Source organism: Trematomus bernacchii, unplaced genomic scaffold (assembly GCF_902827165.1).
Source record: "Trematomus bernacchii unplaced genomic scaffold, fTreBer1.1, whole genome shotgun sequence".
Taxonomy (NCBI): Eukaryota; Metazoa; Chordata; class Actinopteri; order Perciformes; family Nototheniidae; genus Trematomus; species Trematomus bernacchii.
Window position 1 is genome coordinate 2,125,007 of NW_022988082.1, and position 144,179 is coordinate 2,269,185.

Here is a 144,179-nt window from a genome sequence, read left to right on the forward strand (position 1 = left end):
TGTGTCCGCAGTGTGTCAGTGTGCAGGCCGCTCTGCTCTGGCTCCACTCTGACAGCAGACCTGAAGGTAAGACCCTCCAAACATCTGCATCTCAACACATGCAGCAACAGGCTGCCGCTTTCTGAGAACAGATGGATAGATAGAAGGATAAATATAGAATTCAAAGTAAGACGGGTTTTAATATTCTGTTAATCTATTCTGCTGCTGGGTAATTTAAACTGACACACAGTATGTTGATTTTATTGTGCATGTTAGATCTTAGTCTGCTAAGGAATTTACCATCCTACTGCTTCTCAGAAAAAGTCTCCTCAAAACTACAGAGTTCCTGTAAATTCAGCTTGTCAGTATTAGCACTGAGCATTGTTTGATCAGAAACAGCATGAATATCATGTTCATATTCTCAGAGGCTGACTGAGACAGAGGCTGAGTGCGCGTGACAAATAACTGCTAAAAGTGGCTTAATATCTAAATAGCTCCGATTAAGGTTTCATACGTGGCTCGTGAGCGCGCCTTACTATGGGGAATATATTGCCTACGTGAGCGCGCAGATGCAGTTGAGTGTGTGTGTGTGTGTGTGTGTGTGTGGGGGGGGGGATAACTATAACTGTATACCAGAAGATACGCATTATGCGCGCGAACAGCAGCCACATATCATTGTTATGCTGTTTCCTTTGGGTCTGAAGGCCTCTGCAATTATATCATTTTTATTAATGCTCCTCCAAAATAACTTTGATTTAAGAAAAAATAAAACAGTCGTAAACGTTAATTTACACTCTTTGTTCCACAAACGGATTTAGTTGAAGGAGATGTGAGTGTAGAGTTAAAAACAGGTTCTCAGGCCAGCTGCCCATTGTATCCCATCATCCGTGTAATGTAGCCTACATACAACACTGTAAATGAACCAGAGCAACAGAAGGGCTTTTGGTGAGTAAGCGACTTTATTTCTGTTTGTCTGCTGGACATGTTTTGTATTTAAATATCTGTCTGAGACCAGTCTGATTCTGTTTGGCCTTCACAAACATTCAGATCTCATTCTGCGTTCAGCGACATCCACAGTTTATTCACAACAGCGACAAGGCCTAGGTTTTAATTGTAGAAATATTAAATTATTACAAATCACTTATAGGCCTACGACATAGGTCTGAAAACATTCAGAAAACGGGTTGTAAAAAGGTGTGGAAATAGAGGGTTAGGCTCGCGGTCAAACACACTACGGATGATTTGATTTACTTTAAATAGGCCTATATAGATTTATATTTTTTACATTTGTATTAAAATACTTACTTTGTTGCGTTGAATATTTATTTTTCATGTGCTGGCCTACGCGTAAAGGTGTTATTATTATTATTGCTTCATATTGTCCAGTTTAAGTAGAACCTATACAAATGATCTATGATTAGATAATGCTCCAAAAATACTTTTACATACACCAAAGAGCGATATCGTTGACTTTGTGTTTTTGTGATATCATCATTAAACATATCAAGGAGAATTCAACTACTCTACAATATGTTAGAATTTCGTTTCTTGGCATTTTACCTGATGTTTTAAAAATAAAAAAACCTATCGAAAAACACAATAATCACATTCCGTTTGAAAGCAACATGAAACTTCAGAGAGCGGAGAGCCGGGAGCAGAAACCGAGCTCCGGTCTTCAGAGAGAGGAGAGCCGGGAATCGGTGCAGGGTCCCGGGAGCCGGGACAGTGAGAGCCGGGCTGTGAGAGCGGGCTGTGAGGAGCGGGGCCGCGCTGACATCAGACTGACGGTGATGAGAGCATTCTCGCTGAAATATGGAAGTGACAGCGAGTTTATGTCTCGGTGTTGATTTCCACATAATACCGTGTTGATGTTAATGGCGCCTGTGATTAAAGCGGGTTAAGTGGTTGACCTTTAGTGTGTGTGTGTGTGTGTGTGTGTGTGTGTGTGTGTGTGTGTGTGTGTGTGTGTGTGTGTGTGTGTGTGTGTGTGTGTGTGTGTGTGTGTGTGTGTGTGTGTGAGCGAGCGCGTGTGTGAGCTTGCAAGCGCGCTTGTGTGTGTTACCTGCTGCTGATGATTGTAAAGATGATAAATGGTAGCCTATGTTGAAGCTCATTACAAATTAAATGTAGGAAAAAAAAACACAATCATGGAAACGTGCACACAAGCGCGCGCGGTGCTGCAGGTAAGCTTTGTTGTGTAACGATCGGAGGGTCTTGCGCGCAATGAGAGCAAATGAGTCGCCTGAGCAGATCACCGACAGACCGGAAACACGCGATCCATCAACGTTAGATTGTGTGTGTGTGTGTGTGTGTGTGTGTGTGTGTGTGTGTGTGTGTGGTGTGTGTGTGTGTGTGTGTGTGTGTGTGTGTGTGTGTGTGTGTGTGTGTGTGTGTGTGTGTGTGTGTGTGTGTGTGTGTGTGTGTGTGTGTGTGTGCAGGGTACATTCACCTTGTTTCTTTTTACACTATACCGTCTGTTCTCATTCTCAAAGAGTTCAAGATGTTGCTGATGTAAGAAAATACTTTGTGATGAAGGAACTGTTCTGAAGAGGCACTGAAAAGGAAACTGGAGGAATAAATCCACTTAACAGAATCAGAATCAAAAGAGTGGCATAGCAGGTGAAAAAGGCAAGCAATGATAAACTAAGTTAACGTGAATACAAAGGAGAAAAGCACACAGAATAAAAAAGAAGTATTTACAACCATGGCCATAGATTAGTAACAGCAATACAACAACAAGTGACAAATAAGTAACACAGTGTTGTGACATTATAAAACATTTATAAAAGATGGGACATCAGGCTGTAATGTATAAGGATAATACCCCCCCCCCCCCCCCCCCCCCCATGCAGCAGAATGTTTGGCTGCTTTGCTCCGTCTCAGTGTTGCACTTCAGAGAGGAGCTCTTATTCGACTAAGTCATTTAGGAAGCCGGTACAGATACTGCCAAGAGAAGTTGGACACAACCCATCAACACTGTCCGTTCTCTTTTCAAATTCACACTGTGAGGAAGCTGAGCTATTTGAGAAAACAGACAACAATTATTTCTTTGTCTGCAAACTCCATTGGTTAAAAACCTCACGGCCATGAACTAGTAGGACTTTTTATTCGAACTGTTTGAATACAACTGCAATTAGCTGTAAATTAGTGTTTAATAAAAACATAAAAATAAATGTTTCTCGGATTTAAGAGAATATCACTGCTTGAGCCAATCGGAGACATCATTTGCAATAAAAAAAAGAGTTGAATGTTATTCATACGAGAAGTTTAGGACAATCATGGCAACAGCTGTGAAGTGAAAGCAAGTTAAATGTATTGAACATCACAATCACACATGTGCTTTAAGAGGCTATGTCATCTGCTGAAAAGGAAAACTATTCATGATCATTATTATTATTCGTGATAATTATTAAACATGCAGTCATTCAAATATGGCAGCTGTGCAGGACTTGGACAGGAGAGTAACATCTTAGCTCCAGTTTTGTCTGACATTAATATTTCTGCAGCATTATGTTTGAGTATCACAAACCTCTCGATGTTAGAAACTCATCTTTCCAGTTGGTTAGGACCATTGATGTGTTTTCCAGGTCACTGTGCTAAATACACACTCATGTATCATACTCCATCATGAGTGACTTTATTGGTATACTATTTCTTCTCTCACATCTTCCTGCTCAGACGGATGATCTCCCTGTAACACTCGCAGTGAGTCAACAGGAAGCTGCAGTGGATTGGTCCAGCGCCAGTGGTCATGGCTCTGTTCGGGTTCTGAATGGACCGACCAGAGAACCTGTTCCTGAGTTATAGCCCCCTCACTCACCTCTACAGAGCCACACAGTTATTGTTGCCATTAATACAATTCAGTGCAATTTTGAATAAACCATTGGCATGAAGTGTGTTGCTGCAGGAGGTTTCTTTTTGGTATTACGTTGGCTCAATTGTTTCCTTTGAGTAGCTGCACCTGGATGTAGCAGTATCAAACCTTTAATGACACTTAGGTGGAAAGAGATGTGTGGTGGAAAAACTGAAGCTGAACATTAGGTTATTTCATGTGGAGATTAAGGGCTATAGTCTTTGTAACTTTGTGCACGGATCAGCTCATCAGTGGGCCTGCTGCTGTTTGTCCTGAGCTTTGTGACACACTGAGTCAGTTGTTAGTGTATTAGCCGTGGCAGTCTGTAGCAGCCAGGTAACTGACTCTTTACATATTCCTAAATCAAGTATTCATCAAGTATTTTGTGCTCAGCGTTTGGACTTCCTTTTAAGCATGATAACATTATTTAGTACACACTCAAATGACCTCAGCCTTTAATTTCTATTTGAATTTTGTCACACCAGCAATCGTTCCGATCCATTTTCCAGCACTCAAAATGTCAATTTAACCTGTAATGACTGATTTATTGACTACCTTGTGCAGCATAATCAATTTGTAAACACAACATGGACCTCTCCACTTTAGGTAGAGATGGCCAACTGCTAGCAAACAGCTGCTTATTGACACCCACAGCCACAGATCTACGTTCATTCTTGTAGTGTCTGAGGAGTTCCATATTCACTCTCTTCCTAGCTCTGCTTTGGTCTTCACTCTCTCTGGAGGGACATACTGTATCTGTCTCTTTCTCTGTCTCAATGAGCAGACATTTTTAAAGCTTTTTACAGAGGAAGGAACTGCAGTGTAGGGGAATAATTATCCAGACTCATCACCACTAGCAGTCTGTTATATCTTTGCAGCCATTGTTGCTGCACAAATATTCATTATAGCCATATACAGTATATTCGTCTGTACAGCAACACATCACTCTCCTCGCTCTAGTTGCTGCAGCCAGTGATACAGAAACTTTCCCTGAGGACTTCTGGATTTCAGATATTGGTGTTGTAAATACAAATACCCACCCCCCTCCTCCTTAAAATATATATGTCATTGGTTGTTGCTATAACCACTATATTTGAAACATTAGAGTGACCACCAATGGCCGAGCTCCCTGACAGCTCACTAAGTCACACCAAGTACTTTTCCCACAATAGTTCATGAGAACTTTAGTTCATGAGAACTCTTTTAGTTCTGATGAACTAAAGCAGATCGCGTTCACACCGAAATGAGTTCCTGGGGGTGGATTAGGCAAATGAAGCCGCTGACGTCACTTCTTCTTCTTCTGCTTTGGGTTTACTGGCAGGCCGCAAACAACTTCATGGTGAGTACAGTAGGTGGCGGTATGCACCTTAAAGTTGCAATCCGCCAAAAAACAGAGAGAAGAAGAAGAAGAACCTCCCGCGTATATAGCAACGCCCACTTGCTGTAAATGAGGCGTCTGTTTACCTTCCGACCTCAGACATGAGCTTCGTCTGAGTTATTTAAGCAAACACAAATACAGATCGTCGACCAGTCAAATGCAATAGCAATGCTGATTCGGAAGTGAAGGCGGTTAAGAAGGATTGACAAAAGGATTGGACGACGACATGCACGCGCTATGGATTGCGTAACCTGTGTCAAATGAATAAACTGTGCCAGGTGTGTCGTATGCACAGTAAATAGACTCAGCAGTTAACACACCTTTATTATATATCCTCCTGAGAGCAACTGCATCCGTCTGCCATGAACCCTACAGAAACCTACGTGTTAGTTTTGGCCCATAGTGGCCTCCATTTGTGTCGTGTAAAATGGGGGAAATAAAAAGTTAGCAAATCCCCATGTCCTCCTCAGAGGACATTCATAAAAACATTTAGTTTTAGGTCAAATAATTATTACACTGCTCTGAAACTCACTACACTAACTCCTAAGATGTTCCCTTACTATAATTAATTAAAATATTGAACTCACAACACTGGTAATAACAAACTTAACCTTTTCTCTTTCTATAAATAGTGCTTGTGTTGATGGACGCCATTTTGAAATACAATGAAATTATCTTTTTCAAAGCCACATATTTGGGGTGGGACACAATAAATAAAGCTTCGCCAGTTTATAACCGATGAAACATGATGGTATCAGAATAATCACTTACATGTGATGTATAGGATGCTACACAGGTCACTGTAAAGATAAAGTGTCAGAGGAGAAATAAGCAAGATCCAGGATCTGTTTAATCGCCATGTAGGTTCTCTTTTATTGCACACTCAAGACAATATCAATAACGGCATCACGCTGTCCCAGGTGTGTTGTATGCATGTAAATACAAGTTAAAAGTTTTAATGTAAATAGAAGTTAACATTTTCAATATAAAAGAAAGTGTTAGTAGTATCAAAACAATATAATAATAGTGGCAATATATATATAATAACAATATAGAATAGCTCAGCAGCAGACACACCTTAGTGCAAAGTGAAGTGTCAGTATTAATAACAGTGGCATATATATAATCACAATAATACAAAATGAACTGTCCCAGGTGTAGGCAATTTGGGGTGAGGTGTCTTGCCCAGGGACACAACGACATGCTGACTGCAGTGGGGTTTGAACCTGTGCCACACGCCTCCCAACAAGTCATTGTACAGTTTATCAACTACGACAAGTTTTTCTTTTTCTTTTTTATTGAAGGCCTGTTGGATTTAATCAGCTCGCTTAGCACTGCCAGAAGCCCAGCCTGAAAGGTATTTTGTTGCTCCACCTGGCGCGCCGACATGGATGCAGCAGCCGTTCGTCGTGCATCTCCTTGGCACGCAGGTCCTCATTCTCCTTGCTGACCATGGCACGGCGATCCTCCATCGCCATGATGGTGTCAAGGAAGCTGTCATCCTGTGCCCGCTTTCCTAAGGAGGAGAAATAAGCAAGATACAAGATCAGTTTAATCGCCTAGTAGGTTGTCAACAGAGACAACATTGGACATGGTGCAGGCAGGGACAGTGTACAAAATGCAGGTGTAAAGTAGAAGATAAGATAGGATCAAATAATATCAAATAAAAAATAAATATCAAAGTGCCCTTATTTATTGTTTTGTGCTTAATGTATGCTTGAACTTTGTTTTATAGGGATTAGTGGACATCAGTTCGATGCATAACCTTCTTTCAAGGCCAGAGTAGTTACAGTGTAAGTGGATTGACATAACATAACATGGCTGAGTACAATTATAACAATCAATAAAAAAAAGGAAAAATAAATTGAATTTCAATTACATTTTTACTTAAATGTGCAAAATATTAGAACATAAGTCTTTGTGGCATGCAGGTAATCAACTGTTTAAGCTTTTACCATTAACATGTAGAATGAATGTTGCAAATGACACATGAAATTATAGCAACTACCATGCAAGTTATTTTTTACCTGCATTATGTCCAGCTAGCATGCTAATTGCTAACGTTATATTATCGTTTTATCCCGGAGGGGAAAGCTCACTAGTTTCCAATCCAGAGAGAAACACCTCGCCTGAAACACACGATTAGTGCCATGAGTTAGTGAAGCAAATTACAGAACATTGCACACTTATTCACAAGTCAAAACATTTTCATAGCGGCTGAAAATAGCTAGCTAGCTAGATGTTGTTAGCCAGCTTGGAGCTATGATAGCCAGTTCAGCTAGCATGGCTAGCTCGATCTACTGAGCAAATAAAAGTACATCTGAGACCAGTATTGTGCAGATTAAAACAGTGCAGTGCATGTAGTTTATTTTACCTTTGTAGTCGTCCCGGCATGACTTTGCGGTGTGGAAGGTTCCCAGGTCGTCTAACTTTGTTGAACAACGCTACTACATTTTGCAGTAGAAGCTTCTGGATCGCGTCCTCCGAGTAAATCGCCAGAAGCGCCGACACATCCTCATCACTCCACCGCTCCGAGGATTTATTTAGTGTTGCTATAATAACTGCTTTCACAAAAGTAATCTCTTCGTTGGTGGCTGCGGCGCTGAGCTTTTAATGAGCAAATACACCGTTTTCAGTCCCTGCGGTTCTGATGAACTAATTTAGTTCCTGGGGCTTTTTGGTGTGAACGCAAATATATCGTAGTTCTGATAACTATTGTGGGAAAAGTACTCCGGTGTGAACGCGCCAGTTAAAAAGTAATCCCTGGCAGGACAGGACACACAGGTGCATTATGTTTGTACTTGATTAACCAGTACAGAACAGATTGTGGTGTTGTTTTAGTATGAATCTATATACAATGAGACACAATGCGTCACATACGAGGTTGTGGTTTATCTCTGACAGTTCCCCTGTATTAGAACCTGTAGTAAAAATATCTGCAGTATCTTTAATAAATATACATGACGGAGTGTGTGTGTGTGTGTGTGTGTGTGTGTGTGTGTGTGTGTGTGTGTGTGTGTGTGTGTGTGTGTGTGGTGTATGTGTGTGTATGTGTGTGTACGTGTGTGTGTGTGTGTGTACGTGTGTGTACGTGTGTGTGTGTGTGTGTGTACATGTGTGTGTATGTGTGTGTGTATGTGTGTGTGTGTGTGTGTGTACGTGTGTTTGTATGTGTGTGTGTGTGTGTGTGTGTGTGTACGTGTGTGTGTGAAGTTAATCATTTGTCAGTGATCTAAGCTCCTCAGAGAGTTTTCTTTTTCTCACAAAGCATCTCTGCACCACTTAGCTCAGCGCACCTCTACCTCGGCCGTGGTCGGGGTGTTGGGGGGGGGGGTCAGAGAGAGAATGAGACATCATTCCACAGCTGCCTAACAGATGGCTGCAGCTGACACACAGACACATGACCTTCTCTCATCTCCAGGCTGCAGAGGATCAGCAGCTAACACACTCAGTCCATTCTATATTAATGTGGATATGAAGGAATACTGCAAACATATTGATTTGACCAAATGTGTCCTTGATGTCGTTTGATTAATAAACTTAAACATGTTAATTGACACATAATTGAGCTTTGAAGGGAACACAATGTATTATTACTTATTGTCAGGTTAGTAATCAGGAAACGTAGTGAAGTGTGTTCTAAGGCAGGGGTTCCCAAAGCGGGGGTCGCAAGATGATTACAAAATAAAATTTGAAAATTAAAAATAACATTTGTTTTTTTGAAAAACAAATTATCATTTTTTTTTAAATGATGATTAATAATAACGTGTGCACAGACATTTTTCAGGGGCGGACTGGCCATCTGTAGAATTTCCCCGCAGCGAGGCTCCCCCCGTTGACAATCCACTAGCGTATTTATTTCAGTATTGTCAGTCCTGTACAACCCTCTGTATATGCTGCACATTACTGTTCAAAGCATCCTCTTTTAGTATCTGCACAGCTGCCCTCTTTTCATAAAGATTCTACACATAGTTTATTTTATTATTATGAGTAATTTGTGTTTTGTGTACTGTACGTAGTTTTTTGGTATATCTATATTTCATGTGAATATGTTTCTTTAAGTTAATGTGATCATATTTTTTTGTTTGTTTTCCTTACAATGCATCTTATTTGACGTCTATGTATGCACCATCTACAGCAAGGCAAAGTCCTTGTATGTGTAAACCTCCTTGGAAACAAACCTGATTCTGATTGTGATTCATGCGTTCTTCTTCACCCCCCCCACACACACACACTCCAGATCTGTGGTTGTGTTGTATTGTAATGAATGCTGGGGCTCTTTATTTATTTTTGCTGTGTTCATCATGACACCTGTTCTGACCTCAGTATTCAGCACTGGGGAGCTTTCATTTTTCTACAGAACTGTTTCTATCTTAAGCTGTGTTAATGTGCTCTAGCATTGAGCTTACTTCACTCAGCGTGGTCCACAGCGTGAAGCCGTGCTGTGGGAGTCTGTTTTGGTTGGTTGGTTTCAGCCGGCAGTCCCATCAGCTCTGTTAGTGCACTGTTGCCACAACTCACTCTTTCTGTGATGGAAAAGAGCCGCCTGGAGTGGATCTGCTAGAAGAACATTCTCCCAAGTGGAAACTAGGAATTATTCAGCTTATCCCACTTAGCACTCCATCTGGCCTGGAGCCCTGCTGCTGCCTCAGAGTGTTTTAGTTTGGGTTATTTTTAGTATTTTTTATGTATTTCTGATATTTTATCGTTTATTTCACAAACTGCTATCCTGCAGTGATGGTTCTGTAGCACTATACTTCTAATGTGGTATTTGATTTAAATTCTTCAATTTATTTATGAAATTAAAGGCATGTTTAGGAAAAATATCTACATTGTAAAAACTGAAATGTTGACTTTAATTAAATGTTTTATAGGTTTAACCCGATTTCACAAAAATGTATTAGGTTAGTTCAAAGCAAAAATGGGAAATTAAAATAAAAAATATTAGGTTCAAGTTAATATTATTGCTTTCAACTAACCTAATCCAGTTCTGTGAAATCTGTTAACATGATACATTTAATTAAAGTCAACGTTAGTTTTTTTCAGTGTACAAAGAGAGCACAAGAGTCCTCCATCGATACCATCAGCCACAGCCTCTCTTCTCCATTCAGCCTCATCACAGGATTCTTTTTCATTCACATAATGCTCAGTGCTCACCTCGTTCAATTTCCTCCTTCCTTCCTGTGTCTGTGATGAAAACATAAGCCGCAGCTCTGTGCTGTCCTGGAAGCAGTAAATCTAGCAGCAGACGGACACGGCCGACAGAGAGAAAACGCGATCTAACAGTGGTCATGTCCTGGTGTGTCTTCTGGAACTATAAATCTTCATTTGCAGCGTCTCAGCTCGTGCTGCGTGGCTCTGCCAGCTGCTGCTGAGTGTGGCTCTGAGCCGGACAGCGCTGTTCAGAGGAGCTGCATGTGGGGAACAGCTGCTGAGCTCCAACAAAACGCTCATTCAGGTTTTCTCATCCATACGCTCATACTTGGGAAAATTATGAATAATAATTTGTAGCAATGCCTTTTTCAGGGAAACGGAAGAAAACAACATGCCTGCTGCTTGTCTGATGATGCATACAATGAAAAACTGAAACATTGACTTTTATTAAATGTATTTTGTCAACAAATGTCACATATTTACCCATGTACAACTGTATAAGGTTAATTGAAAGCAATAATATTACATTGAACCTAATATTTTGTATTAATCTTACAGTTATGTAAGATCTGTTGACATAATCTATTGAATTAAAGTCCATGTTTCAGTTTTTTCAGTGCATGCTTCAGCTCGATACTCTTCATCCGCTGCATTCAGGTTGATATATGTTGCGCTTAAAGGAAATACACATCCATCCATCTTTATCAGAATCAGAAGTCCTTTATTAGTTCCACAGCGGGGAAATGTACGTGTTACTGCAAACAGTGGCATAGCAGATCAAAGAAAAAAGGCTTATTGTTAATATAGAGAAAAAAAGCACACATTAGTTATACTAGAATACAAATAAAGACAAATAAGTAGGTAAGTGCACATCCATGGCTAAAAATGATGAGCAGCAACTTCAGAACTTAGTGACGTGTAAGGTGTTGGGAAAAAAAAGATTGGGACATTCATTACAATGATGGTTTTATGATTTATTATTTTGCAGTTGTATTTCAGTTTGTTAATAACATTTGATTTCCCTACATTTCAACAGTATTTATGATGCTATTACTACACAGTGTTACTTAAGAGCATGATTTTAAATGATTTCACTACACTGCTGTGCTGAGAAAAGACGTGTTTGTAAAAAGTATCAGTTCAGATTGTGTAGTGAGCTGTGAAAGTTGTACTTTGCTGTTCTTTATCTCTCACTCCTCCACTCTGCCTGTCTCTCATGTGTCCCTCTCTCTGCTTCCTGGTGTCATTTGACTGGCAGTGAGGTCTTGCCATATCAAGGTCTCCCTAACATAACCGTTTGGTCTCCATATTATATTCCTTTGGCATTTGCTTTATCCAATATTGAAAAATCACTGCCTGTAAATATAAAAACTGATGTGCAATATCACAGCTCATGTGCGATATACACACATTTACAATGTACCCTTTATTATTTTACGATGTATTAAAATGTGTTAATGGTACCTGCTCCTTCAATACTTCTAAACATTTACTTACATTTTAAAATACTGCTACTTATATTATTCCATGGCGTACTTATTATTTTTAAATGACGTGCACTTGCCTTTTTTCTGCAGATCCAACTGTTTTCTGCAGATCCAACTTATTATGATAAATGAACCTTGAGATGACGAACACTTACAGTAACCTGTTGTATTTATTACAATACATTACATTACATGACATTGGATTTAGCTGATGCTTTTATCCAACGTGACAATAAGTGCAGTAAAACACAAGGGCACAACATCAACAGGAACAAATCTGATGCATAATGCTGGGGCATTATTTTCATATGGGCTGAACTCTTAACCCTTAGATGCATAAGTGGGTCTTTTTTGACCCGGTGAGGTGGTTTTCTTGAAGTATCTTTGTAATTACATTTTTTTATCATTTCATATTCCAGCTATTCCTAAAAAAACATGTTTTGGATATCATGCCATTTACATTTTTTATTTACATTTGATACATTTTAAGAAATTGTAGTTTTTGTATTACTACCCCAAGCTTCCATAAGTGGGTCAAAAATGACCCGCATGCATTTTCTATGGAATTTCGTGGTGGTTTTTTCAAAATGTAAAAAAAATGTCTAAAATTATAAATAGTGAAAAATTAAATATAAAATATTTCTAGTGTGAACCAAAATATAATATTAAATATTATACAAGTGATTTTTCTTAACCAAAATGACAAAAATGGCATAAAAACACATATTATTCTAATACAGGTCCTTTTTGACCCACTTATGGAAGAGTGTAGGGTCCAGTCACTCGGGCATCTAAGGGTTAAGTGCCATCTTTCTTTGTGTGTGTGTGTGTGTGTGTGTGTGTGTGTGTGTGTGTGTGTGTGTGTGTGTGTGTGTGTGTGTGTGTGTGTGTGTGTGTGTGTGTGTGCTGGGTTTAATGGCTGGGTTTAATGGCAGGTACGAGCGGGTGAGTTTCAGTCTGCGACAGAACATATAAAGACTTTCTGCTGACCTGATGTCAATGGGGAGCTCGCTCCACCATTTTGGGTCAGGATAGCAAACAGGCGTGTTGTAGTTGGGGGGTTTCTGAGTCCAACTCCCAGTGAGGGAGCAGCGAGCTGATTGGCTGATGCAGATCGAAGTGAGAGAAGTATAGGGAAATAAATAGCCTGATTTTCTTATCAGAAGTATTTTCTTTAGATGTAGGTATTTTGCCAGGTCGTATTGTCGAGTTGTTGAACTTAATATCACTGTCAGTCAGTATGGAATCTTTAAATGTATGCCAGCTGATATTTAAAAAATGTCTTATGCTAGTTTTTATCGTTTGTTTGTATGTATAGTTATTTAATATATTGTAATTATGCATTGTTGCAAGTTGTGATATCTATTTCTAATAAATGCACAACCAACCTTATTACAATTGACATTACCGAGTCATCTTTACTAACACTGATGCTCCTCATACTGATAATATGAATGGTGATGAAGGCTGTGTTCAGAGGGCTGACAGCAGGCCGCAGACTGAGGAGGAAGTGAGAGACAGAAAGCAGGAGTGTGTAAATCCTCCTGTGTTTGGAGGACGTGGTTTCTGTGGTTTGGATGGCTCTGTTTCAGCAGCTTTAGCCTTGATTCAGCTCACAGTGACAGAAACAGTTTAGGAGGCCAAAGGTGTGCTTAACGCCTGTGAGAAATTGCCTAAAAATGCCTAGAATTGTATACTACAATATCAAATCGTTTTTCTCTGCCATGATTCTGACAAATAACACAGGTCACTTTCCCAGTTCTAAGGTGATACTACAGTATGTGGGACACGTTGCCGCGGTGTTTCTGCTGCAGAGACAAGAGACTTCTTTATTCACACATGCTGTTGATACAGCTTCTAAAGGTCCAAGGGCTTTATCATCATATGCAGGCAGCTACAGTGTAGATATGGCAATGGGAAAGTCCCGAGCTCCTCCAACAATGCAACGTAAAATATATAGGACATAAAACAATAAAACAAATTAAACATAAAATAGTTCAAAAAGAAACAGTAGAATAAAATAGTGCAGATGATGTTGCAGACCAATGTGCAAGTGATGCAGATGAAGTCAACTATATACGTCAGAAAAATAAATAAATACAATAAGCAAAATAATGCAGTAATGTTGTGAGTGACCGAGTAAATGCAGGAGTGTAGAATAAAATACACAAGAACAGATTTTTTAAATCTAATTAATTAATTGTAGTGATTAACATAAAGATACATAAAGGTAAAGGCAGTGCTCTTTATTCTTCTGCGTAAGCCCTTCCATCAGGCTTCATGATTAATGCACACTTTAGAGTCACTCTGTTGAACCGCCTCGACTGTCAAATCAAATCAAATCAAGTTTTATTTATAAAGCACATTTAAAAGCGATTTTTGGTCGAGCCAAAGTGCTGTACATGTAATAAAAACACATTACTACAATCACAATAAAAGACAATAAATTACAACAGATATATATAAAAAATAAATTAAAAAAACACAGGGAAAAGTCAGGAGTCATGCTCCGCTCTAACTAGAAGACTGTGGCTCTATTAACGGACATTCCTACAGAGAGGAACAGGCAAGATGCATGTTATTGTTCATGGGTTATACTTTTTATTCGCGGGGAGAAGTAATGGTTATTTCTTTCTTCAAAGTGATATGACCTTGCTTTTAACTCAAGTGTAGAGTTACTTGATTCATTTGAAGCCATATTGGTTCTATTTGTTCACATTGATTGAATTCTTCAACATACATTTGACATCACTGCATGTCCTCATTTCCAAATGGGATTAGTTGATATTGGTAATAGATCTTTTTATATTTAGCATATGTCCTGTTTTATTTAAATGAAGCTATTGCCTTGTTTGATGTCTGTGTTGTCACATTTCTCTCTCCAGCTCCAGTCTGTCCTAATGCAGCAGTATGCAACGTATCCATCGTGGCCTTGTTATTGTGCCCAACTCTTCCTTTCTTTTTGACTCAAGTGGTGATATATTTGTGTATCTTAATCCTGTGTTTGTGTGTGTGTGTGTGTGTGTGTGTGTGTGTGTGTGTGTGTGTGTGTGTGTGCATTCTTGTTTTCCTCAGCAGAGCGTTAAACAGCTTGCATATCTTCAGATCTCATTAAGCCTAATTTTGGCTTTTTTTATACCTCTGTTTTAGAAAGTAATTTTGTATTGTGTGCCTCCCCCATCAATACTAACAGACAGTATTCCAGAAATGATGTATGCTGTACATTTGTATTGTGGCCTTTATCACATCATGCTGTTTTACAACAGAAAAACACTTGAGGAATATTAGAGCTTTCCCATTATTTATTAAAATAACATCCTCACTGTCTTACACGCACGCACGCACGCACGCACGCACGCACGCACGCACGCACGCACGCACGCACGCACGCACGCACGCACGCACGCACGCACGCACGCACGCACGCACGCACGCACGCACGCACGCACGCACGCACGCACGCACGCACGCACGCACACACACACACACACACACACAACACACACACACACACACACACACACACACACACACACACACACACACACACACACACACACACACACACACACACACACACACACACACACACACACACACACACACGCGCTTTGAGCACCAGGAAAAATGGCCGCCAGTTATTTCAGGGACACAGGATTTTTTTTCTGTTTTTAATCCAAATCTTTCTTGTGTCTTTAATTTCATCTCTTGCTGTCAGGTCGATAGATTCTGTCGTACCATTTAATCCTTCCTTTTTCATATGACCAATGTATTTGATTACTTCACTGTCTGCTGGATGCCATCACAACATCTAAGAACCAATACACATCCACCATGTCCCGTTGAACAGCTGCTCTGAAATCAGCATTTCCAAAGCTCTCTTAAAAAAGTTCAATCAATTCAAGTGATATGTATTCCATATCCAAAGCATTGACATTTTAAAATAATTTGAAATAAAATATTAGATTTGTGGAACCCTTTAAGATCCTTTTTTTCAAATTTCATTTCTTTTAACGATAGTAAGTCTCTCATTTGAAGTGAAATATTCAAACCTATTGTTTTATGGGTACACCATTCCATAAAGTAGAAACATTCTGTCTCCAATTGTACACACATGTCCAGATGCAGGGGCCAACACCATAAATCTGACTGCTGCCTCCCGTTAGAACGCTCAGTTCAAAACTGAAGCCCCACTTTGTTTTTTTAACAGACACAGTAGAATCAAAAGTACTAGTTTTTCTGAAAAGCTGTCATTTTCTAAAAACACATTTAAAGAGAGCGGTCTACAGTGCTGCGGAGGCAGATCTCGTTCTGTGGGTTCAAACCATGTTTGCTGCACAGCATGAGCTTGTAGCAACTGAAGCAACAGTTAGCAGAACAGGTTTAACATTTTCTATAATGAATATAAATAACATTTGTCAAAAATAAATAATTTGATTTCATGTTAAAATAAATATATGAATGTGCATTTACACGTCTTATATCGCTCAGAGCACTAATTTGTGTCTGTAGTGTAAGGGCTATGGACAATATTTGTACCTTTATTTATGTAATCATTTAAAAAAAAAAAACATGTTTAATAGAATTTAATATGTAAAATCATATGGAGTAGAACAAATATAACAATTACAGGAGAGGCTGAAACTTCTCTTTTTATTTCTACATCTTCAAATAAATCTTAAAGGTCACATATCATGCTATTTTTAGGAAATAGCATAGGTCTCAGATATATCAAAATATATAAAAAACATGTCTATGAAGTGTTTTGCTCAATACCAAACAGATCACCCATTCTAGCCATGCCTCATATCCCTCCATTTCACTTCCTGTTTCAAAAGTGCTGATTTTGGGTATAACGCTTTAAAAAAAGGAGGGGGCTGAGCTCATGCGGGACCGGGCAGCTACTGTCTAAACTAAATACTGCCTTGATGAAACGCCTTATCATGGATTATCAAGGATTATTTCTGAAACAGTATGGAGCTCAAAGGCTTTCTCTCTTGCCGGTTATACCACAAGGTGAGTTCCTTTTTATTTCCTGCTTCTTCACACACATGCTCTGTGCAGTACAGGTTAGCTCTGAGTGTTAGCGATGCTAATGTAAACAAAGACCATAATACGTCCAAAACATTCGGGCATTGTTTCTGATAGTGCCGTGGGTGTAAAGCCAGCCTACATTTCCGATATTACGTCATATTGGACGCAAATCTGGATCAGCTCCGTTGTACCCCCGTTTTTAGAGATTTGGGTACGGAGGAAAAGAGAGAGGGTTTTATTTTCTGACGCTGCATGAGTTCCGTGGCACACCGGGGACACATAGTTATGTATAAAAGACATCAAAAAGTGCATTTTGCATGATAGGTCCCCTTTAAGTATTTGATAAAACGCATCAATAATGTAGCTGTGTATAGGAATTATCAATACTGATATTATTACAGTATTACCTGTAGTGTCGGCGGTGCGACTTAGCGGGAGCACTGTGTGACCTCTCTCTCTCTCTCTCTCTCTGTGTGTGTGTGTGTGTGTGTGTGTGTGTGTGTGTGTGTGTGTGTGTGTGTGTGTGTGTGGTGTGTGTGTGTGTGTGTGTGTGTGTGTGTGTGTGTGTGTGTGTGTGTGTGTGTGTGTGTGTGTGTGTGTGTGTGTGTGTGTGTGTGTGTGTGTGTGTGTGTGTGTGTGTGTGTGTGTGTGTCAGCGGCTGTTCTGCTGATGGAGTGCAGAGCTCTGGGGCTCAGGAGGCCATCCATCATCTCCATCAGGCCTAAGTGAGCTCTCTGGACTGGGACGCCACCAGACGACGAGCTGGGCCACGGTCTGAGCTGGACTAAATAAACAGCAGCCCCTTCTTCATCATCATCATCATCATGCTCTCTCTGAGACCCACCTTGGGTAAGCAGTAGCAGCAGGGACGAACGGTTTTCTTTTGCTGCTGATCCTTATTTATTTAATTTTTTTATAACACATATTATTACAGAGAAATACATTCAGCCCACGTTCCCTCCACCACATCACATGCTCTGACATCTGTCCGACTCTACAGGCTTCTTCAAACTTATTTAATACAAACAAACATCAAGGGGAAACGATTTAAGAGGTTCACTTGATGTTATCGCATGCTTCATCGCCTAGGTTCCATGTTTCTGCAGGACACGTTACCAACACTATCTGGTGTTCTCCGGTTGACGGAGCAATTCATATGGTCACAAAATATTACTTAAACAACTCTTCTATCATAAATGTGCTTCAACCGTTTAGATTACAGTGACTGGGTTCAGCGCAGAGCATATCACTGAAAAAGTCATATAAATATAATACCATTTCAATAAAATTCCATATAAATATAATACCATATAAATAATATAGATAACTGCGGGGACATCCCTGAAAGAGAAGCTGACAGTGGCTGCTTGTTCAGATGTGTTTCAGATGTAGCTTTATGGGGAATTTCACTTTCTCAATTCAACTTTTTCAACAGAAGTGTATTTAAAAAAAAAAATGTGTTGCACAATTATTTAACTAATTTAAAGGAAATGTAATGGTTTGGATATTTGGACAGTCAAAAGAAACTAAACAAATTTGCATGAATAACATAATAAATCATTAAAATGCTTTTTTGTTCAGTATTGCAGCCAGCAGAAAGTGACCTGTAATAAACTCTGACCAGCACCACTAACAAGAGAGCTGCTGCTACTCTCGCTTTCACAAGTCTCGGTTTTCATTGCTGATATGTTTTCAAATACACACAGGATAAAAAGGAGCTGTCACTCTTTGTGGAACCTTTACCCCTTGAGAATGTGAGTGTGTCTCTGCACCCTGTTCTCTTTTCATTGGCAATACATAAAACACCACCACCCAGTCACACACACAGGTCAAGTGTCAGAGGTCATATTGTGTCTGAAGAGGATATACTCTTTTGGCTGTTTGCTGTTTGATGTCACACACACACACACACACACACACACACACACACACACACACACACACACACACACACACACACACACACACACACACACACACACACACACACACACACACACACACACACACACACACACACACACACACACACACACACACACACACACACACACACACACACACCACACACACACACACACACACACACACACACACACACACACACACACACACACACACACACACACACACACACACACACACACACACACACACACACACACACACACACACACACACACACTTTGAGCACCAGGAAAAATGGCCGCCAGTTATTCCGGGGACACAGGATTTTCTTTTCTGCTTTTAATCCAAATCTTTCTTGTGTCTTTAATTTCATCTCTTGCTGTCAGGTCGATAGATTCTGTCGTACCATTTAATCCTTCCTTTTTCATATGACCAATGTATTTGATTACTTCACTGTCTGCTGGATGCCATCACAACATCTAAGAACCAATACACATCCACCATGTCCCGTTGAACAGCTGCTCTGAAATCAGCATGTCCAAAGCTCTCTTAGAGGTGCAACATCACTGACTCTATTTCTCCTTCTCATAGCGTAGCCGTATACAGACAGAGCAGGTGTCTGGAACATCAGTCAAATGAAGCCCTGTTTTAATGAGGCAGACATTTAGAACACTTCCTCAGTACATTGTGTCAGTCATACAGTCTTAGTAACCACAAAGAAAAACAACACAACAGGACGTGGATTTCCTAGATCATTTAAAGAAAACAATAACATTATGGTTATAAGTCAGTGTGCACCATCAGCAATAATATATATCTCCAATAATATACTTTTTTCCCCGAGTACAACCATGGTCAGATTTACAATCTAATGCAGAGAATCCTAACAGAGAATTTACTTTGACTTTCATATTTGTTACAAATTGCAACTAGTTATCTAGGTCAGGATATAAACACTTCATTAAAAAAATAGAGGTATAAATAAAAAAATGTCCGTCTTGCTGTTCCTGCTCCCTGTTAGCTGCGGCTACATGCTAGCTGCTGGGACTCAGCGACTGCATGCTACTTTCAGGTCTGATGGGAATCAGTGCAGCTGAAAATGTGTTTCATATTTAAATGTTAGAAGCCATCATTATGTCCACATTCGAGTTTATTGTATACTTCCATTTCAACAGATGCCACATCTCTTCTGTATTGTAGTGCTGCCCTCCAGATGTCATGGACTTTCACTATTGCAAAAACCAATCCATTAAAAACTAATCACACATATTCCTGCACTGACACAAGTAATCCATCATTTTTAACTACACATATATTTTACCTATTACTTTAACACACTGCTTATTATAGTGTTAAAAAAAATCTGATTTTCCCATGACTGTGCACTGTTGATGATAAATTCATAATTTGAGATGCATTCAGTCATTTCTGGAAGAATGACAGTGCTTTTGACAGGATTACAGCTGCAGTGCTTGACAGTAATTATAACTACATGTCTAATTTAAATTGATGGATTATGCCATTAAGTCTTGGCAGCAATATCTTCTTGATATAAATTGAAGGCCAGGACTTCAGTAACTGACGCTCAAGCTGTGGTAATGAGGGGTTAATATGTGTGTGTTGTTAAAACACAAGAACTTCATGAACCTTATACAACTTACTGCTCTGTCCTCGTGTGACCAGTCAAGCGTCTGAACTGCAGGATGACTTGATAAACATCTGCTGTTCTACTTCACTTTACTTTGTCATCTCTACACTCTCGCCATGACCTTGGTACCGATGGCAGAATTAGATCCAGGTCCATCACAGACCCTCGCTTCACAAACACTTTTGTTTTAAGCAGCTAACAAGCAGTTGCTTCAGATCCGTCACCTTCAAAGCACAGAGATTCAATATTTCCCTCATTTCATGTATATTAATACATTCAATTTCATACAGCTGGTTCCTGCCACACTGAAAATACTCAGTGTCTATTTACTCTTCCTTTCATGTGTGACCATGAGATGCATCATGAAACAATCCATCAGAATCCACGCAGTCCTTAGGATTTACATGTTTTTAAAATTAGTTTTTTTACTTTGCAAGTTTAAACAAAAACTTAAAATTGGACAGGTATGTTAGTGCGGCATTCTCCCCAGGAGAAACAAAACATGTATTTGACTTACATTTATCATTCTTAAGTCTGAATGAATGTGTAGTTGGAATATGAAACCAAAATTAACAAGAATTAAACGTACAACTATAACAAACTTAATGCTTGATTCATATTCCTTCCATCACCTTAGCATCATCATCATTTGTATTTTAGATTTGAATATCCTATATTGGAATATTTCTGAGAGTGGACCAGCCCTATATGGCAGGTGTAGGCGTTGATTGGTGACACTCAGCCGACTGAAACCTCTTTTTTTACCTTGGTCTGTGCAGTTTGACGCCTTTATCTTGGAACACATACAAGCAAATCTTTAAAAAAGTAAGTAAGAACATATTATTGCATGAAAGTGTTGTTGTGTTGTTCATTTTGTCATAAACTGAAAAGAGAAAGATGTAGTATGAGCCACAGAAAGCTGTTCCAGCTAGCTTTCTGCATGTTACGGCTGCATGATGTATGAAGGTGCAGCCATAGAGCTCCAAGGCACCTCCGTCATGAGTCCCGCTGGTAAATGCTGTTAGTGATATTAGTGAGTGGTCTTCAGTGCCACTTCCTACAAGAATGAGCCGGAGTTTGTCCTACTAGTGAACGTAAAGCAGCTGTCCAATAGGAAAGCAGCAGGACTGTCCCGGCATGTGTGACAGGCGGAGGGGGGTGCTCCTCCTCCACCCATCAGCAGTCACCATCCGTCAGTGCAGTGTCAGAGCTCGTCTTCATGGTTCCTCTTTAAAACCTCCTTCTTTGCAGTGACTTGGTTTTAAAGACACTTCAGATGTTTCACACCTCTGATAAAAATCTAATAACATATCTGGTAGCAGAGTCTCTCACAGTGCAGTGGTGGATTTGATTGGTTTTTCTTAACCATTCTACCAAGACTCAGTGGTTGTGGTGAATATTGTTGAATCCATTTCCACAGTGTTCCGTTCTCCCCAGACATGTGTCCTATCTTTAGTGCAGTATGAGAGTTGGGACGGCAGCTACGCAGCCACGTGTCCGATCAGGTATATGTTGTCATAGAGATGGCCCACAAAGTCATCCGAGACATTATGTGCTGCTCGGCGAGTGTTCCTGATGAACTCCCTCTTGGACATCTTGTTTTTGACGTGGGGGCTGGTCAGGTCGATGGACAGCAGGATGAGACTGTAGCACAGCACGTACACAGCGTCTGCGGGGGGGGGGGAGAACATCAGGTGTGTGGGGCACTAACAGTCTAGTCCCCAGCTCCTAGAGTCCTTTTGAGAACCAGGAAATGTTGAGTACCCCAAAGTGTTATGTTAGAAATCTATAGTACAGGTCCCCAGCACATAGAAACTGCTGGATGCTAACTTGGCATTATAGTCCATGTAAACAATAGTGAATAGCCCAACGAGAGTACAAATATGTCCACTTTCTGGTTAAAACTGCCACTTTGGATCCTAAAAAATGTCAGAAATTGACTCAAAATCCACTTTGGCTGAATTGGCCAAGTGATTTTTCATCTATTGTTATCGTTTGAAGCCCCACTCAGGGACCAAAGCACTATTTTGTATTAAGCTGGCACAGCGGGAAACAAGATACATTGTTGAAAAACGGCTTAGAAAAAATGTTCAGATAACCTGAAGGGGAAACCAGGAGACTATCCAAATACTTGGGGTGGGCTTCTTACATATCTGGAGACAGATTCCAAAGGGTAGCCTTACTTTCAAGTTCACATTTGGATTGATAACAATTTTTACAAGAGAATAGATAATAGATATGTTTGTTCTATATCTTATAATCATGGTTTTGTAACTATTGATATATAGGCTATTTTTTACCCCACTTTTAACTGTATGGACACAAATGAGCTGTTAACTGTTTCCTACCTGCAACTATAGTGTTTACTTAAAAATATTTTCTTTTATCTTGTTAATTATTTCAATACTATGTCCCCTTTTTTTAAATTTACATTTTGACTTGTTTGTTGGTATATGTACACATTGTGAAGAAGGTAATGGTCAGACCTGGTGGGAGGGGTGAGGTTAGCTGTACACAAACTGCATTAGAGTCCCATATAGCTTGATGTTTGACTGCAGAACCCTGTCATGGATTTTAAGCATGGAACCCTAATATCAGATCGTAAACAAACTCTAATTCCATCTGAAAACGATGAATAAGACACATATTTATAAATCTAATAAACTGTTAGCCTCTGCTGTGGCCAATCCTTTCCAAAGAGTGAAATGAGCGGCAGCCATCCATCTCTATCCGTGGGCTCAAACCATTACACTAATCCTGCTAATCACATGAGCATGTCCGAGGAGTTACCAGCAACAGAGACTGTACGCTCGGCTGACATTAACAAAGCCCTCCATTGGTAAATGCAGTCCATTGACCTACTGAAGCCAGTGATTACTTAAATAAAACCTTCACGGTTCACCCTCATATTGTGGATGAGCCGATTGGTCAGAAGTGTGGTAGCTTCAAAATAAAACAAATACAATCCATACACCGTCAAATCTAAATGTTGACCTGATCATTGGGTATAATAAAATATATCCTCTCTACCTCAGAATGTACTGAATGTATTTATGGTTTCATTCACTTCATTTGGGACAACCCATTTGCATTCCTCTAGCGCCACCTTCAGGTAAAGAATACAATGTACACAACTGTGAGGAAATGAGTGTTCACAGCAACAAATGCATCATTTGAGTTTCCACTGATGTATCCCGTCTGTGTATATGTGAGCTGGTAACAACAAATTGCAGGATAGAAAATCTTTAATCTAAAAAATGACATGTTCATTAACTCCAGTATAACCAAATAATTGTTTTAACTTTAAAATGTTAAATGTCCCCTTCAGCAAAAATCGTGGTTACATGTTGAAATTAATCCACAAATAATTGAACGGGCATGAAATGAACTGTGTCCATTAAAGATGTTTTATTGCCATAAAAATCAATCTTCTGCAGTGTGTGTGTGTGTGTGTGTGTGTGTGTGTGTGTGTGTGTGTGTGTGTGTGTGTGTGTGTGTGTGTGTGTGTGTGTGTGTGTGTGTGTGTGTGTGTGTGTGTGTGTGTGTGTGTGTGTGTGTGTGTGTGTGTGTCATGCTATGCGTGTACTAACCAGGACTAAGGCCCAGATCTCGGACCAGGCCGGCGTTGCAGGTACAGAATCTGTGGCTGAACTTGGTGATGAGGGTCTCCAGATACTCTCCCCTCTCCTCGGGGGCGTGGATGTGTCTGAAAAAGTCCCTCAGAGCGTTGGGGAGGAACTGGTTACTGAAGTTATGGAGCGTCACCAACTCGTCCAGAACATCCCGCCTGCACACACAAAGACACACAGACTGAAAGGCATGATAGAAGCAACATTTATTCATTTTTACATGCAGCAATATCATTGTTTCATGTCTAGTTGCCAGCACAGTGAACCGGAAATGTTGAGTACCCCAAAGTTTTATGATAGAAATGTATAGGGGTCCCCAGCAGATAGAAATGCAGGATGCTAACTAGCATATGTTGGGAAATGAATGGCATTATAGCCTAAGTGGACAATAGTTAATGAAAATGGCTTGGCCGATTTGAAGAATTTTGGAGTGTTGTTGGCCGTTAGTGGGGATGCTGAATCCATTTATGATAGTTGACAGGATTAAAAATTACTGTTTTAACCAGAAAGTGGCCAAATGTTGACCAAGAAATGGACCCAGCAACCTCAATAACCCCCAAAAAAAAACAATCCAAAATTGTCCAAATCGGCCAAGCCATTTCCATCAACTATTGTCCACATAGGCTATAATGGAAATGTATGCTAATCAACGTAATGTATGCTAATTGTGCAAGTTAGCAGTTTCTATTCTTACTTTACATTTATAACATTAAACTTTGGGGTACTCATCATTCCCTGGTTCACAATATGACTCTACAGTAGACAGTGGACTCCCAAACACCTTTCCATAGTTTCATATGGTGAAATGTTTCTGGGTGTTCCCTCTGTTCTTGTTACCTCTCATCCAGATAAACCCTCAGCATCTTCCAGTTGAGCCGTCTGGTGTAGAAGATGAATTTAGCCAGCTCTTTGGGATGATCCACCAGGATACCTCTGAACATGAAGTAACTAATACCCTACACACACACACACACACACACACACACACACACACACACACACACACACACACACACACACACACACACACACACACACACACACACACACACACACACACACACACACACACACACACACACACACACACACACACACACACACACACACACACACACACACACACACACACACACACACACACACACACACACACACACACACACACACACACACACACACACACACACACACACACACACACACACACACACACACACACACACACACACTGAGAGAGGATCTAATGAGTGAAGTCTAACAGAGTCACTTCAACACTCCTTGATGTGGATAGTACAGATTGGCTCAGTATTATGACTATATTAAAACACATCATTTTGTCCTAACATCGTATTTTGTTGCAGGGATAATCCTCAAGTTAGCATTGTAGTCCAGTTGCCAGCTCATCAAGTCCTTTTGAGAAGCAGGACATGTTGAGTACCCCAAAGTTTAATGTTAGAAATGTATAGTAGGGTCCCCAGCACATAGAAACTTGCACATGTTGGACAATTTGCAAAATTAGCAGAAATTACATGAATTTGCATCAATTTCCATTATAGCCATGTGGCCAATAGTTGATGAAAATGGCTTGGCCGATTTAGACAGGTTTGGATTGGTTTTGGGGGTTATTGAGGACGCTGGGTAAATTTCTGGGCCCACAGAGACTAATTAGCATAAGTTGCATTCCTTAGCATATGCAGACAATTGGCTTGGCCAATTTGGACAATGGCGTAATTTGGGGGTTATTGAGGATGCTGAATCAATTTCTGACATTTATAGGATAACAAATTGCAGTTTTGAGTCCCCTGAAACCCTAAAATGGACCCAAAATGTGGTATAAATGTGGCCTTTTTCTGATCCTATAAATATCGGAAATGGATTCAGCATACTCAATTACCCCCAAAACCAGTCGAAAATGATGCATATCGGCGATGCCATTTTTCAGCTATTGTCTGCATACTAATGAATGCTAATTAACGCAACTTATGCACATTTGGAAATTGCCCAACATATGAAAGTTAGCATCCGGCAGTTTCTACAGTACAGTATGTGTTAGGGGACCCCTACTATACATTTCTAACATTAAACTTTGGGGTATTTAACATTTCCTGGTTCATAATAGACCTCGATGAGCTGGCACCTAGACTATAGTGTTGCTTCCCTCAACAAAAATATTTTTTTTCTTAGGTTTTTTGATAATTACACAGAACAAGCTTTGTGGAAAGCAAATATTGATGCTAGTTATAACACATATGAACAGCACTAACTACGTCACACCACCGCTAAGCAAAGTTCATATTTGACCTGATTAGGTTTAGTAATGTTATTTAGCACCTTGTTAGTGCCTATCATTTTTAATACAGATAGATGCTTTTTAAATTCATGTGTGGGGTATTTACTGACGTATATTATTGAAGATTGAAGATTCAACTTATTGTCATTACGTAGTACAGGTACTATGCAACAAAACGGTTTCTCTGCATTTGACCCATCCTAGTGTTAGGAGCAGTGTACTGCCATTATGTACGGCGCCCGGGGAGCAGTGTAGGGAACGGTGCCTTGCTCAGGGACACCTCGGTAGCACTTGGTCTTTATTTTAGGCACCTAACCAAACACCCATTCAACAAAACCATTGACTTTGAGTAAAGCGACCCAACTGTGTAGAAATGCTGACTCATTTAGAGGTTTTAGGACTCAGTCCTGCACCACCTATTGTTTCCGACACCAACATAAGCACACACTCAACACACACATTGAAGAAGCTGTGAGGTACTGGGATGTTCAAATGATCAAGTGATACCTCCTGAGCGTTAGCATTGAATGTCAGGCAGCCTTCATCCAGCTGGAGGTAAAGTCTCCTGTATGAAAATCCAGCAGGAAGTCTTTTGTTGTAGATGGAGCAGTGTCCCCATGTGGACTTACACAGCCTAATGGAAACACACACACACACACACACACACACACACACACACACACACACACACACACACACACACACACACACACACACACACACACACACACACACACACACACACACACACACACACACACACACACACACACACACACACACCACACACACACACACACACACACACACACACACACACACACACACACACACACACACACACACACACACACACACACACACACACACACACACACACACACACACACACACACACACACACACACACACACACACACACACACACACACACACACACCATCATCATCGCAGACTGAACAAGCTGTGTACTGCTCAGAAGGATTTCTGGTCACATAGAAGCATTTTTTATGAACCTCATTAAAATCACCCCCTCACAACTTCATCCACACAAAGAGCCTCCTTACCCCTGCCACAGGTATTCGTCATTTCCGAGGTCCTGCCACACGCAGCCAGCCAGGCACAGATCAGTAGCATTCAGGTATGAAAGTATGGTGATGCCTAATTCAGGGGGCAACATCTCCAAGTCTATAAAACCATGCCGTTCCTTACCTGCAGTCAGCAAGAAAAAAAAGGAGTTAAGCAGACATAAGAAAACAAACCTTTAGTTTATAATGTAATCTCATTGTGACACAACATTTGTACAACTACAAAAATATAGTTTTAAAGCCTTCCTCCCGACTTAGTAGCCGCTCTCCATATGTCCCACGTCACAGTCATACTTTGCTGGTGGATGAGTCAAGTTCATTTGCCAAACCTTAAACTGATCTGAAGACCAGTGGAAACATTTTTACGAATATATATTCACCTTTAAGTTTGCCTGCTTTACTTTGTTGTTGATAAAAAAGCTTCTAGTACACTGATAAAAATGATCATTTACTTTTTGCTCTCGTAAATAATACTATGATTATGTGTTTAAATTATACAAGAAATTACTAATAATTTTCTTTTACTCAAAATCTCTCCTTTTATTTAATGTGTTACTTGAATTTGCAAGTAATTTTGTATCTTCATTTTGATAAGTACATTTAAATCATAGCACCAAGTAAACTAAAGTAACTACAACACATGTGTCAAACTCAAGGCTCGGGGGCCAAATCAGGCCCTTGGTGGATTTAATTTCGGCCTGCAGGATAATTTTTAATTAGTATTAGATCTGGCCCGCCGGTATATTGCACACACACCTTCACTCAATCCTGAGGGTCTCCTCAGCTCAGAGCCTGACCCCAAACATTGATGAACTTGCACCCAAGATGAGATGCCAAGTATCTGAGCTAGCATCACAGAGCAGCACACTGAGTTTACATGGATGTTTCCTTCTGCACTTTTTCTCTCACGACAACAGGGCATGTTTGGTTTTCTCTTTGAGGGAAATAGTTTTGTTGAAGCTGTTGACTCTGGAAAAGCTGCAGATAGAGCCATAAGAAATTAATGCAACTGATTATTCAATGTTTAATGTTGTTTTTATAGGCAATAATTTAACGTAACGGCTCCACGGATTGGTCCATTGGTCCAACGTGCGCGGAGCCGTTACGTTTGGACCAATCCGTGGTCTTCCTCACACACACACACTCAATCTTTTCTCAGCTGCAGCTCCGCGGATTTCTCAGCCTGAGACGGCGGGACGCGGGGAGGCTGCGGGTGTGTGTGTGTGCACACACACACACACACACCCGCAGCCCGGCTGTGAGTCTGTGTGTGTGCACACACACAGACTCACAGCCGGGCTGCGGGTCTGTGTGTGTGCTCGGGCTGGGTTCGGGCTGGGTTTCGCTGTGTCTCGCAGACCCCACACAGCAGCCAGGAAACAACACCAGTAATCCAGCTCACACTGTCCGCTCCTTGCAGCGGCGAGCCCCGCAACGTCCCGCCAACACGGCACCCAGACCCCACGCAGCATTCTCACCTGTTTGTCATTGCTGGTGTCATTTTCTGGTTGCTAACAAACGCCATTGTATCACATAAAAACACATCAGAGCACAGTGGGCTCATTTCATTTCATTTCAAACCTTTATTTATCCAGGTTATATCCCATTGAGATCATTGATCTCTTTTTCAAGGGAGACCTGCAATAGGGAGGGGGGGGGCAGGAGCTCCAACAAGCCGTTTAGGACAGAGAGTGAATACACATACTATACAGAGATGCTGTATGAGAAACCAATGAGAGTTTGGAACATTGAACAATGTAAATCTATTCTAGTATACCTCAACAATGGAATTATGATCAGTAGAAATGGCCATGACATGGGACCTTTAAACAGCACCACGTTGAAGTTAGACGGAAGCCACCCTCCCGCCTGACTGAGCTTCTGGAAGAGTCTGCAGCGGAGCTGATTAAAGAGAACCAGGTAAATGTTCTGCTTGATTTGTGTTAAAATGTGTCTGCTGTTCTGTTTGTACATGAATATCTCTATTCTCTAAAGGTAAGTACATCTTGCCAGTATGTGAAAAACCTCTTCAGTCTCCAGTTTTTAAGTTAACATTTAGATAAAGTACATTGGAATCTAATTTTACTGTATAATATTGATATATATTTTCAAACTTACTCAATTTCAATGTTTAATATTCTGATTCAAAATGTGTTTTTCAGGAGAATTGATAGTTTGAGCCTGTAGAACCCAATTATTTAATCAGGTTTACTTCCTGTTGGGAACAAAGCAAACATTTTATAAACTGAGCTTCCTTACTTGTAGTCATACTTTGACCGTAACAAATAAGAGTTAATACAAATTCCCATATCCACACTGTAGCTACTGCATATGATAATAAAGCCCTTTGAAGCTTACCCCATCATGTCAAATCAATGGCTACTTAAACACTAAATTAAATAGCTAACTCAACCCAATCAGTTTTAGTAAATTCACAGAAAGGTTTACAGTATTGTATGTTAACACTGATTTACATGTTTTGACAGAATGGAGGCAAAGATATCGTGGAAAAAGGACTATGCTGAGTGTGTCGTGAAGCTCCATGTCCTCCATGAAGTGCAGCAAAAGAAGACGCCACACCTCCCAACGTGTCCATCTCCATCGAGGGATCGGCGGTGCTTGATGAGGGTGAACGCCTGCCTTCTGCTCACGGACATCATCCATGCAATGAACTTAAAGTGGACCTATCATGGTATATTTAAATGATATATTGTAGGGCCATACCTATATAAGGTATATTTATACGTTTCTGTTTTCAAAATACCAAACAGATCATGCATTTTAGCCATGCCTCATTTCGCTCAATTTGCGAAAAAATTGTACACTGTCCTGTCCTGACGTCAGGACAGTGTACAATTCTGGATCAGTTTTTATCAGATCCGTTGCAGCCCCTTTTTTAGAGATTTGGGTATGGAGGAAAATAGAGAGGGTTGTGTTTTCTGACATGGTGAGTTCCCTGGAACACCGGGGACACATATTCATGTATAAAAGACGTACAAAAGTGCATTTTGCATGATAGGTCCCCTTTAAGTAACACATCAAAGTTGAAATACGCTTCTGTCGTTTGCAAAAATCTTTCTTGAACTTAATTTCCTCAAGATTTCTCTTGAAAGTCCACATTTTTGCATAAGCAGTCGTGGAATGTTGAGGTACTTGAGAATGTTCTTTTCGTTGCACTTTATACTCCACTACAAATCAAAGGGAAATATTGTACTTTGTGCTTCACTATCTTATATAGAGTTTATAAAGTATAAGGTTCTGTTTTTTAATTTACAAAAAATGTAAATATTGTTAGAAATCCTTGAGTTATTACGTTTTTGTTTGTTAATATTGGATTTTTTACTATAGGGTACTTTTTACATGTAATATTCAAACAGCATTTAGCTAATTATACTTTTACTTAAGTAACATTTTCATTACCAGACTTTCACTTGTAATTCTTACAGTATGGTATGAATATTTTTACTTAAGAAAAGGGCCGGATACTCCTTGGACCTCTGAGTGACAGTATATCAATGTGTTTCTGTGCCTGCTTTGTTTAATTTAACGGATGTATGTGCAGTATTTGTTCAAATCATTGTAAACTGTAGATTCATCATGGCTTGTATTAGACAACAGAACAAAAATAAATGTGTTGTTTAAAAGTGTCTACTGTTTCATGTTTTGTAGTAGCCTTAGTGTAAAACAGTTTTATTGAATAAGAATTGCATTTGATGATACTTAATAATTATATTTAAATATTACCTACATATTTATTAAAGGTCCCATGTCATGGCCATTTCTACTGATCATAATTCCATTGTTGAGGTCTACTAGAATAGATTTACATTGTGCAATGTTCCAAACTCACATTGGTTTCTCATACAGCATCTCTGTATAGCATGTGTATTCACTCTCTGTCCTAAACGGCTTGTTGGAGCTCCTGCCCCCCCTCCCTGTGAGCCCAGTGTGCTCTGATTGGTCGGGACGTTGCGAGGCTCATTGCTGCTCGCCGCTGCTGCGAGCTACTGCGAGGAGCGGACAGGTTTCCGGGTCGGCGATACAGACTCTGCAGACCGTTTACATGCATAAAAACCTTCATAACACACAAGGGGACGGGTAATAACTGGAAAAGCATGACATGGACCCTTTAAATCAAAGATAAGAATAGCAAGTAAAAACAACCTGAAAAGCCAAATAATTTTTACTGGAGATTTGTAATAAGATGCAAATGTATCTTAAGTAAAATATACTATACAATAGTAAGTCAAATGTACTTACAAAAACTGAGTGTGACAGTAAAGTTTACTTAAGTGCCTTTATTAACAAACACTTCTTAACTGTAAGTCGAAGCTACTTGAAATATACGTTGTTAAATTTACTTAGGTTTTCTGAGTGCAATTTGTTACCTCGATTTTCCTAAGTAAATCTTACTCCCCGTTTTTTTCAGTGTAGAAAATAGTGAAAAATGCACTTAGGTGACAGAATACATCTACAACCATGTGACTCATTGACTTACATTTTCTAGAGAAAAGGATGGTTGTTATTTGAAGAGCTGACAACAAGAAGAGAGGCAGCTCTGAGGAGCACACTGCACAGATACACAGCTCTCTCACACACTTCATATTCAAATTGTGGACGGACACACTGCATACATGGCAGGTGACGCATCGTATCGTCTTGGTGTTTCATGTCATACTCACAGATTAGGAGTAACTAGATAAACTTGCGTTCCATAAGGCTCATGTTCTTTTAACAGTTTGTCAAGCCTAATCGTTTGTACTAGCTGCTGAGGAAGAAAACTCAACACAATTAAATAAAAGGAAGGCAGCAAAAAGGCCTGATGATTTGAACAATAACCATGTTGTTTTGTTGTATGCTATCATATAAATCATTATTGGACAGTGGCTTTATAGGGGGCCGTGAAGGGAGGGGCCACTTTCTCACCAGAGTCAGGGACTTTGGAGCTTGAAGAAGGGTTGGCAACATTTGGATACATTTTAAAATCTAGTCACTTTAGTGTGTGTGGATGTGTGGTGTGTGTGTGTGTGTGTGTGTGTGTGTGTGTGTGTGTGTGTGTGTGTGTGGATGTGTGGTGTGTGTGTGTGTGTGTGTGTGTGTGTGTGTGTGTGTGTGTGTGTGTGTGTGTGTGTGTGTGTGTGTGTGTGTGTGTGTGTGTGTGTGGATGTGTGGTGTGTGTGTGTGTGTGTGTGTGTGTGTGTGTGTGTGTGTGTGTGTGTGTGTGTGTGTGTGTGTGTGTGTGTGTGTGTGTGTGTGTTCATACCTCCAATGCGTGTTCTCAGCAGATGGTAGATGTCAGGACCATAACACTGCTGAGGAGCTCTTCTCTGGGGACCTCCATCTCTCCCTAAAACAACAGATGATTCACTGTCATACTTGAAGTGGGAGAATATGCCAGCATGATCTGTGGTTAAAGAGTGGCATAATAAACTTAAAATATAATAAAGACCTATACCTTCTTTATTATCCTTGGCTCATATTTATTCTTAGAGTTTTGTTTAAATCATTTTCAGAAGTTATGGTTTTACTGGTGTTTTAATTTTCCATGTACAGTATTTTTTTGTTGTTGTATATTGTATAAACCTGAAAGTTTGCAAACGTATTATTCTGTATATGTATGAATACAGCGCTCATAAAAAGGTCAGCTGAATAACATTTCAAATAAAGTTTAATCTCAAGTTGTATTTCCCTCGACTGTCCTAGTGTAAAAAGCTTCTATTTGTACTAGAAATGATCATTGTGGCTTACTCAGAGTAACAACAAGGAGCTTCACTTTGAGAATAAGGAGAAAGGTTAAGATGGGAGCTAAATAACAAGACAAAGTGATCAGAGCAGAAACACAGCTCACATGTACAACACGAAAACAAGGGAATTATTGAAATGCTGGAAATAGAAAATAAAATTAGTAAGTGAAGTGGACGTAACAAAACTACTGATTAAACAACTTGTGTATGTGGTTGTTATTGGGATTATAGAGTGATCATTTAACATGCAGTATATATGGGGGGGAAACTGCAGTTTTGGGTTGAATTTATTTCTCTGTCATTTTAAAAACATCACTTTTAAACAATGTCGTTATTCTTATTGCCAGGATCTTTGAATCACTGATTCTTAGTATTCTGCAAATGTGTGTCTTGTGCGGTCACGCAAGGAACAAACAGACAGTTTGGAATGAAAAAGTCTAGTCAAACGTTTGAATATTATCGTCACTTGATTCACATCAGAGGTGCATAATGCTACCCCAAACTCAAAAGGAATCTGTTTGGTTGGTTATGTTCAGGTAGACTGATTTCAGTTGCTGCTTGCTGTGCTTGCATTGCTTTAAATGTTTATTTATAAAATGACTGGAAGCAGGAAGCTTATAAATCAGAAAAAAACATACACATTTCTCAGCCAAAGTCACATTAATGTTAGCAGAGGTTCAGATTACCTTGCTCCTGTCCTTCTTCCTGGTCGGCCAGTCGGTCTGCGAGCTCTTCCTGAAGCTGCTGCTGTTGTCTGGGAGGCAGCCTCCACAGTGCCTGACCCATCTGTATGCAGCACAGCAACACGGTATGATGATCAATAACATGATTATTTATTACAGCTGACCGATGTGCACAGTATTTAGAAGCAGCATGTGCCTGCTCACTTCTCTTTTTTCTGTCTTTTATGTCACAGGGGAGGTACTGCTCAAAATCACATAGTATACAGCAGTAGTTACACATGTGCAGTGGCGACTGGTCATTAGGGGCAGGTGGGGCACAGCCCCACCTAGTGTCAGCAGAAAGTATTACACATAATGATTACAAAAAATGCAAAGAGATGCAAAAAAAGAAATTAAAAAATATATAAAATATATTTTAAGGTCATGTTTAATCATCTGATTCGTCTGTACATTGCTGTTTTAGTCTGTGTTCTTCTAATTAGTGTCTACAGTGCCGTTTTGAGCCATGTGGGACAAAACCTGATCATGCCCCACCCTTTCACTGTCAAAGTGAACGGTGACTGTAAAAACTACACTGCGCATGCTCAGAGTATTTTTCAATGTAATGTGTGTGGCAAAAAAAAAAAAGACCATAGGGGCACAGAGCTGCCATCCCCACCATACGTCATCTCACATCATTCAGAGCTGATTGGCTGTAAGTACGTGAGAGGAGACGAGAGAGCTGCAGTGACGCGTCCTAAAACCAGGAAGTAAGCTGCAAAAAAGCAATGAGGTTTCTCCATAGGATTTTAGAAAATAGCTCGAAATAAGATCTGTGGGAAACGTACCTGTTAGATAAATGCACGTTTTGTTCAGCCGGATAATATCCACATGTCTACCCTACTTTTATAATTTTCGAATCATAAATCTATCGATTAGATTTATGATAGACTTTTGAAACTACAAGAAGATAAGGAGGACTTTTACAAAAAAGTAATAGAAATGTTTGTCCAGAAGGATAGGCAAATGGACTTCATCTTCAAGTCAAGGTAAGACCGCAATTTTTTGAAAATGGGATCTTACTAAGAGAGAACAATTCAATATTTAAATGATAAAATGACATTTTTTGGGTATCCTTTTGTTGAACTGTCTGTTTAAAATTAATCGAAGCATCAGACAAAAAAAGCTTTTGAAAATAATATTATATTTTGGTTTAGGTCAAAATATAATATTTGTAAACCTGAAGAGTCAGTGCCAGTGCCTCACCAGCCATGAACCTCACTGCACGTCACTGCAGAAGCTTATATATAGACATCTATGTTTTTTGTGCCCCACCACTTTTGTACATATAAAAACGCCACTGCACATGTGTAACCTAATCTGGTCATATTTACAATACTTTTCTTATAATCACATTTATGTATTGTGCATCAACTAAATACATGTAACTAGGTTCAGGTTATTTATTTGTACATGTAGGTCGATTTGGTTTGCAGATAAAAAGACAAGGGATCCATCCTGACACACATTCTAAAACAACACAGACAACGGACACATTTCAAATAAAAGCACACCCTGCTCCATCACATCTGAAACATTTAAAAACCACTGGAACACACATGGGCTTTCGAAATGAATGAATGAATGAATTAATAAATAGGCATCTGTGTGACTTGTTTATTTGTGCGATAGCTGCTGGAATAAAGCAGTTTTTATACCGCTTTGTTCTACACTTCGAGACAACTCTGTGTGCAGAGGGTGGGACTCATCTTGCTGCATTAAACTACTTTTTTCAAAAAAACAAGTAAAATAATGACAGATCACATCATTCAGCACAGGACACACAGAGTTTACTTGTTTCTACGATCGTTCATTAACAGTTGCCTGATAAAGCTGGCAAATCCATAGAGTTCAGAAAGAATCCCTGAAGATAAACCCTGTGTCTGAATCATAAATACACCTCATTTTCAGGATACTTCATGTAATTACAGCATGTAGCCCACTAACCACTGGGCACAATGCTTCTCAGCAGACTATTCAGTGAATAAAGCATTTTATACAAAATCTATCAGTTATTTTATAATGTCCTGCATAATGTTCTGGAACTGTCTTATTTCCTTCATTATATGATGAAAACATTTGTAAAAAATGTAATAAACATACATTAAACTGGTTTACTGTGATTGTTGATTACATGCTGTGTGTTGAGGGTTAATTATAAAAGGTCTAATTGTTATATATATGTAGTTCACATTATGTTACTGACTTTTGAGGTAGCCGATGAGTAACACATGACCTGTGGCAGTGATACAAGTTTATGATCCTAAGTCTCTTGTATTAAACTAAATTGCACAGTGTATCAGACAACACTGGAAAATGCAATTACTGTTCTCAAGATTGTACCAATAAATTACGTTTGGTATGCATACAGCTGACATTATTGTCAGGACTGATACACTTCAAATGAAGCTTCACAGGTTAGTCTAGTGTTTAAGTGTGTGTGGGAATAAACACAGCAGTGATGCTCGCTGCTCCTCTCCCTCTCAGCCTGCCTACCGTCAGCTGTGTTGCATAAACAAATCCATCACTGTTGTAAACATCAACGTTGGAAGTTCGAGCAAGCAAGGTAGTTCGACCTGAAGTCCCGCCTTCCTCTCTTTATCGTTGGTTAAATGCATCACAACAGCATTCACAATGGAACGTTATTGGCTGAATTGGCTTTCACTAGCGATCTGTTCATACAAATCCCCGAGTTAGCTTACCGAGCTAGTTTAAGTTCACGAAGACAGTGTCGATACAAACTGATTGATTTTGCTGCCCTGATAGAGGAAATTGGTGTTATTTCTTTAATAGGAATGGTGCAGTATTTCCGGATGAGTACGATACAGCGGCGTAACCCTGGACAACCTACCTGAGTTTAGTTATTCCTGTGAAAACCCGACCTGCACACAAGTACAGCTGGAAATGTGTTGTCCTTTACATCAAACGTATCGAGATGTCATGTCATTTCAACAAGAACAAATATAACAGAGCAGTAGCTCCTTTGGGTTCAGGAACCTTTCTCGGTGTATCATCTGCTCCACACTCCTCCCCCTGTCACCTCCGCCCCGCCCTCTGCCCCCTGCACACACACACACACACCTCTAACCCTGCACACACACACACACACACACACACACACACACACACACACACACACACACACACACACACACACACACACACACACACACACACACACACACACACACACACACACACACACACACACACACACACACACACACACACCACACACACACACACACACACACACACACACCACACACACACACACACACACCACACACACACACACACACACACACACACACACACACACACACACACACACACACACACACACACACACACACACACACACACACACACACACACACACCATGTATACATCACTTCAGGGGACATTACATTGACTTACATCAGGGCTGCCAACATTTGAGTTCAGCTTGGAGTGAGATTTCTTTCTTTTGGTGAACCGAAAAAAGAAACGTCCATGTGTACAGTATTACAAATGTATTGAACAAGTACAAACTAGGGTTTCCCATTAATGTACCGGGCGCTACAGTGGAGTACGCACATACACAGTGTACCCGCAACTCTTACAATGAAGGCTCGATAATCAGCTCACAGCATATAAAATGGCATATAGGTGTAAGCAGGGGTAAAGTGCTCTTTTATAAGTGGGGGTGGTCCTCACCTCCTCTAGGGGGGTCCGGGGGCATGCTCCCCCGGGAAGATTTTTTTTTTAAATATTGAAGTTAAATGCATCAATCTGGTGCACTTTGAGAGCAAAATGAATTTAAGGATACATCTCTCAACACCCATATGAAACACAACTTTAAACAGATTTTCTTTTTCTTTATGGATATTTTACAAATCACTCACCTTTTAAACTGTATTCTTGTTTTACTGTCATATAGTATTTCATAACTGTTTTTCATTTATTCTCATAAATGGTGACCAAACCGTTTGAGACCCACTGAGATAACTAGACTAAACTAACTATCTAAACACTCAGAGAGTCCCTTACCTCACTGAGCTGTAGTTATCTCTCTCAGTCTGACAGCAGAGAGCTCTCCCTCTCCTTGTTTTAGAAACAGCTTCTAATATCCGTTAGCGCAGCTAGCTAACCAGATGCTAACAACAACAATGCAAATAGTGAGTTTGGTAGAAATATACTGTATAATAGTAAAGTTATTTAAGATGATGCCATATTTATTGAAGATTTTACATTATAAATATTCCCCAAAATTATTCAAAAGCATATTCTTCCAAACTCCTTGCTGTAGTATGACACACAGGAGACTATTGATGTGTGTAATGAGTTTGGTAGTAATAAGCTATATAATAGTGAATATTATTGTATTCTCTTTTTTCGGAGTTGCACTTTGCAGACGGTCCCTGAGCACTCGTTTCTTCTCCGGCTGCGGATAGAGACCAATGTATTGTGTCCAGCTCGGAGGACGGCGCGTATTGGCTTTTTTTGATCAAAATGTGATTGTAGTTCGTTGTCAACCTTACCACGGTACTTAGGAGACGTCATTTGTGTCTGAATAACGTTTTGTTCATGAGTTATTGATCCGTGAAATCAGAATCTCCCAATATCGTTCCAACTTGACTGAACTAAGCCAGAAGACTGTCTTATTTCGTAGACGGCTCGGTTTGCTGTTCCTTCACTTTATTTTTATATTTATATACATTTATTTTGGACGAAAACTTAGCGTGAGGAAAGGCAAGTGTGGCGTGAGTGCGTGAGATATGGGTTAATTGCGTGACTCTCACGCTCAATGCGTGAGTGTTGGCAGCCCTGCTTACATGCATTTCCTGGAGACTTATCCTAACCATAACCATAACCATAACCAACACATGCCACACACACACACACACACACACACACACACACACACACACACACACACACACACACACACACACACACACACACCACACACACACACACACACACCACACACAAACACACACACACACACACACACACACAAACAGCACACACCTACACACACCACACAACACACACACACACACACACACACACACACACACACACACACACACACACAGCGTCTCACTTCGGTTATTTCTCATTTCCTCGCTCCTCGGTCTCGGTATCGGTATACCATCCTGAGTAGCGTCCCAGTGGCCTTATTTGTACCGGAGGACCGAGGATTGAGGAGCAATGACGGAGGAGCGATAATCGAGGAACTACCAGACCATCCTCCGGTGAAATCCTCAGACATTCGCCCCGCCCCCTTACTGTGTATCGCTCACTGATTGGACGATGCAGCGCATGCACTGATCTGATGCTTCTTGACATGAGAGCAGTTTACCAGCGGAGTGAAGAAAACACATGAAACTCACGGGACTCACTCCTCAGTTTATACTGTGTTTTGTTTCAATTAATGTATCATTTAGTTACAAATATGTGATATATCTGAACAACTAAGTGGTCAAAAATAATTGTATTCATTTATTGGAAACATTTTCATGATCGCTTTTTTCGTTTTACATTTTCATTTATTGTCATTTCCATTCAGTCAGTCATTAAGTGCTATTTAAAATGTTAATTTGCTACATATCCACACAAACAAACTAAGTGTGCAATCCAATGAATTTTAATCTAACTGGGTTTTGATAGATAACATATCTCTTTTTCTTCTCTCATTTTATTTCTATTGTGCACTCTAATCAATATTAATCAAACTAATGTTCGTTTATACATTTTAAGAATGGCGTTTATCTTTTTTGAGAATGAGTTCTTATTTGATTTTATTTATTTGGGTCTACAACAGATGATACAAATGTTTGTGTCAGTAAATGTGTACTAACAGAGGCGGGGGTGTTTGTGAAAATAACGGGGACTGAGCTGCTGTCAGACGATCAGCTGTGCAGCGTCATCACAAACGGACGTCGCTTCACGTGACGCTCCGGAGGAAACGACGTCCCATAGAGTGGCGAAGTCCCTCCCCTTCCGGTGGATCTCCATGGGACCTTATTTCGGAAAAATTATGTATTGAAGTCAATGGAGAGAGAAAGATTATCTTTCGATCCCGTTTGAATTGTGCCACGAATTACACATATGATGTTTGTCAATTTAAAAGATAATTTTGCAAGTAAAAAAAAAAAAAATGTGTCGTAAAACTGTGAAGTAACACATTTGTTTGTGTGAAACGCTCAATGAACTACATCTCTGGTCTCGCAGAACAACACACGTCACCAAGATGGCTGTCACTACTGTCTTGTCAACAAAACGATTGACTACCCTCACAATCACCACAATGAAACACGTCCAGAAGAATGTCATGCAAAGCTGCCTGCCTGCCTTCCTTCTCTCTGAACTGCCTGGTCTTTTTAATGTTTAATGTCAACCATTTGTGCAGATAGCATGAAGTAGAAAAGATCGCCGATGCTAGCGTTAGCATTAGCATTTCTCCCCCGGGCTTAAATTGTGTATAATAGAATGATCACACCGGTGACAGTACTCTTCAAAGGGTTCACGAAATATGACTACTACTCTTACTGTTTAACATTTTGGGTTACTTAATGTTACTTCATGTTAAGGCTAATAAAAATGACAAGGCTGTAATGCTAACTAACGTGCTAGCTACTAGCTAGGTAGCTAACTTGATCCAGCCACTACTGTTCCTTTCATCAGACGGGAAGCGAAAGAACGAGCAAGACCCATTGCTGGTATGATAACAACCTGGTACTAAGCACCTGGTCCTTTTTCTACTGTACATACTGCCCCTAGGTTCAATTCTCACAAAACACAACATCCCCTTCCACTGCTACGCCGACGATGTACAGATCTATCTGCCACTCAATTCAAATGTTAACTCATTACAGCTATTGATGGACTGCTTAGCAGAGATCAAATCCTGGCTGAGCCAACATTTCCTCAACCTCAATGAGAGCAAGACTGAGGTTATCTTTTTTGGACCCCAACCTCTAGCCTCCCAGGTTGATATTCTGGGCTCCCTCAAAAATAATATCCTCCCCTCTGTCACGAACTTTGGAGTGACCTTCAATAGCGCTTTTAAATTCGATAAGCAGGTCAGCAGCGTAGTCAAAACCTGCTTTTTTGAAATACGACTATTGGCCAAGACTAAGTCGTTTTTATCGTTTGAGGACCTGGAAAGGGTTATTAATGCCTTTGTTACCTCGAGGTTGGACTACTGCAACGCTCTGTACGTGGGTATGGACCAGGCGTCAATTAAACGCCTGCAGCTAGTCCAGAACGCAGCTGCACGTCTACTCACTGGCCACAAAAAGCGCGACCTCATCACCTCAATTCTGGCCTCACTGCACTGGCTTCCAATTCGGTTCCGAATTGATTTTAAACTCCTGTTATTTGTTTTTAACGCACTAAATGGGCTGGCTCCGGCCTATATAGCCGAACTCCTCCAGCGCTACACCCCAACAAGAGCTTTAAGGTCTGCTGACCAGCTGTTGCTGATAGTGCCCAAGACCAGGCTCAAAACCCGAGGGCACCGAGCCTTCGCAGCAGCTGGCCCGAGGCTCTGGAACACTCTGCCCCTCCATGTGAGGTCGGCCCAGACCCTAGGGGTTTTTAAATCTACTCTTAAGACACACTTCTTCTCCCTGGCCTTTTAGTCAGAGCGGAGCACGACTCCTGACTTTTCCCTGTGTTTTCTTTTTAAATATCTGTTGTAATTTATTGTCTTTTATTGTGATTATAGAAATGTGTTTTTATGTGATTGTAGTTATTACATGTACAGCACTTTGGCCCGACCAAAAATCGCTTTTAAATGTGCTTTATAAATAAACCTTGATTTGATTTGATGAAGCACACAGGCATCTTGTTAAAGTTATCTTATCTTAGCCAGCGCCAGATAGATTCTATCTATATGGCGCTGATCTTAGCTATCTCTTAGTGGAGGAAAACAATTGTGACATCACTTACGCGACTCTGGATTTGTAGTCTTTCTAGTTGCGTATTTTTCATAGTCTTATATTTCAACAGTTTTACGACAAACTGTGACTTTTTTGACATGGAAATTATTTTTTAAGATTGACAAACATCATATGTGTAATTCATGGCACAATTCAAACGGGATCGAAAGATAAGTTTTCTCTCTCCATTGACTTCAATACATTATTTTTCCGAAATAAGGTCCCATGGACCGGAAGTAGATGGGCGTGACTTCGCCACTCTATTGCTCTTAAAACTCATTTCCCTGCTTCTCGTGGTTTCCTTGCGTCTCTCCATGCTTCCCTGGTGGGAGGGACTAGTCGCAGGGAAACGACGCAAGTGAGGGACGCAAGGAATCCATTTAACCGAAGTGAAACGCAGCCTCGGTCTAGAAGCAAGAGCTTCGGAGCTAAGAGGCGGCGTCGCTTACGTCTCTCTTACGTCGAGGCGTGCAGGAAAAAAAAAACCACCTCCCCTGAACATGGGTCGACTGAAGAGTCTCGTCATGCCTGCCTACAAGCAGTAGCGCTGAGCAAAGTGACTAGAAGGCAACCACACACCACGCAGCTATCGGATGGAATCAATACATGGGCTGCACAGGTTGTCATGTCCGACTATCACAAGTAGAATCATAATGAAAAATACGCCGGTAAAATGTGCCTGTAGAACACGGCTTAGCAAGTAGTCAGTTTAGCTTCGGTTGCTATGCTAACATCACCCATGTTATACCAGAGAAACTTTCATAACAGCGTCAATTCAGACTGACACACATTCACTTAAGGGGAACTGGGGATATGTATCTGCTTGTGTGACAGTCAGACAGTGAATACTTTAGAGCCGTGTGAGCTAACCCGGAGCTAACGGGAGAATAAACTCCCGTGGAAGAGCAGCCAGCACTGCAGCGATCGGTAAATGCCGCTGAAACACATTAATAAACAATGAACCACGGCACTCTGGAGAAAAGTATAAGGTTGGAGAAGTCGTTATTTTATTTAATCTGGCTTCGTATGATTAAAAGCAACACGATCATCGACCCGACGCAGTCCCCCGTTGTTGTTGTTGTTGTTGTTGTTGTTGTTGTTGTTGTTGTTGAGCGTCGTTGGGGAGCAAATCAGCGATGTAAACGGTGACGTCATGACGCAGCAGCGGCAGCACTAGTCGGGCTCTGGGCGGTGTGAACAAAGCGGGAGCAGAAAAGGAAAACCGGAGCTGAACCAGAAAAGCTCTAGCTCGGAGCTAGAAAGGGAAAAGCGCTGGTGTGAAAGCCGCATAACAGAGGCGTGGGTGTTTGTGAACACAACGGGGACAGAGCGGGGCCCGTTCTCATTTCATCAAATGTCCCTCCTCGACTCCCCTCCTCGACTCCTATCCTCGAGACTTAGTCCCGCCCACAGGAGATGCGAGCGGAGGAGCCGAGGAGGGGAGCCGAGGAGAAAGGAGGGGAAGCAGCAAGCGGTTAGAGAAATGAGAACTCCTCTCCTCTGAGCGGTCATTTTAAAGAGACGTCCATTAATGATGACAGGAGGCACAGCAGCCCTCTGTCTGATGGACAGATGTGTTCATGACGACTTATATATTTACTTTTAATTCATTCCCAGTGCGGTATAATGAGACAATAACAGGCTACAGATGCGGGGACACACACACACACACACACACACACACACACACACACACACACACACCACACACACACACACACACACACACACACACACACACACACACACACACACACACACACACACACACACACACACACACACACACACACACACACACACACACACACACACACACACACACACACACACACACACACACACACACACACGTATGTATATATTTATATAAATATATACAATTTCAGAATCAAACAGAGCACTCTCATAATAACGTAACACTATCAGAGACTGGATATATCCCCCCCCCCCTCTCCCCTCTCTGGTCGCTACAATGAGGAAAATAAATGACGGGCCAAAAGTTTTATTTACAAGTATTACAAGTAAGCAGAGGACACCAAACCAACTGAGACCTGTCTGTCCGCTGCATCTACGCACACACTGTACCACACACACCTACACTACACACACGCACCTACAGCTCCTAAAGCATAATCAGGCTACAGCCGTTGTGTATTTTATTATGTGAAGCACTAAATGGTTTTAGAAAAATATCGACTTTGTTTGTAGATATCTACTAAACTAAAGCAAATAAAGAGAGTAGGCCTGTTATACTGAGTGATATATATTTTACACACTGCTCTGCTTTCTGCACGGACCTCACAGCTGTTCTCACTGTAAACATCGCGTCGCGATGAAAGCAGTTAATAAAATAATATCCAGGGGATGCATGCAGAGCTGTCATTGGCTGAGATCAGTCCGGCCGTGCGTCACGACCATGGTCACGACTCTTTGAAACATCTCTGTTGCCGGAAATGCATCCACGAAGGAGCCGTGGAGGACCGTGGAGGACCCATCAGTGTATCCTCGGTTATAGCTCCTCCAGAGAGCCTCCTCGACGCTTGATGCTCGGTCCTCGATGTGCATTTAGAGAAATTAGATGTCCTTCAACATGGCGCGCTAAAATTCATTTCCGGGTCACTACCGGAGGACCGAGGAGTCGAGGAGTCGAGGAGGGACATTTGATGAAATGAGAACGGGCCCCGGCTGCTGTCAGACGATCAGCTGTGCGGAGTCATCACAAACGGACGTCGCTTCACGTGACGCTCCGGAGGAAAGGACGTCCCATTGCTCTTAAAACTAATTTCCCTGCTTCTCGTGGTGTCCTTGCGTCTCTCCATGCTTCCCTGGTGGGAGGGAAACGACGCAAGGATTTAATTTAACCGAAGTGAGATGCAGCCGATGACAAACTGATAAACTAAACTAAACAAAAAATAAAAATCAGAAAGCTGTGTGCGTACAGGTTACGTCAATGACGTCAACGCGTTACAGAACGTGTAAAGACTTGCCGCGCAACAGCCAATCGCATTGGTGCGGGGGATCACCCGGCAAAACAAACTAACGAGTGGTAGGTTACAGCAACCTTTTTAACTACTGTATTCGTTTACACATGAAGAAAAGTTTTTGAAATGTTATGCTGAGTATTTAGGAGTTGTATGTCGTCTACTGTGTGTAGACTTTTAGTTTAGCGTTTCTCTTTCTCTCGCAGGCAAGATGCTGTCGAATGGAGATGTCAATGCTTGTCTTCGTAAACTGGAAACTCTCCTGCGGACCATAAAGTACCCAGGACATGTGGACTATAATGGGTAACAATACAACTCACACCAGTCTAACAGAAACCTTTAAAACCGTCATACTGTAACGTTGACGTATCATCACAAGGTTGTATTAAACGAAGCTAGTTTAAGATCACAACGCTAACGTCAGCATGTCTCCAGCAGCAGTCAGTGAGCAGGGTTTATCTTTCTTATTTTAAAGCTCTTTATTGGAAAAGGCATGTACCAACAACATGGCTTTCGGAGTCTTCAACGAACACTTTTCTGGTGCATACAGAAGACATCAAAGTAATAAAGTTAAGTACATACAACAAGGGGCTAGTGCTTTTTACATAAACCGTATTTTTCAATCATGCTTAACAGTTTAATTGAATTTTTGTTTTTCATTAATTTAAGTGCTTTGAAAAAATAAAGAAACTCATTGTGAACTACATCACATTTAGGGTTTGCTTTAATACATTTGGATGTATGGGTATAACATGTACATAGAATAACAATATTATTGACTGAAAAGTTATCTATAGGGTTGTCTAAAGTAATTCCATAAATGATAGGGAGCAGGTTTATTACACAGCAAGCAGCAGGAACATGGGACCCTACGGCCCCCCCACCCTGCTGCTGGCATATGGTACGCTAATATTACACTCCTCATTCGACTTTTTTCCAAAAGCTATTTCTTTTTTTCTTGCCGTCTCATCATAATGTCATTGTGTGTTTTTTGGCCAGCATCCAACTCTAGTTACTTTTTAATTGTTTGTCTGCAGCATTTTGCTCTTTTTGTAGAAACAGCACAGACCCTTAACACCAAATCAAACACAGCACATAGTTTGACATGTGAAAGCTGTGGATGTTTGATACAGTATAATATCAATTATACACAATTATATACACCTCCAACAAACCGTATCTATTATGAAATACACACAAGATTCATTTTAAATCCTAATGTAACATAAACAAATGCAGATATGTGTAAGTAAATTGACTCACTATTGTGTAATGCAGGTTTGGCACACTGTAGAGAATCATTAAATAATAATTCATGCTCAGGTTTGGTTTCTGCAGGATGTGATTGCCTCTCTGCATTATCACTCCTGTGTGTGATCACAACTACTTTGAGCAGTGGACATTAAATATCAGATTCTATCTTTCCTTATGCGCACATTTTCTCACCATCTAGTATGTCATTCTTTGGTTCTCCACTAGCCTTTCCAAAGGGGATCCCTCCGCTTTCCTACCTATTGTGAGCTTCACCCTCACCTCCTTCTCTCCACCTTTTGCTAACCAACTGATGGAGGATGGACTTGAGCTGACTGGCAAAACGGACCTCCGATTCACTGACACTCTTTATAAGGTAGTACATACCCACAATCTTAGCGCCATGTTTTCACAGATGCAGCATTACGTTGTCAAGCTCTTAATTCTTATTTCACATTCATCCTCTATCTTTCAGGGACATTGACTAACATCCCACTACTATACAGGGAATTTTCACTTCACTCTCACAATTGTTATAGGTTGTGTGATCAAATGTAAGAGTGTGATTTGTGTTTAGGTACTGCGAGATATCTTCCACTATAAGCCCATACTGACCAAGCAGCAGTTTCTCCAGTGGGGGTTCTCTGTGAGGAAGATCTCTGTAATCTGTGACATCATTAACTTGGTCCTGCAGAAACACAACCTACTAAAGAAGGTACAGAACCTTTCAATTACTACTTTTTACTCTCACAGATAACATCTGTTTGTACCAGATGCAGTAGTGTGTAACAAAAAAGGCTAAATGTACTTAATACAGCTCTGAAAAAAAAATTAAGAGACCCCTCCACATTTGTCTTGAATCTCATTCTCTACATGTATGGCAGCCATTACAATCCAGTGTCTGTTAAATTCCAACACAGATACATGTTGTCAGTAGTTATATGTTTTTACTCAAACACAAACCTATAAATAGTAAATCCAGAGAAACTGATATTGCTGCAGTGGTCTCTTTATTATTCCAGAGCAGTATTCCAATCTTAAAAGTACTCATGAATGGCCTTTTCAAAAATAAATTAGTTATTTTGTTTGAATATGAGAAAACATGTATTTTCCAAATGTAGAGACCCGTTAAACATTTACAGTTGCAGCAGAGAGTCAGATGTCCTCCCTCACACAAGGAAGACAGAGGAGAAGCCCATCCGACCCTGACTGATGCAGACACTGTAAGCAGAGTGCAAAGATATCATATTGCAATAACTTGCATTTAGACTCTTATTGCACTATTTCACTATTTCACTTTTTAAACTATTTTTATTTTTGTATTTACTATTTACCTGCACTATATTTTTATGTTTATCTGTGTTATTGTGTTGCACTGTTGGAGGAGCCTGTGACCTAAGATTTTCATCGTCGTAACTACACTGTAGCTATGTTCGTATGACAAATAAAACCTTGAACCTTGAACCTTGAGATCTCCACTAAAAATACAAAGGACTGTAAACTATTGATTATTGTTGGCTTCAAGATATGGCACCACACCCCTAATAATGCGCAACTTTAAGCCGTTAAGATTCAAATGACTGAGTTAATTAAAAATGTATCCCCTGAACAGTTGCCATGCATGGAGAAATGACTCGTAAAGACCCACAATGCTTTTATACCGGGCTGTAACATTTCTAGGTTTTGCTTTAAATGTGGGCATTGACACAGAGTTCCATTAGCGCCAGCTTCATGTGGTCATGCGATGAAGTACAGTTTAGCGCTCCGCCCGGAAGGTAGCCACTTCAGGTTTACCCATAAAACCCACAGCTGTGCATATTCAGTGTGATTGAATAACACAATTTAAAAGGTCGTGCTCCAGCTGGCTTTCTTTAGAAAACAGATACCTAAGGCAAAAGATTACCTAATACTAAACAACTTTAAACAGTATGGAGAAAGATGTGAGGGCCTTCAATGTGCTCGTCAGACTGTGTTTCTGTACGAAGAAGCCATATCATTTCAGATGGTAACTTGCATTGAACACAACCTTTAAACCCTCTAATATACTAATATTAGTGACATGCACTTATAAATAGAAGTATTTGATACTTGCTGGTAAGTAAGCTGATATTTCTGAGAAAGCTGTGATGATTAGGAGTTTACTTAAGGGAATTTCTCTTTAGTTGAATGCCATTGGGTTTTGATGTGTTTCAGATGTCCAAGAAGCCAGTGGTTGAGAATCACATGGGAAATTGCTCCATTTCCCCCACAAACTCCTCCCATGCAGAAGCATTCTCCTCCCATATTGTGACTCATATTTCTCATAATGAAGTGCACTCGTCCACTTCTCCTAGAGAGGGAGAGCTGGCAGGACAGGGTGTGGACAACGATCACCTCCTCTATGTAAGCATTTACTGAAGCAGTGTGAAGACTTAGGTAGAGCTTGTCGAAGGCGTTAACAGCCATTTGCAAATAGAAACATTCTTTTTATCCCCTAAAACATATATATAGAGTTTATCTGTATATTTTGATTTACTCAATTAAAGAAATATCTATTAAACAATCGCATTTGTCTTTTGCTAATTGTACTAACACACCCAGAGGGACATATATTTTGTTAGATTATACAACATGATATACTGTACATGATCCTGCCCATTCAAATGAACTCATAGAAGATGAATGTTGTGCAACAGTTAGTATGATGTCATCATATACACTGACTGACTTCCAGCAGCCTTGTTCAATTCAATTCAATTCAAAACCTTTATTTATCCAGGTGAAATCCCATTGAGATCAATTATCTCTTTTTCAAGGGAGACCTGCAGCAGTAGGTTCCACATGAAGACATAAAAACATAAACAACAGAACAACAAAAGGACATCATACAGCAAATATTACAGGGATTACAATTTACATATCTATCCACATGTACAGGTACCAACAGCATCTGATTGTGTAGCATCCAACCGAGCTTTAAAAACATGTAGTGGTACCAGATTGGTAATTTTCCATTCTTTTTGCAGACTGTTCCAAGTTAGTGGAGCTGCACATCTAAAAGCTTTCTTCCCTAAGACAGTCCTAGCACTTGACACATTTAATAAAACCACAGCATGCGATCTCAGGCAATAACTACTTTCAATTCGCCGAGAGATCAGAGAGCAGATATAAGAAGGTAGTTTATCCAACATGGCTTTGTAAATGAACATGTACCAGTGACTGAGCCTCCGTACAGTAAGTGATGGCAAAACCGCCTTGGTATACAGTGTACAGTGATGCGTAAGTGCTTTACAATTTGTCACAAATCTCAGTGCACTGTGATACGCAGCATCTAACTTGCTCAGGCAATGGGCAGGTGCATTCATATATAACAAATCACCATAGTCCAGCACAGGTCAAAAGGTCACAGAGCCTTTTCCTGGCCTCAAGCGAGAAACAGGACTCGTTTCTGTAAAAGAAACCTAGCCTAACCCTCAGTTTTTTAAGCAGGTTATTTACATGAAATTTAAAAGTGAGACAGTCATCAAGCCAGATACCCAGGTATTTGTAACAGGCAACCACTTCAAGTTGTATTCCTTGCGTAGTTACAATATCCAAAGCAGTCTCTGGTGTATTTGTAGCTTTAGAAAAGAGCATTACCTTGGTTTTATCCACATTTAAAAGAAGCTTAAGCTTAAGGTCGAGGGACCTGCACAGTACATAACGGTATCGTCCGCATAAAAATGTAAGGTTGCTCCTTCGACATTTTCACCTAAACTATTAATATAGATAGAGAATAATAGTGGACCTAAAACTGAACCTTGTGGTACACCATTAGTGATGTTTAACCATTCAGAAGACAGCCCATCAAAGAGAAGACAGCCCATCAAAGGTCTGTGATGGGCTGATTGTTGTGTTTATTACTGACACTTTGAAACAGCCTAAAGTTGTGAGGACCTCTATAGGTGAGTGTGAACACATGCAACATGAAATGTAATGTAACTGTTATCTTTGTCTTTCAGTCGTCAGAAGTAGAGGGGAGGCTGTCCGCACTGGAAGCTCAACTAGGGAGTGTGGTGTGTGTGCTGGACCGGCTCAGTGTGCTGGAGGAGCGCATGGAGGAACGTGACCAACACAGAAACACAGACAAGGTCTATTTCTGTTACATATTCATCCCTTTGTTGTATATGTTTCCTTTACAGGACAGACAGCAAAGTAATACAACATTACTGTTGCATCCACCTTTTCCATTTATCATGTTCTTTCAGGATGAAGAACAGGTCATCACGATATCCAGAGAGAGCTGGGAAAATCTGATGAGCAGATTGCTGTTATTGGAAACTAAAGTAGATCTGAACAATATACAGGTAGTGTACATGCTGTGACATTTTATTTTGATTCCATCTCGATTTAGAAGGTAGCCTATGAATGTCATGTTTCTGCTATTGTGTTAATCTAATCGGGCATCTTCACGTTACAATTGTGAAGATGTAACATCTATGCTAATCTGAGGAAGTAGTCTAGTTGCCAGCATAGTGAACCGGAGATGTTGAGTACCCCAACGTTTTATGTTAGAAATGTATTGTATGGGCAGCACATAGAAACTGCTGGATGCTAACTTGCATATGTTGGGCAATTTGCACAATCAGCATAAATTGTGTTAATTAGCATTAATGGCATTATAGCCTAAGGGGACAATAGTTTAAAAATGGCCTGCCGATTGGCCAGTTTTAGAGTGGTTTTGGGCCTTATTGAGGATGCTGAGTCAATTTCTGACATTTTCAGGATACATTTTTTTGTTTTAACCAGAAAGTGTATTTTCAAATTTGTACTCCATGGGCAGATTTAACCTACCATGAGGAGTGTTGTGACCATTGGATATAGAGAGCACACGATGAAAAGGAGTACCTCTACTGTGGACAATTTTTGTTTTCAAATAAATAGGCAAACTGTCCAATCCAAATGATCCAGAAAATCTCCCAAATCGAACCAAAATTAATCGAAATCAGTCTACCAAGTACAAATATGTCAACTTTCTGGTAATACTGCCATTTTTTAAAAAACCTTAAAAATGTCAGAAATGGACTCGGCATCACAATAACCCCCAAAGTTGCCCAAATCGACCAAGTCATTTTTTTTACTATTGTAGGCTATAATGGTAATTCATGGTAATTAAGGCAATTTATGGTAATTGTGCAAATTGCCAAACATATGCAAGTTAGCATACGGCAGTTTCTATCTGCTGGGGACCCTACTATACATTTCTAACATCAAACTTTTCCGGGTTCACTATAGGACTCTACGAGCTGGGAGCTTGACTAAAAGGTAAAAACAAGTAGTTGTGGGATTATTTCAGGATTACAATCATTGCCTCAGAGTTTATGTATCCCAGATGTGTCACAAAGTTCTTCAGATGTTCAGAATCACTGGAATTTCTCTTCGCCTCTAATGAACACTTTAAAAAGTGATCGGGAATAACACTGTAATAAAGTCATGTAACTTCCACTCTAAATGTGAATCTATTGTCAGTTCAGCTTCATGTTGGTGTGCTAGGAATGTTGCTGTTAAGTTGCAGTAACATCACTTAGAAGTGGGGAAACTCTTTGCTAAGTCAAACTGCAGCCCTCACAGTGACTACATGTGATTATCTTGCAGTCAGCAGTCACTAAGCCAGTTTTCCATGAATCTTTAATAAGCACAATTAAAACTGACCACTGCTTTCTCGCCTCTATGTCTCAGTTAAGTGTCCCGCCGCAGTGTCCATCCTGTCCATGTGCATCTAACTACTCATCCAGCTCCATGTCTGATGCTTCAAAGGTGAGACAGAACAAACACCCTCCTCTCTGTCACTATGTATAAACTAGGGCTGTCAGTCGATTAAAATATTTAATCGCGATTAATCGCATGATTGTCCATAGTTAATCGCGATTAATCGCAAATTAATCGCACATTTTTTATCTGTTCTAAATGTACCTTAGAGGGATATCTTTCAAGTTTTTAATACTCTTATCAACATATGAGTGGACAAATATGCTTTATATGTTTGTTTATTATCATTTGAACAATTTGAAATATTCTCATGAATATTAAACACAACAACCTGAACATTACAAATATTCGCCTCAATTCAACCTGGAACCTCTCTCATACAATAATTGTGTGTGTGTGTGTGTGTGTGTGTGTGTGTGTGTGTGTGTGTGTGTGTGTGTGTGTGTGTGTGTGTGTGTGTGTGTGTGTGTGTGTGTGTGTGTGTGTGTGTGTGTGTGTGTGTGTGTGTGTGTGTGTGTGTGTGTGTGTGTGTGTGTGTGTGTGTGTGTGTGTGTGTGTGTGTGTGTGTGTGTGTGTGTGTGTGTGTGTGTGTGTGTGTGTGTGTGTGTGTGTGTGTGTGTGTGTGTGTGTGTGTGTGTGTGTGTGTGTGTGTGTGTGTGTGTGTGTGTGTGTGTGTGTGTGTGTGTGTGTGTGTGTGTGTGTGTGTGTGTGTGTGTGTGTGTGTGTGTGTGTGTGTGTGTGTGTGTGTGTGTGTGTGTGTGTGGAGAGAGAGAGACACTGTGATGGATCGTTGGAGCTATGTGCCGCTCAAGGCATATATGCTCGAACGTGTGCTGCCTGGACGCTGCAATCATGTAGCGCGTACTATCCGTGCTGAGTGTGCTGACTTTTCTTACAATGTCCCACTGTCTGGCTACCTGCATAAAGTCAAGTGCTCGGCGCAGTTGTCGGCGAAATGTCATTGAAACAGCTGCTTATATCCGTTAGCGCAGCTAGCTAGCACCAGATGCTAACAACAACAACACGTAAGGTGTGCCTCGCTCGCGCGAGTCGCGCCAGTCGCGCCACACATACACACTCCCTCCCGGTCCTCCCGATGGCCAGTCCGGGCCTGCCAGTGAGCGTGGTAGTGTGGTCTGCCACAAGCGGGCGGCAGGAGCGGGGCTGTCAGCATCAGCTTGTCGATGGTATTTTACACTCGATGCGCTCTGAAACTACGGCGGCCGAGGACAAAAAATACACATGCGTTAATCGCGTTAAAATAATTAGTGGCGTTAATTTTTTTTTGCGTTAACGCGTTATTAACGCGTTAACTTGACAGCCCTAGTATAAACACATTTCTGTTGCGACTCTTTAAACAGGTTTGGATATTAACTTAATGATGTTTTAGATTTCAGTACTGGGTTGCATTATACTGTATTGTGTTGTTCACAGTGTTAGTTTGTCCATTTGTGCCTTTCTTTTCCATTAACATGCTCCCTCTTGGCCACCATATATAATAATAATAATAATAATAATTATAAGTTTATTTCGTATAGCACCTTTCACAGAAATAGAATTCACAAAGTGCTTCACAAGAAAGAACAAAAGTTAAAATGAAGACCACAGAAACATGAATATAATAACCACATAAGGCAGAAATGTTTAAGGTCAACATAAAAACATAACACAGACCTGAGGCCTGTACTACGAAGCAGGATTTTCGCTTAGCGGGCTAACTTCAGGGAAAACTCTGGGTTTCCGGTCCTACGACGCTGGTTCTCTTTTTAGCGGGCTAGATCTCCATGGTAACTTATGCTGAGCGGCTAACCTGGGGGGGTATACTACGAATCTAGTTCAATATATCCTGGATATGTTTGGAGTTATCCGGTTGACTAAATAAAAAAATAAAAACGCTCTTGCTAAACGGTCCTACGTCACTGGCTATCAACTCGATCGCTCAAGCCAGCCGTGTCCTATCTAGTTAGATGCGCGTTCACATAAAATGGGTGGTATCTGGAGCAATCGACCAATCACAAACATGGACAAGCCATGTTTGTGTATGACGCGTACTGACAGCGCAGCGAGCGCGTCATACTTCCTGAATGAAAAGTCAACTATAATATTAGACATATATGAAGACGTTAAACTTTAAACATCCATGACTTAAACACTTTATCCAGGATCAAAGCCACATAGCTGCACCTGCAAGGTGAATACAGCTGGTAAAAGAAAAAGTGTTTGAATGCGTACATTAACAGGTTTATGATATCACTGCCCCGTCTAAGACACGATCTGACTTTAATTACATTTGACTCAAGTGTTTCGTCAACTTAATGTGTTGCTTAAAATAATACTTCTGCATACAGTATGTGACACTGTGAGTGTTGCACGGCCAGATACGGCTCAGCTGACTCAGATAAGGAAATATATGATACATTATGATGTGATATGATATGAATGATAATGGGACACATCGACGTCTGCACTCACAGTGCCGCGGACTGTACTTAATGTTACTTTGATCCGGTTACTTAAGTTGTGGCAGATATTTAAGTAAGCTTTCTTAACGCTAATGTTATAATAGTCAGATTGCTCTGAAGATGGGAGGGGATATTCTATTCATTTTCACGTTCACACAGTCGGTGATTTTGGCCGGCCGTCTTTCCTGCAACGGCAGTTTAAACTGTATTTCCTTTCTCCTGTAATATGAATTGATCCGCACACTGAGCTCTGATTGGTCAGCAGGCAGTGCTTTTATCCTGGAACCTATCCTGCTCCGGAGGATAGCCGTTCAGAATAAGTTATCTAGCCCGCTAAAAAGTGAACCAGCTTCGTAGGACCGGAAACCCCTGAAGTTAGCTTGCTAAACGAAAATCTTGCTTCGTAGTATAGGCCCCTGGTCCGGAGCAGGTTAGGTTGCAGGCTAAGAGATCAACTCAGTGAAAGCACCGCCTGCTGACTAATCAGAGCTCAGTGTGCAGAGTTTAAAGCGATCAAGTCATATTACAGGATAGAGGAAATACAGAAAAACTGCCGTTGCAGGAAAGACGGCCGGCAAAAATCAACTGACTGTGTGAACGTGAGAATGAATAGAATATCCCCTCCCATCTTCAGAGCAATCTGACTATTATAACATTAGCGTTAAGAAAGCTTACTTAAATATCTGCCACAACATAAGTAACCGGATCAGTCCGCGGCACTGTGAGTGCAGACGTCGATGTGTCCCATTATCATTCATATCATATCACATCATAATGTATCATATATTTCCTTATCTGAGTCAGCTGAGCCGTATCTGGCCGTGCAACACTCAGTGTCACATACTGTATGCAGAAGTATTATTTTAAGCAACACATTAAGTTGACGAAACACTCGAGTCAAATGTAATTAAAGTCAGATCCACTCGTGTCTTGGACGGGGCAGTGATATCATAAACCTGTTAATGTACGCATTCAAACACTTTTTCTTTTACCAGCTGTATTCACCTTGCAGGTGCAGCTATGTGGCTTTGATCCTGGATAAAGTGTTTAAGTCATGGATGTTTAAAGTTTAACTTCTTCATATGTCTAATATTATAGTTCACTTCTCATTCAGGAAGTATGACGCTGCGCTGTCAGTACGCTTGTCCATGTTTGTGATTGGTCGAATGCTCCAAATACCACCCCTTTCATGTGAACGCGCACCTAACTAGATAGGGCACGGCTGGCTTGAGCGATCCACTTGATAACCAGCGTCGTAGGACCGCTTAGCGAGAGCACGTATGTTTTGGATTAGGCCAACCGGCTAACTCAAACATATCCAGGTTATGTAGAACCGGCTTCGTAGTACAGGCCTCTGGAGTCCTGAAAGGAACAAACATAATAACAGAACACACCACACACATTTCAAATAGAAATAAAAGCCAATATAAAAAGATAGGTCTTCAGTAGTTTTTTTAAAAGCTTCTACAGAGACTGCAGAGCGGATGTCTATAGGGAGAGAGTTCCACAGTGTTGGAGCTCCACCTGAAAGGCACGGTCACCTTTAGTTTTTAGACGAGACCGTGGGACAGCCAGTAGGCCCTGGTCTGAAGACCTGAGTGACCTACTGGCGATGTAGGGATGGAGAAGGTCACATATATATATATATATCCCGGTGCATTTCCATGCAGGGCTCTATGTAATATAGGTGTAGACAGGACGTCAGTTTCCATTTGTACGCAGTCGATACTCAGGTGTATCTAAGCTGTGACCCTGCTAAACCTCCTTCAGGGCGTCCACAACTGGAACAAAATATCCTGCAGCTAAATACTGATAAGACAGAGAAAATGATTATAGGTCAGGAAGATTAAGCTGAATCCAGTTGTCATTCTTTTACCAAAACCTCAGTTTAGACAAACATGCCAAATGTTTCAATCCTGCATTCATCACCTCAGAAACATTTAAAAGATTCAAAAGATCTAACATTTCTTAGTTCCAAAAATCTGGAAAGTGTAATCCATGCCTTCATCACCAGTCAGTTAGACTACTGTTATTCTTATTATTTTATTTGACTCAAACACAAATATACATCGTAAAACCAGAGAAACTCATAATGCTGCAGTGGAGCTGTATATATCCCGAAGCCCCTCCCCGCAGTCTGAGATCCTCAGGCTTGTCTTTAGTTAGGCCATTCCACGCTGCTGCAGTAAATCTCTTCAGTTCAATATTTGTTGCAAGTAACAACGTTTTTGGTCTGTTCTGTTTCTTTATCCAGGGGGACATCAAGGACAGACTGGATAGGATCACAAACATGTAAGTTCTTTATTATAGTTTTTTTTATATTAAGCCCTTAGTTTCTATGAAGATCCTCTTTTCACAGACCTCAGAGTTCCAAATGTACACAATATACGTCGAGCCGCCCACTGATTTTGGCTTTGTGATTTATCTCTCCTTTTGTTTATAAAAGTTCACACAATGCAACCACCATATCTGTCTGACCTTGTTTTTTGTTTTAGTGTCAGTCTGGCCCTCCAACAAAACAAAAAATGTAGCTCTGTTTAAGATCCGATTCCTTTCTTGTAGGGTATTTGGTCCTGATGATGATCCAACATTTAATGTTTCTTGATCTTATAGAGCAGGGGTCACCAACCTTTTTTAGGGTGAGGGCTACTTTCAATAAATAAAACAAGTCGGGGGCTACTTTTACTCCTATTGTTTTTGTTTTTTGCAGTGTATATATTTAGCACAAACGGGATTTCGAAAAGAGCGGGGGACATTTCCCCCCTGTCCCAGGTGGAAATTACGCGATCCGTGTGTGTGCGTCAAGTGCAATAAATATATATGCAAGTTGCAACACACAGAGTAAAGCTCTGCCCCCCATGTGTTGTATAGGCTGGCATGATAGGCTGTTCAATGGGGCTGATGTGTTGTGTAGATTCTGCCAGAAGGAAAATCAGCGGGGAGGTGCCACATTGCTTTTCTTCCAGACTGCAACGCTGGTCCCGCAAATCAAGCAAGAACGTGATTGGTCGATATTCATTGTGGGGGTGGGGGGGGGGAGGGGTGTTAAGTAGATATAGAGTTGTAGTAAGTAGATAGAGTTCGCTATGATTTAGGTTTCGTTTATGCATAGGGTAGATTCTTTTAATTACATTTCCTTTTTTGTTTTGTGTATTTTATACATTTTGGATTTGCTTGGCGAGCTATTTTTAGAACATGCCCCGCGGGCGACTCACGTTGCCCCTGCGGGCGACTAAGTGCCCGCGGGCACCGTGTTGGCTACCCCTGTTATAGAGGATGTGTTGCTGCATATATCATATTAAGAATGATAAAAAAATGTGTTCAACTTGTCAATTCAAATATAATTGGGACTAAATTAATTTAATGATTTGTTTGTCTGTTTGACCTTTTAGGCTGAAGAGCACCTCCAGTCTGCTGAAGATCACCGAGTCTTCCAGTTAGTTTGTGTTGAAACATTATCTGACATGTTCCTTATTAAACCGAATGATCACCGTTTTGTATCAATCAGCTTGATCTGAAGCTTCTATAAGCCTCTTGTACTTCTGACAAGCTCTGAGTGAGGAAGAAATACGGTCACTATGAAAGTGAAAGAGCCCTGGCTGCAAGGACCGGCCCTTCACAAATAAATGCTCTATTTTTCAAACTGCAGCGGCTTGGTTGATTTCTTTTCATTTACAGAAGTTTTGTTTAACCTGTTAAGCCCGAGAGACCCCGGTACCGGGGCACTGCCGCAACATCTTGCAGGAAACAGTGTCTGAGGGCATGTTCATTTAATAAACTATGAATGTTTTATATCCATCTAACTGATAATATATATTTTTTTTTTTAAAAGAAAACCCACAATGCTAACACTGAGCCTCTGAATTAGCAATGAGCGAAAAATGCTAACAGATTACTGCACCGAAGATCACTCACAAAACCTTATTATTTATCTTTTCTCCACATCCATGACATCGTTTCACATCGTGAGGTGACACAGAATTGATGGGTACCCTCATTATCACTGAATTATACGAATTTGCGATGTTCTAAACAAAAACAGACATCAAAACAGGTGACGCTAGGTAGCTAAAAATGCTAACATGGTTACCTTGGCTCTGTAGTCAATCCAAAGTGGTCTTCAATGGCATTAAAACGATAAAAACGCTGCTGAAGTTAATCCATAGGTTAATCCAATGTGTCTGTGTCCCTTTGAAATGATTTCTGATAATCCATGAGCAATAAAACGGATAATCCATGCTATTCCGTTTCTAGATGTCAGAGCTAGAATGTAGCTTCACTCTAATGCAAAATGACATGCGCAAAGCCCCCTCCTTTTTGTTTCACAATGAGTGTGTGTGGGGGACTCCCCCTTCGATTCTATTGGCTCTAACGGTCAGAAAGAGGTGTCAACCATCAAAATCGACCAATGGGTTCCAGAGATATGAAGGAAAAAAAACATTTTTACCCAAATCACCTCAGAGGTGGAGTGTTTTTGGCTAAACCTCTCTAAAAAGGTCAAATGTCACTTGTTTTGCATCAATCTTGATACAGGGTACTTATTATATGTTGTACTTTGGATTCCTAAAGCTTTTAGTCTACTAACCCATCATCCAAGGGTAGTTTTCAATATAAGTACAAAATAATTTTTGGATGGACACTATAATTTACAGTTTTTTACTATGTAAAATCTGAATTTTCTTTAAAATAAAAAACATCTATATTGATTCTGACTTTTCTACATCCAACTCACAGGTTTATCATTACTTTGAGAAAAAAGATTATTAATTTAACCCTTTTAGAAGGGAAGATATGGTCATTTGTTCTGGGAATGTCATTTTCGAGCCTGAGACCTGAAAAACAGGCTCAGGGCTTAACAGGTTAAAGATCCAGATTGAGAGAGCATGAAAGCCTCCACTCCAAATCAAGTACATTATCTTGATGTTCGCTGTCATGACGACATTACTGAAATACAGTGTTGGGCAAGTTACATCCAAAATGTAATACAGTACATATTACTTTTATCTTTTTTTCTTTTTTCTTTTTTTTAATTCTTTTTTTTTTTACAAGTCTTTTTATTTCATTATAGTGTACAATAATCGATGCCATTTCATTTATATTGTAATATCACAGTACACTCACTACACTCCCCCCTCCCTCCCTCCACCCACACATACCCGCACAGGCAAAACCAAAAAATGCTTATCAATATAACTTAAACAACAGAGCCATGAAAATAAACATAAAAAGGAAAAGGAAAAAATAGAACCAAAAAATAAATAAATTAAAAATAAAATAAAAACCAGACAAGTAAAACAAACAAATAATTATACAATACAGTGACAATGTAGAAAATGACGACACCATAACACGTATTTCCGGCCGTCAGGACAAATAGCCACAGAATGCACCATTCCATCACTGGTCATATCTCAGATATGTTTTCCAAATAAGAAAACAATGGCAACCACAGAGCTTCAAAAATATGTCCACGATTATATTTTTCCAATGTCATTTTCTCCAGAGGTAAAAAATGTGTTATCTGATCAATGAAAAGTTTAAATGTTGGGGGACGTTCATTCTTCCAGAATAAAAGTATACATTTCTTGGCAAAATATGTTATTGTGATTAGTATTCTGTAATGTTTTGGGTTCAGTTTAAAGTTTGGCATGTCATTTAACAGGAAAAAACATGGATTTAGGCTAATTTCGATGTCTAAAACGGCTTTTGTGAGAGCATGAATCGAATCCCAGAAATGTTTCAAGACATCACAATCCCAAAACAGATGCATAAATGTTCCTTCTTTTATTTGACATCTCGGACATTTTGGAGAGTTTTCTTTGGAAATGTTATGCATCTTTATGGGTGTGAGGTAGAATTTGTTGATAAATTTAAAGTTTGCTTCTTTGATTTTATTGCTTGTGAATGGAAAATGTGTTCTTTCACAAATATTCAGCCAAGTAGTTTCATCTATCTGTATCCCTAAATCCTTTTCCCAGATCTTTTTTAAAGTTAGAAATGATGACTGAGCTCTTTTAGAAAAAACTGCATTAAATTCACTAATTTTACCTTTGATCGTGCTCGATGACATCAATATCTCCTCCTCTTCTAACAATCCCGATCTCAATTTATTGCTTTTAATAATTGATTGGATCACGTTCCTAATTTGCAGGTATCTGAAAAAATCCTTATTTGAAATGTCATATTCTGCTCTTAAATCATTAAATGATTTCATTGTTATATCTTTGTGAAACAAATGTTTCAATTGCTTTATACCTGATTTCGTCCATTTGTTTATATCGATTGACAACAAATATTTGCTAAGATCAGGATTGTTCAAAATAGGAGAAAAGATGGAAATACCAGAGTTAACATGAACTTTTTTTGTACAGTCCCTCCAGGCTAAAAGTGTATTGACCACTGTAAAACATTTGTCCATATTTTTCACCTTATTGAAATCTTTAACAAATATAAGAGTTTCCACTGGCAACGGGTCAAAGACATTGGCTTCTATCTGAACCCATAGTGAATCCTTTCTTCCCAGAGACCATGATAGTACATTTCTTAATTGAGCTGACCAGAAGTAGTATTGAAAGTTGGGAAGACCAAGTCCCCCCATAGTTTCTGGTTTCATAAGAGTAATTAACTTGATTCTTGGTTTTTTATTACACCAGATACATTTTGAGATATGTCTATTGAGAGATTTAAAATAGTCAGCGGATAAATAGCATGGTAACATTTGAAAAAGAAAATTACATCTCGGTAGAATATTCATTTTTATGACATTGATTCTTCCTAGCAGTGATATTGGTAATGTGGACCATTTAGATAAATCCTGTTTGATTTTGTCAATGAGCGGATTGTAATTCTTTTTAAACAGATTATCCAGGTGTGGTGTTATATTTATTCCTAAGTATTTAAAGCCACCTGGTGACAAATTAAAAGAACAAGACTTTTCCAGATTTGCTGTTGGCGTCATATGTAAGAAACAAGCATTAGATTTCTTAAAATTAATTTATATCCTGAGTATCTTCCAAATTGCTCTATCGTGTCGTGCAGATGTGGTACTGAATTTTCTGGGTCTGTTAAGTAAAGAATGATATCGTCAGCATACAGAGAAATGTTGTGTTCATCGTTAATCTTCACTCCTTTAATACCCATGTTGTCTCGCACACATGACGCCAGTGGTTCAATTACAATAGCAAAAAGCAAAGGCGACAGTGGACATCCCTGTCTTGTTCCCCTTGTTAGTGGAATTTTTTTTTGAGGAACTGCCATTAGTGATAACCGCTGCTTTAGGATTTTTATAAATTGATTTGACCCACTCTATGAACCGAGAGCCCATATTTAATCTGTTCAAGATAGCAAAAAGAAAATTCCACTCTACCCTGTCAAAAGCCTTCTCGGCATCTAAAGAAAGAAGCAGAGAAGGCCTCTGACAGGTGTCCAAATGGTTTATAATATTCAAAAGTCTCCTTATATTATCAGAAGAGTATCTGCCCTTGACAAAACCTGTTTGATCAGGATTAATTAGTTTAGGTAAAATCATTTCCAGTCGTTTTGCTAATAATTTGGTGATAATCTTATAATCATGATCCAAGAGGCTTATAGGCCTAAATGAGGAACAATTCAAGGGGTCTTTTCCATCTTTATGTAGTACAGTAATATATGCAAGATTCATTGTTTGAGGAAGTGTTCTGTTGTGAGAAAAGTTGTTAACCATTGACATAAATATAGGTTGAAGTTCAGTCCAAAACTCTTTATAAAATTCTGCCGAGAAGCCATCTGGCCCTGGGCTTTTATTTATAGGCATAGATTTAATTGCAGCCAAAACTTCTACTTCTGTAATTGATGAGTTTAGATACTCTTGATCTAAATCAGATAACGTAGGTAAATTAATGTTATGGAGATAATTGTCCAGTTCATCTTGTGAGTAATCAGATTGAGATTTGTATAATTTGTTATAAAATTCATAGAAAGTCTGGTTAATCTGTTTTGGGTGGTAGTTTATTTCGTTGTCTTTCAGACTAATTGCTTTTATAGCCCTTTCTGCTTGCTCCTTCTTTAATTGATAGGCAAGTAGTTTACTTGGTTTATTGCCGAATTCATAATTCTTTTGTCTGATAAGATTCATTTGTGTTATGTTTTCATTTGTTAAGTCAATATTTAATTTAGCTCTGGCTGTGTTTAATTGTTTCCAGTTTTCATCTGTTGATGCGGATTTATGAAGTGCTTCACATCTGTTTACTTCTCTTTCAAGTTCTTGTCTGAGCCTAATTTTTTCACGTTTTTTAAAAGATGTGTATGAGATAATAAGTCCTCTTCAAGTAGCTTTTGCAGCTTCCCAAATAATATTCGGATCTTTAGAGGGGTCATTGTTTTCTTTTATATAGTACCTTATCCACATTCGCATTTTTAATTTGAATTTTTCGTCTCTAAGTAAGGAGTTATCAAATTTCCAGCGCCTGGATACAAATTCTCCACTCTCCAAGTGAATAGTTACATGAACTCTTGCATGATCCGAAATATTAATGGAATCAATTTTACATTCTTTTACCCTATGCATGTATTTTGAGGGAATAAAAAAAAAATCTATTCTAGAATAAGAGTTGTGGACATTTGAAAAGAAAGTGTAATCTTTGACATCCTGATTTAGTTGACGCCATACATCAATAAGGCCACATTCTGCACAAAGCCCCTGAAGGACCTTTGAGGATTTAAGATTGTGGCTCTTGGACTGGTTAGATTTATCTAATGTAGGGTTAAGAGTGCAGTTGAAATCGCCGCCCATCAGTCCTAATCCTTTACAATGTCAGACATGAACATTGGTTCATCTATGTTGGGAGCATAGATATTTAAAAAGGTGATTGGGGTTCCAAAAATAGTACAGACAACCAAAACAAACCGACCATTTGGGTCCGTAACTAATTTTTCTAATTCGAATGGGCAAGTTTTGTTTATCACAATAGCTGTCCCTCTACTATGGGTTTTATATGATGAAAAATACACCTGACCTATCCAATCTCTTTTCAATTTAAGGTGTTCAGTATCTGAGAGAAAGGTTTCTTGTAAGAAGACCACATCAGCTTTGTCTTTTTTAAGAAGAGATAGTACTTTATTCCTTTTTATGGGATTTCCCAAGCCTTTAATATTCCAAGAATATATTTTCATGTTTTGCATGGTGACTGCTGCATATCTGTGGGATTATATTTAATACGTTGTATATTTTGGCCCCATACACAAAAGGGATTGTCACTGCTTTTATTATTTACCATTAAAACTAATGTAACAAAAACGTAAAACACAAAAAGAAAACAATATAACATCCGACCCAAACCAGGGTCTTCCGACCCTGGCAGTTCATCTACCCAATTTGTTGTAGCCCAGAGAGAAACAAACGTCAGAAAAATGTTCATCTCAGAACTAACGAAATGTCCTCTTTGTGTTGGCAACTTGGAGCTCCCTTCCTCAGTTCTCATTGAAAATAAATACATTTCTTCATAATTTTCCTCCTAAACAGAGGACGGGTAGATAGAAAAAATAATGGAAACAACTTTCCCTCATATTGAAAACCCGTCCGCCTCCCAAATTTCATCATGGTATGTTCCATCCGATTATTTACATGTCAAACAATAAATTGCGATAAAAAACAAGACAAATCAAAAAAGAACGATCGGAGGAGTACATGGTGATATCTTAACCGTCAAATAAAAGTGGAGGAAGATTGTATTTTAAACAGAACAGTATGTTATTGTTTTGTCAGACCCCCTCCACTACCTTCTTTGTTGGTGTGGTCCGTTACGTCATTCTTTGTTGCCGGAAGCAAAGACACTGGTAAATATAACAAAATACAAATGAACCAGTTCGATCCTTTAAACAGGAAAATCCTCTTAATGTGTCCTTGCGAAAAACGATTTCCACACGTTTCCCCAATCCCGATGACAGTTAATTGGGAGTTCGATTATGACTTATAACCGTTGCAACATGGGAATGATAAGATAGGTCCCCTTTTTTTAAAGGGGACCTATCATGCAAAATGCACTTTTGTACGTCTTTTATACATGAATATGTGTCCCCGGTGTTCCAGGGAACTCACCAAGTGTCAGAAAACACAACCCTCTCTATTTTCCTCCATACCCAAATCTCTAAAAAAGGGGCTGCAACGGATCTGATACAGACTGATCCAGATTTGAACACTTCTATGTCGTCACAGAAGTGGCGCTACGGCTATTGGGCCAACTCTCCACCTATCGGGAACGTGGGGTTGGGCCACGGCTCACATGAGGAAGCATGTGGGATAGAGTCTGTCTTTATATATAACTGCGTGTCATCAGCGTAGCAATGGAATGATATTCCATGCTTGCTGATGACACGGCCAAGGGGCAGAGTGTACAGGGTGAACAGAGTGGGCCCAAGGACCGACCCTTGAGGGACACCACAGGTGACAGGGTGTGTCTGGGACCTCGCACCTCCCAAGGAGACGTACTCTGTTCTTCCAGACAGGTAGGACTGGAACCAGCTCAGGGCGGAGTCAGAGAGTCCGATGGTGTGTTCGAGGCGCTGAAGGAGAATGTTATGGTCGACAGTGTCGAATGCTGCAGTCAGATCCAGGAGGATGAGGAGAGATGGGGATCCAGTGTCAGCCGCCATCAACAGGTCGTTTGTGACCCTGACCAGAGCTGTTTCAGTGCTGTGGGCGGAACGGAAACCGGACTGGAATTTTTCAAAGAGGCCGTTTAATTGTAGATGGTCATGAAGCTGGGCGGCCACTACTTTTTCCAGCACCTTGGCTAGAAATGGGAGGTTGGAGATGGGCCTGTAGTTGGCGAGGATATCTGGGTCTAGGGTGAGTTTTTTGAGAAGGGGTCTGATGACGGCAGTTTTAAGAGCCGATGGAACATGACCAGCCTTGAGGGAGCTGTTGATGACGTAGGTGATCATGGGACTTATAGCCGAGATGTTTGATTTGACAAGGGCTGTGGGTAGAGGGTCTAGTGTGCAGGTGGAGGGTTTCATCTTGCAGGTGATGTCCTCAACCTCTTGCTGAGAGATCTCCGTGAAGCAACAGAGCGGTTGGAAAGTCCCAGGCTGTGGGTTGACAGTAGGGACAGACACAGCGCAAGGGGTGGAGAGAAGAGAGCGAATAGTGGCAACTTTTGTCCTGAAGAAAGTAACAAAATTATTGCACTGCTCTTCTGTAGTGTCGATGTGTGAGGGAGTTTGTGGCTTGAGGAGATGATCAACAGTAGAGAAAAGCTGCTTGGAGTTTCCAGGATTTTTACTGATGATGTCGGAGTAGAACTGTGTCCGTGCTTTTTTGAGTGACTTTGAGTAGGTTTTTTGATGTTCCTGATAGGCTAATCTGTGAACAGTGAGTCCAGATCGTGCGAGACGCCGCTCGAGTACACGCCCAGCTGCCTTCATGCTACGCAACTCTGAAGTGAACCAAGGGGCTGAGCGGGAGAAGCTGACTGTTCGTGATTTCAGTGGGGCGTGGAGATCCAGGACAGTACACAGGGTTTTGTTGTAGTATTCCACTGATTCACTGACTGTAGTGAAGTTTGCAGAGGGGGGGATTTGCTGCAGGTCCAAAGTCATGATGTCTGTGTCGATGTGTTTCAGATTTCTGAAATAGATTTGACGTTTGGGCTTGATGTGGTGAGTCAATTTGAACTCCATTGAAACAACCTTGTGATCCGACACTCCCAGTTCGTACACCAACAGATTTGTGATGGGGGCCGAGTCAGTGATAACCAGGTCAAGCGTGTGCCCCCTGGTGTGTGTGGGGACATCAGCATGCTGTTTGAGGTTGAGAACATCCAGTAGTTGCAAGAAGTCAGCTGCAGGTTGGCGGGAGGGGGTGTCAACATGGATGTTCAAATCCCCCAGTATGACAGTATTTGCAGACGTGGTACAGACTGAAGAGAGAAGTTCATTTATCTCTGAGATGAAGGCTGGGTTTGGTTTGGGTGGCCGGTAGATGAGAATAATAGTCATGGGGAAAGGGGGTTTGCTTTTGAATGCGAGGCATTCAAAGGAGGATAGGTCAGGAAGAGACAAGGGGGTCAGTTTCAGGTCTGCGGTGTATTACGGCTAAGCCTCCACCGCGACCAGTGCGGCGGGCTTTCTCCAGGTAATTATAGCCAGGAAAACATAGCATAAGAAGAAAGCATAAGAAAACAATGCAATACAGTTATTGGTATTTGTTTCAGTACACATATTTATTTCAGATACTTATAGTTACAGTTTTTACGCTCTAATGCAGGGGTCTCCAACCTTTTTTAGGATGAGAGCTACTTTCAAAAAATAAAACAAGTCAGGGGCTACTTTTACTGCTCTTTTTTTTGTTTTTTGCAGTGTATATATTTAGCACATTTTAACATTATTATATGCTTACCTTTAACCTTTGTGTGCTGTTTGGGTCTGTGGGACCCGTTTTCAGTGTTTACTAAAAGAAAATGTATGCAATTTAATTATTTTGACCTGCTTTATTTGGGGGTGGACCAGGGGCGGATCTAGACAAATATTCATGGGGTGGCAAGAGGGTGGCAGGAGATTTTGAGGGGTGGCATCCCCTGGCAGAAGTATATGCTGATTTAATCGCAGTCATATCAATCAATGTTAACTTGGAAAGCCACAATATTTATATTTTAACTCAATAACATTAGGTGACATTATTGTGGCACATCAGTAAAGCCTTACATATAAATATATAAGGTGACAGACATAATTTAATGAATTTTAACTGAACAATAACTGAATGAGTTTGTTTCACTCTTAGACCAGCAGGGGTACCAAATCTATGAAGACTGCTGCAATAAGTACATGAATGAACTGTCTCATCGATGTTTGTCTGTATGAATATGATACTATTAACAATCATATTATTCCTATCAGCTGTCAATCACTGTTATGATTCACATATTCATTTATTATTGAATAAACTATATTTTTTGGAGGAGTTAATGATGAATGTTCCTCAAGATGCTTGCTCACCCTCCTTCAAATTTGAAAGACAAGTAATTATATCATATATCAAAATTCAAAAGATTCAAAGGAACAGTTCAGCGCCCCACGACTTTACTGCAAACAGTTACAACCTTGACTTTACATCAGAAAGAACAAACATTAAAGAAGTGACTAACTGCATCAATTAGGGTTAAAAAACATGTATTCAGCTCAAACATATACATCGCTGCAGTTATTATCCAGTGGAAAGTCCTTACCTACTGGCCTAGTTAAATCAAAGTGGTTACTTTTTTTTGGCTGGGCAGTGTAGCTTTACACACCGTCTTATTTGACTTTCTCAGGACTTTCTCAGACCAGAATTCGCACATGAAAGAAATGTCCTCGAGCAGTGGTTTTCAAAGTGTGAGGCGCGCCCCCCCTGGGGGGAGAGCTTCAGGGTAGGCGCAGCGTGAGAAAAAAATAACGAGAAACAGTGAAATCTAGCTAGTTAACTTCAGCTAACTTTATGCGAGCGGCAACATGGATCGATTTTTAGTTACCTAAAGTGAAAGAGGAGACAGCGTCTGGCAGAAAACGTCACTTGCACACTTTTGGCTGTCTGTGGAGACCGAGTTCCCCCACCTCGCCAAAAAGGCTGTAAAAGTGCTCATTCCCTTCACCTACCTGTGTGAGTGCGGGTTTTCCGCATTGACTTTGATCAAAAGCAAGTACCGGTCAAGCATGGGCGGATCTACCCCAGTTGGCAGCTTTGTTTTGAAAGAAAAGTTGTGGCTCATCGGACATTTATGAGAGAAAATCCCTAATGTCCGAGTGCAAGTGAATGCAGCACAAGACGTGAGCCTTGTAACCCCTCCCCCGGCCCTGGCCCGAGTGAGGAAATGTGATTGGCGGCGATTTCATTTGAACGGGACGGCGCATTCGGACCGATTCGGACCCAAGTAGACGGAAGGAATGAGGTATTTGCGGTCTACAATGACAGAGAAGAGACTGTGAAGTTTGGCTGAACCAAAACGCACTAAAGCTTTAGATCTTAATACGTTTGTGAGGCGTTTTGCTGAACAAGATGGTAATCGCCGCATTCAGCTGTTATAGGCATGCCAACTTGATGCTCTGCTCACGGATGACTTGACGAGCATAAAAAACTGTTAAGATGAGGATTTACGTGTTTAAATATATTTTTTTCTTTGTGGGGGTCTGCCCCCAAAAAACTGTTTTAAGTCCTGAAAAAGTCAAATAATGGCGCGTTTCCACTACATCGCGCAGCCCGGTTTAAGAGGGCTGTGACGTCAGCGGCCCGTCTTTGGTTGCGTTTCCACTTGGCCTAGTACCGGCTAGCGGGTCCTAATTCACAGTTTTTCTGGCCTCATAAAATCGTGGGTCCAGGGCCAGAGACAACGAGGCTGAGTCGGGCTGAGTATGCTAAACTAGAGAGAGCGTCGCTGGCAAGGGGGCTACAACTACAACAAGATGGACATATTTGACCGTGATTTAATTGTAATACATGTTTCAAAATGATGCCGAAGTAACAACATACTGATACCGGTTAGTAAAAACCATAAATTAATGCTTTGTCAAGTCTGCAGACAGACGGCAGGGGAAAAACCTTTTAAAATGCTTGTTTTCTAAATGGAGATTGGCTAAGCTAACGCAGTATATGCTCCGACCGTCCACACTCACAACAACGGCCTATACAGACATAAATAAAGCAGCGACTGTATTCACCATGACACAGGCAGTCTGTGGTTTGTACTTGTTTAACTTTTGTCTAGTTTCTGAACATATATGAGGAGCTGTGAGCTCTGAGTGCTAACAGCTAACGGCTGTGTTGTTTTTCTGGGGTCCTCTGAAGATCACGTCACGGCTCCGCCTACACTGCGTTACTATAGATACTGCCCCAGTTCCTAAACTGTAATGGAAATGCGCCATAAAGTGAGCCAGTCCTAACGAGGCCCAGCCATACCGAGCGGGGCCGAGCGAGGCCGTGTAGTGGAAACGCGCCATTAGACGGTGTGTAAAACTACACTGCCCAGCCAAAAAGAAGTAACCATTTTGATTTAACTAGGCCAGTAGGTAAGGGCATTCCACTGGATAATAATACCCCTGCATTATAGCAACAACAACAATAATAATTAAAACTGCGGTCGCAGAAGTGCGTGCAGTGATGAGCGGGCCCTCGCGGGAGGGCAGCCGGTCCCCCCCCCCAGTCCTCCGAAATGAGCCGTTTGTCATTTCTATAATTTTGGCGTCCCAGACTCCCAGGTCCTCCGGCAGTGACCCGGAAACGGATGTCGGCGCGACGTGTCGAAGGAAAACAAATTTGTCTAAAGTGTCGTCGAGGATTGATTATCGAGGAGGCTGTCTGGAGGAGCCGTAACCGAGGATACACTGATTTAGAGGAGAGAGGAGAGAGGAGTGTCTTTGGAGGAGCTATAACAGAGGGTACACTGATGAAGAGGAGAGAGGAGAGAGGAGTCTCTCTGGAGGAGCTATGACCAAGGGTACACTGATGTATTCTCCGGAGTCGATTTCAGCCAACAGTGATGTTTAAAAGAGGCGTGACGCATGGCTGGACTTATGTCAACGATTTTCCGACATTTTCCGATTCACAAAACATTGCGTACCGGCGAGGGAAGTGCGTACGGCACTTCCTACGCCTGTTTCCCTTTATAAATCACAATCGACTCGTAACGCCCATATTTGCCTATAAATAGTCAAAGAAACGCCCATTCATTCATTCATTTTGACTGACTGCATGAAGAAGATCGCAGGAAATGAGGACAGAACAGCTAAAAAAGACATCTCACACCGTGTCAGATTTTGGTTATTTTGGGGAGGTGGAGATAAATCATATTGTTTGGTGGATGCAGTTTGAACCAGAGTAGCAGCATGGAGGTCGGATCGTCACCAAAATAAATAAATAAGTGGTCCGAAAAAAGTTAATGACAAAAAAAATACACATAACCTTCCTCAGGCAGTGTGTTTGTACCGGGGACAGGAGACACCCCCTTGATGAGAAACTGTAAGAAATGATCGTGGAATCCCTCCGGAGTGGAGTCATGACGACTGGATCTGAATTATTTAGTTGTATTTGGTGGTTTGTGTTCCAGCTGTCGATCAGCAACTATATATCCATAATCCACCAGTTAAAGGAAATACAATGTGTTGTGTTATATTAGCTGTACAATTGACCACATATGGTGTTCTTAGTTTCCATACCTCCTGTGTTTTACGAGCGACTTATCAAGTCTTGGCAAACGGCATAAAACACGATTAAACGTGATAGTATATAAAACCATGCTCGTATCTACAACCTATAGAAATGCAAAACGGCGTCAGTTTAGACGTAATTCTGTCCTCCTGCTTAGAAAACATTTCATTACATTAACACAACATATTCGAGGTGGTTTTAAATAACATATCCGTATTTATTTATTTATCCAAGTTATGTTTTTGTGTGCACTGAGGAATCTCAAACAGGCGTTTGTTTAATCATTTTAAGATTGGCTTTAATCAATGTTTGAAAATGAATTCTTCATATTTGATAAATGAGGTAACATTTTATTTATGGTATTATTTCCACATATTTCTCTCCATTCTTCCTTCTGCCAACGGTGTCGCAGTTTCTCGTCTCTCCCGTTTGTGTGCTTAGTGCATACGCATGGGTTAGAGTTTGCGTGGAGGACCGCACATTTTCCCGTCAAGTTAGTATTTTATAAATCGCAAACATTGCGTAGAAACTGGCGTACGCCATTTTTTGAGCGTGTATCCCTTTATAAATGAGGCCCCAGAAAGGCAAAGAGTATCATAAAGTACAAAAGACAATTACAATTAATATTTACAAAGAAAGAAACAGAAGGGAGGAAATCATGATAGCTAGACTCAGAATAAATCACACAGCTTTGAATGGTACGCTGTATGTCATGGGGAAAAGTGACAGTGACAAGTGTGGGAACTGTGGAGTTAAAGAACATGTTGTAGTGCCGAGAGAAGGGAGTCGGAGGCGGTGCATCGGAGGTACAAATCTGGCTTTATTGAGGAGCAGAAATCGACATGCTGTCGGGTCGAGCCGAGAAGAGTAAGAGAAAGTGAAAGGGAGGACACACAGTAGGTACACAGTAGGAACCGTCAACACATGTGTCCGTGCGGAAACAATACCCCCAACCTGTAGTTCCTGGATTGAATTATGTAACCCCAGTGTATGAATCAGTGATCACTACAATGTAGAACATATCTTGTTAAATTGTGACATCTATAAAGCTGAAAGAGAAAAACTAAAGGCTAAAGTTTTAGAGGCAGAGAGGGAATGGAGTGTGGTTGGTATTTTGGGAACAAAAGGAGAGGGAGTAAGAGCTACCAGAAAGGCACTGTTTACATTTCTGAGTGAAACTGGGGTAGGAAAGATCATAGATTTGTATTTTGTTTTGTTTTATTTATTTTATGTTTTTTGTTTATTTATTTATTTTTTGATTAGATCATAGATATACGTCCATGAGTTAAGAGATGGAATGATATGATGATTCACACTCATGTACAGTAGGTGGCGGTATGCACCTTTAAAGTTGTTTGCAATCCGCCAAAAACCGAGAGAAGAAGAGGAAGAAGAAGAAAGAAATGTCCCGGAAGTCATAAGGCGGGGCTTAAACGTTTCATCCACAGCGCGGGAGATTTCTTCCTGTTCTGTGAATGTCGCGTGTCCCTCTCTGACGCTGCTAAGCTACGGTTCAGCTAACAGCCAGCAGCCTACAGTCCAGAGAGAGAACCAGACTGTGAGGGTCCAGCACCGGAAGACTATGGCCGAACATGAGGAGCAGAGAGCCGCTCCTCTGAACGGGTGAGTGGTCAAACTGTTGGTGCTCTCTGAGATGAGCCACAACAAGCCCAGGAGAAGAGACTCAGTCATTTGGTGAATGCCTCAGTATATATGCTACACATTTATACTTCAGTCATTCAATGATTCATCGCAGGGACGTGCACAGACATATTGGGGGGCAGGTGCTCAAGTGAGAAAAAGGGCACTTCCCATAATCATTTATAAAAAAAATGTTTTAAAACAAAAAGTGAAATATAGTTGCACATCTCTGACTTACTGACCAATTTATTTTAATACCCTCACACTCGGGCAATTGTTTAATACTCAACAGAATTCTACAAAATAAAGGAACTATGGAAGCTACGGAACTTCACAGTCTAATCTCCCGACCTGATATTTTAATTTTGTTTTCAATCAATATATTTTTGGAAAGGGAAACTGCGCAAACAGCAGTAGATATATATTCATTTATAAAAATAAAAAAAAGGGGGGCAAAAAGGGCACTTTCTCTGGAGGAAGAAAAAGGGCAGGGGCTTAAGCCCACTTTGATGTCTATGTGTGCACGTGCCTGATTCATCGTATGCTTGCACTTTGTTTTGAAAATAAGTGGGGACACTTTTTCCAGCGTGGGGGAAATGATAGAGGAAGCCAATAATGTCCTCTTTTTTTTAAGAGACTTGCACACGCCTGTCTCCAAGCAGACACGCATACCTGCATACTGTTTGTTCTTAAACATGTAAACTATTCTGGTACTCTCTGAGTAGAGAATAAAGCAAAAAGACAACATTTACAGACAAACAACACTGCCGCATTATCTTTGAGTCAGTAGAGTAAGAGGGATTTTTTATTTTTTTTAATTTTTTTTAAAGTGCAGTGTCTGCACCCTGCTGCTGCACAGCGGGAGCTATGTTAGTTTTTCTATTTTCTATTGCAAGCTCACTGAATTGCAGAGGTGGGAGTAAGTCCTACATGTGCAAGTCATGAGCAAGTCTCAAGTCTTGACCTACAAGTATCAAGCAAGTCCCAAGTCACTGTGGTGAGAGTCAAGCAAGTCAAGTCAAGTCATTGCCCAGGTCAAGCAAGTCAAGTCAAGTCATACGAAATTCTGATGAATAAGCCCAGTTTCCGCATTTAAATCAGTTAAAAGACAGTGGTTATGAAAATGGATTCAACCCACACTATGATCTTCATTACATACACAGTTAATCATTTGAAATCTAATTTAGACCGATGACAATCATATTAGATCAATATTAACCCCAGAACTGCAGACAATATAGCTAGGACTCAGTCAAAAAGTCTGTTCAAAAAGGCAGAATTCCAGGTAAGAAAATCATATATGGCATTTGCCATTACACATATTTAATTTAAATGTATGTTAACACTAGAACCGCCAACAGCATCAGCACCTACATAGATATCATTTTCAAATCATTTAATTTGTTCCTCTTCATAATTTCCTTATAAACTAAGTAGGACGATTTAAAACTCACTTAATTGGGTTAATTTTGAAATTGCTTCAGTTTATCATAATAACAGATTAAAAAGTTCAGATTCATTTTTAGAATAAATCAAGGAATGATGCACTTCTACAAACAAAAACAACATCATTAAAACATTTAAACAAACTACTAAAAGTAGATGAACTACATTATTCAAAAGTTTACAGTAACTTCTGATAATAACACAGGGGAAATAAACGAGGCATCTCTTTTCCTCTCTCTCTCCCTCTCCTGACAGCCCGTCAGTATCGGGGTTAGTCAAAATGAATCCCTTGGCGGTTCTAGTGTTCATTTACCGTTTTGTCTTCTCTTTGCAATGCTTCATCGATTTGAAACCAAGTCTAACGTAGCTTCAATTTAACGTTAGCTTTCTAGCTAACACAACACATTCACGCACCTTTCTCTGTGGGGTTTTTTGTAGTGACGAATGAAGTTGGATGTTGTGGTGGTCGTGTCACTGATCTTTATGCTGCAGACCCTGCATACCGCTGTTCTCTTCTTATTAGCGTCATCGACAACATAATCCTTGAATCCAAACTTCACTATTTTTGGAGTGACGCTAGCCGCTGCCATGTTAACTGACACTCCTGCCGTCTAGTGGGTTGCCAGGTTTGCGCGCACGGCGCTATAATCACCCAATCACGTTTCGAAAAAACTAAATGTAATATCTCAATACAAAAACAAACGCAAATATTTAATTTTAAAAAGTCAAGTCCTTTCAAGTCATCTGTCTCAAGCTTAACCTCTTAAGCACGGCGGTCCCCCCATTGGACCCCTCCCACCGTTTTTTTTTCGAGATAATGTCTCAGGGCTTCTTAACATTTATGAAACTATTCATGTGTAGCACCAGATTAACGGGAAGAATCTCAGCTAACTGAAGATATGAACCGTTTTTACCAAAACAAAACACAAGTCTCATAAGAAGCGTCTAAATGACCCCTGAGCGAAAAAATTCTAATGCACTGCGGCACACAATTCAAGATAAAAATACCCTTATTACTTATCGTAGCTGCACATACAATATAGCAGATTAAAGCTGAGACTCCACTGATTATTTAGGTATAGTATCATCACTGAGCGATCCGAACTTGCGACAGGGGAAGCAAACACAGACATCACAACACGTACCTTTACGGAGCTTTTACGGCAGATCGTCTCACCGTAGCTGTCAATTAGGTCAAAAGACGTGTTCAATGGCATTAAAACGAGAAAAAAAAAATACTACAACTGTTGATCCATAGGTTGATAATGTACCTGTGCCTTTAAAGAAATTATTTATAATCCATAATTCCATTTTTTATGTAAAAATCGGAGCGGAAAAGTTAGCTGCTAATGGTAGCCACCAGAGTGTATGCAGCTTCCGGTTTTGGTAACGCGTCACTCTCACTCCTTATTTGTTAACGTTTTGGTGTGTGTAGAACTTTCCCTCGATTCCATTGGCTCTAGCGGTTATAAAGAGATTTCATTCATCAAAATCGAGCAAGGGGGGCCAGAGATAGGTCAAATCCACCCAAATGACCCCAGAAGTGTTTTTTTTTGGCTAAATCTCTCTAAAAAGGTCAAATGTCACTTGTTTTGCATCAATCTTGATACAGGGTACTTATTATATGTTGTACTTTGGATTCCTAAAGCTTTTAGTCTACTAACCCATCATCCAAGGGTAGTTTTCACTATAAGTAAAAAAGAATTTTTGGACGGACACTATAATTTACAGTTTTTTACTATGTAAAATCTGAATTTTCTTTAAAATAAAAAACATCTATATTGATTCTGACTTTTCTACATCCAACTCACAGGTTTATCATTACTTTGAGAATAAAGATTATTAATTTAACCCTTTTAGAAGGGAAGATATGGTCATTTGTTCTGGGAATGTCATTTTCGAGCCTGAGACCTGAAAAACAGGCTCAGGGCTTAAGAGGTCAAGTCTCAAGTCTCGGATACCAAGTCCAAGTCAAGTCTTTTATCAATGTTAGTCAAGCAAGTCTCAAGTCCAAAAATATGCGATCCGAGTCAAGTCATGTGACTCGAGTCCCCACCTCTGCTGAATTGCACATCTTGGATCATATTATATATTATATACATGATCCAAATGTGCTATATATATATATATATCTATATCTATATCTATATCTATATCTATATCTATATCTATATCTATATCTATATCTATATATATATATATATATATCTATATCTATATCTATATCTATATCTATATCTATATCTATATCTATATCTATATATATATATATATATATATATATATATATATATCTATATATATCTATATATATCTATATATATCTATATATATCTATATATCAGTGGCGAGCCGTGAGCTTTATACCTAGGCCCTCTGACCCCCACCCCTTCCCTCGAAAAAAAGACGTTATTACGTCACAGCGTATACTTCAGCGGAATATCAAAACAACGGCCCAGGGTGCAAAACGCATCAATGACAGCGACCCTCTACCACACAAAACAACACCTGTGAACCCAATTTGTGTTCTTTGACATTGAAAATGATATTGCATTGTGTTTGTTACTTTCATTGCAGTTGTATGTCTTAAGTGTAATTTGGCATGCTTTTATTTTGAAGGCGAGTTCACGCTGTTGACAGGAAGTTGTTGTTGCTATGGAAACAAGAAAAGTTTCACAGCGGGCGGAACTCGTCATAAAGTCCGCGATAATAAAACCCACCCATTTAGAGGGAAGATATGATTGGTCAATTGTACTGTCATTTGACATTACTCTCTCGTTCAGTTACTATAGCGGGCCCTCTGTGAATCGCAGAGAGGCCCGCTATAGTAACTGACATTCAAACAGAGACTGAACAGGCAGATTCGAAGGATTTATTTCTTTGGAAATGTTATTTTATTAAATCAAGTTTTTTTTCGGTAAAACGAATGAAAAATATAACAAAAATAATATTAAAAAAATATATATTTAAAAAAAATATATTTTTTTTTAATGTTTTTAAATATTATTTTTTGGAATATCTTAGGCCCTCGCATATATATATATATATATATATATATATATATATATATATATATATATATATATATATATATATATATTGTGTGTGTATATAATTATATATATTGTGTGTGTGTGTATATATATATGTGTATATATTGTGTGTGTATATAATTATATATATTGTGTGTGTGTGTATATATATATATATATATATATATATAGTGTGTGTGTATATATGTATACTTATCTCATTAATACGACAAAAACATATTTCTCGTTGGGGCTTGTGAGAGTGGTGACAGTTTTCTCATATGTTGGAGAGTTGACTCAATTATGCACAATATACTTACTGCACATATGTTATATTCTATAATTTATTGCATTCTATTTCAATGTAAATTACTGCTTTCTTTTATTGCTTTCTTACTATATTTAGTATTGGTGTTCTTAATATAGTTTGCTATCTGTTTAAAAATGTAATGTATGCACCACGACACCTAGTCAAATTCCTCGTACGTGTGAACCTACCTGGTAATAAACCCGTTTCTGATTCTGAATATACTTTTTTCAAAATATAATAATGTTATGTTAAAGTGATTCGATGATGGTTACCGTGTTGTCTTACTGTGTATATACAACTGGTATACAAATAGAATTCAAACAGGAACCTGGATAGGTGTGTACACGATGAGTCACTGCTCACAAAATGTTGGTCTTGTGTTCAAGGAGAAAACAAATTAACTTTATTGAATTGGTTTGTTTGTTTGTAGCGACACAACCAGGAAGAGGGAAGACTATCTGGAATGGCCGGAGTACTTCATGGCTGTAGCCTTTCTGTCAGCGCAGAGGAGCAAAGACCCAAGCTCACAGGTGTGTGTGTTGTAAATGAATTATCTTTTCGATTTACACACGGCATCTATTGCACGTCTGTCCGTCCTGGGAGAGGGATCCCTCCTCTGTTGCTCTCCCTGAGGTGTGTGTGTGTGTGTGTGTGTGTGTGTGTGTGTGTGTGTGTGTGTGTGTGTGTGTGTGTGTGTGTGTGTGTGTGTGTGTGTGTGTGTGTGTGTGTGTGTGTGTGTGTGTGTGTGTGTGTGTGTGTGTGTGTGTGTGTGTGTGTGTGTGTGTGTGTGTGTGTGTGTGTGTGTGTGTGTGTGTGTGTGTGTGTGTGTGTGTGTGTGTGTGTGTGTGTGTGTGTGTGTGTGTGTGTGTGTGTGTGTGTGGTGTGTGTGTGTGTGTGTGTGTGTGTGTGTGTGTGTGTGTGTGTGTGTGGGTGTGTGTGTGTGTGTGTGTGTGTGTGTGTGTGTGTGTGTGTGTGTGTGTGTGTGTGTGTGTGTGTGTGTGTGTGTGTGTGTGTGTGTGTGTGTGTGTGTGTGTGTGTAAAAAATATACATAAGTATCTGGGGCATGGAATATTAAATCTAATATAAATGTAAAAGCATATAAATGATGACAGCCAATCCTGATCAATGGATTTTTACAATAATCTATCCCTGTGCAGGTGGGGGCGTGTATCGTGAACCAGGAGAATAAGATAGTTGGCATTGGTTACAATGGGATGCCAAACGGCTGTGACGATGACCTGCTGCCGTGGTGCCGCTCTGCTGACGACCGTCTGGACACCAAGTACCCTTATGGTGAGGACCAGCACACTTCTGCTTTCTGCTTCACTTTTTTAGATTTTTTTTAAAATGTTTAAATCAAGAAGAAGAGTTCCACACATAGGACAACATTCCTCTAGTGGCATCCACCACGGCACAGAAGTCCAAATAATTCCTTTTACATTGTGTGGGAGGACTTAGTCTAATTGAAAGGCTTTGGAGAGCAGAAAACACTCAGGTATTGTTTGGCCATCCTCTGCTGCTGAGTTCTCTTCATGGCCTGTAGTGGGTGGTAGAGGGTAAAGAATGGAGAACTGTCTGTTTCTCTGTTGATCACATGCTCTCTCGTTCTTCTTCTTATTTCTCTCTTTTTCTGTTTCTCTTCCCTCCTCCCTTAGTGCTCTGTATAGGGTGGGATAGAGAGCATTTCAGTACTCTACATCTTCCCCCACTCATGAACTCCTCCTTCAGTCTTTGGTAGAAAATAATCTCTCACTCCTACCAAATGTACAATGCATGTCAACTGGTTGTATTTTGATGGTGTGTTCAGGAGAGGATTTGATTTGTTCTCAATTTAACAGCCTGCACCAATACACCTAGTAGTAGTTGAACATATACATTTCAATATATTTATTCTTAATATATCTTGTATATATATCTAAACAGTTTCACCTTATTCAATAGTTGTGTTTTTATTTTACACTATTAATTTATTATATATTTGTATTCTTATTAGTCTTGTGTGAACTTGTACCTGCCCTGTCCTGTGTTTCCAACTTTATCAAACCTTGTTGCAACTTTAATCACCTGAATTTCCCTGCAGGGATCAATAAAGGTTTGTGTTATTCCTTCATTTCATAGAAAACACACACCGTCCTAGGGGGCACATTCATGTAGATCTGAGTATTTTTGGCTTGTTTGCAAAACAACCTTAAAGGTAAAGGAATAAAACGTTATTAATGGGCTGCTCTGTCCCGCAGTGTGTCACGCAGAGCTCAACGCCATCATGAACAAGAACAGCGCTGATGTGAAGGGCTGCTCCATGTACGTGGCTCTGTTCCCCTGCAACGAGTGTGCCAAGCTGATCATCCAGGCTGGTGGGTCCCTGCTACACTCACTCACTCACTTCCAGTCTGTTGTACCTAAGGCACATGACAAATGCAATTTAAAAAAAAAAAAAAAAAAAAAAAAAAAAAAAAGTTTATTTTAAGAAATTAAAGTGATGAAGCTTGCACGTAGGTCTGCACAACTGCGGCCAATAATAATCAAGATTATTTCAATAAATATTAAGATTGTGAATATTTAGCATGATTTTTACATTTTAAAGGTCTCCTATGAAGCGAAATGCACTTTTTTAAATGTATTTTATACTTAACTATGTGTCCCCGGGGTGTAAGGGAACTCACAAAGTGTCTGAAAATACAACCCTCTCTCTTTTCCTCCGTACCCAAATCTCTAAAAACGGGGGAACAACGGAGCTGATCCAGATTTGCGTCCGATATGACGTAATATTGGAAATGTGGACTGGCTTTACACCCACGGCACTATCAGAAACGTTGCCATCAGAAACAATGCGCCACGTGTTTTGCAAGTAATATGGTCTCTGTTTACATTAGCAAGCATCGCTAACACTCAGAGCTAACCTGTACTGTAGAGAGTATGTGTAAAGAAGCAGAAAATAAAAAAAGGAACTCGCCTTGTGGTAAACCTGCAAGAAAAAAAGCATTTGAGCTCCATACTGTTGCAGAAATAATCCTTGATGTGGTTTTGAACATGATTTGGCGTTTAATCACGGCATAATTTAGCTGAGTATCTGCTGGCAGAATTCTGAGCAGGCACAAGCTCCCCCCCCCCCCCCCCCCCCCCCCCTCTTAAGTTAAGGACCCGGAATCAGCACTTTAGTAACAGGGCTGAAATAGAGGGGTATGAGGAATGGGTTATCTGTTTGGTATTTTGAGCAAAACACTTCAGAGACATGTTTTTTTAGGGTGGTCCTTAGTGCCATGTACATTTTCGAATTCATTTATTTTAAGCTCTAACCACCGGAATTTGTTATGATAGTCAAGAAAACTCTCCCGGTGAATTTTTTCCTCAATCTGACATGTACCCCTCCCTCATCGACCTGGGCTGCCACACCAGCAGCCACGGTGCTGCAAGTGAGGCTAAACTTCAAGGTTGATGAGGGAGGGGTAAATGTTCTCAGATTGAGGAAAAAATTCACCAGGAGAGTTTTCTTGACTAATAGAATGAATTCTGGGGGTTGGAGCTTAGACTTTCCGACTTTCAATTTTAAGGACCACCCTACCTTTTTATATATCTGAGACCTATAATATATGCCTAAAAATAGTATGATGGGTGAACTTTAAATAAACGGAGCGCTGCTTTCCCTTCCATATTTTGCTTGAATCTTACTGTACAAATTAGGGCTGCACCATGTAAGAAAAAACTGACATTGCGCTTGATTTGATATGCAGCACAGTTTTTCGTGAGAAGAGCACCCATTTTAAACCTCAGTATTGCAGGCAATCATGTTCATAGAACTGTGGGAAATCTAAAACCGAGAACACAATTCATATTGTCCAAATTGCCTTCGATTGTAGTACTTCAATCTATGACAAACGGTGACTGCTTATTCCTGCATTCACAAGCCTTCATCTGAAAAAGCCCTGTAAGAGCCGGCACATAGAAACGGATTGATGCTAAGTTGCCTATGTTGCACAAGTTGCGTTAATTAGCATTAATGGCATTATAGCCATAGTATGTGGGCAATACTAATTTTGGATCCAAAATGGCATCTCTAACCACACCATCTGGCATATAGAAACTGCCGGATGATAACTTGCAAATGTTGGGCAATTTGCACAATTAGGATAAGTTGTGTTAATTAGCATATGCAGACAATAGACAATTTTGTGGCTAAAAAGAGTAATAAAGGTCTTTTATTTATTCAGGTATTAAGGAAGTGGTCTATCTTTCTGATAAGTACCATGACACTCCGGCGATGACCGCCTCCAGAAGGCTGATGGGTTTGGCAGGCATACAATACAGGTGAGGAACAATTGGAAGTGTTGGCTCTATTTTAATTATTTTTTATTACCCAAGGTCAAGGGGTTTACACCCACATACAATCACATACATGAACATGTAAGGGATAATGTGCAGCTTATTGTTAACCTGTTAAGCCCCAAGCCTGTTTTTCAGGTCTCAGGCTCGAAAATGATATTCCCAGAACAAATGACAATAACTTCCCTTCTAAAAGGGGTAAATTTAATTATCTTTTTTCTCAAAGCAATGATAAACCTGTGAGTTGGATGTAGAAAAGTCAGAATCAATATAGATTTTTTTAATTTGAAAGTAAATTCAGATTGAACATAGTAAAACAATTTAAATTATAGTTTCCGTCCAAAAATAAACCATTACTTATAGTGAAAACCACCCTTGAATGATGGGATAGTAGACTAAAAGCTTTAGGAATCCAAACTATAACATACAAGTACCCTGTATCAAGATTGATGCAAAACAAGTGACATTTGACCTTTTTAGAGAGGTTTAGCAAAAAAAAAACACCTCTGGGGTCATTTGGGTGGAAATGGGTGTATCTGCCATTTCTCTGGAACCCATTGGTCCATTTTGATGATTGACATCTCCTTTGAACCGTAAGAGCCAATAGAATCGAAGAATACACCATCAATGTTACCATTGAGAAATCAGAGCTATCCGCACGCAGTTTGCCCAAAGCGAAACCTATTTTACGCTCTGAAATCTGAAAACTAGATTTATTGCTGATGGATTATCAGAAATCATTTCAAAGTGACACAGGGCTAATTCAGAGCCTTTGTTATTACCCTTATGTTTTGTTTGCTAAAAATGGTTAATGTCTGATAGCTGAGTTTCTTCCCGTTAAAGGTGGGGTAGGTAAGTTTGAGAAACCGGCTCGAGATACACTTTTTGTTATTTTCCATGGAATGCTCTTAACATCCCGATAGCAATGAATATCTTAAGTGCTTTGACAACAAATCCATAAAAAAATGTCATCTGTGGAAGCCGTAGTACTGTAAAAAGCACAACCAATCATTTTAGCCGGCCCGGCTAAAATAACTGGATGGCCTACCTGCCTGTCAGCCTTCCATCTGTGCACAAACTTATCTCGTGCCCTCATTGGTCATGTGCGCGTTCGTGTGTGTTGGAGGAGGGGCTCTGTAAGGAAGTGGCAGATTTTCTCCGGTTGTGTATTTTCAAATTCTAGCGATCTCGAGCCGGTTTCTCCGAAATTACCTACCCCACCTTTAAGTGGGTATGACACATTAATAGATTTTTAAATGTTAAGAAGCCCTCAGACGCTGTTTCTTGCAGATGTTGCGATTTTTCCCCCGCCCGGGGGAATGGGGCTTAACAGGTTAAAGGAACAGCCCTGCCATCCACACCCCCCACCTAAAATGTTACTGTCGGAAAAAATATGGCTAAATGTCTAACTCGGCCTAAACACAGTAAAATGTAGAAATGTAGTCGAACTGAATAGATTTTCTGAGACGACCCAGAAGTTAGCAGTGCTTGTACGTTTTGTTCAGCATGATAATCTCCACATATTAACAACAATTTGCGATCTTTGAAGCGTGAATGCAATCGGCAGAAATAAAAAGTTAACGTTGGGCTTTTTTTTCTCGAAACTGTGTCTCGGGGCTTCTTAACATTTAACAACCTATTAATGTGTCATATGACGATATGAACCATTTTTACCGAAACAGAACACAACTCTAACGCCAAGCGTCTAAGTGAAAGAGTGCTAACGCACTTAGCACATAACTCACGGTATAAATATTTTATACTTCATCAGATCTGCACAAACATATATCTTATGAAAGCTGAGATTCCACTGATTCCAATGGTAGAAGTATCATCACTCCACGACCAAAACTCACGGCAGCGAAGGCAAGGAAAGACCACACAACTTCACGGGCCAAAACGGCAAATACGTCTTACCTTTGCTGTTTTCTGATCAAAAGTTGTGTTCAATGGCATTAAAACGATAAAAACGCTGCTGAAGGTTAATCCAATGTGTCTGTGTCACTTTGAAATGATTACTGATAATTAGGGATGCTCCGATCGATCGGTCACCGATCGAGATCTGCCGATACTCACTCTCTACCGATCGATCCGTGCTCTCTAAACATGCCGATCGCATGACGTAAAATACATGACACTTTTCTCTGCGCGGCAAAACAAGCTCGCCAAAATGGCTTCACCGGTCTGGCAGTATTTTAAGGTGTCTGAAAAAGACAGTAAAATAGTGGTATGCAACGTGTGTGAAGCAGAAATCCTGCAGCTCCACCCGCTGTGACGGACCGGTGAGCGGAGCAGAACACACACTAAGAGTTAGACCTAACACACTTGGCTATTTGATCTACCTCTGGAACAAGCTAAACTAGTTATAAATATATTTATTCTTCACTGTCGGGTCGCTCATTACTGGATCAGTGAGCTGCATACTGACAGGAGAGGGAGAGAGAAAAAGAGAGCGCTTCCGCTCATTTCTCCCGTGGTATTATCTAAAGTGAATGTAAACTTGAATAATGTACATCATTTGAATGTAATAATTAAGTTGATTGTTGTTTGTGGAAGCTCCAGTGAATGAGCCCCATTAACTGAGTTTTAACCATCACTTTAAATGGAAGATTTAAAGTGATGTTTAACTCTTCAATTTAGGCCTCGCCCACTCGATCGGATTGGCGATCGGTATCGGCCGATACTGATTCCGGCGATCGGCCCCAAAATTGGCGATCGGAGCATCCCTAATGATAATCCATCATAACATTTTTGTAAAAAACTGAGTTTTCATATGGAGTGTATGAGAGCTACAACCCAGCTTCCGGTTTTGGGCTTGCTGGCTGTGCATCACTCATTCACCAATGGGTAATGTTTAGATGGATTTAAGAACTTCCCCTCGATTCCATTGGCTCTAACGGTTCAAAAGAGGTGTCAATCACCAAAATTGACCGATGGGTGCTAGAGAGATGGCAAATCCACCCAATTGACCCCAGAAGTGTTTTTCTTTTTCTTAACCTCTCTAAAAAGGTCAAAGGTCACTTGTTTTGCATCAATCTTGATACAGGGTACTTATTATATGTTATAGTTTGGATTCCTAAAGCTTTTAGTCTACTAACCCATCATTCAAGGGTGGTTTTCACTATAAGTAATGTTTTCTTTGGACGGAAACTATAATTTACATTTATTTACTATGTTCAATCTGTATTTACTTTAAAATAAAAACATCTATATTGATTCTGACTTTTCTACATCCAACTCACAAGTTTATCATTACTTTGAGAAAAAAGATGATTAATTTACCCCTTTTAGGGTTAAGATATAGCCATTTGTTCTGGGAATGTCATTTTTGAGCCTGAGACCTGAAAAACAGGCTTGGGGTTTAACAGGTTAAACAAAAACAGTCGCATGGATGCGCATCACAACCGCTGAGCTAAAGGTGGATTTTTGAGACGCGATGACGTTTCTATAGTTTACTTTTAGCCATTTTGTGATGCATAGAAGCTTTGGACATTCAACACACTGTTAAAACTGAAACGTTGACTTTAATTAAACGTATTATGTCAACAGATTTCCCATTACTGTATTAGCTTAGTTGAAAGTAATAATATTAAGTGACATTTGTTGACATAATTCATTTAATTCAAGTCAATGTTTCAGTCTTTTCAGTGCAGTGGGGTATTTACTGACATGTTTTATAAGTTTGATATGGCTGTGCGGCCACGCCTGATCTGGTGTGAATTTAGCTGCTGTCTCTTGCTCTCTCACTTCTTTCTGTTTTCAACTTGCCCAAACCTTGTAAAAGTGCACCGTGTTTGGGGGACAGGAATGACTTGAATAAACAAGGAAGTTTCATCCAGCATGTTTTTACGAGGTGTCTTCCGTGTGTGTTCATACCCTGAGCTTTGCGTTTTTTGTTTCCCCTCTGTCTTTTGGCAGGCAGTTCAAGCCCAAGAGGACTCAGATTGTCATTGATTTTAATTCCATTAACCACGCTGGAATGCTGAACAGTGCTACCAAGTGAAAAAGCAAAAGGCTCACCTTGGGGAGCTCCTGAATGAGGCGAGGAAGAAGAGGGAGTCTGACGAAATTGAAAGGGACTTTGATGCCTTTTCTCTTGCCCCCTGCTTTGTCCAAAGGAAACCTGAAGGATACCTCGACTTTGGCATCTTTTTGATATTTTGATTAACCGGATACTCAAGATAGTTTAATTTGATGCTCATCCTTTGTGGATGTGTGTGGCAGAAGGACTTTCAATGCTGTTTTCACACTTTTTTTCTTTTAAACTCCCTTTGGGTTTGGGCATACACAAGGACATACACTTTCTTTAGTGTTTCCTTTAAAATCTTTAGTGTTGTCAATCAGATCTTGTCATGGCTGCCTGCACAAGGGCAAACCAACAGTCCTTCAGACAAGGTTCCAGATTAGTATAGAGGCGCCTTGACATTCACTCCACTCTACTGCCAAGTCAAATATGAAAACTTAAAGCAAACCTCTAAAAATGATTCTCTGCAGCTCCCAGGAGGCTTTGGCAGCAGGCCAATGAGTAAGACCTGGTAGCTGTATTTCCAATTAAATATTTGATTCAATAACAAAATAAAACCACTTCTCCAGATTACACGGATAGATGGAGCTGCTTTGTGCATGCCCTAATTATTCCAATATTAACCCGGTCCTTCTCTGCTCATGAGATCTCCATCCCATGAGTAAAGCCTTCAATGAATGCATGAATCTCAACACTATGAATATGTTACTGTGTGCGGTTTTATTTTTTTAATATAGTCCCTGTAGAGGGATATGAATCTTTGTTTTAGTGACCATTTTACAATGGTTTTCTGAAAGATGTTGCTCTCTTCACTTGGTCAGAAGGTTTTATAACATGTTTTTTTTTAAATGTCTTTCCATTTTCTATTGTAACACAAGTCTTCAGATGCTCTATAACACTGTATTTTTTATGTTTCTTTCCTGGTACCAAAAAACATGTCTTTCCTATGGGTCATGATATGAAGATGAAAACTAACATGCTGTTAACTTTGGAAGCTAATCTTTGTCTTCATAACATTCTGTGTCTCCAGACCTTCATTCCTTGTCAGCTCTCAGTTGAAGTCAATAAAACATTTGGACGGCATGATCTAATGTCCACTGTGTTCATTATTTAAATTCCATTTATCATGTAATAGATAAAAGGGTTTCTATAATTAAATGATACATTAATACAGCTTCACATTCAAAACACATTTTGATGGAAGTTTTTGGTCAAATTATAAATCAACAGATTGTGTTGTGTAGACCTTTAACATGACTGATAAAAGGAATACTTACAGAAAATAATGTTTTAAAACATATTTACTTAAAGGTTGATCAGTTTAACTGCATAATGATTACCAATAGTCAGACAGGATTGTTCTTTATCATTGGTTCTCACAACAGCAATTTAAAGTTTGGTTACAACAATCACAAGGTACACAGCAGACCTACTAACGTCACAAAGTCATCTACCAGCAATAATCCTTTGCATTTTGGAAAAATGTTGATGGCTCAATGTCTTCCTCAGTCTCTGGTCTGGACCACACTATGTTGTTTTATGGAGCCCTCTGCATTTCTGAAGATGCTGTACACATAGTTATAAAATAAAAGATTACATTACGTCAGGATGAGCTAACTCCCATCATATACATGTGTTGTGTACAATCTCCACCTCTGAGCAGCAGCTGTTGTCCAATCAAAACAGAATCAAAGCTCTACTGGCAGTAAAAGCGGTTTTGATTGTTTGGTAAGAAAACACAAAGATCATAGAGACAACGTAAGCCTCTTTTGCCATAGTTCTCAACTACAGTAAAACTGGACCCAGGTAAGACGGCTGCACGAGTCCAAACGGGTTGGTACAGCAGAAGTATTAGCTGCTTCTCTCCTATGTGATATTATGCTTTGGCAAAGAAATCAGCAAATAAAATATATGAACGATCAATATGGACAACACCAGTGTGCTTGGACAGGACACTGTTCACACAGATCAGACCAGCACCGCTGCATGGCATCTCGCTGGTGTGTTGTGTTTGTGTGTGTGTGAGACTATATAAATGCAGCAGCGTGACCTCATCCTAGAGACACCCTTTCCCACCTGCTTGAAGCTTCTCTTCAGATAAAGCCTGGTGATGTTTTCTGCTTCTATCAAAGGGCAAATGCAGCAAGTTTCCAGAAGATCTTACTCTTTAGGCTAGTTGCCAGCATAGTGAACCTGGAAATGTTGAGTAACCCAACGTTTTGTGTTAGAAATGTATAGGAGGGGTCCCCAGCACATAGAAACTGCCGGATGCTAACTTACATATGTTGGGCAATTTGCTTAATTAGCACAAGTTGTGATAATTAGCATATTTAGACAATAGACAGTGTTTTTTAGGGTTATTGAGGATGCTGAGTCCATTTCTGACATTTTCACTATCACAAATGGCAGTTATAACAAGAAAATGGCACTCATTGAACTCTGTGGGATGATTTATAATGGTAATTTACCTGTTATTCTCCAGGATGTACTTTTGATTACACATTCCAGGTTTATATACTTTTTCTATTCCACATTCAGATATTCAATCTGCAACCTCAACATTCTGCTTTAGCAAGATATAGTAATTTTCATTGGGTTTCTTTTTGTCTTTGACTATAATAGAAAAATGAACACACACACACACACACCAGCAGCCCATCTCACGGTCATAGATCTGCAGCTCATTTCTTCATCAACATGCAGACCCTGACATCACTTCCTGTGGACTGTGTGTGCTAGACGCAGTTGTCACTTATGTGGCTAAAATTGTCTGTTGTGCATTGTATGTGTTACATATGAGAGCATCTAATTTAAATATAATTGTGTAAGTAGTGTAAATGGACTGTTGGACGGTGATTGAAACTTTGATTTCCTCAACTTTTATATTGATAAAATATACACACAGTTGAATTATTTGTCACAGGTTGGAAGCTGTTGGTTGAGATAACATCCCTAACAATCTTCACTCCACAGCAGGAGAGTATGAAGGATCCGGTTTTCGGCTCTTTCTAAAGGTTGGTTTTAACTATTTAAATGTGGAGGGATGGGAAAACAGCACACATTGTTAATTGTTTTGATATTTGTTCCCTGGTATGAACGTTCCAGGGACTCTTTTTTTTTTTTCTCCAGGAAGCAAATCACCACATGCTTTGGCTGTTGTTCCTTCATGCTTGCACAGATTATTGAACAAAAGTTCACAGTGGGGGGGTTGAGAGTTCGGCATGTTTTGAAATGTGTGCAGAAAGCCTAAAATCTGGCATTAACACTTGGAAAGCCACACTGGTATAATGTGTGCTGTTGTGAGCTGTTTATTTAGCGTAATGAGACAGTCAAATGTCACCAATGAACTAAACTGCTACCAATTTGAGATTAAACCTCCTGTTGGAAGCACTGTCTCTGATGCGGCTTTCACACCAGCGCTTTTCCCTTTCTAGCTCCTAGCTAGAGCTTTTCTGGTTCAGCTCCGGTTTCCCTTTTCTGCTCCCGCTCTGTTCACACCACCCAGAGCTGCCGCTGCTGCGTCATGACGTCACCGTTTACATCGCTGATTTTCTTCCCAACGGAGCTCACAACAACAACAACAACAACAACAACAACAACAACAACGGGGGACTGCGTCGGGTCGATGATCGTGTTGCTTTTAATCATACGAAGCCAGATTAAATAAAATAACGACTTCTCCAACCTTATACTTTTCTCCAGAGTGCCGTGGTTCATTGTTTATTAATGTGTTTCAGCGGCATTTACCGACCGCTGCAGTGCTGACTGCTCTTCCACGGGAGTTTATTCTCCCGTTAGCTCCGGGTTAGCTCACACGGCTCTAAAGTATTCACTGTCTGACTGTCACACAAGCAGCTGATACATATCCCCAGTTCCCCTTAAGTGAATGTGTGTCAGTCTGAATTGACGCTGTTTGGCATCACAACGCTGTTATGAAAGTTTCTCTGGTATAACATGGGTGATGTTAGCATAGCAACCGAAGCTAAACTGACTACTTGCTAAGCCGTTTTCTACAGGCACATTTTACCGGCGTATTTTTCATTATGATTCTACTTGTGATAGTTGGACATGACAACCTGTGCAGCCCATGTATTGATTCCATCCGATAGCTGCTATAATAAAAAACAAAACGTCTGCCTGCTCTCCACTAGAGATGGGCGAGTCCTGATTCATCCGGATCATTAACCCGGATCCTAGAAATGAGCTGGTCATGACGAGTCTCCCCTCTCCATTAACCCGAGTCCTTGAGTCCCACACTTGGTTGTGACGTACAAATTAAAACTATAAATTGCGTCACTCGCTACTCTCTTTATAACATGTAAAATCACATTACAACGTACCCCAGTCCATCTACCTACCCTTTAGCAAGTATACAGGATAGCTGCCTGCCAGAAGTGATCGTTTGGCTCAGGGGATCAGTGAAACTTCCTGCAGACTCGTGGGGACTCAGAGGAGCCGACGGCTCCAACAGCAGACTCGCAGATTCGCAAATCCTGACTCGCTGCAACACACAGCGGATCAGACTCGTGCGGACTCGGAGCCGTAACCGTATAGCAGCAGATCCAGAGATCCAGCAGACTCGTCGTCATGCACGAGTCCACACAGCAGACTCGGATTCGCAGATTCGCAAATCCTGACTCGCTGCAACACACAGCGGATCAGACTCGTGCGGACTCGGAGCCGTAACCGTATAGCAGCAGATCCAGAGATCCAGCAGACTCGTCGTCATGCACGAGTCCACAGCAGACTCAGATTCGCAAATCCTGACTCACTGTGCAACACACAGCAGAGCAGACTCGTGCGGACTCTGAGCCGTATATAGCAGCAGATCCAGAGATCCAGCAGACTCGTCCTCATGCACGAGTCAACAGCAGACTCAGATTAGCCAAATCGCAAAATAACCCTTTTTTTTGTGATCAACATTTTTTATTAAAGCAAAATACACTGTGTAGCGGAGGTTAATTATAACGTCAGTTTAATAGATAGATAGATAGATAGTACTTTATTGATCCCAAATTGGGAAATTGTTGTTGTTACAGCAGCATAAAAGGCATTTTACAATAAAACAAAACTACAAAATATACAAGAATAGAAATAAAAATAAAATATAAAATATACATGTCGAAATAGAAAATATACATGCAGATATTATATATATATATATATATATACAAATATATATATATATTCAAAATATATGGAATAATAATATGCTCGTGAAATGCCACAACTTTTCGGTTTCACCAATAGGATTTCTACGGTCTTGGTCATGCTGACTCATATGGACTCAAATGACTCGTATGATCCGGATCTCTTCAATGACTGACTCAGAAGGACACCTGAGTCGTAAAATGATCCGGATTTGCCATCTCTACTCTCCACAATGATCAATAATGAAGAGTTTATCGCGGCCACTAGAGGGCAGCGTCTCACTGCTGTCGCACCGGATATTGCCGCGCTCTGACCCGGTAGTACTGAGCGGCCATTTTAGTTCAAACATTGTTCATTCACTCCGCCTCGTGTCGAGACGTTCATCCACTCACACATGTAAGGACTGTTCCCACTATTGTTGGTTGTATATATACGTGGTGTCGTAGCATATATTTGTGTTGTGTTAATGATGACATGCATGTATGTAATACTTTGTCAGCTTTACCTCGCTTGTATTACTCTGTTTCAGCGGTGTCGTCATCTTTGTCATTTAAAACACTGAAACTGACATTGAGGAGTGTGTTTCTTCATGACGACACCATGGTCGTTGTTGGATGCCCTGCCCCCGGCTGCGAGTTCAAATCCGAAGACGTATCTGAAGCACTCGTCATTGCCCTATTGACGATTCATGATTTAGCCACCAGCACGCAGCGCCTGTCATGGCCGCGCCAGCCCAGGCCCCAGCCCCTCATGGCCCGAGACTCGATCGGCCCAAAGTTGATGTGGGCGTATCGATAGAGGAATGGAACGTGCTTCATCCGCCGTTGGAAAGTATTCCGCGCCGGCTCAGGCATAGGGAATGCCCAGGCCCCATTCCAGCTGTTTCAGTGCGCTGGGCCTGTACTTGGAGACAGCCTGTTGAAAGCCGCCCCCGACGCCGCTTCCGGACCCTTGCCAGATCTGATCGCCGTCATGCATTCCCTAGCTGTCATCCCCAGTCGCTACATGCGTCCTGCGCACCAAGCTACTCCAGTTACGCAGGAACACGACGAGACATTCCGCGCATTCGCTGCCAGAGTGCGGGGTAAGCAGAGACATGCGCATATAATGCGGTATGCGCGTGTGGTAAAGACGTGGACTATACCGACCACATTATCCTGTGATGTTTCTGCTCAATGGCATCTATGACTCGGACATACGCCGCGAGACGCTGGGGACATCTGATGTCCTGGTCAAGCCAGTTAACGATGTAATTGCACTCGTCGAGAACAAAGTGATGGCCGTAACGCTCTCCCGTCGTCCTCCCCTATCAGCCCATGTCGTCATTCCGGCGCCTGCAGACGACTCCACAGACGAGCCCCGCCCCGAGCCCTGCGGCCGGGGCTAAACGTGCCTCGTGCCCGGAATGTAAGAGCGTCTTCAACGTCTCACGGAGGGGCCTCGCGGTGGAATCCGAAGCCTCACCTGGTGTGCATCGGCTGCTACAGGGCCCGCCGACGACAGAGGCGTCCACAGCCGTCATCCGACAGTCAACATGCCGCCATGGGGTCTGAGCTGGTCTCCCAGGTCTCGTCGGTGCGAGCTGGAGCCCGCCCTGGCCGACGTCACGGGAGCCATCGCCGACGCCGCGCCCCCTACGTCGCACGGCTGTCTCACAGGCCTGCACCTATCAGACTCGAGCACCACATCTTCTCCAAAGGCGAATGGAGACGAGCCAGGATGAGAGACCACCCCCGAGTATTGATCACCATCTCGATGGACTCGCCAGTCGGGCTGAGGGATGGCACCAGCAACCGGGGCTCGGCCGACGGAGCTTGGATATCCGCCGTCGCGGACACTGGCGCGCAGTCGGACCTTTGGTCTCTGGAGGAGTTTCCTGGCCTGCGGTTTCGCGTCGGGACGACTTGCGACCCGTCAGCCTCAGCCTGTCGGCCGCCAACCGCTCCCCTATAGCCATCGAGGGAGCGTTCTTCGCCAGGCTCTCGACGACCTGCAGCGGGGGGCGTGTTACATCCTGTCCGTTTCCATGGTATACGTGAGCAGCTCAGTCCGGGCCATGTAACCTATCCTACGAGTCGTTGCTCAACCTCGGCCTCTTGCCCGTGGGCTTCCCGTCGGACGACATTGCAGGGGGGCCCCAGGACGGGTGTGGCCCCTGACACGGCTGACACGCCAGACCAGCCCCTTATCCATCAATGCGACGAGGGTCAACCCAACGGCGGCTGCGTGGGGCCAGGTGACCCCCAGGACGCCCAGGTGCTCATGTCCTCAGCGCACGGTCCCCCCGGCGCGCCCCCGCAGCTCTGCCGTTCCCCTTGTACGCCAGAGAACAACAGCCGGATGAAAGGTTGGTCTGCTCGGGAGATATGCCTCGTCGACATTCAATACTTGCCCCCATCGGGCACTACCATGCATGGATGGGCCACCTATCGAGATGCACATGGACCCCGCAGGCTACGCCTAAGGCATGCCACACCGCGGCTACAGTGCCTCTACACTGGGCAGCGGAGGGGTCCACGATGACCTCCTGCGGGACGAAGCCCTCGGGGGTCATTGAACGCGTACCATACGGCGAGCCAGTGGCGTGGTGCCATCGTATGGTAGTCACTCGGAAGCACGACGGTTCCCCCCGCAGACTGTGGACCTCTCCCCCCTCAACAAGTTCTGCCAACGTGAGACCTTCGCCACTGAGTCCCCGTTCCACCCTTGCACGCCGCCGTCCCGAAGGGCACCTGGAAGACCGTCACGGATGCCTGCGACACGGGCTACCACAGCGTCCCCTGCGTGAGTCGGATCGCCACCTCACTAACTTCATCACGCCCTTCGGCCGTTGGCGCTACACCAGGGCACCACAGGGTTTCCTGTCATCAGGGGATGGCTACAACCGTCGGTTTGACGCCGTCCTCTCGGACTATGACGCAAGGAACGTTGTGTGGATGACACCATCCACTATGACACCGACCTGGAGCAACACTGGTGGAGGACCATCGACTTCCTGACGCGTGTGTCGGCCCGGTCGGGCATCGTGTTGAACCCGGACAAGCTTCAGTTCGCGGAGAGGTGCGTCGACTTCGCCGGCTTTCAGGGCTGTCGGAATCTACCATCGAACCGCCTTCCCGAAATACTTGGACGCCAATCCGGGACTTCCCCACCCCAGGCTCCACGACGGACATCAGGAGTTGGTTTGGCCTCGTCAACCAGGTGGCTAACTACGCCCAGCTGCGTGACACGATGGCCCCATTTAAGCCGTTCCTCAGCCCGCGCTGTGTGTTCCTATGGTCCCCCGTTCTGGAGGAGGCCTTCCAGACGTCCAAGCAAGCCATAATGGAGGCCATCCGCGAGGGCGTGGAGATCTACGATATGCAGAAGCGTACCTGCCTCCGCCCTGACTGGTCCATGCGTGGCATTGGCTACTTCCTGCTCCAGCAACATTGTCACTGTGCCTCGGGCATACCGGACTGCTGTCCAGGAGGATGGAGGATCACCCCTCGCGGGTTCGCGTTTTCCTGTCCCCTGCGGAGGCAGCGGCTATCGGGCCGTCGAGGGAGAGGCCCTAGCTGTGGACTGGGGTCTGGAACAGACGCGGTGGTAACTCACGCAGGGGTCCGACAACCTCGTTGTGGTCACCGACCATAAAGCCATTGGTGAAGATCTTTGGTGACCGTACGCTGGATGAGATAACAAACTCGCGTCTGTTTAGACTCAAGCAGCGCACCCTCCCATGGCGCTTCGACATTGTGCATCTGCCCTGGCAAGAGCAACTATGCCGCTGATGCCCACGTCAAGGCATCCTTCCCCCTCGGGCTCAGCGAACGGCCTCTCACTGGGGCTGCCGAGCGGGCCTGACGCCGTGGACGTCAGCACACTCATGGCCTCCATCTGCGACGACGCACGGGAGCTCGGAGCCGTCTCTTGGCCCCCTCCTCGCACGGGAGACAGTGGCTGACGGATGCCTCGGCCACCTCCTCCAACTCATCGAGCAGGAGGGTGGGATTGACGTTAACGGCACCCTGCCCCTGGCGAGTCTGTCATCGGTCTGTGAGTCCGTCTACGCACAGGACGGCGTCCTGCTCTATCGGGACCGCGTCGTGGTCCCCCCATCCCTCCGTGGGAGAGTCCTTCGGCATCTCCATGCCGCTCACCAGGGACCTCAGCGATGGGGCAGCATGCCCGAGCCATAGTTTACTGGCCCGGGATGTCCGGGGACATTCAGGCCACCAGGGACGGGTGTGCAGATTGCAACCGCAATGCTCCGTCACAGGCGGCTACACCCCCCCTGCCGTCACCACCCCCGTCCACGCCATTCGAGGCGGTGTTTGGTGACTTCTTCGACTATGAGGGCCGCCACTACCTAGTTGTCGGGGATCGGCTTTCGGGCTGGGTAGAGGTCCTGAGTTCTACGGCGGGTACTGCCCTGGCGGGCTCAGCTGGCCTGGTCCAACACCTCCGCTCGTTCTTCGCTACCTTCGGCGTACCGGAGGAGCTCTCGAGCGACGGTGGTCCGGAATTCAAGGCGAGCCACACTGAGGAACCTTCCTCCGCTTATGGCACGTCAAACACCGTGTGTCCTCCTGTTAGCTTTCCGCAGTCGAATGGGAGGGGCGGAAGTTGCGGTTAAGACTGCTAAGCGCCTCCTGATGTCCAACACCGGCCCGTCGGGCAGCCTTGATCAGGACCGCTTCCTGCGTGCTATGCTGCAGTTGCGGAACACGCCTGACCCCGACTGCAACCTCTCACCGGCGCAGATCATCTTCGGCCGCCCCCTTCGTGGCTCGCTCTCCTTCGTGAACCGCCTCGAGAAGTTCTCGAACCCGCATATCCGCCCGCTATGGCGCGAGGCATGGGCGGCGAAGGAGGACGCCCTTCGGACCCGTATGTCCCGTACCACCGAGTCTCTGGGGACTCACTCAAGACCGCTCCGCCCATTGGCGCTCGGCGAAAGGGTATTCCTCCAGAACCAGCAAGGCCCGAGCCCCCCCAAATGGGACAGGTCAGGGATCGTGGTGGAGTCGCTGGACCATGACCAGTATCGGATCAGGGTTGACGGTTCGGGACGCAACCGGCGGTTCCTCCGTGCCTACACGCCGGCCACACCCTGCGCCCATGAGCAGTCGGCCACGCCGCCGCCCGCCCGCCCGCTACCCTGGGACATCAGCCCCCACCTATCCGCCGGGCTGGGCGCTTCCCCAGCGGCGCTTGCTGATGAGGCGTCCTCTGACCTCGCCGTTCCTACGGGTTGCCTTCCCTGGGCGCACCGCTCCCGGTGCCGCCAGTCGCCGCCGGCGCTGCCCCAGCCCACTCGGCCGGGCCGCGTGAGGAAGCCGCCGGCACGCTACGAGCCCGAGTCCGGCAGCTGGATGCGGGATTTAGACCGTTAATCTATTCCAGCCTATAGCTTTCCGGTCTGGGGGGGATGAAGAGTTTATCGCCGGCCACTAGAGGGCAGCGTCTCACTGCTGTCGCACCGGATATGCCGCGCTCTGACCCGGTAGTACTGAGCGGCCATTTTAGTTCAAACATTGTTCATTCACTCCGCCTCGTGTCGAGACGTTCATCCACTCACACATGTAAGACTGTTCCCACTATTGTTGGTGTATATATACGTGGTGTCGTAGCATATATTTGTGTTGTGTTAATGATGACATGCATGTATGTAATACTTTGTCAGCTTACCTCGCTGTATTACTTTGTTTCAGGGTGTCGTCATCTTTGTCATTAAAACACTGAAACTGACATTGAGGAGTGTGTTTCTTCAAATAACAGCGAACGGATGGTCAAAGTAAGGTACAAATAAACAGAATCACACGAAGCCTGGTTAGTGTTGCCTGACTTTATAAAGTGTGTGGTTGCCTTCTAGTCACTTTGCTCAGCGCTACTGCTTGTAGGCAGGCATGACGAGACTCTTCAGTCGACCCATGTTCAGGGGAGGTGGGTTTAGTTTCCTGCACGCCTCGACGTAAGAGAGACGTAAGCGACGCCGCCTCTTAGCTCCGAAGCTCTTGCCTCTAGACCAGGGGTGTCAAACTCAATTTCATCGCGGGCCACATTCGCATAAGGTTGCACTCAAAGGGCCGGGTTGTAACTATATAAATATATAATATATATAAAATAATGTATTATATTACATTATTGCCTCTGAATTGGATTATTATCGGATAGGATAATAACTTAGTAATTAACTACGTCTGAAAACAGAAGTCCAGGGCAAATAATTGCAAGTCTCTTCAGTGCGCATGTCACAAAACGAGATGCATTGTGGAACATGTAGTGTATGGGCAACCTGCTTCTGTAAAGTGGCATGTAACCATATAATAAACGTATTATATTCTTTGCAAGCTCTTGCGGGGCCACATAAAATGAAGTCGCGCGGCCGGATTTGGCCCCCGGGCCTTGAGTTTGAGACCCCTGCTCTAGACCGAAAAAATGTTTGGAGCTGGAAGTGAAACCGCATTCCGGAGCTAAGAGGCGGCGCCGCTCGCGCGGTGTGAACAGGAAAAAAAGGTACTTTTCAGGCTCCAGCTCCGAGCCGGAGCTGAAAACGCGTTGGTGTGAAAGGGGCAGACACATTTCTGCATCTGGACTGGGCTGCATTTAGAGTTTGGCAATTAAACTAAATGCAAAACAGAGTAAGAGGCAGAGACAGACACACACTCACAAACAGGTCTTGGTACAAAAGAATCACATGCATTATTAGCAAAGGCCCTGCTGAGGGAGGAACAGAGCAGAGTGACTGAGGGGAAAGAGGGGAACACTGAGGGGAGGGAGTACACTGAGGAGTACTCAGATCTTTTACTAAAGTCAAACTAGAAGTACATAGGTCCTAGAGTGTAGGAGTACTCTGTTACAAGTAAAACTAAACAGTATTAGCATTAGTATATACCTATAAAGTATAAAAGTAGTACAAGTAGTCATTGTGCAGATTGGCCCATTTCCATGATATGTTTTATAATGATTGATCATGAAAGTGTTCTCAAAGCTGGTAAAGGTGCAGCTAGTTTGAATGACTTTGTATACTGCAGGGTAGCTTGTGAATTTACTCCAGGTGGAACTAAAGTCTGATTTAACACTTGATTATATTTCACATCATTCATCCAGATCTGTGAAGTAACTAAAGGTATTACATACATGTAGTGGAGTAAAAGTACACCATTTAACTTTGACTAAGTACAGTACTTGAGTAAATCTACTTAGTTACTTTACACCACTGTTGACGATGGAGGAGGACACTGGGAAGAGGCTTCGTTGACTAAATAAAGAGGTTCATCAAGTCACAGCCTTGCCCTCAGTCATTTTATAAAGGCTGCGGAAACCCAGAGGAAAGCTAAGGACATAAAAACTCACAGCCTGCCCTCCCATCGACCACGTTTCTCATTTATTCCAGAACAAAGCACGTCACATTATTTTCCAGCCACATCAAGGCCGATGTCGTACAGGGTGATGTTTCATTTTCTCTTCCAAATAATTCATTTAGCTAAGTAGGTCGTACTGAGCACTCGCTTAAGGCCTTTTTGATCTCTCTTGTCTGAGGAGCCTGTGGGCGGCAGCAGATCTTTTTATTAATCTGGTGAGTCAAATAATGACAGCAATAATGGCCCAGTGCAGTCCATTTATATTTAGCATGGTATTATATTATTAGTGTCCACAGCCTCGGTCAGAGGTGGAAGAAGCATTTACTTAAGTAAAAGTAGCAATACTACAGAGAAAAAACTATCAAATACAAGGAAGTATTCAAGTATCTTGATGCAAATGGTAATTCAAAGACCAGATATTTTTGTATTTATTTAAATTATTGGTGCAATACTTTGTGCACTTCAGTGTGCCACTTGGTAAATGTGGGGTTTATTTTGAACTTTACTATATACACTATGACTATGGGGTAGCTTAGCCCATAATAATATGTTATAATGTGTGTCGATTTTTATTTTGTATTAAAAAACTAAATCTGCAAAGTAGCTACTAACTAAATATGTAAAATAAATGTAGTGGAGTAAAAAGTGCAACATTAGCCTACAAAATGTGGAGTAAAAATATAAAATAGCAAAATGTGACAATACTCAATAGCCGCTTTCACACCAAGTACTTTGCGGTACTTAGTCCCCCCGAACTCTTTAGTCCCTGGAACTGTCCTAGCAGATCGCGTTCACACCGGAATAAGTCCCTGAGGGAGGATTAGGCAAATGAAGCCGCTGACGTCACTTCTTCTTCTTCTGCTTTGGGTTTACTGGCAGGCCGCAAACAACTTCACGGTGTATACCAGGGTTGCCAACTTTGGGTACCTGGCTGGAGTGAGATTTTGATATCATGGGTTTAATTACACATATGCACACTAAATGACTGCTATCGTGTCAGTAGCGGGACCTTAGCATATATATAGGATATATATACAAATACACAATATTGGACACAGACTATAAAGGGCACAAAGTTTCATTCACTAATGAAAGTCAAACACATGTTTGTTTCCACTGTTTTATTGTGTGCCTGTCGCGATAAGCAAATAATTGACTTATCGTTCGATAAATAAAAATGAACTCGATAAATGTCCATTTACATGAGGATGTGACTAGCAGTTATAGTTATATTATATATTATCATTATGTCAGTGGTCTAAAATGGTCATACAACGGTGCCGACAATATTATCGTTTATCGCAATAATTTCCGGGAAAATGTATCCAACAAAATTAATTATCGTGAGAGGCCTATACATGAAACACACACACACAAACAAATCTACAGACTTACTCCAAACTGCCAAATATATTAATTAACACACTCTCACTCTCATATACTCTTTGACTCTATTTTGGCCTAGTAGAACGAGGGCCGTATCCAGGATTTCCTAAATACCGAGGTCCAAACATGCTAGGGGGGTTCGGGGGTATACTCCCCCGAGATTTCCGGGATTTTCATGATCTAGTTAGGTGCTTTTTAAGTCCTGTGGGGGGTCACAAACTGGATAATATATCGATTTCAAACTATGTCAGTGGGCTGCAGCATAAATTATTTTGAATCAGTTAATTGTTACTATGAATGATGGACATGCAGAAGAGGCTAAAATGATCACAAAACATTGTCAACATTCATTTTCCATGTCTCTCTCCTTTCCATAACCTGCAGCCTCTGTTCCATCTTCTTTAGTCTCTCTGTCTTCTTCCTGTTCATTACTCTCTCTGTCCTCTACTCTTTCTCTTTGTTCAATCTCTCCCTCGTTGTTCACTTTTTGCTCCTCCTCACTTCTCGCTCCTGCCAGTGAATTAAAAGCAATTCAGCAATTTAGTTCATTTCACTTGTTTGTTTGCATTTTTCTTTTTTAAATCTGTTTTGTTTGATTCTCAAAAGAGAACAAAGATGTAAGCAAATTGTGTTTTATACAATTGTATGTTATGACATCATAACTGCAATAGATGTAAGTTGTTTTAAAAATGATGCATATTGTCTATATTGTAAATGAAGACTAAGTTATAGATAGATAGATAGATGGATAGATGGATAGATGGATAGATGGATAGATAAATAGATAGATAGATAGATAGATATATAGATAGATGGGGTTATTAAGCCTACATTCTTTTGTGTGACTGTACCTGCAGTTCCTCCCTGACTTCCATCACTTTCTCTCTCTCTCTGCCTGTCCTGTCTCTTCCTTACCAAAGCTGAGCTTCGACTGGCGTAGTCTTTTCAAAATATCTGAGTCAGTGTAAAAAGAAAACAATACAATGTTATATCTTCAATGTTTTACTCAAATTGAAATGAAAGAAAAGCATTACAACGTTTGTTAAAAGGTAATCCTTCTGACATTGGGTGAATGAAATTAACTTTAGCTCTCTAGCTAGTTTATTCACACAATTTAAACCAAAGTATAGCCTATAGCTGCAATATAAGTTAGTGTGCATGTTGTTGGACGTCCACTGACTAACGTAGTGCGTTCACACAGGATCTGCTGGTCATATGATGTCCTAATGAACAGAAACACAAGCAGCCCGCTGGACTCTGATCTCTAGATACCTCATCACTCCTCCGCTGCTCCGATACAAGTCCGGGCTGCGGAGGTTTGTTGATACATGTTGTCTTCTTCTGTTTGCTTTAATCGAGGCTACGTAGTTATGCAGCGCCCCCATCATCAGTAAATGGAAGTACTACAAATAATGCTGTCAACTCAACATTGTAAATAACCAGCCAAAAACGATCGCCGGTTCATCTTGTTTTTGGCGTGAGAATAGTTTGGGCAGTGTGAGAGCGTGAGATTGAGAGTGAAAGCGTGTGTCACACGCCAGATGCGTGAGAGTTGGCAACCCTGGTATACTGCCACCCGAAGTTCCCGGAGTTGGGGACTGGCTTCAGTAGAAGCTGCTGGGACTCCCAGCAGCTTCTACTGAAGCCTTCCGAGTAAATCGCCAGAAGCGCGGACACCTCCTCATCTCCACCGCTCCCATGCTTTCTTTTGTGTTGCCATAAGTTAGTCTCTCTGCGTTTGTACGCTGGGCTAATGCTAATAATGCTAATGCGAGCAAATAAAATGGCGGCTTCACAAAACTTTTCGGAGTGAAAGCGCCTATTACCTCAATATTTTACATAAGTACAGTACTTGAATAAATGTACTTAGTTACATTACACCACTGCCTTGGTGCTCTCTACTTTTTCTGTTTATCTGTCCAGTTTTTGTCTCTCCCTCTGTCACAAACACCAGGGAGCAGCTCCTGAACATTCACTTCACTTGTCAAACTTTTCACACTTTTAACCGACCAGAAAGATTTTATTTGGAGGAACGCTTCCTGGTACATAAGTGGGAATACATTTCAGGCACCTCTAGTGATTTTTGCTCTTCACACGTATATTTTAATCAGGAACACCTCCAGCGTGCTTTTTACACTTCAGTCTAATGCTGGGATATATGGAGGGATGGACAGTTGTGCAGATACAGTGTATGCCAACCGACTGTGAAGAAGAAGAAGAAGATTTTTTTTAATTTTATTTTTCAAACAAATTTTATTTGCATTTGTTTTAACTATACACCCACCCTGCAAAAGAGTCGGAACAAACCTAATACATCACAAAATCTAAATAAATACCACATTTTCATGACTACCAAATAAATATCATTTGAAAGCGTTTTACCCATTTAAAAACATCCTCTTTTACACACTTTACAAACAAAAACTACACCTATCCTTTAAAACTTCAATATTAGAGAGTCCTTCTCCCCCAGTGAGCACAGAACCTGCCCAACAGCCCACACATCCAGAAACCCCTGCAGATGATTGATCAGCGTATAGTACGCATGCTCCACCCTCAGACGCGCTGCCACCAGCCCCCTCAGACAGAGCACTACATCCGTCCATCCCACTCCAGCAAGTTGGTTCTTCCTACTTTTCCAGATTGCTAATTTTGCATTAGCAAACAAGAAATTTACCAATAGTAGGGTTTCCTTCTTTTTCAGGATGTATTTGGGGCCATGGACAAAAAGTGGTATGGAGAAAACCTCCCCGAACCCTTCCACCCACCCCTGTAACATATTTTTAAGACCAGCCAATCTGGGACAGGATACCACTAAATGCTCCAATGTTTCTGCCATAAAACAGAACGGACAGCCCCCCCTTGTGCCTGGGTCAAAATGAGCTCTGTATTTGTATATATATTATATATATTATAGTGGCTATTGCACCGTGTATAACTCTCCATTGGATGTCAGCCATCCGTTTCTCAACCGGAGATGTATACAGGATCCGCCAGCTGCCCTGAGGGGAAAAGCCCAAGCCAAACACATCCGTCCACCTCGACTCTCTGACGCCTGCGAGCGAGCTGAGGTTTAGCACCTTTACGCAGCTGAGATATAGCTTCTTCCCATTGCAGGAGCTGAACGCTCCAGGTGTTAGAGTCCCCAGTGATAGCAGGAGACCATCCTCCTCTCTCCATTCCCCCACCGCAGGACCCACACTCAAGGCAGGAAAAACATAATCATGTCCCTTTCTCCACTGGTCAGCCAGATCTGCATCCAGAGCAAAAGTCCGGTGGGATGGCGACAGCGACTGCCACACCTCATCTACCAGGTTCTCCAGAACTCGGGTTGATCGAATGCCCGTCACCTCAGCCAGTTTTTCTGTGGAGACCCCTGTCAAATGGCCAAGTTTTACCACTCCCGCTTCAATGAACGCGTTTTTTAGGGTGGCTGAAGAGAAAAGGGTTCCAGAAAGAAAACCAGTGTCAAACAGTGGCTCCTCAAACAGACACATCCCAGGCCGGGGGTCGGGTGGTCTGGTAAAACTCAGAATCTTCCAGGCATTGATGACTGAGCAGTAAAAAGGTGCAAGTCCAGTTATCTTGTACGCAGGGGCCTTCAGCAGAAACAGGTGTTTATCAAAACCAAAGCCCCCTGCCCTCCAGAGCAACAGCCGGGCCATAGCCAGCCAGCAGGGAGAGGCACCTGCCTGCAGTCTAAAAGCAGCAGTCCTCGAAGTAATGTCCACGAGGCCCTGCCCCCCCTCCGCCACAGGCAGGTACAGGACCGATGCTGGCACCCAGTGATGACCCGACCAGAAGAAATCCACGAGGAGCCGCTGCAGTTGTTTCATGAGGCCCGGCGGTGGGGTTAACACCTGGAGTCTGTGCCACAGAGACGAGGCAACCAGATTGTTGGCTACAAGAACTCTTCCCCTGTAGGACAGCTGGGGTAGCAGCCATTTCCATTTGGCTAATTTTGCTTGCACCTTTCCCAGCAATCCCTCCCAGTTCTGTGCCACCATGTCCTCAGACCCCAACCAAACTCCCAGGACCTTTAAACCCTTGTTTCCCCAGCTAAGGTTACCAGGAAGACTGGGCCTATTTTCTAGACTCCACTGACCTACCAAAACTGCCTCACTCTTCTCCCAGTTCACTTTGGCTGAAGCAGCCTTCCTATACAAAGCTAAACTGTCCTGTAGCTCCTGGATATCTCGCTGACCCTGGACAAAAACACTGACATCATCAGCATAAGCTGATACAACCACCGGGGGGGCCTGAGCTGACTCTGGCAGACACAGGCCCCTCAGCCGGTTTCTAAGTCTGCACAAAAGGGGCTCGATGGCAATACTATATAATAGGCCTGAGATAGGGCAGCCCTGCCTGATCCCCCTTTTAACTGGTACTGGTCTGCTCAGCCCTCCCCCACCTTCACAACACAACATGCATCACTGTACAAACACTTCACCCAGGACAAGAAATGCTCCCCAACACCAAAAGCCTGGAATGTGGCAGCCAGAAAAGTGTGATCCACACGATCAAACGCCTTCTCCTGGTCAATAGAAATAATACCAACATTTATATTATACAGTTTGCAACAGCGACGTGCAGTCAGTGGAGGCAGGGGAGGCAGAGCCTCACCTGTCATACTCCAATGTAACGGAAAAACAACTAAAGAAAAACGAAATAGTAATAATAATAAAATGTCTCCACTGATCTGTGTTGTAAGTGTGATTTATGTATGATTCTAATCGCTTTTTATAGTCAAAATCAGCAAATTTGCCGAGCTCCGCTACGGGAGCGATGTCAAGTGAGGCAGGGACGTGCTCTGCCTCTCGTAAGCCCACAGTAACTTGCTGGAGCACGGGCACTAATTTAGCGCGGGCACTTATTTTGTGAGCGCGCTCAAGCCAGTTACTGTGGGGTAAGGTGAGGCACAGATGAGATCTGCCTCACCTCAGAATGCGTCACCCCACAGAAACTGGCTGGAAAGTGGGCCCTAAGCGCATGCCTGTTACCATCTCACTGTAGGTCACCAATGTAATGTATGTAGATCCCTTTATTACATTTATCCTCGCCATCCATAGTCTCTAAATAACTTATTTCACGTATATATGATATTTAGGCTCGCTGGTCTCAACGGCAATGAAAATGCACCAGGGGAGGCAGCCATAACCTCTGCCGCACTGAAGGGGGCGCCACGTGAGCCCACAGGTTCTTGTTGCTACTGTTATTCTACGCAGAGACGGTAGACGTAACAACAACTAGACTTTTGAAACTACAGGAAGATAAGGAGGACTTTTACAAAAAAGTAATAGAGATTGTTGTCCAGAAGGATAGCATGGACTTCATCTTCAAGTCAAGGTAAGACCACATTTGTAATGAAAATGGGATCTTACTAAGAAAGAACAATCCAATATTTAGATTTTGGGTATCCTTTTGTTGAACGGTCTGTTTAAAATGAATCGAAGCATCAGACTAAAAAAGCTTTTGAAAATAACCGAATATTTCGATTAAGGTCAAAATATAATATTTGTAAATCTGACTCAGTGAGTCAGTGCCTCACCAGCCATGAACCTCACCGCACGTCACTGGTTTGCAAACATCAAAAGTGTCTCTCATCAAAAACAAATTGTCCACGATTGATCTGCCAGGGATGCAATATGTCTGATCACTACCAATAAGAAGTTAGATAAAACACTTCAGTCTGTTAGCTAAAACCTTTGACAGTATCTTATAGTCCGTACATAAGAGAGCCACAGGTCTCCAATTCTTCAGCAGGGTTAAATCTCCTTTCTTAGGCAACAGTGAAATCACTGCACGCCTACAGGAAGCTGGAAGAGTCCCTTTCCCAAAGGACTCCATCAACACGTCTAGCAAGTCATTTCCTAAAATACTCCAGAAATGTTTAAAAAAGTCTGCAGGTAAACCGTCTATGCCCGGAGCCTTGCCGGAGGCCATCTGTGTCACCGCAGAGGTCAGTTCCTCCAGCGTAATGTCAGAGCCCAGGGTGTCACTTTCGGCTGGACTCAGCTGTGGAAGACCCTGAAGAAGTTCATCAGCAGCTTCCACGTCACATCCTTCGGCTTTGAACAGGTCCGTGTAGAAGGACACTGCATGCCTCCTCATCTCAGCAGGTTCAGAGGTTACCTGTCCATCGGGGAGACGCAGACATACCATCTGCTTCCTTTGGCCCACAGACCTCTCCAGGTTGAAAAAAAAAGGTGGTTGGTGCATCAATGTCTCTCATGGAAGTAAAACGGGCTCTGATCAGAGCTCCCTTGGCTTTCTCCTGAAGAAAACAGTTAAGCTGTTGTTGTTTTAGGAGGGACTGTTCTAGATTTCGAGCAGACACACTCTCTACCTCTCTGATCTCCCTCTCTAACTGCTCTATAGCTCTCCTAATGTTGGCAGTGGAGTAGGCTGTATACTGTTGGCAGAACACTCTAATCTGAGCCTTTCCTACCTCCCACCACTGACTCAGGGAGGGAAAAGACTCTTTCTTTGATTTCCAGTTGATCCAAAACAATTTAAAATTCTCACAGAAAATCAGATCTTGTAAAATGTGAACATTAAACTGCCAGAACGATCCAGGTTTCTCTGTGTTGGATAAAACCAAATCCAAAGAAACTAGCTGATGATCTGTAAAACCAACAGGTTGGATGTGACAGTTCACTGCACGAGTAATAAAAGAAGCAGACATGTACAATCTGTCTAGCCTGGCTGCACTGACGCCCCCATCTAGCATTCTCATCCAGGTGTATTGTTTAGCAGAGGGATGCTTCATCCTCCACACATCCACTAAGTCAGCCTCTCTTATCACCTGTGACAGTAAACGGGACGACTGAGGATGAGGCTCCCGTCCTATTCTGTCTAAAGTGACATTAGTGCAAACGTTCCAGTCCCCCCCCCCCCAGTATAACACACTCCCCCTTTACACTAGTGTCTAGCTTGTCTTTTAATAACTGAAACACAGATACACGTGCAGGGCCCTGATTGGGTGCATACACATTAATACAAGTGAAAAAGAACTCTAACAGTTCCACTTTCACCATCAAGGCTCTACCTGCCACTATATGCTGGATCACATCTTAACATTTAGAGAGGCTACTCCAGCACTAAGGTTTGAGCCATGACTGAGTACATACTGACCCCCCCCACCACATCCCCCAGTCCGTCTCATTCAGGCTATCACTGTGCGTTTCCTGCAGAAATATCACATCTCATTTTTTTTTATTAAAGACCTCTAACACTAAAGCTCTTTTCTGTGCACTTCTACCCCCGTTCATGTTTAAAGAAGCAACCCTTAAAGCCTGCATTAGAGGAAGGAGACAGAGAAAGAGAACAGACAGGTACACACAGCAGAGAGGAGACACCCAGTGTTGCATGATCATGTTGAAATGATTTACACCTTTTCAGTTTCCTCCCTCTTTTGCTTCCTTTCGTACCTTTTTTCATAGCAGTTACATGCTTCCTGAGACGATAGCGTTTCTTTTCATCCAGCAGGTCTAACCCTACAACTTTCTGAAGAGTGCTCACTGTATGAAGAAACTTGTTAGTGTCAGGGAAAAAGTCTCTCACTTCCACTGCCTTGCCAACAGACTCCTCTAAAAAGGCACTAATCTCTTCCAAAGAATATATCTCTGCATTCTGAGAGAGACTATCTGCAACTGAAACACAGTCAGAATCCCCCTCACCGTCTGTGTCCATCTCTGTCACCTCATTACTGTCTGCAGCCTGTTGAAGCTCTTTATGCCGCCCAGAGCCAGACGGCAGCTCCTGCTGTGTGCCAACAGCCTCCACCTGTCCCACAGCCCCGGTCCTCACCTGTCCTGCTACATCATCTCCCACCCGTTACCTGTTTCCCACATGTTTTCCTCTCACACTACCACACTCTCTACAGTCCCTGTTTCATCTCTCACGATATTCATCCCTACTTCATCCGCAGCCACCCCGGGGGCCCCGGCGGGTGAAGCAGAAGACCAAGAGAAACCGGGGTTAGCTGGCCGCGGAACCAGCGTGCCCCAGGCTAGGCCGCCACGGCGACCACCGGGCTCGGCTGCCCCGGGCTTGGCGGCCCCAAGTGGCCCCGGGCCCGGCCCGCCCCAGCGGCCCCGGCTGCCCCGGCTGCCCCAGCAACCCCGGCTCGGCTTCCCCCAGCGGCCCCGGGCCCGGCTGCCCCGGGCTCAGCCGCACCTGGCGGAGCGGCATGCCGTCTCTGTGGACATGCAACACGTTTATGACCCGACTCCCCGCACTTCAACACTTTACGTTCCCTGAGCGCGCACATAAACCATATAAAAACCCTCTTTGTGCCTCACCCGGAAGGACACATGTCTGAGTGGGACAATTCAGAAACATGAAAACCTGTCCCCCGCAGAGATTGGACATGTTTTAACCTTTCATCCTTACACCCCAGAGCAACACTGCGGAGATTACTGGCAAATTTACCGAAATGCTTCAGCTCCCGTTCCAGCGCCTCATTCGGGATGAACGGAGGAACGCCAGACACAGTGATCCGGGTGGACGGTGTCGCCAGCGGTGAAACTTGAATATATTCCTCGTTTAGCATTAATCCGCTCTCGATAAGTTCCGTCACATATTTCTGATCTTTCAAAAAGACCACGACCGCTTTGTTCATGCGGGAAGCATAGGAGATGTTAACATGACCGACCTGATCCCCGACAGCCAGCAGCACCTGCTCCACTGTGCTTGCGGCCTGAGCCACCAACCGCACTCCGTGTCTCAGAGACACCGGCGGCGCCCCGAAGGACGCCATCCCCGCCGCGAGACACGGAAAAACACTAACGAAAAAGTATTAACCGTACTCGCAAAGAGTACAAATATCCCAACGAAAGATCATACAGTTAAAGAAACGATTGAAACAGAAACAAACGAAACAAAAGTGAAAATCCCTCTTCCCTCTTCAACACACCTCCACCACAGAAGAAGAAGAAGAAGAAGAAGAAGAGAAGAAGGAGAAGAAGAAGAAGAAGAGAAGAAGAAGAAGAAGAAGAAGAAGAAGAAAAGAGAGGCTGGATGTGTCACATGGTCCTGGCCACTGTTTTTGAAATATTTTTAATATTCAACAAGTTTGGGCAACAAGTCAAATCACACATGAAAGCATTGGCATACATGACAATTAAGAAGTCCCTGATTGAATGATGTCATCATCAGACTGTTGTGACTGGTTTGCTCTCTCCACCTCGCAATGAGACTGCTGTCATCCAGCACACAGATACTGTCAATATTCATGTTTTTGCCAGTTGATGTCAGTGTTGTACTGTTGTTAGCACAGACGCCAACATCCTACATGCAGAGAGAAGTGAGAGCTGGCTACATGTGCTGTCTGACCCCTAGATTCCACCGGGTCCGTCTGCGTCGCGTTACGGCCGCGTTACGGCCGCGTTACGGCCGCGTTACGGCTGCGCCGCGTCGTTCGCAAAGATCGCGGCCACTCTAGTCAATAGCCGCATTCACACCGCGTACTTTGCAGTACTTAGTCCCGGCACTTAGTGCCCCGGCACTTATTACCCCAGGGCACTAATGGCGCATTTCCATTGCAGCGCGTAGCTCGCTTTAAGCGTGCCGTGTCGTGCCGTCCCCTTTTTTGGTTGTGCTTCCACTAGGCCTCGTTCCGGCGCGGCACGGCGCGGGGCCACTTTTTCCCCTCTTTTCTGGCCCTAGAAAATTGTGGTTCTATCGAGGCCACACTAGCGGGCCAACAACTGGGCGGACTGCTGATTGGTCAGAGAGAATCGTCACAATTCTCGCGCGAGTTGATCATCCCTAGCGTCGCATATAATGTGATGCTTGCAGCATTTTTGAAAACAGAGAAGCTAGAAATGGCAAAAAAAAGCACACCGTGGTCCGTTGACGAGGTCACAACGTTCCTCCATCTTATAGCAGATGATAAAATACAGCGGGAGCTCGACGGCACAACACGGAACCTAAAAGTTTTCCAGGAGGTCTCTGCACTGTTGTCCGTACGCGGATACTCAAGGACTTTCCAGCAGTGTAGGGACAAATTGAAAAAGCTGAAGAGTGAATATCGAGCCGTCAAGGACCACAACGGCCGGAGTGGTTCGGATAGGAGAAGCTGGAAGTGGTTCGATCTGATGGACGATATTTATGGCCATAGACCGTCCAGCGTTGGGAGGGAGGGAGGCCTGGACTCTGCAACCGCGTTGCTGGAGTCTCTGCATGGTAAGTCTTTGCTAACGCTCTGTTATTTGCTAGTCTATTTTATCCTTACATTTAAGTTCTACAACCCATGCTTGTATGGATCCCCGAAGAGCTACATAGCTAGGGCAGATAGCATTAGCTAGAGCTATTGTTTGCTACCACCACGTGTGCCATTGTTTACGTTCAGTTTTTCTTTTCTACAGTTGTTGTTGTTGCTATTTAGTATTGTGCTGCAGTAGTTTGTGGAATTAACAAGTCATGTTGCTGTTATAGATGATGCCATTGTCTCGAGTGAGGAGGAACAGTCCCGAGTAATGGGTGATCCGTCCTCGTCGTCGTCGAATCCAGAAGGGACCCCAACTCGACCCCAGACACCAGGCCCAACCGAACACCCGACAACTCAACCACCAACGCCGAGTGCCATCGCGACACCGCAGCGTGTTCTAGGTAAGAAATAGGCATGGCAAAACGACTGCAATTGTGACTTTTTTTTAAACTTTAGATCATCCATCGTCAGTAAGTAAAATAAGCTATACCAGTGTGTGGAAGTGCTCTGTTACAAGTAACTAGCTAGTAAGCAGCTAGTACAATTTTGTGTGACATCCTATTATATACATATATTTATATTCATTATCAACAGGCTGGACATAATGTAATTCACTTTCACAATCATTGTGTGACCTGTACCTGTCCTGTGTTTTTCATTGTTATTGCTAATTCTTATTGCTATAATTATCTTATCATCATACAGGCAAGAGGAAACGAGGAGGAGACGAGCACCTGGCACAGGAGGAACGGCACCATGTAAGGCACCTGGCCCAGGTGGATCGGCACTGGCAGCTGACCATGGAGGAAACTGTCCGGGCAAGGCAGGAGGAAATGGCCTTCAGAAGGGAGGAGAACGCTCAAACGCAGGCATTTAACATAGCCTTCCTGCGCACTCTTGGCCAGGTTGTGAACAGCCAACGTGGCCCGTCTCTTCATGAAGATGACCAACCTCTGTAATTGCCACAGTAGTGTCTTGTACATGTTTTACCCTTTTTTTTTTTTTTTTTTAATGCCATGCCTTTTTATGCTGCAGCAACATTTTTAAATTTTGTACAATATCTTGCCTTTTTATGCTGCAACACATTTTTTTATTTTGTACAATGCCATGGCTTTTTTATAATTCAATAAAGTACTTCTCATCTTATCTCTTGTTGATAAATGCATCGTCTGATTTCCTGCCATAATCTGATTAACCAACTGATTTTAGGGACCATGTAAACAAAGTCACTGGGTTGCCACTCACACACAATTTTGTCATCCAATGATAAACAGAAATGAAATGTACACGTTTCATTAAAGGCCTTTAAATCAGCAGAACAAAATCACTGAGAATTGTGTCTTAGTCCAACCTTTAAAAAAAAATGCACATATGCACATAACTTTGAGGCTGAAGTTATAGGCCTATATTTGTTCTAAATAATAATAAAAATAGGCTACTAATAACATTTGGGGATCTAACATTGTACATGAATTTATAAAGCAATAAGAAACACCAGTTAGGAAAAAGGGCATAAGATAAAAAGGGAATTTGAAGAATAGATTTAAAGCAAGAAATAGTTTGCTAGCTTGAGGTCCTCCTCTAAAACATTCTTTGGTAACTGACACATTAAAGTCGAAAACTACCTTTTATAAATAAACTGGAAGGGGGTATTTCGGAAAAAAAACGGAAAGAGGATGATAAGACATCATTTGTATTTGTTTAGTTTACTTGGATATTTGCTTAATTTAGAGATTTTCTTTTCAGGATCTGATATTTGCTCAAATGTTCTTATGGGGCAGTACTTACTGGTACTTGACATTCTAATATTTACTAAATAGTCAATTCTGATAACATTTTTTGGTTTAAATCATTTGACAAACACATCTATGTGAAAGAGAAAAAAAGATTTATTTATGTTCAACACAATGTAGTAATAATAAACACAAAACAAAATGTCACTACCCTTAAATGGCCCACAATCTTTCAATTGCTATTCAGGTAGCGCATCAAACCCTCTCTTATGTCAGTGCCCCCCTCCTCTGCACCTTGTGCCACTGCCACCCCAGGCTCTGCTGCTGCTGCTGGTGCATCCCATTCATCATCGTAGGCCTCTCCATGAGTCTCGCAGAGGTTATGCAGAGCACAGCATGTCAGCACCATAGATTTCACAAGGTTCACATCACAGTCATTCCTTTTCATGAGGCAACGCCACCTTCCCTTCAGTCTACCAAATGCGTTTTCGACCACTACCCGTGCTCTGCAAATGCCCTTGTTGTAGATCACATGTTCTGCTGTCAGCTGTCTATTGTCAGGGAACGTTTTCATGAGCCAGTTTTGTAAGGGATAGGCATTGTCTCCCAGGATGTAGTAGCCAGCATTAACCCCACCAATGTTCCTGGTGCAAGCTGGAAAGTAGTTGCCACGACTGGCCAACTCCCACAATGAGGACAGCCTCAAAACCCGAGCGTCATGCAAGCTCCCAGGCATTCCTGCAAACACATTCCAGAAATGTCCCCTACCATCAACAACTCCTTGAAGGATGATGGAGTGCCAGCCTTTACGGTTAAAATAGTCACAGTGGTATTCCTGTGGTGCCAAGATGGGTATGTGTGATCCATCAATAGCACCTACACACTGTGGGAGCCCCCACCTCGTCTCAGTGTAGTCGGCCATTTCTGCAAACTTCGCCCGGTCTGGTGAACGAATTAGTTCCGGCACTAACAAAGTCTCTGCAGCAGCACAGAAGTCTTGCACACACCGGCACACAGTTGTGTTGCTCACCCCGAAAAGATGTCCAATGCTTCGGTACTCTGAGCCGGTCGCAAGCTTCCACAGTGCGATGGCCACCCTCTTCTCTAGAGGTATACACTTGCGGAATGATGTGTCCTGTCTCTCCATCGCTGGCCGCAGTTTGTTGCACAGGTAGGTGTATGTGTCCTCAGACATCCTAAAGTTTTCCACCCACTGAGTGTGTGTGAAAGACGGAACAATCACACCCCACCACTCGGTAGCTCGGTCGAGCATCCAAACACATGGTCTGCGGCGGCGACCTAACGTCTGAAATACACAAACAAAAGCATACATATTTTAATACGTAAAAGTGGTAGCTACAATTAATTAAATACTTGAAACACTTTGGTCGTATAGTGAGCGTGAAACACATTGCTAGTTAGCGAACGTTAGCTTACCGAGTAGCGTTGAGTCGTGCCGGAGTAGTCTCTGCTGCTTTCTACGATTGCCATAAGTCTCCCATGAGCTTCTTCTCTCTTACGTCTTGCTATAAGCCGCCTTTTTCGAAACAAAGTCTTCCTTCTTGCTGTGATAAAACACCACAGACACAGAAACAACTTAACGATGGTATCCACATCCTCCATTGTTGCGTGTTGTGTCGCATTGAAGATGACGTCACGGCAGTTGTATGCAGCGTCGCTCCGCCTACACTGCGTTACTATAGTAACTGCCCCAGTTCCTAAACTGTAATGGAAGCGCAGCATGAAGTGAGTCAGCCCTGTTAAGGCCCAACGTGGCCAAGCCGTACCGAGCCGTACCGAGTGTGGCCGAGGCCGACCGTGTAGTGGAAATGCGCCATAAGTACCAATCGCGTTGACCCCGGAGTACTTTTCCCTGAGGGAAGATTACGCAAATGAGCCGCTGACGTCACTTTGTCTTCTTCTGCTTTGGGTTTACTGGCAGGAAGCTGCTGGGACTCCAACTTCTACTGAAGCCTTCCAAGTAAATCGCCAGAACACCGACACCTCCTCATCACTCCACCACTCCCATGTTTTTTTTTGTGTTGCCATAAGTTATTCTCTCTCCGTTGGTGCGCGGGGCTAATGCTAATGCTAATAATGCTAATGCCACAAATACGATAGCGGCTTCACAAAACTTTTCAGAGTTTTACGGGGCGTGGTTTGCAATTGGCCCAGCCAATCAGAACTGGGGCACTTTTCCCCTCAGGAAAGTACCACCTCTCTAGAGCTGCGTTCACACCGGAGTACTTTTCCCCATACTTTTCCCATTTAGTTCTGTTAGTACCCCTTATGTCGCGTTCACACCAAAAAGAGTACTTAGTGCCGGGAACTTTTACCCCCATTTGTAGTGCCTGCTGAGAGATGGTACTATCCTGGGGGGAAAAAGTGCCCCAGTTCTGATTGGCTGGGCGAATTGCAAACCACGCCCCGTAAAACTCTGAAAATGTTTGTGAAGCCGCCATTGTATTTGCTGGCATTAGCATTATTAGCATTAGCATTAGCCCCGCGCACCAACGGAGAGAGAATAACTTATGGCAACACAAAAAAAAACATGGGAGCGGTGGAGATGAGGAGGTGTCGGGCGTTCTGGCGATTTACTCTGAAGGCTTCAGTAGAAGCTGCTGGGAGTCCCAGCAGCTTCTACTGAAGCCAGTCCCCAACTCCGGGGACTTCCGGCCGGGGACTCCGGGTGGCAGTATACACCGTGAAGTGGTTTGCGGCCTGCCAGTAAACCCAAAGCAGAAGAAGACGAAGTGACGTCAGCGGCTCATTTGCGTAATCTTCCCTCAGGGAACTTATTCCGGTGTGAACGTGATCTGTACTTAGTGCCCTGGGGTAATAAGTGCCGGGGCACTAAGTGCCAGGCACTAAAAATGGGGGTAAAAGTTCCCGGCACTAAGTACTCTTTTTGGTGTGAACGCTACATAAGGGGTACTAACGGAACTAAAGGGGAAAAGTACGGGGAAAAGTACTCCGGTGTGAACGCGGCTAATGGGTGCTATTCCACCAGACGCGCTGGGTTACGGCTCAGAAGCGTCCCAGAAGCGTCTTGGCGCTGGGCTCCGCTCAAAATAGGATTCAAGTCTATTTTTCGACGCGACGCGAGGCGTTGCAGAGGCGCCGGGCAGGAAGTGGACCGGTCAGAGCATCCGGCCCATCCCCAAAATAAACTAATTTTGCAGACCCTATCCCTCCGTAGTCTTTCAAGTAGGAGGAGAAATGCCAGCGTTCTCCTCCGGTTTACAGGCACTGTGTAAATTATATATATAGAATAATTATGATGATGAATGCATTTTTTTACCACTAAAATACAGCAACACATCTTTGATTCATGTCGTTTATAACTGCAATATTACAATTATTATTTACTTTGTCTGTACAAAGTAGCCTGTCCAGGAAATATGCCCAAATCAACAAAAACTGCGAGCCGGCAGGCAAGACGCTCCGCTTCTGAAATGCTTCTGAAACGCGCCCGGTAGGGTATGACGCCGGAGGAGGCCGGACCAAAACCGCGGACGGACCCGGTGGAATCGAGGGGTCTTCCCGATTCCTACTGAAGTAAGAAGATATGATTCTACACTGTATTGAAGTAAACATATATTGTTTGAACGGGTTTTGATAATCACTTAGAAAAAGAATGTTATTCTCACTTTTAAATTCACTGACTTAGAGATTCTGTGTTTCACACACCAACATTGATCCTTATCACCACTAAGAGCCAGATGCTGTTTCTAAGTCGTTAAAGACATCGTAAAATAGGAAAAGATCCCCTGGAAAAGGTAGGGAGGGGAGATCGGGACGGAGATAAGAATTGACTTTTGACCTTAGGGGACTTTGGAATTTCAAGTCCTGGAGAGAACTATTGAACCCGGCCAGAAGCGAATCCAGCCAGTCAGGGCACTTGGGGGAGGTGGTCAGTTTAAACAGCTCCTCCCCAGGGCTTCTCTGATTCGCTTGGGAGAAAAGTGGGAAGGAAGAATCGACAAATCTCCGCCCCAAAGACAGATAGAAATACTGACGTTTGTGTGTGTAAAATTGCTTTTGGGTTTGGTGAGTGGCAGGTCCTGAGAACTGTGTCCGTATCGCATCACAAACCTGAAGTCCAATTTCTTTTTGGTTTGATGAGTTGGCGGGTCCTGACGCATTTGTTCGCATCGCATCACAAATCTAAAAGCCCGGGGTACCCGGAGTACTCTGTATAACTTGTATATGTGTTTGATTTCCTACCAGTAAACTCAGATAATTGTTGTAACTTTTGATTCCGGTGTTTTCAATTCCTTTCTTAATTTAATAGAGATCCAGCCTCATCCAACGAACGGCGCGTAGCAGAGGTATTCTACTCCCACAAGTGGTGACTCCCGACGTTTGTGAGCTGATCTCTAGAAAGGGACACCGACAGCCAGGGGACAGAATCCAGTCCAGGGGGAGGGCACAGAGATACTGTTGACAACTACACCAAGGCGCCATATACAAAAGGTGAGCAGACACCTGTTTTGATTATCAAAAATCTGTGATTGATTATACTAAAAAATGTAGAGTTGTCAGCAGCGTTCTCAGTGTTCTTAGTCACGGTGGGAAATACAATACATATTCTAGTTAAATTAGATTAATAGTGCTTAGAGAAGGGTATTTGAGTCCTGGATCTAGAGCAAAAACGAAGGCTGCAAGGCTAGAAAAAGAGGGTTAAATTCCCCGCAGATCATGATAAGATTGATTAATGCGGTTACCTTGCAACGCTTTAATTAAAGACTAACGAAGGTGTCAAAATAGGGTTAAATTCCCCGTAGGTCAATATAACATTGATGAATACGGTTACCTTGCAGTGCTTTCATTAAAGACTGTAAGGCTATAAAAGAAGGGTTACATTCCCCGCAGATCATGATAAGATTGATTAATGCGGTTACCTTTCGTGGTGCTTTAAATGTATAAAATGTCTGTAATTGTTATATGGTGGGTGATAGAGGAGGAGAGAGACGCGACCTCCAACTAATTATTTGGAACGACCGTATCTCATCACAAAACTGTTGTGGGGATAATCAGGCTCATTAAACGTGACGATAAAGAGATTTTGTTGACTGAGTTTTTAACTCTTGACCTGAAGTCGCAATCACCGTGAGGAGATTGTAGAAGCCTACTTCTGGAAGTCACGCTATCTGTTGAAATAAACATCGCACAATAAAAATTTGCCTGAATGTGATATGATAAGGTATGAGAAGCTCTGTGTGATTTTTTTTAAAGTCAAATCTGTGTAATACTTGAGAGACAGAGAGCAACGAGAAGGTGGTATAATGTCTGAGACCCTACCTCCACCCTATGGAGATAAGGGCTCACAAATGCCACTTATGAGTATCCCATCTAATACTCCTAAAGGAAAACACATTGTTAGACCTGATATTCAGGGATAAGGAATGTTGGAAATAGTAATGGAAGATATTGAAAATCTTAAACTGGATCAACCAACCATGTTAGTGAACCCTGCTAATATGGAGCTAATACATGTAGAAAGACTAGCAGCAGCTCTGGCAAAGACAATAGGTCCTAGCATGCAAGCACAGAGCGGTAATATGATAAGGGCTATTGAACTGACCCTTTTTGGAAATGGGATTTTCCGTTACATAACGGAAGACTCGATTCAGGCCTTAAAGAACGCTTTACAAACAAGTCAGGGAGTGTTAAATGTGGAGCTATGTTGCTCAAAAGGGAACTTACACTTTTGGGAAGAGATCTCACACTTTCTCTGTCGTGAGGTGCTGCTGACTCAAAGCAGCATACAGGGTCAAAGACAGGCGTGACCTCTGGAGAGGAAGAAAATCTAAATCTGAACAGACCACAGAGCCCATTAAAAGGTTTTATGGCCTCTACACTGAGAGGAAGATCTGGAGATTGTAAGGAACTCTCCCTAAATATCCACCCCCACACCATTGAGGGGAAGAGTGTTCCTTTCACCAATAAACAAATCATCTCTTAACCAAGTCAGATTTCAAAATAGCCATACCTCAAGTTGTTAAGAAAAGAGGGAGATTCAAAAAGTTATCAATAATTGCCCAGTATATTAAATAAATACAAACAGACACGTATCAATATAAGTCAGATAATATAGACGAGGTCAATCATGGAAGAAGGCTGACATTTAATGCCTGATATATAAGTAGTAGTAATAATAAATATATAGCTGATATTAAATAACTGATGTATAAGGCTCGATGTTTCTGAAAATAAGAACACCGTTAACGGCGTTCTATTTCAGAAAAAGGGGGAAAAGGATAGGATATACATCAGACAATATGTATGTGAGATTATTACGTTTTTAGGAGAAATTTATCAATTTAAAATACTAGTTTTGGTATTTTTTGTTTTGTTTTATTTGTTGCTTTTAAGAGAAATTGATACATTTAAAATAATCTAGCTTTGGTTATTTTTTGTTTTGTTAGTTTGTTCCTTTTTTTGTTTTATTTTTATTTTTGTTCTATTTTTTATTTTTATTTTGATTTTTGATTTTGATTTTTGATTTTGATTTTTTGAGATGATTTCAAAACCATATTTCCAGCAACTTAAGGGCTTGGTATGAGACTTCTCCACACAGGCTGCTGACGTCAAAAGGGGGACCCGAGAAACACAAGGCCAACACAGCAGATTACGTCTGGTTGGAGGGGACCTCCCATGCCGTTCGCCTAGATGGAAAGGGAGACAACTGGTACCACTGGAGCCAGTGTGCGGTCGGGAAAAACACCTGCGAGGACCCTAGACGACATCAGGAAAGAGTTGGCCCTCGTCGCGAGGACCCTAGACGACATCAGAACAGATCTGGCTCTCGTCAAAGCAGTCGACCCAGGAGGCGCCATCAGCAGTCCGGAGGAGGAGGATCGGGAGGACATCTCTCCAACAGTCGACCCGGAAGCCGCCATCAGCGGGCCGGGGGAGGACAATCAGGCCACATCTCTCTAGCAAGCACCCCAGAAGCCGCCGTCAGCGGGCTGGGGGGACGAAGACATGGCAAACCAAGACGGCACAGGGAACTCCATTTCCCGCTGAAACAGGTTGATATAGCCGGTGTGGAACTTTGTCTGAACAATCCATTTTTTTGAGGAACTTTCAACTTTATTTTTATATCCCATAATGTAAGGGATTTGTATTTTTTATTCTACAGAACTATGTGTTACCAAAAGAGGGAAAAGTATGATAATGTCTTTTCTGATTTCTGTGGCTACTTTTATTGCCATTTTGGTGACATGTGGTTGTTGTTGTGTGCCTTGTATCTGCTCACTGTGTGTTAGACTCATCAGTTCCACCATTGAGGGAAGAGTAAAGATGACTCAGCTGACAAGGACTTTGCTTTTTAGACATATTTTATTCTCCCTCCACTGTCATAATAAGTTGTTGTTGTGGACTGTTCCTAAAGGTTTAAAGTGCTCTATATCCCAACTTCTGATGGGTTTATATAAATGTTGGAACAGACACAGTAAGAAGAAAATTGACAGTGGTAATGTTTCAAATGCTATATGTTGATCTCGTGAGGTGAGATCAAAAGAGGGATTGAAGTAAGAAGATATGATTCTACACTGTATTGAAGTAAACATATATTGTTTGAACGGGTTTTGATAATCACTTAGAAAAAGAATGTTATTCTCACTTTTAAATTCACTGACTTAGAGATTCTGTGTTTCACACACCAACATTGATCCTTATCACCACTAAGAGCCAGATGCTGTTTCTAAGTCGTTAAAGACATCGTAAAATAGGAAAAGATCCCCTGGAAAAGGTAGGGAGGGGAGATCGGGACGGAGATAAGAATTGACTTTTGACCTTAGGGGACTTTGGAATTTCAAGTCCTGGAGAGAACTATTGAACCCGGCCAGAAGCGAATCCAGCCAGTCAGGGCACTTGGGGGAGGTGGTCAGTTTAAACAGCTCCTCCCCAGGGCTTCTCTGATTCGCTTGGGAGAAAAGTGGGAAGGAAGAATCGACAAATCTCCGCCCCAAAGACAGATAGAAATACTGACGTTTGTGTGTGTAAAATTGCTTTTGGGTTTGGTGAGTGGCAGGTCCTGAGAACTGTGTCCGTATCGCATCACAAACCTGAAGTCCAATTTCTTTTTGGTTTGATGAGTTGGCGGGTCCTGACGCATTTGTCCGCATCGCATCACAAATCTAAAAGCCCGGGGTACCCGGAGTACTCTGTATAACTTGTATATGTGTTTGATTTCCTACCAGTAAACTCAGATAATTGTTGTAACTTTTGATTCCGGTGTTTTCAATTCCTTTCTTAATTTAATAGAGATCCAGCCTCATCCAACGAACGGCGCGTAGCAGAGGTATTCTACTCCCACACTACACAACCTGGTCTCACCAGAATGCGTGACTCCACCACGACTCCTTAACACCGCAGTGCGTGGTGGAGTCACGAACTTTGCTACATTTACGTGTCTGCACCACGCAAACAACCCCAATGTAAAGTGAATGAGGCTCCTTTGTCGTGGTGCACACACGCATTTCTACAACGTCCCGCAGTGAGCTTTTATTCTATAAAACGTTTTTAAAATCTACTGTATAGCTTGTAGTAACTCACGGGAGGCTTCTTTTATTTTATTTGTATTCATAATCATTTTATTTTTCGTCAGAATGTATTATGGTGCATTATTCACCAATGTTTGTTCTCAAAAAACAGTGCATTGTGTGTAATACAACTGTGATTTTTATTAAATGAGTTAGTTTTTAAGGAAGGCCAGAGCTTCAGCTGTGTCAAATAGATTGTTCCCTTTAGTTAACGTTATTTAAAAGATAGTTATATTCCTATTTGATCATGTCCCCTTTATTGTATTACGGACACAGAGAGCAATGTGAGCGTCCATTCCCATTCATTTTACACCCGGAAGTAAGTATTCTCCTTACTGTCGATTGATTTTACAGTGATATCTGCACTACTCATCAACTCAAAAACACCAGATTATCCTTGTTAATTACACAACATTGATTGGTTTAAATTGTGTGCAATGCTTTTGTAATTTTCCCCTTCGATTCGGAGAAACAAATATGTGTTCAGAGTTTAGGATGGCCGAAGACACTACACTACCCAGAATCCTCAGCTATTGTTCCGCTTTGCCTCAAGCTCTGTGATTGGTTGACCTCCAACTGCATTCCATATGGAAAAAAAACGTTTCGTAAAAGATAAAATCATACTTTATTCAGCAGTGCTTGCTTTACTCTTTGAAAGTCATCACATGAATGCATTGTAATGAATGGTTTGGCTGCATTAAACATTACACATCTGTCGTAGTTCTTTATTTATCTACAGAGATCGGGCCTCAGAATAGACCGGAAACTATTCTTTACCGTTCGGTTTTAATTTCACAATAAAGTTAGTAGTAATAATTTGTTTTGATATTATTGTTTTTTTATTAACTACTAGACCGCTGGGGTCATGTTAAGACCATCTTTTCTGTGTTGCTGTGGGTTTTTTACATCGCTTTTGTGTTACAAATATCAAAACAATAACAGAATATATCCGTCGTAAACTAAACCAGAAACAGCAGTATATTTTATTTTGTTAACACTGTAAACTTGACAGCTTTTTAACCCGCACCTCCTACTGGTTAAAGCACGTTATTACACGTTTAGAGTAATTGCAATGCAGGTAGATTGTGTTGCTTTTTAATGACTGTTTTAAAATGCCTTTTTCTTAATGTCTTTCATTTTTGTAAAGCACTTTTGAATGTGTTATATTTGATGAAAACATTTAAATATTAAGAGTACATACTCTTAATATAGTGGGAAAGTGGAAGGTCAATGATATAAATAATATAGAATAGAAAATATCAAGAAGATACTGTAAGTGCCTGATAGGAGGATGTGCAAAACAGACAAACTAATAAGGCTTTATTTAAACATTAAAGAATACTTTAGGTTAAGGTCTTCTTTTAAATAAGAAAAAAGCTTTGGGGGTATCTACAGATATTAAGCCTGACAAAGTACTTAACGTGTAATATATTGCATGGTTTGTTTTGGAACTTGACAATCAACTTTCCTGCAATGTTAACTATGTTGAAGCACTTCTTTGAACTGATATTATACATATTAATTATACTCTTATAAGATGTATGTAGATAGTATAAGAAATGTGCAGAATATGTTTAATGGTGGAGGTACACAGATATCGATAGATGTCTTGTAATGCACTGTTGAGGAACCTGTGACCCAAGTTTTTCATTCATTGCATAACTACACCGTAGTTGTGGATATGATATGTCAATAAACCTTAGGAAATCTTGAAATCTTGAAAGGGATGTGCAAAATAGCCATTATATACAGTTTTTAATTAACTATTAGTAGAGAATAACGAGCAATGAATATACTTTATAGGGATCTGCAGATAAATATTTAGCCTTCTCAAGCACCCACTACCAAATATCTCGCCTGATTGTTGGCACTTGACAATCACCTTCACTGAATTTTACTCAGGTGTAACTAAAGTCTGATTTAAGGGTTGTTTATATTTCACATCATTAATCAAAATCTGTAAAGTAACTAAAATAAATGTTGTGGAGTAAAAATACCAGGTTAACCTTAAAGAAAGCCTTCAGGATTATAAAAGACCCCCATCACCCCAGCCACAAACTGTTCTGTCTGCTGCCGTCTGGCAGGCGGTACCGCAGCATCCGGACTAAAACCACCAGACTCAGGGACAGCTTCATCCCACAGGCCATAAGACTATTAAACACCTGAACTTAGAAACAACATCCATAACATTCATCTGGCTGCTACTTAGAAATTATTTATCTAATATATCATATTCCAATCACTTGTATATAGACTCTTATTGCACTATTTCACTTTTTACTATTTTACTATTTTTATTTTTGTATTTACTGCACTATTTTGTCTGTGTATCTGTTTTATTGTGTTGCACTGTTGGAGGAGCCTGTGACCTAAGGGGGGGGGGGGGGGGGACACGTTCTAAGCACATGGTGTAGTCCCATAGCTGAGGATTCTGGGTAGTGTAGTGTCTTCTGCCATCCACACACTACGAACAAATATTTGTTTCTCCGAATCGAAAGGGGAAAATACAAAAGCATTGCACACAATTTAAACCAATCAATGTTGTGTAATTAACAAGGATAATCTGGTGTTTTTGAGTCGATGAGTAGTGCAGATATCACTGTAAATAAAATCAATCGACAGTAAGGAGAATACTTACTTCCGGGTGTAAAATCCTCCGTTATCCAATGGGAATGGACGCTCAGCTCTTTGGGTCCGTAATACAATAAAGGGGACATGATCAAATAGGAATATAATTATCTTTTAAATAACGTTAACTAAAGGGAACAATCTATTTGACACAGCTGAAGCTCTGGCCTTCCTTAAAAACTAACTAATTTAATAAAAATCACAGTTGTATTACACACAATGCACTGTTTTTTGAGAACAAAAATTGGTAAATAATGCACCATAATACATTCTGATGAAAAATAAAAATTATTATGAATACAAATAAAATAAAAGAAGCCTCTCGTGAGTTACTACAAGCTATAAAGTAGATTTTAAAAACGTTTTATAGAATAAAAGCTCACTGCTGGACATTGTAGAAATGCGTGTGTGCACCACAACAAAGGAGCCTCATTCACTTTACATTGGGGTTGTTTGCGTGGTGCAGACACGTAAATGTAGCAAAGTTTGTGACTCCACCACGCACTGCGGTGTTAAGGAGTCGTGGTGGAGTCACGCATTCTGGTGAGACCAGGTTGTTCCTACACCTGAACGCAGAGACAGGCGAACATGTGACATATTCTGACATCAATTACATGCAGAACAGGTGTCACTATCTAATTTAATGTATTATTTTAATCAGGCAAACATATATTTTCCGTCGCTTTTTTGTTTAGTTTTACAATGTCCCTCACTATTGTTGTGTGGATGCGTTTGCCTCTAGTTCACATGGAGGAACTCCGATTTTGAGTGGCATTCCGAATAACTGTTCTAAAAGGAGCTCAGAAATGTTTAACTTTCTGAGTTGTTTTGAAACGCAGCATGCGATTTTCAAAGATGTAACTTACTTTGCATCCATTGTGTACTTTTGTCTATGTCTGTGTAGTACGTTCAGTCATCCCTGTATGTGTCCACTAGTTGGCTAATGAAGTGATTTGGTTCTGCTGCAGACTGGGTAGAACTCAGATAAAGGACACGTTCAGTCACATTCAGAATATAAGGAGACGTTAACTTCTTGGTTGGGGGACCTGAGGGAGTTTAACATTTGTTTGAGAAAAGTGTTCATCACGTGGTGTGTCATTCTCTTTGGACTCAGGTTGTTTGTTTTGGCATTCTGTTGTATGGTTAATATTACCAGTTTCCTTGATATATTGGGAAGATACATGTATTTGAGTTGTACTGATTCGGGGGCTTATACCAGTAACCTTCCTTTTACCAGCCCCCCGCTCTACCCCCAGGCTACTGCTGAACTCAATGCAATCTAAGAAACCATGAAGGAGAGGGATGGAGGGAGCAGAGTTCTGCATTACTGATCCAATGTGAGTCAGAGCCTGAATAGAAGCAAATCCTTGTTGACACAACCTAAATGAGCAGTCAGTGTGATGGAGCTGAGACCAGGCCACTGCTGGGAGAGAGACAGCTCTGCACTGCTCTCTCATCCTGAAAAAGTGCTGTAAAAAAGTTCCAGCAGACACCAGAGAGCAGAGTTTTAAAAGACAAAAGAAAAGAAAGAGCAGAGTTGAAAAGTCTCCTCGCCATTTGTGCTGCATGAGAGCTCAACTTCTTAAATGACTTCTGCCTCCAGATATTATAAAAGTTCAGTCAGAAACATTTCAAATGCAAATGAAGAGGACTGTGGCTTAAGAGCAGCAGTCTCCTCTGTGCCTGAAATATAACCACAGACACACTGATGGTTATCTGCTGGCTGCTGGATATCCCTGGAAGAATCAGTCGATGATCAGCTGATCTGAGTGGTGCAGGAATGAGTCTTAAACCCGCAAATGAGTTCGCATTTGACCTCTTCTGGGCTCTCCCCTCTCAAAGTCATTGTTTTTTCATCGTGTTTTTAGTAAGATGCCTGCAGGTCTGTAGTTAGCACAAAATTCTGAGGTTTTAGCATTTTGTTCTACACCATTAAAATACCTCGCTAACAAGTGTCTGAATGAGACGACTAAAGGTCAACACGTAGCCGTCTTTCGCTTAGCGCTGTTGCCGTGACGTGTCCGTGATGTGGTTCCTTTGTAGCTTAACGTTAGCTTTTTACTTCTGGAGATTGCTTTTTTACGCTTTCACTTTTATAAAAGTGGTGTTACTATGTGGAACAATACGTGTAAGTATGTTAAATGCATGTTTGCCACAGATCTGCCACAGATCTTATTCACTGCAATAATCAAAAAAACTGAAACATCCCATTTCGCGGAGGGAACCAGGGAGAGGTCCAGGGTTGGCCTCGGAAAATAGGTCCTCACTGCACCGCTCTATCAGAAGTCTTCACTCATACATGTGAGCTTTTATGTCATCCTGTCATCAGGAGCCCAATGTGCTTTTATAGCATCATCACAAGTCTCTTGCTCTCGGGTAAAAACTGTTCAGCCACAAGAACAGTTTTTACCCGAGAGCATAAGAGAACTTAATCTAAACTAGCTCTACAGACACATTGCAACTGCCCTGCACATTTTCATCATCACATATTTATTCCTGCATTTATTTATTTAATTATTTACGAAGTGATCAACTCTGACATGCACATTTCAATACCTGTCTGTTTTCAAGCACTGTGATTTTAACTGCATTCATTTATCGTGTGTTTGTTTGTACGTATTTACATTTTTCAAGTGTATAGATACATATATATATATATATATATATATATATATATATTATTAAAAAAATGTTTGCTTGTTATTGCATATATAGATATGCACTGATAGGATAGCTTTTTAAATGTTGTTGTACCTGTACAATGACAATAAAGGAATTCAGTTCAAGTCAGGGACTACATTTAATATTGACTTGAAATTGATGCATCACGATGGTGTGAGTATTGTCTAATCTAATTGCCTTATAAAGAGAGTCAATCACACTTTTTGACTCCACAGTTTTGGCTTGTGTGTCTTTGTCCTTTGGTGGATCCAGCCCCCACAGTCCAAAGACATTTGGATCAGGGGAAGAGTGAGTTTATACAATTAAGTGTGACTGTTCATGAGCAGAAATGTGTTGGGCCCTCGAGTATTATTTCCCATACAACAAATGTATTAAGAACATTTTTTATAAACTATTTGCACATCCCTTTTGGTTTTATGTTTTGAAAGATGATTTACTAATATATGTTAGTATATTATTTAAGAGTGAATGAGGGGAACTCTCTCAGTCAGCTGATTGAGATGAAAGAGGAAGAACAAGAATCTAAAAACGACTAAATGAGCAATGTCTCCCTCTTGGAACTTTTCAAAGTGTGAGTATTCATTTCACAATAGGACTCAGGTTTCAAAGGAGAAAGCCTGAAAATAAGCCAATTGACATGTGGGTCATAGAGTAAGAACTAGAGAATGCAATTCCTGAAGAAATTGCTAGTGGAAATGCTTTATGCTGAAATGTAATGTGTAAGAAGAAAGTGAAGAATTTAGATTGAAATGATACATGAACACTGGGGGCTTGAATGTGTGATGAGTGAAGAAAAGAAAGTAAAAAGGCTTGGAAAAGCAGCAGAATATTTAAACTGCAAACTTTTGAACTAACTTGATGGTGAATGATCTGTCGCCATGGCAACGACATTTGATGACACCCCATAATACGCTTAGATGCGTTGATGGCTGCATCGTTACCAAACCTGTGAAGTTTTGGGCCGTTTGGAACATTTTCACTGAAGTTATGAGAAAACCGTGTTTCATGGCGAGCATTGTGTTGCCATGGCAACGACATTTAAAGAAACCCCATAATTGACGTAGAGCTGTTGAGGGCTGGACCGGTGATATACAAGCGAAGATTGGGGGACGATTGGACCGTGTCCATTGGACTTACAGCGACATCGTGTTTCATGGCGAGTGGTCTGTCGCCATGGCAACGGCATTTGATGAACACCTCCATAATACGCTTAGATGCATTGAATGGGCTGCATCGTTATTACCTAAACCTGTGAAGTTTAGGTCTGTTTGGGAAACAATTGTGTGTTGAGAGAGGAGAGAGGAGAGAGAGAGTTGTGTGTGATAGATAGAGAGAGAGAGAGAGAAGGAGACGAGAGAGAGAGAGAGAGAGAGAGAGAGAGAGATGAGAGAGAGAGAGAGAGAGAGAGAGAGAGAGAGAGGAGAGATCCTCTGATCGAGCGAGAGATAGCATCGCCCTGAGAGCGAGAGACGCTTTCCCTGGGGTAGGGAGCGAGAGCCTCGCTTCGGTCTGTTTTGTGTGAGAGCGCGAGAGGCCTGCGGTGTGAGAGAGAGAGAGAGAGTGTGTGTGTGAGAGAGAGAGAGTAGCGAGAGAGGAGACTGTGAGACGAGAGAGAGTGGCTGTGTGTGAGAGAGAGAGAGAGAAGAGATGAGAGCAGATAGAGAGATGATGAGTTGTGTGAGAGAGAGAGGAGAGAGAGAGAGAGAGAGAGAGAGAGAGAGAGAGAGAGAGAGAGAGACTGTGTGTGAGAGAGAGAGTGTGTGTCTGTGTGTTTGTGAGAGAGTGTGTGAGTATGAAATGAACAGTTAGAACTGACTGCTGTCAGTTGGAGTGATGACATCATCGTGTTCCATTACACAGGTGTTTATAGTTGAGCTAACGTGCTCTGTAGAGATCAAAGGTTTGCATTGTTCTGAATGAGAGATAAACCTCTTACATGTGAACGTTTTGTGGAAGAACGATAACAGATATCTGTGAAATTTCAAAACGTGAAGCATGTCAAGAAAGTTGAGTATCTGAAGTGTAATTTTTGTGTACTTTCGGGTTAATAATGTGGCCTTTTTGGCAGTTTAACTAAAGGTGTGCGGCTGCTGCTGTGAGGAAATATCAGCCTGAAATTACAATGGGTTTTAATGGAGACATGTTGAACGTTTTTGTCACTTCATGCCCTCAAGAGGCATTTTGTTTAATTATTTTTGCTTAATTATTTGTCATTTTTCAAGCTACGAGATGTTTTCCTACGTTTGTCATGAAAAATTATGTCTCAGGAATGTAGGGTTTGGGAATTATGGCAGTTTAAAAAAATATGAAGGCAAATTTCAAGATTTTCTACCCTCTAGCTGTGACATCACGCACTCTAGTTAATGTTAAAATCTGAAGAAAGCCTCTTTGCCAAGATCTGAACAATGTTTAATATCTCTAAAAGTAAGAATCAGATTTAAAAGTTGTGTTACACGAATAATATCAGAAAGATGTGTAACATTTTAAAGTTGGAATGAGGTTTCTGAGTGAAAGTATGAATGAACAGTTAGCAGTTGAAGTCGCATGAAGATTGTTCAAGTCTGAAGATTTTCTCCATTGACTTCAATGGTTAAAAATGTGATGAATTATGGGATGTATCTCTGGAATTATGAAAGTTATGAATAATCCAAATGATAGCCATCGATTCCCGACCGAGCTGAACGTTTTGATGTTTGAACGGAGTTTCTGCGATGTTGAATGCAGGAGGAGAAGAGGTGCAAAATTCCGGCGGAATAATAATAATTTTGTCCGTAGAATAACATATAGTGGGAATGCTAAGTATTCAGATCTTCACTAGAATAAAAACACCAATAGCACTTGGTAGAAATATAAAAATAAAAGTCAGAATTCAACATCTTGAATGCACAGGTGATAACAAGAGTGTACCTAACATATCAAATGTTAAAATATTAAGCACTAATATTTCACTTATTATAACATTGTAGATTACTAACACTGTTGACTTTACACAACACAGTTAGGAAGTTCAGGTCAGTGGTGTCCAACCTGAGGTCGAGCCCCATCTGAAGGGTAACAAAATATATTTTAGGGCTGTGATGATTCATGTTTTAGGAGAAATTAAAATAGTTCTGATCCATGAATATGTTTTTTACGTACTTCACCTGGTGGGGGAGAGTAGTCCTGAGTGGAAGCATCTCTTTGGTGGGCCTGCTGACCCCGTGTAAACATCAAACATGTACAAAAAAAACGTTAACAATTTCTCCAGTGAGATGAACTCAATTCACACGATGATACACAGCAGTGCTCATGACAAGTGTTACAAGACTTTATGAAAATAAGGAATTGCATTGGTGTTTTCATAACTGTAAAGTATATATTACTATAGCACACAGCGGCATGGAACCTTTAAAATGATAAGTGAATGGAAAGAGAACGCATTAAAAAACATATTGTAGTTTCAAGGAATTTTATTCTTTACCGTAGAAACACTGTACATAAATTACTTTCTCTGAGACTAATATTGATGCACGGATAAGTGGAATTTCTCAAGCTTCAAAATAAAAAACATTGTCAACTTGTCTTTGAAAAAAGATTGGTGGCATATGATGTTAACGCTGTGTGAAGTTCCTGTTCTTTCCTTTAAAATGATTAAAGATGCCGTCCCAACCTGGTAAACACACATACACACAAAGAAAACTCCAGATAAGAGTAGAGAGACCCACAATCAATGAGAAAACATCCACATCGATTTTTGATCTATCACTGTTACTCATTAAAGTCACTGATGGCAATGCACTGTCCCTTTAAGGAGAAACCAGCAAAAACGAGGAGAGAAGCAACACTTAGTTCCTACCCACAGCAACCCTCCCCCAAAGCCATGACAACATGTTTCTATTGCAAGCATTACTACTACCTTTGACCGATAAAAGCACAAGGTCGATGCATTATGAGGCTGAGTCCCATTCTGCAGAAGTGAAGGACCCCCGACTGAGGGTCCACAACCAATCAGAAACAGCCGAGCTGGCCCTGTTTCCTCATAGACCGCTGCTGATTGTAGTCTGAAACTGTACATTCTTATAGACTTTGTAAGAGGACAGGGGATGAGAAGGAGTGGTTCAAACGGACCAACAGATAATAGATAAGGAGGAAACAAAAACACAACTTAAAAGTTTTGTTCAGTTCAGATCATGGTCCATTCCAGTGGTGGCGGTGATGGTGGTGTAATAAGAGTAGTAATAGTGGTATAGGTAATAGTATGTAAACATTTTTTGTTCATTTTTGAATCCCCTTTTTGTCTGAAGCAAATGCAAGTTAATATATAAAAACAAAACAAAAATCCAAACAGAAAACAAGTCTTTTTTTTCTCCTTCGTACAAATTGTCGTCTTTTTTTTGTGCCTGTCTGTCTTAGAGAGTCCACATCAGTTCAACAGCAGTTCCAGTTCCTTCAGCCATGGAACAAGAGATCCTGTAGACACGGCTCACAGAGGCCATTAACCCAGAGACGGCTCACAGATGAGAAGCCTGCAACATCTGTGAGCGAGCACATTGTTCTGAGGACTGCTGACAGTTACAACTGTCTAAATGCTTAGAGCTCACCTAGCTGTGACGGCTGTGGAAATGCTCCGCTGGCTAATTAAACAAGTCTCTACATCCCACAGGTTCACAGCTAGACGCACACGATTTTATGAATCAGGTTAGTCCCGCCTACCAGAGAGAGGGGGAGGGGCATGCGTGCAGGCTGTTTAAAGGCAGACAACAGGGCGACAGATAGAAAGAAAGAACATTTAGAAAGAAAAAGAAAGAGAGAAAAGGCAAAAGACTGAACCTTCCTGCAGCCTCATGACGACAGTTTTAAACCATCACATCTGTAGTTTCATTATGTTCCATAATGATCTTCACTATAAATCCTTTCTTTTCACTTTTTGTTAGTCTGACAGTCATAGTGGGGTAGAAATGAGACGTTGTGAGCCGTGTTACCTCCTCCCTATCTCACTCTGCCGTAGGAACTGCATGTTGTTAGCACTGTCAGCTAGCTCAGGGTACTGCTCTATGGACAACACGTAGTATCCGTCGAACCCTAAAACCTTCCCGCTGCTCAGCAGCTGCCGTTTCTCTCCCTCCGTCCACAGCCGGACCCCCTCCTCTCCGTCTCTGACCCGCTGCTGCTCGCGGGCCCAGGCGCTCGACAGCGCCCTCTGCCGGGCCTGCTCCAGGATCCGAGCCTTCTCCTCGTCCAGCGTGGTGCCGTAGCGCACGTGGAGCGCCAGAGAGCCGTACTGCAGCTCCACATCAGCAAAGCGCCGCGTCCTCCCATTCATCACCGTGGTGGACTGCGACACCGTGACATTCACACCGTTCTCCAGCGACTTCCTGCCTGAGGTGAGCCGCAGCGCGCTGAGGTCGTTCTCCGGCAGGCTGGTCTTGATGAAGTAGTGTGTGTCCCGGCCCTCTACGGTGTAGTGCAGGTCTTCAAGGTAGAAGGCGTTGTTTAAGACTGCAGCCACCTTGATGCAGTCCTCATTGGCAATGTTGAGGGCGTTGGTCACCACGCGGCCTTGGATCACAGCGAGCATCACTCCCCTGCCGATCAGAGACCTGACGGTGGCGAACCACAGCCAGGGTTTGGTGTGGTCTGAGTGCCGCCGACTCAGCTGGATTTCTGGCATCCGCTCAAAGGACAGGAAGGCCTGAGACTGACGGGTCACCTCCTGCTGGACCCCCGAGATGGACTGCAGACGAGACAAAGAGATATTCTTCATACTTTATTTACTGCTTGCTATTTACGACATCATGGACAAGGTTGGGGGTTCGATCCCAGCCTCTGCAGTCAACATGTCGATATCTCCTTGGGCAAGACACTTAATCCCAAGTTGCTCCAAATGGCATGGCCAACGGTGTGTGAGTGTGTGTGGGGTTAGCCTCCCTGAGCAGGTGCTGGGTAACTGCTGACTTTGACTGGCCATAAAGACTGGAAAAGCATTACACAAATGCAGTCCATTTACTTTTTACCAAGTACATTCTAAAGCAAGCTTTCTTGCATTGAGACTGAATGTGCAGCTTGTCTTCATGTTATTCATTTAGGGAAGATCAGCAGCCTACATACATAACATAACGATATTGTGTTAGGCGTACGTTATTTTGGTTAAAGTAGTCCATATCATTTGGTTTTCTTGTGCCCTGATAACAGATTGATGTCCTGTGGGCGGTCAGGAGCAGTGATACACTGAGGAGAGAACCGAGGGGCTGTGTATTCTCTAGCTATATAACTAAAGCCAACTAAGAGTTTGAATCCGATTCTCTGTAGGTGTATGTTACATCATGTGATATACAGTATTTGTATTACTGTTTAGTTCTCCCTCCCCGAGTCAGGGGGGGAAAATGTGATGTCTGGCTGAATCTATTGATAGTGATCAGTTGCTGTATGACTAGTGCATTTGCTCACGGAAATAAGACAGATATAGGTAGAGTACCAGTTGACAAGGTGATAAATGAACAGACTCACAAAATAAGGGGAGACTATATATATGAGGATAAAAGAACTATGTTTGATCTCAAAAGGATTTTTTTCGTGCAAACACACAGTGTGTAAAGTGTCTACTGTGTGTACTGTATGTGTAGCTTCTGATTTCCCCAAAGGCCCACACTGAACTAATTAGTCGAGTTCATTAAATAATGCTGTCAGTCAGTTTGTGTTTTCCTGTTCTTTTTCAGCCTCCTTTGTCTCTCCCTATCCTGACCAAAAATGTGTATATAAATATTCATTTATATGTTCTGCCGTCACTCGTCACACAGAAGGGACTGTTGCCTCTGAGACTCCTTCCATCTTTCTCTGTCACAGGACTCATACTCACAGGCAGGTCGTCCCACAGCTGGCTCTTCTTCATCTCCAGTGACGGCTGCGTCAGGTCAAATTTAGGAATGGGGAATCCTGGGATTGCGTTGTGGAGATGGAATCCAAACGTAACCAACCAGATATTGACATCTACAAGAGAAGAAAGCGATGTGAACAATCAAAGAAGAAAAACTACAAGGCATGTAAACAAACTATAATAATAAAGATGCCTGCTTATTATTTTTATTATACCTCCTTGCAATTTTGACCAACCACTGGTGTTCCTTTTTTAAAATCCTCAGTGGCCTCACGTTGTTGCAGCTTGTTACTATAATCTGTCATTATGCAGCTTCAAATGAATACAATTCAAAAAAGATCTGACCCAACTGAAGTACTTGATCAATTCAGATCTCCACAGTAAGGTTACTTTTCCTTTTTGGCACCATACTGTTCACTTTAAGAACATTTTTCTTTCTTAGAGGGAATAAATAAAGCACTACTACCAATCTTCACCTATTACTACCAAACTGTTGTGGAAAGAAACAGGGACACCTGATTAATAATTAGTTTGCATCACTATTCTGTTTGATAGAATTGATTTGAAATAATTCATAAAACCCCCACTTCAGGCTGATAAAATACAACATACAAATATAGTTCTATTAAATGTGTTCTAACGACATCCACTCCAAGCAAAACGAGATTATTGTTGGGATTTCTTTATGATTTAAAATCAGCTAGCTCAATACAAATATGTTAGTTAAGTTGTTACATATAATTATGTTAAGTATAGTACTAGCCACCTTGAATGTAAGGCAAGGCAAGGCAAGGCAAGGCAAGGCAAGGCAAGGCAAGGCAAGGCAAGGCAAGGCAAGGCAAGGCAAGGCAAGGCAAGGCAAGGCAAGGCAAGGCAAGGCAAGGCAAGGCAAGGCAAGGCAAGGCAAGGCAAGGCAAGGCAAGGCAAGGCAAGGCAAGGCAAGGCAAGGCAAGGCAAGATTTCAGAACAGGAGTGATGTGATCCACTTTCTTAGTGTTAGTGAGGACTCGAGCAGCAGCGTTCTGAATCAGCTGCAGCTTTCTAATAGATTTTTTAGTGAGACCTGTAAAGACACCATTGCAGTAGTCCAGTCTACTGAAGATAAAAGCATGGACACGTTTTTCCAAATCCTGCTGTGACATTAGTCTTTTAATCCTAGATATGTTCTTTAGGTGATAGTAGGCTGACTTAGTAACTGTTTTAATGTGACTGTTGAAACTCAGGTCAGAGTCCATGACTACACCTAGATTTCTGGCTTCATCTGTTGTTTTGAACATTGCAGACTGAAGCTCAGCGCTAACTTTTATACGTTCTGCCTTGGCTCCAAAAACCATTACCTCAGTTTTGTCTTTGTTTAATTGGAGAAAGTTCTGACACATCCAGTCATTGATTTGTTCAATGCACTTACTCAGTGTTTTAACTGGAGCATAGTCTCCTGGTGAAATTGTTACGTAAATTTGTCATCCGCATAGCTATGGTAACTTGTTTTGTTGTTTTTCATTATCTGAGCCAGTGGTAGCATGTAGACGTTAAAGAGAAGAGGCCCCAAGATGGAGCCTTGAGGAACCCCACATGTCATATTTGTCAACTCAGATGTGTATTTACCTATAGAAACAAAGTTTTTTCTGTCCTTTAAGTAGGACTCAAACCAATTTAGAACTGTTGCCGAAAGTCCCACCCAGTTTTCCAGTCGGTCTAGTAATATGTTGTGGTCAACAGTGTCAAACGCAGCACTGAGATCTAATAATACTAACACTGAAGTTCTGCCACTGTCTGTGTTTAAGTGGATGTCATTGAAGACCTTTACAAGAGCAGTCTCAGTGCTGTGGTTTGGACGAAATCCTGACTGGAACACATCCAAACAGTTATTTAAATGCAAGAAATTACTCAACTGTTGAAATACAACTTTTTCAATGATTTTACCTAGAAATGGCAGGTTTGATAAGGGGCAGGATAGCTCTACTTCTTCTGATAGAACACAGTTCTATCTACCTCTTTGGTATTTTTGTACTGTAAAATCAATGTTTTCTGGTTACCTGTGACATACTCTTTGACCTGGTGAATCTTGCTGATGGGGTTGTTGCCTCTGAACATGTAGAGGTTGAAGGGCTGGGGGTCTTTACCAACACGTGTCCATGTGCTGATGTCAGGAGTGGTCCACCTTCAGAAAAAACACTCTGGTCAGAGGTGAAGATAACAAAGCTGCAGAGCATCCTGCTGGAGGAGAACTGTGCATGTGTGGAGAGGAAGTGAGTGCGCACCTTCCAGCAGGGATGTCGTAGTCTCTGTCTCCGAAGTGCAGCAGCCGCGTGAGAGGATCATACAGACCTCCGTGGAAACCAATCACCAGCACAAAGTCTGGGTTAGAATCAAAGTACACCTCCCCATACGCCGTGTACTGCACCTACACACAAACACACATTCAGCACCTGATATGGAGACCAACCATTGCAAAAATTGAATTTGAACACAATGTAAGCTCAGGACATTTAATTATTTGCAAGGAAAAAAGGTACACACATACCTGTTTAAGCAATAGTCCATTGCTGCTGAAGACAGCCAGCGGGGTCCCAGTGTTATCACAGGCAATGTAGAACTCCTCTCCACTGCTGATCTCCATGGCAAACACATGGCCCTGTGCAGCAATACATAACGTATTATACATATACACTTTTTATTAATATTTTGCAAACAAATTATAATTGTATGCTCTTGTGTGCTTTATCAAACACTTTCCTCATTGTTAGACAACTCTTTTACACTATCCTCAATTTATTTACCTACGAGATTAGTGCATTACTCTAGTCTTAATGAGTAAAGTTAGACTGTTGTTATATAGTGCATGACATCACAAAATGTCATGCACTATACTTGTCTAATTTGTGCAAACTCAGTGTGTTTCGTATCATATCCACATTTTCCGAATGTTTTTTGAGAAGCTACCTGCAGATCGTAGTAAAAGGATGTGATCTCGGAGCTGGAGTGGTTGTAGACGTGGGTGATCCTGGTGGGGTAGTTCAGGTCAGCGTAGAAGAACTGAAGGTGTTGGCCCAGACTGTTTCTGGACGCCACTCGCCGACCAAGACCATCATACCGGTACTGGATGGTCCAGCTGGCCGCCTTACTGTACACACGAACTAGGAGCCCTGAATGACAGATGATACAAAAAGATGCTTAGATGTTTCTGTTGAAACATACTATCTGTAGGATTTATACATTGAATACTGAAACCCCAATTGGTAGTATTAATTTGATTTATACATTGTTACATTTGACTTAAATGTTGAATAAACCCCCCCCCCCCAAAAGAACTAGGGTTAAGGCTCTTTGATGATAGAATTCAACAAGAAATGATGCAGATAAGTGTAGTAATTTAATTGGAATTACCAAATCACATGCCAAGTAAAGTCAAGTGGGACTTTGTGTCAAGTTTTTAGACTTTAGAAAGCACAAAATGATAGAGGCTAGTATTACAATCCATCCGAGAATAAACTGCTCCACAGAGAGCGAATGTTTTGAGAGAAGACAGATGCATCTTTTGAATAAACTGTGAGAAATTGTGGTCTTATTACCGACCAAGCTCCCAAGCCTTTCCACCGACTCAGCATGCTAGCAGTCTGACACACATCTTTAGACTGTGCCTTTGGTAAGCCTGTCATTGGCTGCTTATTTCTGTCTGTTTCTCCTCCCCTCAGCTATCTTTGGTTGAACTTGGCTGTGTCAGGTTCTGGTTTGACTGGGCCTTTGTACTGCTATGTTGGACCACCAAACAATGAATCTGACCTTTGGAGTTGTATTCAAATATCTCAGCTCCTCTCTGCCTCAGGAAGCCGTCTTCATCCATCCGGTACTGAATATCTCCCAGACGGGTGATTCTGTCCCTCAGGTCGTAGCGTAGCGGGGTCAGACGACCACTGTTGCCCGGGTTCAGCAAATGCAGGTTCCCATTCAGGTCATAATTATATCTGGAAGGTCAGACAATTATACTATTAACATTTGGCATCTTCAAATTATATCTTTTATTTCAGTTTAATCGTCTGATCCTACCTCCACATCATCTTCTCGTTGAGGGAGACCGTCTGTAGCTGTCCATCAACGTCATACTCGTATCCATATTTGGTTGTGTTGGCAAATGGTCCAATCTTGATCTCCCGCTTGGTGACTCGGCCCATGTTATCGTACTGAATGGTGATCCAGTACATCAGAGACCTGAAGATCTCATACTGGATCTCCTTGATGCGGCCGTGCTGGTCGAAGTGTTTGGTGTATGTCATCACTGCTGTGGAGATGATCTGAGGAGCAGGAAGACAGAAAACAAGCGTTCAGTTCCTACACTGACAGGAAGCTGACGGAGCAGACAGGACACGGACATGTACATCCAAACAAGCTCTGTTCAGGGAGATGTTCCTCTCCTGCTTTGTAGAAGACTCTGACAACCAGATGTATTTATTGAATTCAAGCTCAGGGCCTGTTCATCAGGCAGAATCACTCCTGTCATTTCATTAAAAGGTTATTTAACATTTATTTGATAACTCTCAGTGAGTAGGAGAAGTATTTTGAGAGGTATTTGTTATCTGTGGTAGTAAGTATAGAAAGTCAATCTGATATCTAACCACCTCCACTACCTGGGAGACATCCTGCTCCTAATTACAAGTAGGCGCAATAAAATAAACATTTCAACTGAATATATTTGATTGTATCTAATTGAAGGAAAGTCCACATTACTCTCTGTCTAGTTCTCTTCTCATGGTTCAGTGTTTGCATTCCAAAACAAACATTAACTTGTGCTTATTGTGATTTATTGAGTTCTCTAACAGATCTTGTTTGCATCGTAAACAATATGAATACATTATTGGTCACTGTTCCTGAGGGATGCATTTAACGTGTAATTTGCATAACATAATGCTGTCAAATACATCATTATGTCATAAAATGTGTAATATAAAAAATGATGTGATGTTCTGATGATCTCCACCAATGAGTTGCTCTCAATACCAGAGGAAGCTGAAACAGTCACATGATGAGTTTCACCTGCACGCCAATGTCCATCCCACATGTCTAATCAATTATTGAATCATCAAAGCATCACCTCTTAACAACTGACCCACCTTATCAGGATTTATAGACAACATTTAATTCATTGCAGGCACTCCAGTCTTACCTGATTGATATCATAATAGATGACTCCAAACTTCCCAAACTGCTCCACCTTCCCAGATATATCATCAAACTGGTACAGGTCGATGGGCAGCGGCGTCTCGTTGATCACAGCCTGCATGCTGGTCACTCTGAAGCTGTTGTCGTACGTGTAGTCGAAGCGAGCGTTCACCATGCCGTCCTCGCTGAAGCGGAAGATTTGCCGATCGACCAGAGGGCCGATCTGCCGGTACCTGATGGAGCAGATGAAGCCTTCGCTCTGCAGGTTGACGGTCTTAAGAACACCAGCCGTCTCATCATACGTGAAACTGACCCGAGTGGAGTCATAGAGGATCTCTGCCAGCTTGTTCTGATGACACAGGAAACACAGCAGGATGTGTTTACAATAATGGACATTGGAGGATATCTGCTCCACTCTCAGTTCACTTCAATGAGTGCCATCAACTTCAACCTGAGTGGTGTACTGAAGCTGTGCAGCTGCTCAGGCCCAGTGCCTCAGCACCACCCTCACCCTGCCTCTCCCTGACACCACTTTCCCACTAAACACAGTGATGATGCAAAAATAGATCATGCTTTCCATTTCCTCTCTATGTATTGGACTGTCCTGTTCAAGAACATTAGATGAAAAAAAACACAAATTAAATATAATCAAAAAATAAATAATTTTTGTTTACGTTGTTGAGAATTATTTATTTAAATTATATTTGTTTAACTCGGGTACTTCTACTGTTACATAAGTACAAGATCGGAGTACTTCTTCCACCTATGCATGGGTCAACATACAAATACGTTTCATTTTTTAGTAAAGTGAAAAAGCACGGAAAGCACGTACCTGTCTGCGATATTTGTACAGTATACGGCGGCCCGTGCCTAGATGGGCAATTCGGAGGAGCTGGAGAGAGAGGGAACAGCACTTCAGTTTGAGTTCCATAACACTGATGATCAAATGAAAGCGTTGGACAATACTCATCACAGAAAAACCTCATAACCACCATCCATCAGCAGAAGTAATGACATATAAAAGATGAAGACAAAAAATGATATGATTTTAAAATATTGCAGATTTTATTACACACACCTGTCCATCTTCAGAGTAGTCCACAGTCACAGAGGCGTTGCTCTCTGGGGGGTTGTAGATGTTCCTGTAGTACCCTATGGATCGGAGGGTCTGCATGGTGTGTCGAGCCACGCTGGGCATGGTGACCGCGGACAGACGGTCCCCGGAGTCAAAGTCAAAGATGTACTGGTGCTGGCTGTGCAGCAGCAACACCATGGACTGTCAGAGAGAGAGAGGGGGGGGGGGGGGGGGGACACACACACACAACGTCAGAGCAGCCCAACACAGAGAGAAGAGCACAATGTAACAACTTACACCTGTGACACATATCCACAGAAAGTTTTGAAAGGGTGTCACCTGCACAGACACTGGGACGTCCACACCAGTCCACATCATAAATACAATATTTGGCAGTACATCTTTTTACAGCTTCTATTAGAGGAATATCTTGATATTTCTGTGCCATCTGCCGGGGTTGTGTGCCCCACTGGACCTTTTGCAAAATCTCACCTGCATGAGAGTGAGACAGCTGCTTTGCATTTCAAGTAGTGTTTTGATTGCAGCTCTGAGGGGACATTAGCAGCTAGTTAACAGCAGCTAGCTGAGGCTTATGAGGAGTCTGTGCATGTGTGTGTTCTAGAACATCCAGATCCATCCATAGCCAGGCTTGGGGAGTAAAGTATTACATGTAACGATATTACTTAATCGGGATACAACAAAAGGTATCTGTATTCGATTACTATTACATTTAAAAAACAAGTAATCAGATTGCTGTTACATTCCAAAAAATAGAGATTACCAGCAGGATTACAGTGTTAGAATACATTTAGAAATAAAGATAGATATATTATGGGATGTCCTGAATACATTTTCTTTCTGGTTTATATTATGCTTTCATCATGTGAACATTCAAGTTTAAACAGCATTTGTAAACTCTTACTACATTTTTTATATGAAATATAGAAATATCTTGGTTTGCTCTTTTCCAAGGTTACATTGTTACATACACCTAAAGGTAGGGTAGGTAAGAATGGAGAAACCAGCTCGAGTGCGCTAGAATTTGAAACTATGCAGCCGAAAAAATCTGCCTTTTCCTTCAGACTTCCTTATAGAGCCCCTCCTCCAACACACACGAACGCGCACATGACCAATGAGGGCACGAGATAAGTTTGTGCACAGATGGAAGGCAGACAGGCAGGTAGGCCATTCAGTTATTTGAGAATGATTGGTCGTGCTTTTTACAGCGCCACGGCTTCCACAGAGACATATTTGTATGTATTTATTGTCAAAGCATTTAATGTATTAATTGCTATCGGGATGTTAAGAGCATTCCATGGAATATAACAAAAAGTGTTTCTGAAATGAATTACCTACCCCACCTTTAAGTAAAACACATCTTATTGTTATTTATTTTATTGTTTTTCTTTGCATTGCACATTCATATTGAGGTAGTCCAAAAGTACCTGAAAGTAATCAGCTTACATTACTTTGATATTTTGATACTCAGATTAGGTTCCTGATTCAATGTTTTTACTAGTTATTGTAACGGATTAACTTAAAATAACCCTCCCAACCCTGTCTATAGCACACCTGTACCTGCCTTCATTCATGCTTTCCACTGCAGAAGAAGATTTCAATGTTTGTTAAGGCTGGCCCTTTTGTTTAGTGATGCCTTTAACCCTTCAGGGGTCTCTCAGCTAATCTGAAATGAAGCATTACTTTCGGTTGGGCAGAGAACAGATGAAATGCTGGCATCAACTACTTCATTCATGCTTTATCATATCAACACCCGCTCATTCAAACACAAACACAATGAATCAGCTGACTCACTCCTGCCAAGACTGACAAAGCTCCCCCACAACCCTCATTCTGCCAGTGGTGATTTTCAGCAGGGATAATATCAGATTGTATCTTCATGTATGTGTTTCTTCAGCCCAGTGTTTTAAAACTCTATTGATGGGATAATTGGGCACTGGGCCTTTACAAAATAAATATATATTATTTATATCATACGAAGGGCTTTTGCAAAATCACCCAATATCGCCATTCTTCTCTGGAAATGAAGTTTGTTTCTTTGTTTCTCGATTGGTAGAGCCTTTGGACCAAATACCTTTGTATTAACCTTTTATATAAAAGGTGAATTATTTAAGGCGAGTTTGTCTGACTGAACCATCTGCTGGCTGTTACACGGGCATCAACACTGGGACAAGTGTTGAGAAATGCTGCAGTTGGTAGCAAATAGATAATAGATGTTATTCAATCATAATTATGAACTGTATAGCATTCATGTGTTGCTCTGTCTGCCAGAGTGTGGTCCGGGTGATTGTGCGTTTGTGCAGTTTGTAGAACTGGACCACAGGTGGAGATGTTATTGCACAGCACAAGACAGCATGGACAGTTATGAAATGATTTTGAAAAGAGGCTGTACATTTTCAGCCAACCTTCAGGGAAAAAAAAGGCAAACATTCCCTATGACAAGCAGACTTGGCAGCACACACTCAACATGACACAGAATGTTTGCTGGACTTCTATAACGACCCACTGCCCTGCTCCTTCATTTGTCCCTTGGCTGATTTCTGAGCCGCTCTGGCATCGGGGCCTGAGGCTTAGCATGCATAACTCTCTGCAGGATGAACAGAACTGGACTCTTTTCTAGTATTAAGTAACATCAATTTTCTCCAGTGTGTCCGAAACAAAATGCAAAGCCATCCCAGCAGGACCCTCCTGCACTGTCAGTGGTCGACAATAATTCTGAAGCGTGAGAAGGATGCAGATCTAATCTCCAATTTGCTCCTTTCTGTCCGTTGGTGTGCGTCGGGCCGATGCGCTCACACGCCACACAGAGGTCTCTAAGTTTGTTTGTTTCTTCACTTATATTTCCCTTTTCTCCTTCAAACTCCTTTCATTACGTTTGTACTCTATGAATGAATCGGTCTTACCAGATGACGTAGACACAGGTAGAAAGTAGTAAAATAAGTCAAATAAAATTAAAATAAACAACTCTACACTCAACACAGCGATGATGCAAAACATATATTTATATTTCTACTCTAGTTATCTGACTGACTGTCCAACAACATTAGATGAAAAATAAATAAATCCCATTATAAATATTTAATTTTGTTTAGGTTGAATGATTTATTCTAATTATAATTGTCATAACTAAGAAGGGATATGTTGATACTACTATGATACAATTACAGATATCATTTTTTTAATAAATAAGTACAAACATAGGTTCAGTGGTGTAAAGTAATTACTGTAAGTATATTTAGATTTGTACTTCTACTCCACTACAATTCAGAGGTAAATGGTGTACTTTACTCCCCTACATGTATTTAATACCTTTAGTTACTTCACAGATGTGGATTAATGATGTGAAATATGATCAAGTGTTAAATCAGACTTTAGTTCCACCTGGAGTAAATTCACAAGCTACCCTGCAGTATACAAAGTCATTCAAACTAGCTGCACCTTTACCAGCTTTGAGAACACTTTCATGATCAATAGCTGCTTTCACACCAAGTACTTTGCCGTACTTAGTTCCCAGCACTTAGTTCCCAGCACTTAGTTCGTGGGGAGAGGGAGACGGGGCTATTTCATCGTTATCAGGAAATGATCGTATAGAGGCGTACACACGGAGCCGTTTGACCCCCCAGAGTGTTCCGTTTGCAGATCTATCCACCTTGGGACCCGTTATCGTTTGCGGGGTCCGTTTATATCGTTTTGTTACGGCCTCGTGTAAACGAAAGGGCTATACGCAAGAGAAACTATGCGGATACAACCCGTATCGTCCTCGTGTAAACGGGGTCTAAGTCCCTGAGGGAAGATTACGCAAATGAAGCCGCTGACGTCACTTCGTCTACTTCTGCTTTGGGTTTACTGGCAGGCCGCAAACAACTTCACGGCGTATACTGCCACTCGAAGTCCCCAGCCGGAAGTCCCCGGAGTTGGGGACTGACTTCAGTAGAAGCTGCTGGGACTCCCAGCAAAGAGGACACACTTGTTGAGTTGGCCTTACATACTGTTTGTCTTTACCTCTGTATTTTGTTGTTTGTTATACCCGTTCTTTCTTGAGACAACAAAGACATTAAGTAGTATGTGACTGCACTACTACAGTAGTATGTGACTGCACTACTACAGTAGTATGTGACTGCACTACTACAGTAGTATGTGACTGCACTACTACAGTAGTATGTGACTGCACTACTACAGTAGTATGTGACTGCACTACTACAGTAGTATGTGACTGCACTACTACAGTAGTATGTGACTGCACTACTACAGTAGTATGTGACTGCACTACTACAGTAGTATCGGGGAAACACATGAGCATACGTTCCCCCTCACTGTGCTCATGTGTTCATCATCAATTATAGTATGTTTGCCTCCATATAGATGCAGTTATGATGTTGGTCGCTGTGCATGATGAATTCTGCTTTTTGGCGCTGTTCTCCAAAGTGACTTACAGTGAGTATTTCCAGCAAGGAAAGAAAGTGACTGATGGAGGAAGGAAGCAAATGAAAAACAAGTACAAGAGAAGGCGAGAGTGTTCAGAGTGACACATGGAGTAATAGAATATGGCTCAGTTATTCTCCAGGAGGGAACGATCCCTCTTCTTTATCTGTTTCCTCTTCCTGTGTTTTGTCTGCTAGTCTCTTGTTTTGTGAGATATTTCTGTCTGCTTCTCTCTTTTTCATTTGTCTTTATTTCAGTCCTCTTCCCTTTGTCAGTTGCTCCTGTTTGATTTATTATTGAATAGGGTCCTGCAATTTTTTTAGAACTGTCACTGTGAAAGAAAAATAACCAAGACTTCAAATCAAGTGTTTTACTCTCTCAGAGGACATCCTTACCATAACATACTGTAGAAGCAACAGGACTCAGGTCGGGGCTTTAGGTGTGTATTGGAAACTATGGTGGCCTTTAGGTGACATCAAACTGTGAAAGGCTCTCTGTAGAGGCAGAGTTTGGTTTGTCTGTTCTGAGTTATAGTAGAAACATGATGACTCTGTTAAGAGGACCTGCTCCATGTTCAAATATGAAGGGCTCATTGTAAGCTCAGAAAAATGCTTCTTAGATTCAGGTGATTGTACATTAGCACCGATTTTCTCCCTAATAATCCTGCATTATAAGCAACAGAAATGTGTGTTGGAATCAGCAAGGGTTCAAAAGTAGCTCAAAATACTTTTTGTCTCGATCTCCACCATGGTCACACCATGGTGATGCAACAATAACACATGAACACATCCAGTGGGGTAAAAGTCTGTCGAACAAAATGATTTGAGTTGTATCTTGTTTGTACTTTAGTTAGTGATTTGTATGTGCATGTGACTTATACTTCTGTATTACAGTGCAGTTATGTGTGTTCATGTGTGTATATGGCTTTTACCTTATCCAAGTAGGTGTAGCTCCAAATCTTCCCGTCAGCGAACACTCGGGAAATGATTCGTCCCTGGCTGTCATACTCCCACTTCTCTGTGGTGGGACCCCTCTGGAGGCCAGTCACCTGCCCCGTACTGCACACACACACACACACACACACACACACACACACACACACACACACCACACACACACACACACACACACACACACACACACACACACACACACACACACACACACACACACACACCACACACACACACACACACACACACACACACACACACACACACACACACACACACACACACACACACACACACACAGAGGTTAATATCTGAGGCCTGTACTACAAAGCCGGTTCAACATAACCTGGATATGTTTGAGTTACCCGGCTTACCTAATCCAAAACAAACGCGCTCTGGCTAAACTGTCCCTACGACGCTGGTTATCAACTCGTTAACTCAAGCCAGCCGTGTCCTATCTAGTTAGGTGCACTATGCACCTAACTACCAGTTATGCTGGTATTTGGAGCATTCGACCAATCACAAACATGGACAAGCGTACTGACAGCGCAGCGTCATACTTCCTGAATGAAAAGTCAACTATAATATTAGACATATATGAAGACGTTAAACTTTAAACATCCATGACTTAAACACTTTATCCAGGATCAAAGCCACATAGCTGCACCTGCAAGGTGAATACAGCTGGTAAAAGAAAAAGTGTTTGAATGCGTACATTAACAGGTTTATGATATCACTGCCCCGTCCAAGACACGATCTGACTTTAATTACATTTGACTCGAGTGTTTCGTCAACTTAATG

General features: G+C 41.8%; 5 protein-coding genes across 8 annotated transcripts in view; 2 read left to right on the plus strand and 3 right to left on the minus strand.

The window, feature by feature from the left end:
- Positions 1–19,419: 19,419 nt before the first annotated feature.
- On the minus strand, positions 19,420–36,932 carry fbxo8 (F-box protein 8). The gene is made up of 8 exons (XM_034120956.1): positions 36,769–36,932; positions 33,882–33,981; positions 32,715–32,798; positions 27,431–27,575; positions 26,871–26,997; positions 24,908–25,026; positions 24,032–24,228; positions 19,420–22,110 (listed from the first exon to the last, which is right to left on the minus strand). Exons 2-8 carry the CDS (start codon positions 33,979–33,981, stop codon positions 21,923–21,925), a joined length of 960 nt encoding a protein of 319 aa, XP_033976847.1. The 5' UTR covers positions 36,769–36,932; the 3' UTR covers positions 19,420–21,922.
- Positions 36,933–44,706: 7,774 nt separating this feature from the next.
- cep44 (centrosomal protein 44) lies at positions 44,707–57,924 on the plus strand. Of its 4 annotated transcripts, none has more exons than XM_034120884.1 (11): positions 44,707–44,901; positions 45,043–45,139; positions 46,316–46,463; positions 46,665–46,802; positions 47,209–47,310; positions 48,281–48,469; positions 50,068–50,196; positions 50,314–50,412; positions 51,785–51,862; positions 56,531–56,568; positions 57,669–57,924. In XM_034120884.1, the coding sequence occupies exons 2-11, from the start codon at positions 45,048–45,050 to the stop codon at positions 57,715–57,717; spliced, it is 1,062 nt and encodes a 353-aa protein (XP_033976775.1). In that variant the 5' UTR covers positions 44,707–44,901; positions 45,043–45,047; the 3' UTR covers positions 57,718–57,924. The 4 variants fall into 4 exon arrangements, with proteins under 4 accessions (XP_033976775.1, XP_033976776.1, XP_033976778.1 ...); XM_034120885.1 differs by having other exon boundaries at positions 47,230–47,310; XM_034120887.1 differs by having other exon boundaries at positions 47,239–47,310.
- A 13,922-nt stretch (positions 57,925–71,846) lies between these two features.
- dctd (dCMP deaminase) lies at positions 71,847–86,293 on the plus strand. Its single transcript, XM_034120876.1, has 6 exons — positions 71,847–72,055; positions 77,292–77,391; positions 78,020–78,155; positions 79,100–79,216; positions 81,071–81,167; positions 85,101–86,293. The coding sequence occupies exons 1-6, from the start codon at positions 72,015–72,017 to the stop codon at positions 85,183–85,185; spliced, it is 576 nt and encodes a 191-aa protein (XP_033976767.1). The 5' UTR covers positions 71,847–72,014; the 3' UTR covers positions 85,186–86,293.
- A 24,353-nt stretch (positions 86,294–110,646) lies between these two features.
- Positions 110,647–112,529, minus strand: LOC117474898 (protein ANTAGONIST OF LIKE HETEROCHROMATIN PROTEIN 1-like). Its single transcript, XM_034120924.1, has 3 exons — positions 112,476–112,529; positions 111,500–112,344; positions 110,647–110,656 (listed from the first exon to the last, which is right to left on the minus strand). The coding sequence occupies exons 1-3, from the start codon at positions 112,527–112,529 to the stop codon at positions 110,647–110,649; spliced, it is 909 nt and encodes a 302-aa protein (XP_033976815.1).
- Positions 112,530–128,331: 15,802 nt separating this feature from the next.
- The window catches only part of tenm3 (teneurin transmembrane protein 3), a 171,543-nt gene continuing 155,695 nt past the window's right edge, over positions 128,332–144,179 (minus strand). Inside the window, 12 exon segments of the mRNA XM_034120952.1 lie at positions 128,332–130,613; positions 131,736–131,866; positions 133,790–133,914; positions 134,015–134,157; positions 134,278–134,388; positions 134,697–134,899; positions 135,537–135,718; positions 135,801–136,045; positions 136,915–137,259; positions 137,743–137,802; positions 137,989–138,186; positions 143,357–143,483. Coding sequence (XP_033976843.1) covers positions 129,858–130,613; positions 131,736–131,866; positions 133,790–133,914; positions 134,015–134,157; positions 134,278–134,388; positions 134,697–134,899; positions 135,537–135,718; positions 135,801–136,045; positions 136,915–137,259; positions 137,743–137,802; positions 137,989–138,186; positions 143,357–143,483 — 2,626 coding nt within the window. The 3' untranslated portion in view covers positions 128,332–129,857.

What these genes read in the sequence shown, in the direction of transcription:
- dctd (XM_034120876.1), top strand. Translation starts at nt 72,015, where the DNA reads ATGGCCGAACATGAGGAGCAGAGAGCCGCTCCTCTGAACGG. An exon ending in AGAGCCGCTCCTCTGAACGG is followed by an intron (nt 72,056 to 77,291) that starts GTGAGTGGTCAA and finishes GTTTGTTTGTAG; the next exon opens with CGACACAACCAGGAAGAGGG. An exon ending in TTGGCAGGCATACAATACAG is followed by an intron (nt 81,168 to 85,100) that starts GTGAGGAACAAT and finishes GTCTTTTGGCAG; the next exon opens with GCAGTTCAAGCCCAAGAGGA.
- fbxo8 (XM_034120956.1), bottom strand. Translation starts at nt 33,981, where the DNA reads ATGGGTCAGGCACTGTGGAGGCTGCCTCCCAGACAACAGCAGCAGCTT. An exon ending in AGGGTTTATCTGGATGAGAG is followed by an intron (nt 24,229 to 24,907) that starts GTAACAAGAACA and finishes TTGTGTGTGCAG; the next exon opens with GCGGGATGTTCTGGACGAGT. An exon ending in AGATCTGGGCCTTAGTCCTG is followed by an intron (nt 22,111 to 24,031) that starts GTTAGTACACGC and finishes CCCCCCCCGCAG; the next exon opens with ACGCTGTGTACGTGCTGTGC.
- LOC117474898 (XM_034120924.1), bottom strand. Translation starts at nt 112,529, where the DNA reads ATGGCAATCGTAGAAAGCAGCAGAGACTACTCCGGCACGACTCAACGC. An exon ending in GCACGACTCAACGCTACTCG is followed by an intron (nt 112,345 to 112,475) that starts GTAAGCTAACGT and finishes TGTGTATTTCAG; the next exon opens with ACGTTAGGTCGCCGCCGCAG.
- cep44 (XM_034120884.1), top strand. Translation starts at nt 45,048, where the DNA reads ATGCTGTCGAATGGAGATGTCAATGCTTGTCTTCGTAAACTGGAAACT. An exon ending in AACACAACCTACTAAAGAAG is followed by an intron (nt 46,803 to 47,208) that starts GTACAGAACCTT and finishes TTCCAAATGTAG; the next exon opens with AGACCCGTTAAACATTTACA. An exon ending in CCATGTCTGATGCTTCAAAG is followed by an intron (nt 51,863 to 56,530) that starts GTGAGACAGAAC and finishes TTCTTTATCCAG; the next exon opens with GGGGACATCAAGGACAGACT.